Source organism: Solanum stenotomum, chromosome 3 (assembly GCF_019186545.1).
Source record: "Solanum stenotomum isolate F172 chromosome 3, ASM1918654v1, whole genome shotgun sequence".
NCBI classification, from domain to species: domain Eukaryota; kingdom Viridiplantae; phylum Streptophyta; class Magnoliopsida; order Solanales; family Solanaceae; genus Solanum; species Solanum stenotomum.
Window position 1 is genome coordinate 11921041 of NC_064284.1, and position 121413 is coordinate 12042453.

The following is a 121413-nucleotide window of genomic DNA, read 5'->3' on the forward strand; positions in this document are numbered from 1 at the left end:
GTTTTTAAATGGTTTTGCAAAAAATTTTATTGGGTTATTGGTTCGGTTTTATAATTTTTTTTAATGGTTAAACCGATAACCCAATAAGACTATACTAAATTTACTAGTCTTATTGTTAATGGTTAAACGATTGTTACTTTCACACTTTTTGTTAATGGTTAAACGATTATTACTTTCACACTTTTTCCTTTGAATGTGTCTAGTGTCTAAACTTGCAAGAAAAATGATTGTTACTTTTATGATTATTACTTTCATGCCAAATGTTGGAAAAATCATATGGTATTTTCTTATTGGTTAAACCGAAAACCGAACCGTTAAGTACCATAAACCGATTAACCAAAAACCGATAAGAAATATGTTATTGGTTTGGTTATCGGTTTGAAGTATTTACAAACCGAAAACCGATAAACCGAACCAATAACACCTAAAACCGAACCGAACCGACCGATGCGCACCCCTAGAGAAAGGCAAAAGAGAACTGGACATGAGAATATTTGTATTGTATAATTATAAGTGTATAGGACGAAGATATATGTATTTACATGTGTAGATACAATTTTGTCTCACTTTATACAAACAGAAACACACTTTATACATTTATGTTTGTATAAAGGGAGAGAGGCGAGGGAGAGACTGGTGAGCGAGATCTGAGAGAGGGGAGAGGGGAATGAAAATATATGTATATATACAATTTTCTCTCGCTTTATACAAACACAAACATATTTTATACATTTGCGTTTGTATAAAAGCGAGAGAGGCGAGGGAGAGACTGTCGAGAGTGGCGAGCGAGATTCACCAGGGAGAGACGAAATAGCAACAGTTTGCTACGGGGTACAATTAAATCAAACTGTGGTTATGACATTTAATTTAAATTAATAATTTGCTATTATATACAATTTTCCCTTTAAGGTATAGCCAAAATTCATAGATTTTTGTTAAGTTATCAACTTGGACTTGCAAGTATGGAATTTGGGACTACCACGTCAAACTTCAAACTCAAAAACATGTTAAGTAGAGAGTACGTAGTTTAGTTTATATATAAATTATTTAAGAATGGCGGTATCAGCAGGGAAAGGGGAAATTGCAGGGGTTATAATTTACAAAATGAGAATTGAACCCTTATCAATAATGTGAAATTTCACGTAGCAAATCAATTAAGTTATTAAAATTCTTTATTTATATGTATAGTATATAAGTTTTCAACCTTACTAATGTTTTCAAATATAACCGTGATAATTGATTATTAGGCCGTACACAATATTGCGAAGTAATCCTATTATATTAGGGTTATAACTTCATAATATTTGTATTGTTTGTGGTAATTATCATATTGATGCCGCCATAGAGGTCCTATCATCAAACATATGTATGCAATCATGCATTGTCGCTAATCTAAATTATTTTCTATGTCTTAATATCATGTTTGATCTTGATTTTATTATTTAAATATTCTTATATGCAGAATTAAATCAACATCACATTTATAATTGGATGAGAAAAAAATGTTTTATGTTGTGAAAATAGCCAACAGACCATTTTCTTTGAGCCATGACCCCAACTTTCATGTTAAGAATAATGGGTCCATACACTTGAACCAAATTCCCTTAATTTGTCCATTTCATTAATGACACCAAGTATAGTTACGAAATTCCATGAACTTTGTCTTTGGAATATTGCCGAACCTATCTTGTCCAAAGATCTGAACATTACATTATTTTTTTTAATATAAAAATAGTTTTAAGTGTTTCAAATCTATTATTAGATCGAACCTAAATAAATTTTTTGTGTTAAATCATTTCACCGTTTTTAATTAAACTTAAATTATTGATCATGATGTATAACAAGGGATGTCATTATATTCATCCAACAACAATATATCAAGTGTAATCTTATTGGTGACATAATTGAAAGTCATTTAGAAGGCGATCAAGCTTGTGCCAACTAATCAAACCTTGTGCCAACTAATCAAACTATCGAAAAATAATTAACTAGAGCTTGATTGGTTAGTTTGATTTGGTAATTAAGCAAATTACTATAAAAGAACAAATAATGAACAAACAAAAAAAGAAGATTTTAAGATCAATGGAATAGATATAACTCATTGTTTAGTCAATATTAACCCTAAATATTTTTTATAGAAATAACACTCATGGCTCACTTTTCGGTCTTGTCTTTGAAAAGTTGCTATTATATATCATGTAGTTTCAAAATTCATATGTAAGATTCTAGAAGTTTTTTCTTGTGATTTTTGAGTCTCGAACTTTCGAGATAATAACTATTTTTTAATAACAGAAACATCTAAATATGAATATTATAAATTTTACATCAATGTATTCATTTATTGATTCAATCTATTTTAATTTAAAGCACGTAAATTAATTGAAAGCACCCATGTGACATCCCATATGTTAATTGAAGCTAATTCGTCCTCCGTACACTATGTGTTAATAGAATTAAGTCTTTCTCATTGAACCCTATATGGAGATATTTTATCAAAAGACGATACTTTGAATTGTGACTTGATTTTGACAACGCTATACTGTTACAAACGATCACCTCTTGCACACAAGAAACATTAATGGAACGTGAACTATGAAATCTCAGGTTTGATTTTTATGAAGGGGAAAAATATTATTATGTATGTGATTTTTTCTCATTTGTTCAAGTTTGATAGGCAAATTAAAGTTGATCAATATTTATATTGCTCGGAGATAATAAATATCTAATAAAATAATTGAATTATGTGCAAACTGATTACTCACATCCCGTTTATAAATAAATAAAAAGGAAAAAATGTGGATATATATAAGACTTATGAGAGTGACAAAGCATAACAAAACTAGGGGTCAGTTGGAACATGCTCACATGGATTTGCACATGGGATTTCATGATTTCGAACTTCAAGTATTTGTTGACTAAATATAAAAAGGAAAATTATGCACCATAGCAAACATTTAGCCTATATATTTAGGTATTATAATTATAGTTTAAAAAAATTATAATTGTGGTTACAGTTTTTTCAATTTTTGCTATTCGTTTCTTTTGTATAATTCATCTAATTTGTATAAATCTAGAATTTGTATAATTTGATTTCTAATTATACAAATCTAAAATTTTATATATGCTTACCATAGCTATTTGTATACGATTTATGAAAAAAATCATAATAAATTATCTTGTTTGTATATTGGCAAACGAAATATATAAATGGAGTTCTAAAAAATTTTCTAAATGTATAAATACATAATTTGTATATACTTACTCTATCTGTATATTCACAAGCAAAATATAGAAACAAGCAGAAATATACAAACCGCAATCTCCATAGCAAATAGAACTATAGCTATGAAAACAATTATCAAAATTATAACTTTAGAGCCTTATTATGTCTATTATTTTACTATTTCAAAAATGTTCTCCATAATGTATTACTAGTAATCATTTATCTACACTATTTTAGGAATATGATGGTACAAAAACAATGTTTCCCTAGCTACTTATTAATGAATTATCCAACGAATAAGAATATGAAGCTTTGATTATAATTTTGCTAACTAAGATAATTAATTATCAGACAAATACATTATTATGCAGTTGATTCTACCTAACTATATATGATTGAATAGTCATTGAGTATCCAATGCTAAATATGACCAAAATATGCAAGATGAGTTTATTTTAAGTACTTGAACAAAGTAGTGTTTAGTCTTAAATTGTAATTGATTAGGTGAACGGCCATTTAATTATTGCTGCATTATGAGCAACAAGACCATCAGCGCATTGTATTAGGCATGTGCAAAAATAGTTGCCAATTTGTGTGTAGTCTTGGATTTTCAAAAATCACGATGTGGTGTAGTTGATAAGTCTGCTTCTTTTTTTATTAGATCAAGACTCAATTTTAAGTTTTTGATATGAAAAAATTCTTGATAGAGAACGATACCTTTGGATGAGCTTTTCCAACACAAATTCGAATTAATCAAACTCTAATATTAATATCGAACATCGAAACATGAAAAACAAAAAAGAATTTTCAATATGTTATATGTGCACACATGTTTACTCGAAGAAAAGAAACCAATTTCCTCATTATATTAGTGGCTTAAGTAAATCAGCTAATTACTCGACCGAACTTATTAATGTGTCAATGGTCAATAAAGTGATTGAAAATAATGAGGTCTCAGGCTTAAAGTACAGTGAGACAAAGTTACCATCTGTTCTAGTTTTGATGGATAAAGTTATTTAGTTACTATTGTTAGAAGGTGACAGGTATATCCCACATTTTCGTGAAATTAATGCATTAGTTCAGAATCATGAGGTCTCAGATTTAAATTACAGCAAAAACATAGTTTCCCTCGGTTGAGTGCACGAAAGTTAACCCGAAAACCACCGGTCAAAAAAAAAATACCATCCCTTTTAGGACCATTCCTCCCTCCTTGTTAGGTTTGAATTATATGATATACTTGTATATAAAATAAAAGGTAGACAGGTAAAATGATTATTAATGTTGTGACCACATGAATAACCATGCATATAGACAATATATTCACAGACTTTAACCTTTCTCTCAACCATCTTTTTCTACTTTTTTTTGTTTTTTGCAAGGCTGGCTTTGGTGGTGTATAAGGTTTTGAAAATTGTGGGCTCTAAAATAAAGTTTATTATTATCTATACTTTTCCTGTGAAATCTCTGAAAGTTGGATAGAACATAAACATGTAAAACTTTTCCTCCCATCTAGGGTAAAAGACAAGGAAAGGGTAGATGTTACTTCCTCCGATCTGTCTCAATTTATATAACACAATTCAAAATTCAAGGATCGGTTAAACTTTTTTATTCTGACTGTGAATTCAGACAACAATCTTTAAGCATTTTGAAAAGTAATTTACATATTTAAAAATTCATAAAATCAATAATTTAAAGAGCATATGAATATATCGCGACAAAAATTTCATTGTTGGCTAATGTAAAAGCATTAAACAAAAAATTATACCTTAGGCCTAATTTGACTAGTTCTAAGTTCTTTAACAGGTTATAAACTTTCTATTTGAAGCTATATTTATGAGATTAATCAATACTATAAACATATTTTTATGTAATTCTTATTTAAATTATGTCATCGATCTTAAACATAATTATTATTAGTGGATAAAATTTCTTACTTGGAAATAATACTACAACATTTGGCAAGTGACAGACATGTCGGGTAAACTCATCTAACGGAATAAATCATTTTCAAAATTTGAAATTATTGGGACCACTAAAGTACGAATTATTCACATGGGAGTTTGGGAAAGGCCGTAATCTCACTATTTATATGTCTAAGTTATATGTACCCATAACAATTTTTATGTAATTATTTACTAGTATTACAAATCTCATCTATAAATTGATTGAAAAAAATAAGAGAGAATTGTTCAAATGATAATTGATTTTACCTTATGAATATTAGTTCAATGATCACGAGGGAGCAAAAAAAGGGAGCTTTTAAGGAGAGGTTTAAAATAAAGACATGCATGTACCCTTGCAAAAAATTATTTACTATATATTCGACAACTCGTAAGTTATTTATACACCATTTTGCGAAAAATAATAATAATAAATTGACATTAATTGACTGTCACCAAAGTAATAGCCAGTAATTGTATGTTAATGTATAATATACATAAAATATGCCGTGTTGATACAGAATAGTGTATATATATATTTTGTATATTTGACTAATAATAACTATAACATATTGAACAGTCAAATCTACTAAGCAGAGTCTCGAAGGGTAGGGTGTACACATAAAGTTATTTCCTAAAGACTCTCAGCTCAAATGCACCAAACACAAGTAAAATAGAAAGAAAACAACGAATAAAGGATAATAGTAAATAGGAAAATTAAAATAGTGTAACGTCTATAAAAAAAAAGAGCAATACCAACAAATAATGTGATAATATGACGATAAACAAATCTAACTATTTTTGATCAATCAATCAAATATGTAACTTTGGCCTCGCAAGGCAAAAGTCATCTTTACTATTCTATCCACTTCTATTCATGTTACTTTACTTCATAATTAAATAATTCAGCTGAGAGAGTCATGTGTGTGTGGTGGAGGCTATATAAAGAGAGAGTGCATCAACATTTATTCTCATTCACATTATATGTAAGAAGTATTAAAAAATATCTAAGTACTTTTTTTTATTTTTCAAATGGTGTCAAGAGTAGAAGCAACAATGAAGATAAGACAACAAACAGAGGTGAAAAATAGTAGTTATATGATAATGCAATGTAAGAAAGGGAAAACAAACAAGTTCAAGAGGAGTAGTTCAAATGTTGAAGAAGATGGTGCTTCTGCTGCTATTCTCTTACTTGCTTGTATTGCTTGCACTACTACTACTACTACTACCTCTTCTCACCTATGAAATTTGTTACGATCGAAATAGTCAGGTGTTATTGATCATAGTTATAAAATTTTTAGTTTTTTTTCGTATCAATGTCCGTTATATATATTAAGACCTTTATGTCCAGTGTAGCTATTAATTAAGTTTCCATTTGCTATAATAGTATATAGATATAAAAAAGTTTTACATATTTAGAGTATGAAATAGAATTAATCATTAGTCCTTTTAATTTCTGGGTAAGTACTCTCTTGTTAGCTCTTCTACGAGAGAGAAAGATAATAATTTTGGATTAACTTTATTCTATGTTGTTTGATTTGAGGTATTAGCTAATTAATTATGTTATTATTTTATGCCACTTTTGTACTAAAATAGTGGATTACTCATGAAATATCCTTGACCTTGTCTATCCCATTTGGCGAACTAAATGATCATGAGATAAGGATAATAATATCGAAATATTACCCCATGAGATTAGTTTAATTTGCATCTGATGATGGTATTATTTATTCTTAGAAATTATTTAATATAAATAATGAAAAAAACCTATCATATATAGTAAAAGATATATGAAATAAAATAATCTCATAAAATATCGTAATTTAGCTATTTCATCTGACCAACCAAACGAGTCTGAAATGGTTTAATTCAGTATTCCAGCAACTTATCTAACCATCCAATTAAGATTAAAATACTTTACAATTAAAGTTAACTAATATTTGTGAGGCAGGATATTTTTAAAATAACAGTAGTATAATTCGTACAATAAAAAGCAGTGCAATGGGGACAGATTAAAGTGCAAAATTATTAGATGCCCAAATTGTGGGGGATCATGTATTTCAACTTGAGTCCAATTATTAGAAGCTATTTTGAGACCTTATTAATGATCAGTAGATATTGCTATTTCAATTATTAGTACAACGGATTTAGAACTATCTCAATCCGAAATTTCAGAACATTTATTTTGAAATTTGAATGAAGTGTCAAATAAATTGATTGAACTAATAAAAAGAGAAGGCTTGCGTTATTACTTATAAGCATAAAGTTAATTAATTAGCGAAGGAGGGATCGGAGCTGATCAATATTGGACTCCATAAATATATAAGTGAGTTTAAATGGTAAATTTCATTTGACATGTTTTATTCCGTGCAATGAGTATTTTTTGCAATTGTATATTTCTTTCTTTTATTTTAAAAATGACTAGATCTTATTATTTTTGATCAAATTAACGTTTTTTTAGCCAAAATAATATTGTTTGAATTGTGTACTTTTATTTATTTATATTTAAATGCAATGGCTCTTTATTTTAATTAACTTTGTATTTTTTCAAATAAAAATTGTTTAAAATTGCAGAGCTTTATTATTCTTAGCCAAATTTAAAAGTGTTATCCAAAATAGTAGAGTGTCAACTGTATTTTTCATTTTATTTCTTCTTTATATGCCGTGTAATTTATTTCAACTATATATTAATTCATTACTTTTAGTTAGATAAAAAAATTAATTCCCGCCTAGTTTTATGAATTTAGCTAGAAAAAAGTAATTCAAAAAGATCACAGTTTTATTTAAAGATATATAATAGAGCATATTCATGCACAAAAAGTTCCATGTAAAAACACATGTGTCTCATTTCAGCAGAGCGTGATTGCTCAGGGACGTTGAGACTATTCGAATTTCACTCATGCCCATAAGGATAATTAGGACTAAGTAATATCTAGGTGTTCAACGAATAAAAATAACAAAGTCCAAAAGAGTCCCAAAGTATTTTACCTTGTTTTCTCCCCCAAGTTGTACGTCTAATACTTAAAATTTTTTAGATCAAATACAACTATGAAATTAGGAATTGTTATGCTAAATTTCAGATTACAATATTTAAAATTTGTGATTGTCATGTCAAACTTCAAATAAAAATTATTAAAATTTGGGAACACCATGTCAAGTATTACACAGTTGTATGAAGAATTTGCTTGTTAACAAATTATTTGATATTTTTCTTTAACAAGTCTAACTTCAAATCTATATTTTTTTTATATATAAAAATATTCAATCTAATAGGTTTATAAGTTGATTTTAGAGTTGCTAAACTTGCAAAAACTTATAAACAGGCTATACCTTAAATGAGAGTCATAAATCGGCTATTTGTCCACTTCGGCTGTCTAGGCCCAAAATCACATTTTCGTATTCAAATGGGTAGAGGAATTGACACAGATAGACAATTGTTACATACAATTGGCAACATATAACCCACTATTAATTAGCAATTAATAAACAAATAAAAAATTGGCACATATTAGCCTAAAAGTAATATATCAACATTTTTTCAATTTTTTTTAATAATAAAAGATATTTAATATCATCTCTCTTCTAACTTTCAACCATTACTCCTTAAAACTAGCAAAAGATTATTTAGAATGATCTCTTCTTTCAAATTATTACGTGTTTTTTAAAATAATAAAAGAAAATTAATTTCATCTCTCTTCTAACTTCCAACCATCTCTCCATAAAACTAGCAAAAATTATTCAAAACTTTCTCCTTTCAAATTATTTTGTATTTTTAAAAATAATAAAAGAAAATTAATGTCATCTTTGTTCTATCTTCCAACCATTTTCACTTAAAACTAGCAAAATACTGTCTAGAATTATATTTTTTTCTTAAAATTAGCAAATAATATTTTGATTATGATTATTCTTATTTCAAAGGTATTCTTATGAATTCATTACCTACCAATTATTTTGCCTTTGAACTCAATCCATATTCATTTAACAAATTTGTATACATTTGTTTGCATTGGTATTCATTAATTTGTATTCATCTATACATTTGTATTGGATACATTTGTTCGTATTCATAATAAATTGGTATACATTTATATTTATTTGCATTAATATCTTTCAAATTTACATAGGTATACATTTGTATTGGATACATTCGTCCATATTCATTTATAAATTGGTGTACATTTGTTTGCATTAATATCTTTCTAATTTTACATTTGTGTTGGATACATTTTGTTCTTATTCATAATAAATTTGTACACATTTATTTGCATTAATATCTTTCAAATTTACATTGGTATACATTTGTATTGGATACATTCGTTCATATTCATTTATAAATTGGTATACATTTGTTTGCATTAGTATCTTTCTAATTTTACATAGGTATACAATTGTTTGCATTACTATTTTGGAATGCAATCAACGAAATTCATTAACAAATTAGATAATTTTACATTGTTATATGTTCGTTTGTAATCATTAACAAATTTAGATACATTTGTTGAAGACAAAATAAATATTCATTGTCAAATTCAATCAACGAAATTCAATATTTCAAAAAAATGTCATAAATATATTAATTTATTATTTATTAAAAATTGAAAAAACGTCAATTCCAGTAATCACGAAACGTTGCAGTTTTTGGGAGAAAAAAAGTTGTAAAATTATAATACTAATACGGAAATTTGTAAAAAGAAAAAATCTTGCATTCAACTACAAGAAAAGAAATGTAGAAATCTCAACTTTTTTTAAAAAAATAATCCAGACAATCAATATAAAAAAAATTAGTATGATTTGAGTTACTTGTTGTGAAAAGTTACTATTGTGATTGATCTTTAATGAAAATATTTCAAAGAAGAAGATAGAAATTCTAAACTTGAAAGAGGGAGAAAAAAAAAAGGAAAGAAAGAAAGAATTGAAAAACACGTAAAAAAAAATTGTTGACAAATTATAAGGAAAAAGAAAAAAGGAACAAATTATAAGGAGAGAGAAAAATTTCTCTCTCTAACTGCTAGGAAATAGAGAGAAAATCAGAAAAAAAATTATTTTTTTATAAAAAGAATGTGGCTATTTAATGCCAAATAAATATTAAAAAAATCTTTTTTTGCTAAAAAATTTAAAATGGGCTATTTATTGCCAATAAAGTCTATAGGTTGTCATGCTATGCCATTTTTTCAAATGGGTATTAGGGCCTTTATAGGCCCAAATATTTTTAGGAAGGAATTTAAGCCCTTGTCTTTTGTTTCACTTCCCGCTAATTTTACTTCATTTTTTGCCGCCCAGTAGATTTGGGTTCCTTATTTGGGAAATTTCTCAAATCTGTAGAGAGAGAGAGAGGNAAAACTTATAAACAGGCTATACCTTAAATGAGAGTCATAAAATCGGCTATTTGTGCACTTCGGCTGTCTAGGCCCAAAATCACATTTTTCTATTCAAATGGGTATTAGGTCCTTTATTGGCCCAAATATTTTTAGGAAGAAATTTAAGCCCACGTCTTTTTTTTCACTTCCCGCTAATTTTACTTCATTTTGTTTTTGCCGCCCAGTAGATTTGGGTTCCTTATTTGGGAAATTTCTCAAATCTGTAGAGAGAGAGAGAGGGAGAGAGAGAGAGAGAGAGAGAGAGGAGAGATAGAATGCTGGGAAGAGTAAGACGATCGACGATCAGCTCGCTGGAGCAATTGGAGCTGGAGAGGCCATCGTCGAAGATCATCAAAGCTGATTCTCTCTCCATATATGGTACTTTTTTCTTCTTATTGATTCGGCGTTCTTTGCAAATCATTTGGTATATATTCTGTCTTCTGCAATTGTAATTTGTTGATTCTAGGTGGCTAAATAAGGATTGAAGAATAGATTTATTATTATCTGATGTACTGGTGAGCAAGCTGGGCAGCAGCGACTAATGCCTCATCAGTGCAGATGTTTGATCATTATTGGGAATCGTTAAATGAGTTATGGTATTGTTGAGAGAAACACAACATTATGTTGTCAATGAATTGATTTTGTAGAATGAGTAGAAGACGATAGATTCCTTTTCATTTGAATCTCCAAATTCCCTTATTTTTGTAATCAAATACCATAACCTGAGAAAATAACTTCCAATTACTAGAGAATAAAATTCAGGATAAAATTGCTTTGAACGTCAATGACAATGAGTACCTAGGATTCAAGAGATAATTGCTTTTAGTAATTGTCCTTAGTTAGACAACTACCAGTATTAGCTGAATGGTGGCGAGGATCATATAGTTTGAGAGCTGGATTGAATTTTAAAGCGTAGTTATGGCGGAATGGAATGTGCTCATATGAGCTACTCAAGAGTAAGCAGTAATAATCTTAAGATCATCTGCCTTAAAGTGGTGGAGTAAGTATATATTTTAGCAATCACGCTTAAAGTATTAATGAAAGGAGTGGAGCAAAATAGGAACTTTCGGTTAAGGAGAGCTCAACAAGTTCGATACCAAGATGATGGATATTCCAAGGAAGATTGAGAGACTGGTAGAGCCAATTAAAGACACCCAGGATGGGACTAATTTCACCCAGTCAGGCTAATGAATATCTGATTAATTAATGTTTCAACTTTTAACGCTTGTTTATTAAAAGCCATGTTGAAGGAAGGTTTTATGGGTCCTTGTAGTAGAAAGTCAAAGCTTCCTTGCTACACCATTTAAATTTTGTAACTGAGTACACTATCTGTAGATATACTGGTAGAAGTAGATAAATGGAATTAAATCAAACTCCTATGCTCCAATACAATGAATGTGGATGACCCCATAAGACAATTATCATATGGTTGTACATCTCTAGCATGAGGAATGAGAAATCGAGTTCCAGTATTATCTCAGGTTACTGCCTGAACTGCAGTCTGTGTAAAGTGTGAAACAACTGAAGTAGTTATAGTCTTGCCAATAAAATGGTAGATACAGGAAACTCCATTCACTTGTGTTGCCTTGGTATAATTTTGAAGTTTTGCAGGAAAATCTTAATATAGCTTAAATGTTGATATGATTAGACTCACTTTCAAATTTCACTGTGAAGTGTATGTCATGGTTTTGGGACAGACAGATCACATTGTCTATTTCAGTGATAACTGAACTTAAAAAGATGGTTTAGGTTGCTTCTGAGTTTTTCTAGGAGCATCTAAATGGTCTCGATGATCTTTTGGTTTTCAGAACTATGGATTCAATTTACTCCCTTTGGTCTATATATAATGGTTGCGGCTGCAAATAAAAAATCATTCGTTAAAGTGCTGCAAATAAATTAATCAGTCAAGTGTAGCTGCAGATAAATGTCTAAATTTTCCTTCCCTAAGAGTTATAGTGCTTTGGTTTTCCCTTCTCAATGAATCATTCTCTCTTCTATTTTCAGAAAAACCAAATACTAACTAACTTTTGCCACCATATACTCCTTTTGTCAACCTTAAACTATACATCTGACCTCTGATCTTTATCATTATGTTCAACAAATAGGAATTTTAATTTGGGACGGAGGGGCTTTGCATAAAGTTATGAACGATCAGAATGAATAACTTCATTGGAAGAAACTTTTACCCCTGTGCTCTTTGCCTTCTCTGCCAGCTTATTTTATTGTCATATTATTTTCTACTTCAACCTTTTAGTTCTACGATGATCTTTTGTGTTGTTCCATCAAAAGTAGTGCAGCCTGTCAAACTTCATGTTTGATTGATGATGAAATAGCATTCAAGGTAAACATGAAAAAAAAAAATTTCAGTTTTAGCATATGCATATCCTAGGTTTACATATAATCTGCCTATCCTCCAATTTGCTATTTGTATCAGTTGTACAGCACTTCCTCAGATTCAAGAAATCACATTGATAATGGAGTGTGCCATAGATAAAGAGCCGATATACTTCTAAAACTGAATACTTAGTATATTTAGTAGTTGATAAATTTCCCCCCTTCTAATGCAGAGACAACTCTTATGAAGCTACGGGAAGGCTCTCGGCGAGATACAAGCTTTCCTGCAGAGAGTTCAGTAGATGGAAATATATGTTGCATTACTTCAGGAGGTTCACCCAGAGAGGAGGCATCAATAACTGATACTGATTCTTCCAGGGAATATCTTGAAGATACCAGTAGTTGTCAGCCCACAGGCTCCTTGAAAGAAACAAAGAAGAGCAACTTTTCACTTGCTTACATGTTTTCTAGGTATAAAAGTTCTCAGTGTGCTGGAGGCATAAATGAGGAGGATGCAATGGATATAGAAGACAATACTTGTTCTGCAAACTCTTCACTTAGTCCTAACAATTCTCAGTTGATGAGCAGCTCAGTACTGTCCACAATACAGGAACACATTTGTTCCCCTATGATTTGAGTTAAGATTATTGCTCAAGTCTTCTACTTGTTGCATTGCTCTCATTGTGGTCTCTTTGTCATCTTGTATCTTTTATTTATTGATGTGCACGAGTTGTTTATAAATGATGGATGAATGAAGTCAATTCTTCAAATGCTGTAATTTAGTTCTTCATTTCCATCTTAACTGACCAAAAAAGGTGCAATGTTGGTCTAATTTCAATAAGTTTGAGCTTGATAGTTTTGAACCTAATGAAGTATGCAACAAAGTCATCTGAATTTGTCTGCAACAACAATATCATGGCCAATTTAATTATCAATTCTTATAATCTTTTCGTCACAAGCATTGGATTGTTGAAACTCAGTTTGTTGAGTTAACTTGGTTGGTGGCAATACAAAAGTGGAGAATCTCTAAAAACTTTCAATAGTAGCCAGCAAAACCCCAAAAAAATAATACTAATTTGGATTTCATTGGCCTCGTTGAGTTAAGCCAACTCTACTTGATCATATTTTCTACGTTTATTTTTGATAATATTATACTATGGTTTGTTTTGATAAATGAAGAAAGAAGCAAGTACATGTATTAAACTTGAGGGCTTATGTATTCTTTTATGATAACTCGAGGATTTATTGTGACAATTTTAAACAAGCAAAGGGCTTAACAGCGATTAAATTACTTCCATTTTGCGTTATTATCCCATCCGTCCTTTTACTTCCATTGCGCTCTATTTCTCACTCTCCGGCGTATACGAGCCACCGACAACTCCGCCGGGATCATTAGCGGCCACCGTCTTCCTCCTGTTTCGTGATCTTCAACGGTGAGTCCCTCTCTTCCTCCTCAAACCNAGAACTCTATATTTGGAGAGTAAAATAGAGGATTGGGTTGGAGATGCCCTAACAGCCATTAAATTACTTCCATTTTGCGTTATTATCCCATCCGTCCTTTTACTTCCATTGCGCTCTATTTCTCACTCTCCGGCGTATACGAGCCACCGACAACTCCGCCGGGATCATTAGCGGCCACCGTCTTCCTCCTGTTTCGTGATCTTCAACGGTGAGTCCCTCTCTTCCTCCTCAAACCCTAATTTTCGAGCTATACCCAGGCAAAATGCTCTTACACTGTCACGACCTATCGTCAATGCACCGGTCCAAATCCACCGTCATTGGCTTCTTCCACCGTATTTTATATTTCCATATCCATGTTAATCGAGACGCAACCAATTGTGGCTCCAAATCTTATGTACTGTCATTAAAACAATATGTGTGTCACTATTTGTATGGTTGTATTTGTGTTATCTGCTTGCTTGTTTCACTGTTGTCTTCTAAGTATACTACTTTTTTTTGCAGAGTTTTCTTCTAAAGAAACTAGTGGCTTCTAGTGATTTGGGAGGATAATTCTTCTGGTCACCTGTGCTCTGAAGCATTAGGCGGTTGTTGTAAGTTGTGCTACTTCACTGTGATTATTGAGATTGCAACTTGATTTGTTTTCCAGATTCTAATATGTTAAAAGAGAGATTGAGCTAGCTGGAGGATAGTACTTCAATGCAAATCTAGTACAAGTATGTTTGATGCAGTATGTAATGTTGATAGATCTAAAGCAGAACAATAGCAAATGTGGATCCTCTTAATATCCAATTTGTTTAAAATGTTAAGAAAGTCAACTAATCGTGCTGGCAAGATACATTTTCCAATAGCCTTTACGGTAATAAATAGAAGCTTGGCAGAATACTGCTCTTGATTTTATGCTTTGATAAGTGAATATGGGAGGACACCTCTATTGAGTGTACTGGATTTTCTGTCAATGACTAATATTGCCTAGTTAGGTTAGAAATGAAGAGTCGTCCTCACTGAAGTAGCATTGGACTGAGGGCCTGTTTGGATGTGCTTATAAAAAGTAACTTATAAGTCAAAAGTTAAAAAGTCATAAGTAGATGGTATCCTACTTGACTTACTTTTTTAAAAAATTGGCCTAAAAATGGGTGCTTAAAGGCACTTTATAACCTTTCCAAACACCTTCAAAACTGAAAAACTACTTAAAAATCAAAAGCACCTAAAAATAAGTTAATCCAAACGGGCACGGAGTGCAGAAGGTTTAGTTCGTCTGGTTTTGTGCCTGACCAATTTACTTATTTACGCATTAGAGAAACTCATACCTTGAATGTTATCAGGGAGCAAAGTGGAGAGCGCCACTAAGTTGTGACTCTCTTTGTTTTAATTTGTTTGTCTGATTTTGACTTGACACGGAGTTTAAGAAAGTAAAAAAAACTTTTGAATTTTGTGATCTTTAACTATATGTAGAATGTACAAAAATGCCTTTTAATATTGTGGTTTTAAAGATGTTATGTGGAAAGTTAGAATTAAAGAGTTGCCAAAATGGAAAGAGGCATTCTTCTTGAAACGGACTAAAAAGGAAAGTAAGACAAACAAATTGAAACGGAAGGAGTATTATTTTAATAAATTTGATTTTTATGACAATATGATGATTGAAGGTGATATGGAAAGAGGTAGATTTAAAATCATACGGAGAGGAAATTGTCTCAAAAGGCCTACAATTTTTCAGAATCAATACGGAATGTAACTTAGAATAAAACACACCAGAATAAAGGATCTGTATGGATGATACCATCAGTGTCCATGAGGAGCTTCTTTAGTTTGGTTAAGAACTGTATGTCTGTGTAAGGATATGTATGAAATTCAAAGAACCTATAGTTTTATCGAGCTCCTAATTTGCCTTAATGACAAATTATTTAATGTAAAATGAAATGTGCCTAAAGAGAAGAATGGATTAAGAGGAGTCATACAGTTGGTCCAGACCAGTTCAAAATGGTTGATGCACATGACCAAAATGATTGTTGGTGAATGCTCTGGCATATGACTTTTTCTGTATAAAGCAGCAGGCTTAGGTTCTGCAGGCTTGCTTGTAAAAAAGAGAATATACTACTTTTTCAGAAAACGTAAAAGATAATATACTAAGAAAACATGTATTTTTGTTATTTTAGATATAAATGTCAAATGATGTGGAAAATCCTAAAGATGGAGATGCCAGGAAGTCTCTGGATGCTTCTTCACCACCACCCAGTCTACAATCGACTTGGTACGATGGTTTACTTCAGCAAGCATCAGTTTATGGAGTAGCTGCTGGGTACTGTCTATCAGCATCATTACTTTCCATCATTAACAAGTGGGCCGTCATGAAATTTCCTTACCCAGGGGCACTGACTGCGCTGCAGTATTTCACAAGTGCAGCTGGAGTTCTCATGTGCGGGTGGCTCAAGGTCCTAGAACATGATAAGCTTGATCTTAAAACAATGTGGCGGTTTCTGCCAGCTTCAATTATATTTTATCTCTCTCTTTTTACGAACAGTGAGCTTCTCCTCCATGCCAATGTTGACACTTTTATTGTCTTCAGATCAGCTGTCCCCATCTTTGTTGCAATAGGAGAGACCCTCTACTTGCACCAACCATGGCCAGCTATTAAAACATGGGCGTCACTGGGTACAATCTTTGCTGGTAGTATGCTCTATGTCACTACTGATTACCAGTTCACACTTACAGCTTATAGCTGGGCAGTGGCGTACTTAGTGAGCATGTCCATTGATTTTGTTTATATCAAGCATGTAGTAATGACAATTGGCTTAAACACGTGGGGACTTGTGTTATACAACAATCTTGAGGCTTTGATGCTTTTTCCTATTGAGCTGCTTATAATGGGCGAACTGAAGAAAATAAAGCATGAGATTCAGGATGAGTCAGATTGGTACAGTTTTCAAGTGGTGTTACCCGTAGCCCTGTCGTGTTTGTTTGGTTTAGCTATCTCTTTCTTTGGATTTTCTTGCCGTAGAACAATATCTGCGACTGGCTTTACTGTTCTTGGCATAGTGAACAAACTATTGACAGTGGTGATAAATCTAATTATCTGGGATAAGCACTCGACTCTTGTTGGCACAGTGGGACTCTTGATCTGCATGCTTGGTGGTGTTATGTACCAGCAATCCACGAGCAACAAGCCTAAGGCTGTGAACGATGTAAATCCACAAGCAGCTGATGAGGAGCAAGAAAAACTTCTTGAAATGCAAAGTAGCATACAGAGAACTGAGAATGAGAAGCAAGTTACACAATCGGAAGATGAGAAGCAATAACATATTCTTGGGAAGAGTTCCCTTTTCATTGTTGTATGTCAAAGATATTGTTGAAATTCCATTATACACATTGTCAAAAACCCAGTGCTGTCTTAACTGCCAGATTGGGTATGTAGTCAGCTGCTAGTTACTTGGAGCGAATTCCATGAGGAAAAGGAGAGTGGATCGCTACATTTTATTCATGGGTATGAAGTCAGCTACCTTCAACTTTGCAAAAGTACGTGTTAAGTTTATCTTCTGTAGTTTTGATTCATATTCAGCTAACTGATAACAGTAAGGTTTCTCCTCCCAATTCGAACAGCAGGTGATGATGGAGAAATATTTGTTTAATGCATTTGTTCGACATGGTGACAGACTATTCGGACTCATGTACCCAAACCAGTGTCACGCTTCTTCCTAGTCATTTGTGTTACACACTAGATGAATTTATCTTCTTCAAGTATGGTTAGTAAAGTCATGTACATGCTAGAAGTCCTCTTGAATGGGAATTTGCATGTAAATAGTTGTAATGTCGACGACTTTTTATTCATATGTAACTGTAAGGAAGGATATATCCTAATAGTCTGTCACAATGTACAAATGCTTTAAACAATTATTTCGCTATTTTGAATTGTTTTAAAATTGAGTTGACAAGTCCAAAGCGAATCCAATTATCCACTGAAATCAAAAGTTTAGTATACCATTATTCAGAACACGTAATGCGTCCAATTTCATTCAAGAAGGTGTTCAAGCTCTTCTAAGAAACCAGAAAACTCTTCTAATGAGCCCTTTGGAATTACTACAAGCACACTTTTTTTTTTTTTTAAAGAAACGTTAATTGCAATGGCAGAATGATAGTATTACAAAATTGAATTCATCCTTCCCCTGCAGATTAAGGAAACTGAAACCTCCACATCCTAGTGATGAGTCATATCTCCTTGAGACATTATTCTGTCAACCAAGGCTGTTGAGCTGGTGTCCATGAGCTAAGTTCACCTTCTTTGAACCAAAGAGCTGCAGAAAGGAAATGAACAGATATATTACATCAATTCCCTTTCTGTTTTCAATTCAATCAGCACAAAAATCTTAAATTAGAAAGTATAAGAACTACTTAACCATTTCACTTGAAAACATCCTAATTATAGATGGTCTCAGTTTCTTCTCAACATGAATCAACTCCTCAGTCATCTTACTTTAACAACAAACAACAGTCTTGAACAAGATCTCTGACTTCTTCATAGTCATCATAGAGAGCTTGTTTTAGAATTTAACAACTTGAGTAGGTTGGTGGTGGATGAACAAGGCGAGTCAAAAAAGCATCTATATGAGGAATGAACAGGCAAGCTGATAGACTTTACTGCTGAAATAGTAAATAAAGGAACAAATACTGCTGTTTCACACTAGATACACTGATATTACAACAAGAAGTCTGAAAACAAAACAATCACAAGTACACTATTGACATAATAAATCACATCATAAGACAATAATGAACTTTAGTTGTATAATCATAAAGATCACAACCTTTCTAGACATTCGAGAGGATAGAAACCCTCCCAGAATTCCCTTTTCTTTATTTTCTGAATACCCTTTTCCAACTGTCCTGCCCCTATTTCTACAGAAAAAACCACCCAATACAAACTGTCTCATGACAAGTTTCTTAATTGTTTATTTTGGCCTCCTGGAATAAGTTTTTATTACTTGAGGCTCATCACAAGCACATACTGCATATTTTGCAGTCTGTTTAAGCTCTACCGTCTCAAAAGGTGACGTCTCTTTAGGTATCCCATTTTGATTATGTTATAAACAATAAGATAGATAAACTAAAGAAAATGGGGTATTTTCATAAAAAGAGTGATGGTATAGATATCCTCAACATAACTTCATTTCTGGTCTTTCCTCATGATTACCCTATCATTGTTACCATAGGTAAAGTTACAAAGGAAAGTGAAGACAAAGGCACATTATAGCAAAACAGAGATGAGAGAGAGATTTAGGCAGTGAACTGGAGAATCATATCTCAGTAAAACAATGTTCTTTTCCTCCATTTGTTCACACGACAAGTTAAATATGAATGGGGCGACCATTGCAACACTTACTAGAACATTTTTAAAGTACAAAACCAAGAAAAGTATCATTCCTGAATAGAAAAAGCATCTAGGTAAAGCCATCCAATGACAATTTCAACACTGGGGGTGATAACCCCAAGTGAAGGCGGAGTGCAGCATTATCATCTTTTAACATTACTGTGAGCTCGTTTGTAGTCGAATAAATATCCAGGCAAAATTTTACTTATTCTCAAAGACATGGAAATTGAAGTCACTACTTTTAGACATGTAATGACTCTATCAGGCAAACAAACATAGTGCAGAAACCAGATTAAGTGATTCTGATGTTGCTTTAGCAAACATTTTACCTATTTCACGCTTGCCATTTTCAGGGCTATCACTTCCATGTACCACATTTCTGCAAACAGATTGTCATGGAAATCCAGTAAGTGCTTGGCAATATTGAGAAGTTGAAGTACAATGACTGTGTACTTATTGAACAATAAAGAGTAAACAAAACACTAATATCTGTTGTCCCGACCTTCCTGTTTGAACAGCAAGGTCTCCTCTGATTGTCCCTGGCTCAGCATTTAGAGGATTAGTTGCTCCTATTAGCTTGCGAGCAGATGCTACAACACCAATACCCTCCCAGGCCTTGCCAGAGATAGAATACAATCAAAGAAATTAGGAAGATCGGCAGATCGTCAAAGACACAATATAGGGTAAAACTCATTGGACTTTCATATAGCTTGGTTTCAACTGGTGAATGATGGAAATGGGCTAAATGGAAAGAATCCTACCATACAGACAACAGGACCAGAGGTAATGTAATCGATCAGCTTGGGGAAGAATGATTTGGATTGCAGGTCCTTGTAATGTTCCTGTAACAATTAAGAATTTCTGAGCAACTACAACCAAAACTACAAAATTAACAGGAAATAAATACTACAAATAGACTTGAGAAATGATTCATAACACTAACATAGTAATACAATTCTTTTTTCCTGATCGACAAAATAAACATAACAACACAAATCTCTAGTTTTCTGAAAGCAAAAAAAGTAACTAAAAGTAGAAAAATCAATACAATCTTAATAGTACATATGAAATTAATTGTCAAACAATCCATTAGCTACTGCTTAAAAAGGATTCATCTGTATGTGAAGGTCCTACTTCTATTTTGTACAGGATTGCGTTTCTTTACTTCCCATTAGATTCATGCTTCTTTTTATTTCCCATTAGTCCAACCTATATGAAACTGTGACATGAATATTGTTAAAGATTAAACTTCTAATCCAGATGCATCATCAAAATTCATCCTATGGTTCCTACTTCCTACAGTTACACCATTTGAGAAGCGAAATTCTGTGAACATATTGAATACTTTAGAGGAACTCCAAGCCTTAAATGGTAGGGAGGGAGGTAAAAGAGGTTTCGCGAGAACGTGTGTGTTTGTGTTGGGGGTGGGGGTGGATTAGGGCATAAATAGAACTGTAGGAATGCTAAGTAATTGAAATTCATTTTTGTTATTCACATTGAAACTCAGCTCCAGAAAAGACAAACCTCAGCCAGCTCTTTGGGGCATTGAAAAAGCTTCAATCCAGTTAGCTTAAACCCCTTTTTCTCAAATCTTGAAATAATCTCTCCAACCTATCATAATTAAACAAGAACATTAAACAAAAACTTAAACAAAGAGCTAAGAATAATGGGTTTTGCTCTTCATAATTTTTTTTAACAATCCAAAGTCGAAACAAAGAAGAAAAAGCTGAAGAGCATACAAGTCCTCTTTGAACCCCATCAGGCTTAATCATAATATATGTCTCCTCCACTTCCTCCTGAAACAACAAATTGACCCCAAAATACAATTGGGTAAGCAAAAATTCAACTAAAATACACCATTAGAAGAGAGTTTAACATACCATGGAAGCAACCAAATGGGGAAGGAATATACGAGCTGTATGGTTCCTTTTGGAGCCAGGGGGGAGCGATTGGGTACTCGCAAAAAGATGAACTGCTGGTTGAAATGCAGCTAAATTATGGTGTTTCTTGATGGGGTTAAGGATAAGCCTGCAAGAGAGTGCGCAGGATAAGCTACTGGTTTTGGAAGAAAGTGAAGAAGAAGAAACACAAGGATTAGCTCCTACAATGCAAAAACTCTCCATTTTTCTCTCTCACTTTCGCCTCAGGTTCCTCTTTGCCATTAAATTGGTGCCACTCCTAAAAACTGAATTGCCTAAATTACCCTCCTTGCCTATCTTTATTTTTCGGAAAATTTTAGAGATCTCCCCTTAAGGTTTGCTTCGTTTAGTGTTTTGAGTTTAATTTATTTCTATAGTAGTCAGCAATGTATGTTGTGGTATGAATGAAATTCGTTCATCTTAATCAAAGAAATAGTGAAACACTCGAGAGTTTTTTCTTTGATACAATGAGAATCTGGATTAATCAGGTCAGTGAATATTGAATATCAAATGATTATAGTCTCAATTTAGAAACATTCCATAAGTGAAAACATGTACGCTTCAGTCTCGAATTGACTTAGTAATATAAAAAGCTTGGTTAAACACGACTAAGTAACAGAGCTCAACCTGAGTTAATCGAACTTCAAATGTGTATATGCAGTGGAACAAGATAATGTCTTTTCTTTATGTACAATCCCTGTAATTTGTAAATATCAATCCGGGAAAGTACTAATAACATGTACATTTTTGACAGACAACTTGGGATTGTGGGAAGGAAAAATAGGATAAAAAAAATGAAAGAAATGTCGAAGCTATACACCAAAAAACCAAAATAAAAATGTTTGCCTAACTTTATTTCATCACAAACTCCATCTGAAAAATGACACTCAATTTATCAGATGTTCTTATTGTTGAACTCCACATTGAAAATAGGCACACTAAAATGACATTGTTGTAGAAGATGATCATATGATCGATCAGCATTTCCAGCAAGAGGCAGCCACGATAGGCTTCGATTTCCATCCAAGAACCAAGCAACCCTTCTCTTCTGTAATGGTGAATCCTTCATGTCCATTCACTTTAGCAAGCCACTGTTTGGCTTGTGACACCATCTTAATAGGTGCTGCTTGAAAACCTGCTCGGCTCATCCTCCTACGCCATTGGTCCACCCTCTCGTGCCTTTCCACTCTAGCTGGTCCCTCGCAGCTCACAATGTTCTTAATCTCCTCTGCAAAGTAAAATTGCTCTATCTTGGCTCGCCTGGTGTCATACTTAGGCAGCATGACATCAAGGGAGTCGAAGATAGCAGAGTAATAATGCAGTGCTTCCATGAATCTCCCGAGAAAAAAGGGTCCGTTGTGACTCGAGTCTTGCTCCACAAGGACTAGAATCTTTGGAGAAAGTTCATGAACTACCTGCAGAACAGAGTTGAGAGCACCGCGGCTTTCCTTCACCACGCAATGGAGCTGAAGAATGCTGTTAACCACGAGGATCTCACCATCGTATACTTTGATGTCCTTTGGTTTAAGGTTTTCCAAGTTGCTTTCCACAGCTGAAAACTCCAAATTTATACCAAGGCTTCTTGCATAGTCCTCAAGCTCATCTCCAATAATTTGCAATTTCTCGATATTCTGTCCAACAGCAGTGATCCTAAGGCGATGTGGGGGCTGTCCAGGGCGATTAACAAGACTCTGAACAAGACGACGCCATTGGTGACCATGAGGCAAACCAAGGCTCATTCCCAAATCAACCACATGAATGAAACTCTCTCCCTCAAAGGCTTCCAATATCGAGCAATTAGCCACAAAATGACCAAACTGAATATGTGGGCATGTCTCATAAAGCAACCTCAAAGCTTCTTCTTTCTTCTCCAAGGCAATGTCTGTTTTATTCATAGCAGGGGTAGCAACATAACCAACCGTGCCAAGCGGCTGCACCAGAGCCAGCCTATCAGCCAACCCCTGCATGAAACAGGACGCTACGCGCTGGAAAGACGTCCCAAATACTAATGCACTGGCACGTAGCTCCGATAACAACACCGATGCACGGGACTTATCTCTACAAGCCACAGCTTCAGCACAAGTAATTAAAAGCTGGACTAACTTCATACCTTCCCCATTTTCCTCCTCCTGATTAATTATATCAGCTGCTGCCTCTTCAATAGCCTCAGCAGCAAGGTACCTTTGGTTCAATGCCCAAACATGATCGCGAAAATGAAGCCCTGGTTGCAATGACAAGCTATTCACACTATTAGTGCTACCAATTCTTGGTAAACTGCAATTGCTGCTGCTATCAGTACTATAAAAAGTGCTGCTTCCAAAAGACTCACCAAGACTTGGGGTTCTCCTTAGCCTTTTAAAACTCCCACTGTCATTAGATAAGGTTGAAATGATCATGCTATTGGTAGGAGCATTTCTCTTCAAAACAGATGTGTAAGGATTAAGAGAATAAGACAGTTCTTTGTGATGACTAAGATAAAGGCCATTTTCCATAGGATCATAACCAATTTGATCACCATTACAAGGCTCAAGTGATAGAAAAACATTAGCCATATCATGAATCATTCTTATTCTTCTTTTTTTTCTTTTGGTCTCTTTATTAATTCAAGAAACTAAAGCTGGTTAAAAGAAAGACTAAACAGGTGAAGTGGGGTTTCATATATAATAGTTTTCATGGGCGTTGTTTCTTGTGTCAATTGATAATTTCGATATATTTTGTCTTGATGCTATTGGATGTAATGTAATAGTAGTAACTAATTTAACTACTACTTCAAAAAGGACTTGACAGGGAGAGTTTGTCTGTGAAAAGAAATATTAAATTAAACATAGAGCAACCGATTAGCTCCCATGGCCTTGGACTTTAAAATCTGGTTCTTAGCCTGATTTGGTGGCTCTACAGTCTACATTCTAAATTTCATGACGCAAACTAACCTTAACCATCATCTTTTAAAATAACCAGAAATTAGTTCCCTGTGACCCGCCATAAGTTCGGAATCAAGGGAGTACAGGTCCCTCCTCAACCTAGTGGCGGAGTCAGAAATTTTAATAGTAACATGCCCTAAACCCCATAAGTGGGTTTGGGGAGGTTAGTATATTCTCAGATCTAATCCTTACCATGGAAAACAGATAGACTCTCAGCTTAAAAGAAGTGTAATCATAACAAGATAGAAAGAAAGATAACAACAAAATGGCACAATCAAAGTAAAACTACTAAATAAGAAGAAGATGAGAAAAGGAGACTAGCTCCCTCCATCTCCCTTGGAAAAGCACTATAACACCTAGCAATTCTGAGTCATGTCCGCGATAAGCTAGAGATATGTCATGTCATATCGGATCACCGTCTTCTAGTTTTTCTTCGGTCAAACTCTCACACCTCCTTATTGATACCTTCGCTATCTCCTCCTCACATGGTCTTTTCCACCACGGAGCCCACTCCCACAAAAATTTTGCCCTGTTCCGCCACACAATAATCATAGGTAACCACCCAAACGACACTCTTAATAACTCAATTGTTTGGCTACATGAATTTTCACTTTATTGGTGATGGTTCTATTCTCATCTTGTAATCCCATCTCTCATTTCCCCTTCCCTACAATTTAATTATTAGTTTTTTAAAAAAAAAACAGGTGACCATCCAAAAAAAGTTTGATTAATCACAATTTTTTTAAAAATAAAACTTGTTGGTGTAAATGTGTTAACAGTACAATTTTTTTTTTGTGTGTGTGTTTACGATTTAATCCATTTTGTTTAAAAAATCATTTTGCCTATTCTATGATATTTTGTGGTCATGACGTTACTTTAAAATTAACAAAGATACCAAACAAAAACCAGAATTTTGGTAGTCCACTTTAATTCGGCTTTAGAGTATTTTATGAAAGCTATGCTAACTTTTTAATATTTGAAGTTTACCGGCATGAGAAGAAAAGTATTTACTTTTTAAAAATATTTCATTCTGCTAAACTTGCTAAAAACAGGTAAAAAATTGAGATAGAGTCAATCCATAAAACTGTGAAAGAAATTGAGGGACTAAGTCGATTCATTAAACCTATCCACCTTAATTTTGACCCTCGGTTTTTGACCTGTTTTTAGTAGTGGAAAAATTGAAAAGAGAAAAAATAGTAGTAACCTCAAACAACCAAAGCTAGTATAGTGGAGCAATTTTTGGTTTAAACAATGAAGTACTATACAAGCTAAAATATTTCCTTTTGCAAAACCAAATCTTATATGCTCTTTGCTAAAAAAAAAATTCTTAGAGAATTATACACTTTAATTTATTTTATAGGGAAAATTGTATATAATAGCAAACTATTAATTCAAATTAAATGCTATAAATATAGTTTGATTTAATTGCACCTCATAGCAAACTATTGCTATTTCACCTATCTCCTGGTGAATCTCGCTCGCCACTCTCGTTCTCTCCCTCGCCTCTCTCGTTTTTTATACAAACGCAAGTGTATAAAGTACGTTTGTGTTTGTATAAAGCGAGAGAAAATTGTATATATACATATATTTTCGTTCCCCTCTCTCCCCTCTCCCAGATCTCGTTCGCCACTCTCCCAGATCTCACTATCTCACTTTATACAAAAACGCAAATGTATAAAATGCGTGAAAATTGTATATATACATATATTTTCGTTCCCCTCTCCCAGATCTCGCTTGCTAACTCGCCTCTCTCACTCTATACAATTGATCTTTTTGTATATGTATACCAAAACAGATTATACAATTGCTTTCTTTTGTATATGTATAGNCTAGTATAGTGGAGCAATTTTTGGTTTAAACAATGAAGTATACAAGCTAAAATATTTCCTTTTGCAGAAACAAATCTTATATGCTTTTTTTAGAGAATTATACACTTTAATTTATTTTATTATTATATTAGATAAACGGCACAAGATTAATATTGTTGCTCTCATTAGAAGCTTCCAAAGTTGTGAATATTATAGGAAATAGAACAAGGTAAATAGCCAAGAAGTGGAACATGTCAACTCCATTGTTTTACTGTTTTTTAACTATAAATCATCATGATAACTACTCCTATGGTTTCTTTTATTAAAACAAGAAAACAATGTCAAACCTTTTCGTCATTGGTCCAAAACCAATCTCTATTAATTGATGTTTGGTACTTCTTCCGTTCTTAATTACATGTTGTACTTATTAAAAATAAATGTTCTTTAATACTTGTCACTTCACAAAATCAATACTATAACACTATTCTTCCTATTTTATTCTTGAGAGTTATTGGCCTTGAAAGCATGAATTTGATCAATATAGAAAAACTAAATGATTAATTCATGTTTATTGATCGATTTAATTAATCAAAATAAATTAATTTATGTTCACTTCTTGAAAACTTGACTAAGGGTACAATGATAATCTTACTTAATTTCTTAAGTGACGTGAAATCTAAAATGATGACATATAAATAGGAACAGAGGGAATATTATTGAAAAAATGATTTAAGAATTAAGTAAATAATGCTAAGTGACAAGTGCAAATGAAAATTCTATTTTTGGAATAGTGGACAAGTAAAAGTGAACCCATGAAGTACTCCCTCTGTCCAACAATAGTTGTCAATTATTCACTTGACGATAATAGTTGTCCACTATTGACTTGACACACCTCTTAAGAAACAATAAATAATAAGGATAATATTACCATATCATCCTACAGTATTTAATAACAAGCGTAAAATGGACACAAAAAGTTATCTCTTGATTTTCTAAATTGGACAAATATTTTTAGTATAATGAACAACTATTATTGAAAGTGAGGACTTACATTATCAAACCTATTTACGTTTAACGCAATAGGACTTATAGCTTGTTTGGATAAACTTTTAGAAGCGGGAATGTAGTAATTATTCTCAAAATCCACAATTAACGTTGGAGAGTGAATCCCAAATTTAGTGGAACCAGTTGACAATTAATTAGGAATTTAATTTAATTAGGGTTACATCAGCCGGCCAACATAGGAAAAACTAAGTGCGTAATTGATTTGATTAGTAAGAAAAAATAATACATAATATTCTTAATTCTTCCTATGTGAACGTCATAAGAAAAGAAACATCTTAGCAGTTTTATGACTTTTTATGAGTGGATTATTATCAATATCACAATATACATCGGCATAGCATATGCTAATCATGTACTTAAGGTTAACAAGAATACATATTCGCAAATATAAATAAAAATGAAATTCCTTTTTCAACATATTTTTTCAAAATATTCCCTCCGATTAAAAAAAAATGACCTACTTTACTTTTTAGTTTGTTTCAAAAAAAAAAGATTCCTTACCTTTTTGGCAACATTTCCACAAAATTAAAGAATATTTTGATATATTTGACATAACTTTAATTTAAGATCATAAGATTAAATTTCGTGTCAAATCAAAAAATACATTTTTTTTTTTAAAACGGAGGGATTAATAACTAAGGGGGAATAGAAGGTTCCTTCCTTGTACTCACTAAATTAATCAGTACACAACATTGGCCAATCTAGAAATACTTGCACTTTTTGCTGACAAAGTTTGGATTAATTTACTATTAATTGGCACTATCAGTAGCTCATGCAAACTTGAATTAATTAACTATATTATGTTTCCATTTTATGGGAAATTTTTGGTACCAAAGTGACTTATTGATTTTGACTTAATAATTTTTAATTTGAGTTCACGTCAGTCTATACTTACCGTCATGCTTAGAAAGAGGAGAAACCTAACAAGTATCAATTGATGGGAACTAATATGCCTTTTAAATTGCTTAAGTCAATGGTTAGCTTTGTTTGCAACAATTTTGGTTTTAACCAAGAGCGTCTTTCCCTCACCTCGACTAATTCCACGGGATACCAGTTATGGTAAGATTCAATAAGTACACTCTTTTGAGTGTTATTGCGACAGGGTTGAACTGTTCGGTTTTTCAATCTATATCAATGTCTAACCAGAGAAGTTACAAGAAGTTCAAAGGAGCAACTGCTATGTACTCCTATAAAGGAAAGACAACAACATACCCTATGGGCCGTGAAATCCAATAAGGTGGGGTTTGGGGAGGATAGAGTGTACAACACCTTACCCCTTCCTAGACCCTTGTGGAGGTAAGGGTGTTGTTTCAGAAAGACTCTCAACTCGAGTAACGCATATCAAAGAAGATTTAAAAGGAGAAAACAGAAGTCTAAAGGAAAGAAAAACATTAAAAACGAAAAAGAATAAATGCACAACACTAAGCAAACTCTATACTCCATTTCAGAAGCAGTAGAGAAGTCACAAGGAAGAAAATCTCATAACAGTTTATCCCAGTGGATTCGCGCTAATACAAGCAAAATCATTGTTCAAGCCTAAACCTAAGATGCATGAGCAAGAATGCTAGAAAAAGAATTTGGAGAAACACAAAACTCTCCTCCTATTGCTCACCTACTGGCGAAGTTTCTTTCCCCTTCAATCACAGCCCAGTTTGTTGGTCCCAAAAAAAATCAAGACACAACCTAACAACTGCTTGAATAAGACTACTGATGGTAGTCAATGATTTTTTGAGCATAACTAACTGCTTGTAGACTGTAGTCAATGTTACTGACAATACTTTCTTTCTATGCCAATACAACTCGCAAAAGGAAAATTTTTATAATTGAATTATCCATAACAAGGATGGAGCTAAGGGAATCAATTATGATTATGACAAATTACAAAAGTTACCATGTTTTCAGGTAGGCTCATACTGATCATTTCCCTACACCAAACACTTATCTCCAAAATCTTCTTCTAGAAGTTCCACGTCTATGTATTTGCTTCAGATCTTTAGCTGCAAGTAATGAGCAAATCAGAGAAGGACTAATTAGCAACATAAAATCATACCATCAGATTAAAGAAAAATGGTCTACTTGGTAAGGGAAGAAAGTGCAGACATAAATTGCTATATGCAGCAGAGCATCTCGAGCAAGAAACCAAAAAAAAAAAAAAAAAACTAGAAATGTAACATTATTCTGGATCACAAATTAGCAGAGAACTAATTATTCGGGACAGACAGACCAGTTAATGTCCACTTCTTTTCCAGGCCCACCAAGTCTAATGACAAAAACAGGGAAAGCCCTTTGGTATGGATTAGTATGTTTGAAAGAGATATTGCTATAACTGAAGATACCTGCAAGTCTTCCTGCAACATACAGAACTTCTTCAGCAATGGGTCTCCACTGCTCAGCACATGAAAAATTAATTCCCAGACCAACACTAAGTCCTCTCAGGATGTGCACTGTACGGAGAACAGAAAACAGTTCCTCTGGAAAAGCCTATCATCAAAACAAACAATTTTCAGAATTGTTTTACAGTATATGCATATTTAATTCGCCAACTGGTTCAACTGGCAACTGTTATCACCATGTGACTGAAGGAAAACTAATGTTGTTAACTGCCAATATACTATTGTTTCCAAAGGTGGGGACTTATGGTTAAACAATAGGAAATCTACTGAAGTTTACTAGGTGAAAGACATTATCTGTGGTTTTGGAATATCACAAGTAAAATTATGGACTGGGATCTTGACTGCAGCAATTTTAAAATTTATCAAGCAAAGAATAACGTTCTTAAGAGGTTGACGGACGAAATACTGAGCACAGATCAGGGCGGCATCAATATATCTTGAGTTGTGAGATCCAGAAAAGCAAGTGAAATCTATATTCTTTTCAGACCATTGTGAATTCCTGTAACATGAGGAATACATCATTGGTGCTATTCCTTCGCAGTTATAATCCAATTGTATACCACCAAGACATTTATGCTTAAGGGATATCCAGACAACATTACATCATTTAAGGCAATGTAATAAGTAATACGAGAGTATGAGCTATAGGATTCATTCTTCACGCAAGTTTTTCAGGGATTGATAGGAAATGGGAAAGTGAACATAGTTGAAGCCCTATGAAATTTGGCAGAAAATATGTATCAGAAAAGGAATTAACCATTTTATCACTCTCATACTATGTTTCGCGAAATATTAAAAATAAATTGGCCACATGATGAATACATGGCTGATGCACTTATAAAAAGTATTTGATGCTGCACACAAGTATCAACATTCATCTCTAAATTATCTACTTCTAAAGTTCTATTTCCAGGATAGCGCTCAGCACAAGGATCCATCGGTTCATAGAATTGGGATAGGAAAGATATCAAATCCAAGGATTGGATTTGAAGAAGCGCGTATAATTATTCCAAATGAATACTAAGCAAGTTTAGTAAATCATGGGCTTTTGAACCATAAAGTCCTTTTGCTGCACAGACAATCTATGAAACTGTTATATTCTAAATCCTTACATTGGAATCTTGTACCAAAAGCATCCTCTAGATACAACTCCAAATTTCTAAATGCAACAAAATGACTTCCCCACCTTCCCAACCCAAAAGAAACAGAGAAGCAACACAAAAAGAACGGACACAAAACATTATGTACAAATTAGGTATTTAGGTCCTAATAGTAACTTGTGTAATAAGATGCCATCCATTCAATTTGCTCAACTAGTAGACCCAACTCTCAGTGTAGCTATATACTTTTTACCTAAGGAGCTTAAAGACATACCTTAACAGCAATCTTTTTTATTGAAGATTCTTCAGCGAAAGGTTGCAGCATCGTAACTCCAGGCGGTAATTTTGTGTCAAACATTGTTTGCGCCAGCCTAAGCAATTCATTCTGTTCATCCTCGCAATTGCTCAAGGTCTCAATACCAAGATCCCTAGGATATAAAGAGTACATATTACCAAGTACAACAATAAAATTGAAATAGATTGCTGCAAGTCTGCAGTTCTGTCGTTTACGCATTAGATCAGATTGAGCCGAGTCATAAAGAGTGCAGTTTACAAAAAAATCAACCACTAGTTCTAGTTCAATGGTGATGAGCCTATGAAGTATGTCCAGGGATATATATATTTTCAGATGAAGTAAGATGTTTCATAGTGGGATTTCACTGGGTATGTTGTTGTTGAAGTAAGATGTTTCATAGATGGCATCAAGATGTTCCATAGATGCAAAGATACAAAAATAGACAATATAACTATTAGCTCCATTACAAAATGTTCCATTCTAACCAGGGAGCTAATGAAAAGAAGCAAAAATGTGGCCCAAGTTAAGGAAACTAAGAAAGTGAATTGATAAAATCTAGATATGAACCAACATTATGTACAGGGGTTAGGTTGCTCCAACTAACTAGGTACAGTAGAAGGTGTTTCTAATGAGAGATGATTCACAATCATAGTTGCAAAGAGCATGAATACATTTTCTCTTAACAAAAATATGACCAGGTCTGCCATCTTATAGTTAATAATAAGATATGTAGCAGTACTCTGGCAGTCTCTTATCCTAGATTTCTATTACTACTTGTTATTTCCTGTGCTTCAGTTATCCCATTATTTGGTTGTTGTTATTATTCCTTGTTTGCTAAAGGCTATGTAATGATTTCCCTATTATTTGATATGCCCTCTTTACTTCTGTATTTTCCTTTTCAAACTGCTTTGATTTGCATTACTTGAGCCGAGAGTCTTCCGGAAACAGCCTCTCTACCTCCACGAGGTAAGTGGGTAAGGTCTACTTACACTCTCCCCTTCCCTCCCCAGACCCCACCTGTGGATTGCAGTGGGTATGTTTTTACCGCTGCTGTCACTGATGCATAACAACTGTCAAAGAACCATGCTAGAGTAACAGACACCACACAAATTCTCTTTTGCTGTGAAAGCAGAAAGAGGAAATATATATAATTATATATATTTATTTACAAGAAGAGCTTTCAGGGTAAATTACTGCACCTGTAGCTCTCTGATGCCCTTAATGGGTCGTTATCGGCAATTGCAAGAACCAACCTAGCATATCCAAGCCTCAGTTCATCAGGTAGATCCTTCACTTGCCCATAATCAAGCAATGCAACCTAAAAGGAATAATGTAAATAACAATCTCCGTTGTATATTAATTGCGAGAATGATGACTTGTAAATGCTTAGTTTAGGTATTCCAATGTACACTTGCCTCAGAGCCTTTACAGATCAGAATGTTACCCGGATGAGGATCTGCATGGAAGAAACTACTCTTGAGTATCATTTGTCCATAAGCAAGTGACAGATTTTTAAGGATGTTCCTGCATTTTCAGAATATAAAAAAGGGACCTTCACTATAACATTTTCAGAAAAGGGAACATACCAGAGTTCCACATGGATTCAAATATATACAGACATGAAAAATGACCACTTCAAGGGGAACAGAGGCGGAAGACTTTCTATACATCATGGAAAGGATCTATCCATGAAGCAAGAAGGCAAGTTCAGAACAACATGTTTTATGATAATTCAGAGAGTTACATTTTTGCAGCTGCCGCTAACTTGCCATCAGGATGTATGCCTCTCTTTTCCATTTCATCTCCTAGCTTCAAAATGGGTATGCCGTCAATGTATTCCATCACTAGAACCCTCCTAGTAGCAGCATGAAGACAGTGATTGCTCAGGTGGATGAATATAGGGAGAATAGCAACAGAAATACACCAAAATTCATGCAAGCAATAGTTATTCCAATCATTGTAAACCAACCAACTAAAATAAGCCCGAAAAATCAAACAAATGCAGAGAAGATAAATAAATGATACAATAAGTGGAACTTATGGAGCTGCATGGACAAGCATATGGAAATGCTCCTTTGACATCTTTAGAAGTAGATATAAGGGGTAGATGTAGAATTCTTGGACTAAACATACAACACAAAAGGTAACCTTAAGTGGTGAATTACATAACTTTGAGTTTCAAGGTGACTGCTACAGGATCTAATTCTGCAACAGATAGGCCAAGCACAAGCTTTTTTTACTGGTTCTTTCAAAAGTATTTCATGTCGTCACTCCACCTATCCTTTACTATTTGCTAACTATTACCCTTTATATAGAACTAATCTTGTGCAAACACCCTGCATCCACTCCCATATAATCTGATATGTTGAAGACATACTTAAGCAAATAAAGTGTGCTCTCTCTGACAACTTAAGCTTTTAGATGAGAGATCATACACTTCAAACAGAATCTCCATGCTCTTGGCCATGAAAGATTTAATTGACCTTTGTGATAACTATCCTTATATATGAAAGATACTAAAATACATATCCACATTATCCAATCAATACATCAAATATGCTTTCTAAAAGAAAAACATCATACCACTTGTTAGATTCTTCATATTTGGTTAAATTACCCCGAACCAAACTTATCTGAAGAATGTATGACATTAAGAACAATATAGAATGACTGAGGCTAGGGAAAATAGACTTGTTATGCAATCATTCAAATGAACTGATCCCAGTAGAAAAATCTTGCAACAGCGATGTTGAATGAAGCTTACATTCAAGTCCCATTGCATGTGGACTTTAGTAGACTACACAAGTATCACCCGGTGTATGAGGGTTAATTCCATGAATAGGTTTTTTTTTATAAGGTCATGAAGAGGCTGTGAAAAGAATATTCCTTTCAGGAAAAATCAGGATGGTAGAAAATATGATCACAATCCACGACCCATGCAAACAAAGATTTGATGTCTTGCGGAGTAAAATGAAATACATAAACCCAGTATCAGGAAGACTATAAAGCTCATAATAAAGCTTGTATGAAACAAACTGCAAACTACAAAGTGATCCACATGTATCAAAAACTGTGTTACATATAAAAGTGCATCCAGAAAGAACTGAAGAAAAGCCTTATGTAAGGACTTGAAATGTACGTACTATAGAATGAGAATTGCAGTGGAGAAACTAGTTAACTTTTGTTCGACACTTAGTCAAGTCATAACAAAGTTAAACACTTACCAGTTAAAGAAAAAGTCTTAATAAGGCTAAGAACAGTAATAGAAACACAAGGTAATTGAAATCACCAAAATAGGAGCTAAAGCTACTAGTCTCATCTTAGTTCACTATGCAACTCAGACAAAGCAATTTTTCTTCACCTGAGCATACCTGCTGACCATGTCTCGTATCACACAAGGTACCCGAACAGGGGACTTTTTGTTGTTCTGGCAAAGGAAATGCTGAATTCTTGCCATAGCTTCAGCTTCCCTCACAAAGTCGAATTCGTAGCTAATCTTGAATGAACATGTTTAAACCAGATTACTTCAAAGATGCAAAAGTTCAAAAAAATTGATCTACTAGATTCACTCAATCAAGTAATAATATCCAAGTGGGAGGAAGTCAACTAACTGCATGCAAATACCAACAAATTCAATTGGTGATATTTGCTGATCTTGAAATATTTAGAGTCTCACGGACATACAATAGTCCCACATCAAACATCAGAGTCTAGAGAAGTCACGTACCAGTTAGAAAGTAAAACCGAACAAATCAAAGATTGTATACCATCTCCTAAGTAATACTCCTATCATTTTTGCAGAGTAAAACTCAAAAACAGTATTTCATAGGGGGAAGGAAACAACAATGGAAGCCCTACAAGAAATTAGAAACTGCTCCCAAGAGAATTGCAAAATGCGAAGGCGAAGCAAAAAGAAACAAGGAGGCTAAGGAATTCTATCACAGGACAAAAAGGTGGATGGGGGATTGGGAATCACTCAGCATGTACAATTAAGTTCAAGATCCATAATTAATACTAACATTAAAAATATTAGCTAATTCAACTTATGGAAGAAAAACAACTAGTGTTATGTGGTACAACAACTATTCTTTCATCTTTCAACAATGAAAATCTAATGAGCATTGACATAGATTGAATGGGATAATAAATTGATTGCTCTCATAGGCACTTAAGAACTAAAATAGACTGATTTAACGACTGAAAGAAAAATGAGCATGGAAGTGTAAGGTGTACTAGGTCAACAGACAATCAAATTAGAAAACTGGACTTCATAAATATTTTGCTTCAAGCAGTTGAGATATGGCATAACATTCTCTGGAAGAACTTTAATTATAGCATTACAGAGCATCACCCATAACACAATAGACTTGTTAAGTCCAAAGGATCTGACATAATCATTGGAAAGATCAAGAATCATTCCCAGTTTTATTTTCCTTCCCTTTCCTGGAAGCGAAACAATTATAATTAGGCGCTCCACTGGGAGAAGCTCAGCATATAGCAAACATCAAAGCAAGAAAACATCGAAGAGGAATAAGGATATGAAAAAGGAAAGAAAATGAAATGTCTAATAGTACAAGGCATATTGCAAATTCATGAATGTTTTGCACCTGTTTCTCCATTTCCTTGGTAACGGAGAACAGATCAAACTTGACATCTGTCTTTTGAATATATAACGCAAAGGCTTGCAAGTTGCGGATATCAGTCATCATCAATTCCTGAACTCCAGGATGTTGGACCTATAGTTTTACGACAATTAGAACCTCATAATTACACCATTATTGCAAAATGACACTCAAATTATTACCTTGACGACAACATCATTCTTGTCACCTTTGAGTCTTGCTCGATGAACCTGAAAAAGGCATACATAAATATTAAAAAGAACTTAGGCAGCAAGTCTTAAACTAAAGAAATGACAAGGTAATGTTTTAGATTTGAACATGAATTAAATACTATGATTAAATCCATAAATTTCCTTCTTATTAGTTTGAGCTTAAAGAAATGAAGACTACTCAAATGGGACGCTTAACAGGTCACATAACCAGTTTTCCCAATTTTACATTCTACGATTTCCATCTTTTCTTGCCAACAAAATGTGTCTTTGAGCATTCTATAATTTAGCAAGAACAAGAAAGAGAGTAGAAAAGTAGATACCTGAGCAATTGAAGCAGAGCCTAGTGGATCCTTGTCAAAATATTCAAACAATTCATCAATACTTTGACCCAACTCCTTCTCAAGCACTACCCTAATCACATTGTATGGTGTAGCTGGTGCTTGATCACATAGAGTAACAAGCCTTTTGACCCATGGAGCGGGCGCCAAGTCTGGCTTCCCAACTATTTGGGCAACCTAACATTATTAATCATCATCCAAAAAAACTGAATATTTCCTCAGCAATAAATGGTACTATTATGATACAAAAAAAAAATGTAAAAAAATAACTAAATAAAAATTAAAAACAAAGCAGTTTGATAAAACAGTAACTAGCAAGTGATTAAAAACCCAAAGTAATGTGTAACTTCTGAAGCACAAGGGATGACAATCATGTGATTTCCTCAATAGGATCGGAGCGCCCCCTAGATTAGTACTCCATGTCTTTCAATTTGTTTGTCTTACTTTACTTTTTAGTCAGTTTCAAAAAAAATGTTTTTTTTCTCTTTTTGGCAACTCTTTTAACTCTAACTTTCCACCTGGCATGTTTAGACCAGAAGATTAAAATGCATTTTGGTACATTCTACCTATCTTTAATTTAAAACCACAAAATTTAAAAAGGTTTCTTCACTTCCTAAATTACTTGTCAAGTCAAAACCATACAAATAAATTGAAACCTGAGAGTACTTGTTAAACCAAATTTAGATCAAACTATAACAGTTCAAGGTTTAGAAATTTGAAATAAATAACAATGAAACCAAATCCATTATAGACAAACAGAAGTACCTTTAGGAAAAACCCACCAAGCTCAGAACACATGCTATATATCTTGTCAGCAGCAACCTCGTGCTGCTTCTCCCACATCACCTCCTGTTTCTTCACATCCTTCTCCAGACTTGCTCTTACCTGAAATACCTACAAAAGAACCCCAAACATAAATTTAATCGAACTACTCAATAGAGAGTGGATACAGAGTGAAAAGAGGAAAAAGGGGTTACTTTATAACCAGTATAAATATCAGCAGCGCGAACCCAGAACTGAAAAGACCGTTGCCAAGGTCGGAGCTGAGTAGACACCTTTTCTTGAAATTCTTTGAGATCAAAATGGAAAAGCATGGCGATATTACTCAACTTGATACCAAAGACTCAAATTTTTTTTCTGCCAACTGATTAGTTATTGCAAATGGGTGTCTGAAAAGATGAATTTTTGGGCATTTGTATTGCTCAAAAGGTCTCAATTACTTGCATGGCTTGGGTTGAAGCTTAATTTGTATCTCTCTAATGGCTAATTTGGAAAATGGAGTTGGTACACTGATGAGTAATTCTATCTATAGACCGTAGGCAAGAATGCGGAGAAAATGTTCAGAGTTAGCGCCGCAGAATTCGAGAAATGGGGTCTCCGCAGGCGAATGCCACAAATATATTTTTGAAAATGGACATTTAGACCCATTTGGATCCGCTTAAAAAAAACAATTTTTAAGTTAAAAATTAAAAATCAAACTGAGATGACTTTTAAGTAAAAAAATAAATAAAAAATAGGGGAGATTTATTTTTGGTTTTTGACTTATTTTAAGTCATTTTTTTACCTTGCCAAACACTTTTCAACTTATTTTAAGTCATCTTTTACTCTACTTATTTTAAATTATTTTTTATATTTGTCAAAAACTGACTTAAGTCAATCCAAACATCCTCTTAATTTCCTCTAGATTCTTTGACTTTAATGCCACTAAAAAATGATTGTCCAGGTCACTGAGGGATAATTTTTTGTGTCTATTTTACCGCTATTGAATAGAGAGACTACTAGGCAACATTTATAATAATCTACAAGGCTAAGTTTTTTCTTGGATTTAACTCATTTATGTTATATTATATATATAAATAATATGTAATATATTAAATACTTCTCCATTATATTCTTTTTATTTTTAGTGTAATTAAAAAATTATTTTATTTTATTTTTTAATAACTCTTTACTTTCAACTTTCTACGCAATATATTTTAAATCATAAAACTAAAAAAAATTATTTGATAAATTTTACACATCTTTAATTTAAAATTATAAGATAAAAAGTCCTTATTCTTTTAAAACTCTAGTCAAGTTAAAATCAAATAAAAAATTGAAACGAAGGACGTAGCTTTTACAACTTTTAAAAGTATATCCAAACACATGATATTGTTACAATTTGGTGCAAAAACAATTGATTGTGCTTGTCCCTTCATCATCAAAGAGATACTTTGAGTCAGAAGTAAAGGATACCTTCAATTAAAATATGACTTGATTATAGAAAGTACTAATTTATTCTCTATTTTATATTAACTGAGATGAATTTTTGGAGTTTTTTTTATTATTCAACATAATAAAATTGTTCAAATTTCAAGATTGACATTTGAAACTTTTTTCATACTTATGTTTCCTTTAGTGAAGTTTGATATTTTTTAGGAGATAAATAGCACTAGTTATAAGGTTATATTGATGATTTCACAAAGGACAATCGTGGAAAATATAATTTAAATTATGTCCTTAAATATTATTATTAATAAATATGTGTTGCCTCACAAATTCAATTAATATGAAATAGAGAGAGTATAATATAACAAATATTTCTTTCGCTAACGTTATATTCAACACAATTTTTACGTATTTCATGAAATATTTATTATTTTTCACCAACATAAATACCTAAATTAAGCATTTAATTTCATTTTTTTTTCTTTCCAAAGAGAATATTGTTGAGAAATAGGGGTAAAATAGTGACGGAAAACAAAATTAATCATCAATATGCTAAGTAAAGATTCCCTCTCATCCAATAAGAGACTTTTCATTTTAGACAGATTGACCAGAATGCCCTCACACATAATAAAATATATATAAAGAAAGAATAGTAAAGGATCTATCATCTATCTTATAGGATTGGGCATTATGAGGAAAAAATCATACACAATTTGGTAGACCTAAAATTTGTAGACTTAAATGTGTAAGAAATTGGCCCCACTAAATTGTGAGTTAAAAAGAAGTTATATATATTTAACGTCATATGTTTGAGGCATGTAATAACTCTATCACGTTGGATCGATTAATTTTTTTTTTAAAAAAAAATATTTATTCTAATAAAATAAGTCACTTGGTAATGAGTAAAATGACTTTCTTAGTGGGTGAAATTCTATATTGATTGCATCCTTTCACCCTTCAATATTACACATTTCATCTTCACCTCCACCACTGTAGCCCCTAACTCCTATCTCATTTACATATCAAACACAAATAAGTAGCCCCCTAACTCCTACCTCAAGGTTTTACGTATCAAACACAAATAAGTGAATTGTCTAATTACTTTTCTTCTAAAGTTATACATATGTATTTGTCTATTTTAATTTTCCTCTTATTGAAATGATAATAACTTGTGGTAATCAAACATATACAACCAACCTTGTAGTTACTTTCTTGTAGAGAAAATTATTAATTTATATAAGAATAAGAGGTCATTTTCTTGTTTCAGATTTACAGGTTAACTCAATAGGGTGGAAAAGGGGTGAAAGGCCCACATGGATAGACAGTCTCAATCCCAAGATTAGTTGCAGCAACAAATGAGTGGCAGAAATTGAACAACAAATGTTGGGGTTCACCCAATATCCTCTTAGGAACCATCACCACATATTGCAAAATCAGCACCAAAATCTAAAATCAGATGTACAGCAACCTTCCATTGATCTTTAATAAGTATGAACTTGGAGAAACATTAGGGAAACCCTTATGCCAAAACTAGTGTTTTCTACGACAATATACTCGTGTTGACTCACACAAAACATCAAATTGCAGATATAGCCAGGTAAGCAAAATAAGCGAGAATATGCAGCAGCTCGTTGTACTTGAGGAAAAACTGATATATGAAACCTTGTTCTTAGACCATTTGGTTTTCACATGGCTGGTTAAGGTCTTGTATAGGGTGATTCTACGTCGATGAGGTCCCACTTATCTTCATCAGATTTATAACCCTCATCCTTCAAAGTTTCCTGTGTATCCCCTAGTGGAGCTTTTGGCTGAGGCCTTCTGCAGATACAAAGGAAGAGCTTGGTTAGCCATCATTAACAATTGTTAGTCCGGTATCCATGCGATTCATTAAGACCTAACACTTAAAATAAACTATCAAAAATGAAGGCAAAAGTTAGCAAGAACAACCACAATAACTCAAGTGGTCAAGATCTGTCATCTGACTGAAGTAAAATATAGGTTGCTATTCCCAAGAGGTTCATTTAATATAACACTCCTGGCCACCCTCAGATGGGCATACTCTCACACTCCATCTATTACTTCCCAAGATTAATATGACAAAAGGCAACCCATCTTTTGTTGACCGCAAATTCAGCAAAAACATCCATATCACTTTAGGATAGGATAAATAAACCAGTATATTTTGGATAGGAAGGAAGCCAACACAGTCACAAACCTAAACCTACCCAAGAACCAGAAAACCTTGCGATCCAGCAGTTGATAGTAAAGAGGAGGGAAATCAAATAAGACTAGATATAATTATGCACCAAGGTCAATGTGCAACCACAAATGCAAGTTCAGTTATATATATAGCTCAAAATATTAGGTTCCCTTCTTCATCATTCTAATTCCCTCCAATACCCCATTTTTAAAGTTTTGTCCATGCAGTCTGTTTCCAGGTGAAAGGTACCACACTACCACTAGTGTCTGCCTCTGCTACTTTTGCAACAAGAGTTCCAACATCTTCGAATTTATTTCCACTGAATATGACGAAAGAAGTAACTATTGTATATAATAATTTCAACCAACAAAAAGAAAGCTAAATTGGAGGGTAGGAGATGTTTTGCACACCCATAGAGTCCGAGCAACATAGCATGCAGGAATAGAAGTGTTCAAAAATGCTAATCACATTTTCAATATTAACTGAAAAGACCTTCCTTTAGAAGTCTACTCTACATGCTGGCTACATCAATATGTTCCTTTGTTCTTAATGATGAAAAAAATATCATGCTTCTCCCATCCTGCTTTATGAGATATCAATTGATTGGACATGGAGTTCTCTACTGGTACCTATATGAGATAGATCAAGGAAGGGGAAACAACAAAGATTTCACAAATTGATTTTACCAATTTGACATATTTTTGTACTTCTCGTTCAATGAGAAAATTTGTCAATGGTCGAGTTTTACTGGATCAAAGTTGAGGGACTTGAGAAATTCTCACTTTGGCTCAGTCTGGTCTAAATCCATGAATATTAATACATAAAAGACTATTTTCCATGTAAGCACCATCTATTCTCACAAGCTTCATTGATCAAAACTCTTGCAGGATCTCTAGCAAATATACCTGCTATATATTTGGTAAGCAGTCTACAAACAATGGACTTTCTTTTGTTCTACTTAGACTTAGACATACAAAAAAGAAATGACTTATATTAACCAATTCAGGGCCCGTTTGGCCATAGATTTTTTTGTTCTACTTAGACTTACAAAAAAGAAATGACTTATATTAACCAATTCAGGGCCCGTTTGGCCATAGATTTCCCAAGTAAAACTTGGGAAAAAATTTGGCAAATATTGTTTGTCCATACACTTTCTCATTATTTGGCAAATAACCCAAAGCCAAATCTCATTATTTGGAAAGTTTTAAAAATTTAAATTTAACACCAAACTTTTATCTTTTACAAAAACACTCTATTTATTAACACCAACCAACTCAATTAACTCTCCATCTGCCAACTAACTCAATTAATAAATTTTTCTATTATAAAGAGCATATATGTATGAATTTTCTTTAGATTGATCTTGCTTGCTTGAATTGATCTGTATGAATTTGTTCTCTTGTCTAGGTTTTAAGAGTTATGATAAGAATCTTTTCTCCTTGTGTTTTATTTTATCATTCGACTGGTGCAACGTACATCTTTCATTTTTAGTTAAAGATATGCTTTTAGATTCTGTGCACTCCAAAAAAAATTAAGTTATGCATATGATGTGTTGTCATGTTGATGTTGTATTGTAGAAACGCAAAAAAATAAATAAATCACGTGATTTAGCTGCTGATAAATGGACCGATGTAGAAACATCAATCCTTATAAGTGTCCTGCATGATGATGCGAGGAAGTCTGGATTTAAAGGCTATGCCATCAATGGTCCACGATTGATAGAAGTTAGGAATGAGTTTTTTGAGAAAAATTGAAAATCAAGATAAGTTTGATGATGAAAGTTTGAACTCAATGAATTTTTACGTGAACACCAAAACAGTGATGGAATATTCAGTGAATATGAAAGTGATGATATGGTTGTTGATGAAAATGACGAATAATCGGCTCAGGGTAACATCACTTCATCTTCTCGATCATCTAATTTGCAAATGCAAGTTCATCGAGAAGAGATTGTTCATAGAATGTGGGAAGATTCTATTAAAGAATAGTTTGAACTCTTCTGGAAGAAAAGGCAGAGGTGCTTCAGTGATTGCGATATTTATTTCCTTCTGTTTTCTTCTTCTTTTTCAAATTCATATTAGTTATAGTTTCATTATCATGATTTGTACTAGTCTCTTTTAACAATGCGAATATTTACTGTAATGATGCTTGTTGATTTGTTGCGGAAGTCATGAATCTTGCTAGGTGACATTTTTATTTTACTATGTAATACAAATTTATGGTTAGTTTTGATAGTTTTAAAAACTTGTGGGTATAAATCATATTTCTTAAAAAAATGAAATATGTTTCACAAATACTATGGCCAAACACATGGTGAAATTTCACCCAAATAATATTTGCCAAAAATATTTGAAAATCTATGGCCAAACGCTAGCTCAGTTTTTTGTTTTTGCTCTATGACAACCAACAATGGAATTAGTGCCTCTTATGATGATATGATAATGTGAAAGCATAAGATTTGCCACAAAACTTAGTTTAAAAGGGAAAGCCTAATCTAGAGTCTGGACAAATTTTAAGGGGCTCAGCTACACTATCCCATTCTTCTTTATTCTAACCTCGAAATAACTTTTGCACCAATGAAGATGCTTTATAATTTTGATGTTATACATTGAACTCCTCCATGAAGAAATTACATGAATCACGCAACTTCAAACTTTCAAGCAATACACTAATCGGGAATAGAACCATATTAATAACATGGTACTTATGGTGGAATGCGTACATTTTATCTATCTATTCTCCTAACGGCTTCTTTTTCCTTCTCGGTGTAGTTACTTCATGAAATCTTTAACTGGTTGAACTATGTTTCTTTCTGAAACTAAATCAACACTAATAATATACGGCAAAGATAAGTGGAACTGAGTCAGCTCACAAGCTCAGCGCACCCAATAATGTCATTGTTCTTATGCCACAAAAGGCAAAAGCTGTACCAATTTACGTATCATTCTTTCTAAAATGAGCAAAATCGAGGAATACAACGATAAATGAGAAAAAGGAAAAATCGATACAAACCTTTTGCGGTTTCGTCTGGCAGCATCACGAGACTTCCTTTTCTTCTTTTCCTGAGTAGATTCAAAAAATCTTCGGCGTTTACTCTCTTGGATAACTCCAGCTCTGAAAACCTCCCTGCGGAAGCGGCCGATGAGTTTCTCTTCCGGCTCGTGTTCCCCAGCTATAACCTGAACATTATATGCTGATTTAAAGAAGAGAATATTGGAAAATGAAAGTGAAGGAAACAGGTGAGAGTAATCAGAGCTGTATTTGTCGAGTTTCAGAATTGGAGTTACAGGTAACGATGTAGACGAAATAGATGGAACACATAAAGGTACGGCACTAACAGTACTGATTTGTGCAGTTTTTGGACGGGAATTTGCAGTGTTTTGGTTGTTGGTAGAAGAAAGCGGAGGGTTGAAGAAGGATGATGACAGAAAAAGGGCCATTGATGTAGAACCTTCGGGGGTTTAAGAAGAATGAGGTTTGGGGTTTTACATTGCTAGTCCATTTGATTAGGGCAACTAATTAGTTTAGTTTTGAATTTTGATATAACTACTATTGACTAATTGTGACATACAGATATTCTTCGACGACCGTGGTTCAGTGTACTATTTGGCATATTCAATAATATTTGTTTACTTTATTGCATTGATGAACAATTTTATATTTAATTTTTTAATTTATTTTTATCATTAATTATAAGTATTTTATTATTTTATTATATTCATATAATAAAATTAGAGCAAATTTCACATATAGCAAATATAAAAATCATATTTGTATGTTATAACTATAGTTTATATAATTGCGCTCCATAACAAATTTATGTTTGCCATGGAGCTTTTGATTTGTATATTTCGCTACATACATCTAATTTTATACAAATTGTTCAGTTTTGTATAAATTCATTTATATATTGTAATTTGTATAATAAGATCTGTATTTGTATAATTATAAGTATATATAATGAAAATATATTTATTTGTATTTGCATATACACTTTCTCTCTTTTTATACAAACACAAACACATTTTATATCGAAATGTATAAAATAGCTAATTGTATACCAAATCAAATGGCAAAAAAATAAAATATTTGTTGCGAATTACAAATAAAATAAATTATGGTTATAACATTTAATTTGAATTAATAGTTTGTTATTTCATATAATTTTTCCATAAAATTATCATTCTAATTTCTATCTATAATTTTTAAATAAATGTATAAAATCAATAGTGGACAACTATTATTGAACAAGAAAAGAGTATATAACAAAAATCATATGCACCGAAAAGTACGTACGTAGTATAGTTCTTGGTAAACGTGAAAATTAAATTATAAACGGTCTATAAAAATCAATTTCCCTTAAATAAGGGTATACATGAATAATTTAAATGATGAATAGTTTATAAAATCAACTTTCCTAAAATAAGGGTATACATGAATAATTTGATCGAATTTTTATCAAAATCAAATTTAATTAGTTATATTTTTTGGAGTTTCAGAATTAATTTTTGGAGTTTAAATTTATGAAGATTCAAAATTCATAATTTTTTTGTAGAGTTTGAAATAGTATTAGAATTGAAATAGATAAAAATAAATAAAGTTTTAAATATATATTATAAGTGAAATTATGATAAAATATATATGTCATGATTTTATTTCTAATCAAGTCGTGACAGATAATATGTCTGACTTTTATGCAATCTTTTCATTAAATATAATTTTGGATCTAAAATTCAAGTTAAATAAACATTTTTACATTTTATTTTATTTTATCATTATATAATATAATAAAATATGTCATGATTTTATTTCTAATCAAGTCGTGAGAGATAATATGTCTGACTTTTATGCAATCCTTTTATTAAATATAATTTTGGATCTAAAGTTCAAGTTAAATAAACATTTTTGCATTTTTATTTTATTATATCATTATATAATACACGTATAATATCAATACATAACTTAAATTTAATATTATCTATGAAGCTTTTAAACGGTAGATAGTGATTACATAAAAGGAAAAATTGAATAAGAATGTCTAATGTGCATTCCTAAGGAAAGTAAGAAAAACCTATCAAAAGCATAGGGAGTGTGTGATCTCTAGCAATCTCAAGAAGTTTCAACATTCCCGCATTAAAATTAAAACGAGGTTTAAATATATCGTATATAATAACATAAAATTTTAAAAGAAACAATTAAAAAACACTAGCGTATAAATAATATCATATTAACTAAACATCACTAAATATATCTTAGTAAAGTACACTCTTTTCTTCTTTAGCTTTTAGATAGTTTTAAACTTTTTTTTAATTATATTCAATTGTGACAGTTGTAGCCCTCTATAACTATCTTCAGACATTTATGCGACTATAAAATACATTGTGCTTTGTTATGACAATATTAACAATTATTTTGTTTGGTTATTTTATCCCTTTACATAGTTATCATTTATGTTATGTCCAAGTATAACAAATTAGTAATCATTTGCACAATTATTTGTAAATATTTGTACTGTTGCGATATCATTTTATGTTTTTTATAAGCAAAGCTAGTAACCATTCATACACTTACTTGTATGATTACCATTTCATTAAAATTGAATTAAATTTTCAAAATTCAACTTTTATAATAGCTGTGAAACTTAAAGCACATCAAAAATATTCAAAAATAGCTAAAACATTAATAATCTTAAGATCATGGCTAAAAATGGATTAGTGGCCCAAAAAGTGATTATTTGTCAATTTCTCCAAAGTAATAGGTGGTTAGATCAACAAATTACTAAGAAAAAGGATCGGAGTGAATTTTTACAAATTGAAGAGGTGGATATGTAATTCACAAAAAAAGTCAATAGATTGCCGTATTTATACTCAACTTCCCGACGATCGCCGGAACTGAAAAAAAAATCCTCTCTCCGGGAATGGCAGGAATGGCTATGTTTGCATCAAATCTCTCCAGCGAGGTATCCTTTCTCTCATTATCTCCCCAATGTTTACACTGATCTGACAGCGATTTCGTTAACTGACAATCCGGTTTGCCGCCAGTTATGGTCCATGCTTAATTTCATATGTAAATTAGGGTGTTTCTAATTTAACTGAGTTTTTTTGTAGGATCATTAGCAATTAAGGTTTTAGGCTATGTTTTTGTTTCAATTTAGCGGATTATAGAAAGATAATTATCGCCTGTGTTTTCACCCAGTCACGAACAACTCTTTTTTTCTTCTAGTAAGTAAGATGATGATATGTTCATTCCTTTAAGCATCACCTGTTGTATCCTAGAGGGACTAGGAAGCGTACACCAGATTCCAGAAGCAACTAGGCAGTGTAAAATTCAGACGATGTGCACTTTCGACTTCAAACTTATATGTAAGATTCAATAAAAAGACAAAAAACACAACAGAAGAATTTCTTATATTAGAGTATCATTTTTTACCTTTGTTCTTTTTCAGAGGGTCACCACCTTCATTGGACGAAACAGTGAGGGTTTTCCAGATTGGTCTGTCAAAGGTGGGATTAGACTAGATAAAATTATCTCAACAAATTGGTCGTCATGTTAAATGATCCTATATGTGTCAGTACTTTAGTATAAAATAATGAATGAATTGATTAGATTGTTAGAAGCATATATAGAATATCATCATTTTTGTCATGCTGTAGTGTTCTGAGGAAATGTCGAAACAGACAGTGATCTTTTAGATCTTCTTGCCAATTATGGTTACTTGACAAGTTGGAAAAATTTGTAAGTATCATATACTACTTCCCCAGTCTCAGAGTGTTTGAACTGGTCAGTGGTCAACCACTCTTGTTCTGCAACCCTTGAGGTTCATCTTACAATTTTACTTTTCAAGCTTCACTAAAACTTCCCTTCTATTACTGGTCATCCTTATGCTTATAAGTTATAACTTTTATTTATGTCTGCATTTAGAAGGTATAGGTTCTTTCTTCTTTTCTTGTCTCACATCACTTTCTTTTGATGCAGATGGGATTAAAATTGCTTCTTAGCCCGCTTAATACTAATGTTATTGTCCGCACTGCGTGGTGAGCTCTTATTCGAGTCTGGAGATTTTCTTTTTGATGATCCCAGTTGATTTTTGCCGCTGTCACTTTTATATTTAAGAAGGCATCCTACACTGTTTTTTGGGATGAGCTAGATGCAAAAATTTCAGTGCCGTTTCACGAGCCTGAAGAAGTTTTGTTTCTAATGACATTCTGCACTCTACTTATTTAGTCGCTTCTATTATTTGGAAAATTGAAGATTATAATTGAACTTTAAAGGTATTTGCAGCTGTTCTGTAGGGATTGTTTTGCCTGTTTATTCTACCTTTAAAGCAATTGAGACGGGAAATCGAAATGAGCAACATAAATGGCTTCTGTACTGGGCAGGTGATGATGCTTTCCAAAACTTTACAAATTTCTTTTGCTTTGCCAATCTTGTAATTGCATTTTTCTCCACAAGATACTGATTAATGTCCTCACCACAAAATATCTCTGTTAAGTTATATTGCATGTCCTTCTGTTTCCCTAATACCATGTGAAACTATTGCTGGGAAATAATCTAAGAGATCATTTGAAAAGCAAAAGGATGTTGTTGAGTCTACTGAACAAGAAAATACAACAAGAATTTAAGTTAGATCCTCCTTTAAATCATCTCATTTTTTGTAAGAATGACACTGCTATACTTGTAATAACTCAATTACTTGCTACATCTCGGACTCGGGTGTGGTTATCCAATATGGGTGCAGATCTAGAGGTCAGATTCCTCATCACACAAATTTAAGGATTCTGATGTATGGATCCAAGTGTAGATACGACCAATAAATGTATATTTAACATATATAAGAATATATATATATATATATGAAAATATTATTGCATCATATCTATGACTAGTATGCAGATATACTTGTTCCATTTCTGAAATTGCTTTATCCATATGTAATAAAGTTTTTTTATGCTTCCAAGCTTTTTTTCTTATGCAATGCACAGATTTTTGTAAAAAATTCATTTTTATGCTAATAGCATGGATATAAACATTTCTAAATTATTTTTTATGTTGATAGCATGGTTATAAGCATGTTGTATAAACATGAGATCTTCAATTTATATTTTATTCCCTATAGGTACTAAGTATTTCCTTCTATGTTAAAGTATGCATATAACATGATATAGTATGTTTGTAAAATTAATAACATGTAATAAAAAGTTTGTGTGTATACCTTCCTTCTTTTTTGTCGATGAACATTCTTTATCACTACCGCAATAGTTCTCCCTTTAGGCCATGAACAGTGTTTTGCCCTAACAACCTTAGTCTTGGCTACTTCGTTATTGTTCCTCCCTAATGCTGAAGATCGCAACCTTCACTTAAGACTATTAATGGAATTTTAAGAAGAGAAGTATAGAAACCAACTTTTTTATTTCATATTATAATTTTTACAATCACACCATACATACTATACTAATACTCACATATATAGAAAATACTTTTCCCTGGAGGGAGAAGTTACTACTCACTCATACTCATAGAAGTACCTAACATTTTTCTTTCAAGTGTTTTTCTCTCAGAAAATGTAGTCTGCCTCTCAAGTATAAAGTTCATCTCCTTTTATAGATGGAAGGAGGGACTTATTACAAAATATAAGTTTTTAGGGACTTTCCTAAACTTCTACATATTTTCTTTTTGGTCCTTCACTGATTGAAGATTCCTTGTTGATAAGATGAGGACTTGCCCTTCTTCTTTTGTTGTTGGCCGACAAGATGTGACCCTTCTTTTTGACTTTGAGAAAAAGGAAAGATTCCTTTCTTTGTTGCTATCTCCATGACGTAAGTGCTTACGTCTTTATTTTTGTCTTCCTCCATATGCTACATTATGCATGGTCATGATCTAGCATTGTACATGCTAGTTTCCATGTTTTTCTGTTGCTCCCAATCTATAGAGCTATATGTCAAGTATTCTTTCTTTTAGTTCCTTGGACTTGGATTTTCCTTTAGTAATTAAAACTCAATCATGGTCTTGATCTATGATTCTTCAATCTTCATTGTAGAATCGTTTAAGAATAACATATAAGGCTTTTATCCCTAAAGCTCTTCTGGTTTGAATCCACTTTTTGTTAAGATGTGGAAGTTTTTTGTCCACTCCGGTGGCTTTAACATTAAAATCTTTAATTTTTTCAACTGAAATGTAGTTGAGTGTTGAATAATATGCCTGCAAATCTTTGTCTTTCATGGAAATGCTAAAGAACCTGCAATAAACTCCATTGCCTTGAGCATAATTTTTGACTGAGTTGAACAGTTTTGATGGTAGTTGAGATAATTCATTTAGATTAGGTTTTGTATATACTCGATCTAAATATCCGAATTCAAATAATTGAGCAGTAAAGCTCGGTAATTCGTTTGGAAAGATTGATATTCTAGGAAACAGACTTGTTGTTCCTAAAACACCAAATGTTTCTCCACTTTCTTCTGGGAGATTGTAAATGTATCTAGTGAATGTAAGATGCTCTTCTTCCTTAGGATGCTGCTTGACAACCTGAAAAGAAGAAAACACTTTTGTTCCTGATGGAACTGGGTTAGTTCTGCTTTCTGGTTTCCCAGATATCATTCTTTCAGCTTTTGCTGAGGATGAGCTTGTTTCTTCTTTCGAAGTAGAAGCTTCAGTTGTTCGACTTTTTCCTTCATCTTTCGATAAGGGAATAGGCATATCCGTGCTTACCTTTGAGATGTTTTGGGCACTAGGTGCTAGTGGGACATCTCCTGTCACTTTGTTGGGATTAATATTCCCTTTCAGATTTGAATTCTGTTTTGGATATGTATCCAAATGTTCACACAAGAGTAAAAATTCTCTCATGGTGTCAGTTTGTGTAGTACTGAGCTGATTAATTTCAGATTGTAAAATCCGAGCTTGTTCAGACAACTTTGATAGTTCATCTTTGATTTTGAATAGCTTTTGACTTTTGTTGTCTATGGATTCATCAACTATTTTCATTTTTTCATATATCCTATTTACTAGGATTTTCGTCTGATTGTCCATATTGGACGTTTCTGGAGATGAAATCTGCAAGAAAATTGTCACTTCCTTTAATATATTCTATTGAAAATGAATAAAAGGATAATAACACTTGTCATCGATGCAATCTTCTATATTGAGGTTCAGAAGGAAGCTTGTTAAATATTAGTCCTGACACCTGCGTATTATCAGTTCTAATAACAAATTGTTTTGGTAAAAGGAAAGTAGAAAATTTTGTAATTCCTCTAACAATGGCTAATAATTCCTTTTCATTTGTGGAATATCTTGTTTCTGCATCATTAAAAGTATCACTTGTGTACTTGCAAATTTCATTTAAACCGGTTTGCAATAATGCTCCCCAATGATAATCAGATGCATCAGTTTGTAAAACTAGATTATCATCGTCTTCTGGTAGTCTAAGTTTTGGCAACTTACCACATTCTTCTTTTAGACTTTTGATACACTGTGTGTGTTCTTCTGTCCATTCAAGTCTATTGGATTTTCTTATTAATTTTGTAGTATATTCCATTTTTTTGCTAAATTCGGAATAAATTCTCCTGCGTAATTTAAACAACCTAGAAATTTTTGAATTTCTTGTTTTGTTGTTAGTTTATCAGGAAATTCTATAATCTTTTTCGAGATGTGTGATTGGAATTCAATTCCATTTTTTGAAATAATCATTCCTAAGAATTCTATTTTATTTTTATTGATGTCAGCTTTTTTCTAACTCAACACAATTCCATTTTTTTAACAAATTTCTGAAAATTCTTTCAGATGTTTTAAATGTTCTTCATATGTTTTTGAACATATTAGAATGTCATCTATATAGATTATTAAAAATTCTTTTTCTGAAAATATTTTATCCATTTTTCTTTGGAATATTTGTGGTGCATTCTTTAGCCCAAAAGGCATGGCCAACCACTCATAATGTCTGTTAGGAGTGCTAAAAGCAGTTAATTGAATAGATTTTTCAGCTAATTTTATTTGCCAAAATCCACTTTTACAGTCAAATTTTGAGAAATATGTTTTTTCTTTTGCAAGGTTAATTAGATTATTTTTATTTGGGTTAAAATATCTATCAAATAAGCAGTTCTTATTTAGCTCTTTATAGTTTATAACCATGCGAGCTTTTCCTCTTTTTATTTCAGCATGATTTCTTACCATAAATGTTGGGCTACTATGAGGACTTTTACTCATTCTTATTAATTTGAAGTTGAGTAATTCTTTAATTTGAATTTTAAATTCAATTTATCATCTTCGTTGTAGAGCATGGGTCTAACTCTAATAATTATACTAGGGTCAAGCAACATCCTAAGGAAGAAGAGCATCTTACATTCACTAGATACATTTACAATCTCCCAGAAGAAAGTGGAGAAACATTTGGTGTTTTAGGAACAACAAGTCTGTTTCCTAGAATATCAATCTTTCCAAACGGATTACCGAGCTTTATTGTTCAATTATTTGAATTCGGATATTTAGATCGAGTATATACAAAACCTGATCTAAATGAATTATCTCAACTACCATCAAAATTGTTCAACTCGGTCAAAAATTATGCTCAAGGCAATGGGGTTTATTGCAGGTTCTTTAGCATTTCCATGAAAGACAAAGATTTGCAAGCATATTATTCAACACTCAACTACATTTCAGTTGAAAAAATTAAAGATTTTAATGTTAAAGCCACCGGAGTGGACAAAAAACTTCTACATCTTAACAAAAAGTGGATTCAAACCAGAAGAGCTTTAGGGATAAAAGCCTTATATGCTATTCTTAAACGATTCTACAATGAAGATTGCAGAATCATAAATCAAGACCACGTTTGAGTTTTAATTACTAAAGGAAAATCCAAGTTCAAGGAACTAAAAGAAAGAATACTTGACATATAGCTCCATAGATTGGGAGCAACAGAAGAAATATGGAAACTAGCATGTACAATGCTAGATCATGACCATGCATAATGTAGCATATGGAGGAAGACAAAAATAAAGACGTAAGCACTTACGTCATGGAGATAGCAACAAAGAAAGGAATCTTTCCTTTTTCTCAAAGTCAAAAAGAAGGGTCACATCTTGTCGGCCATCAACAAAAGAAGACGGACAAGTCCTCATCTTATCAACAAGGAATCTTCAATCAGTGAAAGACCAAAAAGAAAATATGTAGAAGTTTAGGGAAGTTCCTAAAAACTTATATTTTGTAATAAGTCCCTCCTTCCATCTATAAAAGGAGAGGAACTTTATACTTGAGAGACAAACTACATTGAAAAACACTTGAAAGAAAAATGTTAGGTATTTCTATGAGTAAGTAGTAACTTCTCCCTCTAGGGAAAAGTATTTTCTATATATGTGAGTATTAGTATAGTATGTATGGTGTGATTGTAAAAATTATAATATGAAATAAAAAGTTGGTTTTTATATTTCTCTTCTTAAAATTCCATTAATAGTCTTAAGTGAAGGTTGCGATCTTCAGCATTAGGGAGGAACAGTAACGAAGTAGCCAAGACTGAGGTCGTTAGGGCGAAACACTGTTCATGGCCTAAAGGGAGAACTACTGCGGTAGTGATAAGGACTGTTCATTGACAAAAAAGAAGGAAGGTATACACGCAAACTTTTTATTACATGTTATTAATTTTACAAACATACTATATCATGTTATATGCATACTTTAACATAGAAGGAAATACTTAGTACCTATGGAGAATAAAATATAAATTGAAGATCTCATGTTTATACAACATGCATAAGAAAATAATTTAGAAATGTTATTAGCATAAAAATGAATTTAGAAATGTTTATATTCATGCTATTAGCATAAAAATGAATTTTTTACGAAAATCTGTGCATAGCATAAGAAAAAGAGCTTGGAAGCATAAAAAAGCTTTATTACATATGGATAAAGCAATTTCAGAAATGGAATAAGTATATCTGCATACTAGTCATATCTATGATGCAATAATATTTTCAATACATGAAATGAAAATGTATAGAATATTTTGAATATAAAAATGCTCTATCTATTTTGAAAAACTGTAGAGTGTTTACTGCATAATTATCTGCAACCCTGTTTAAACAAACAACAAGAACAAAATGGTATCGGAGCCAAGTTGCTAATATAAAAATGGAACTAGATCTTAATCTAGTAAAACCTGTATGGTATATAGAAAAAGAGACCTTAGTAGCAATACTACAGGTAATTAAAAAATTAGATGAAGATTTAAAAAGAAAAATAGTGACTATAATCACTCTGAGAAATAAATTTGAAGAAGAAAGATATGAATTACATTATAATTTTGATGAAGAAATTATAGATGATATGAATACTTCTGACTATTACTTTTCAGAATAAATAAAAATGAGCCTAAAAGAAGTGTCAGAATTATTAAAAGACTTAATAGAAAGTCAAAAACAATTAACCTTACGTTTAAGAATGATAGAAATGATTTCTATAAAAGAAAATCTTCCAGAAAGAATTACAAACATAATTGAAAAAACAGAAAAATTTGACAAAAAAGTAAGTCAAAAATACGTAAAGGAATTACTAGCAAAGAAATTTGCAAGTAAAAACACTTATCCAAAGGGAAGTATGGATGGAGTACTAATCCAAAAATTCCTAGAAAAACAAGAAGAAGAAGAAAATCTAGAAATAATAGAAGATAGTTCTGAATCGGAAAAAGAATTGCAAAAAGATGAATGAACTAGATGAACTAGTTTATGCAATGGAAGATCTTAATTTTTCAGAACAAAAACTAAGAGTATTTATGAATAAAGGGGAAACAGGAGGACCCTAAGGAAAATTTGAAAAATTTGAAGAAGGTGATGGATCCAAATCCATTAAAGAAGAATGGCCAGAGCCAGAAAATAATGGAATTTTTTTTGCAAATAAAGCAAAAAAGAATAATGATTTTATAAAACAATATCACAATAGTGACGAATCAAAATTTATGCCAAATAGACTCCCAACATGAGATATTGGAACTCAATTCTTAGATCTCGATTGTAAAAGAGATCCAGAAAATAGTTTAGACTTATGGTCTCAAAATATGCTTCTATACTTCCTGTTAGGAAAAGGAAATTATACAGACGAAGAAAAATATATCATTATGATAAATACTTTTATTGGAAAAGTAAATGATTGGTTTTCTGGATTAACAGATAATGCAGAAAAAATCATTAAAAATGATACCCTAGAAGGATTAAAAAACTCCTTACAAGAAGGGATAAATAATCTAAAACAATACATAGCAAATGAATTCTTTGGTGGACAAGGAAATACAAAGGAAAATAAAGAAATGATAAGAGCAATTGCTAAGGAGCAATTAGAAAAATTACAAATTTGTAAAATGAGTTATATTCAAGAATACACTTGTGAATTCGAAGAATATTACTATAAAATATTTGATAGTGGAAAGGAAATATTACCATATCTTGAAAAATACTATAAAAAATTATCAGGCTTTTGGGCCAAATACTTCAGAGAAGAATATGAAAAAGAAAATAAAAAAGGAGACACTCTTGGTCAAAGAATAAGCTTCTTAAAAAATAGACTTGGTCAATTATGTATGTCACATAATATTCAAAGAAAAGCTAAAAAAATAAATACACAGATATACTGTCTGGATACTAATGCAGCCATCCAATGGGGATGTAATGATAAACCTTATAAAAAAAGAAAACTCAAAAAGAGTTTAATAAAAAGAAAAAACTTTTCTAGACAAAATTATGTACCTAGAAAAAAATATTATAAAAAGAAAAAAGAATTCACAAAATCTAAAGCTACAGAAACATGCAAATGCTATAATTGTGGTGAAGAAGGCCATAAAAGTTACGAATGTAACAAAAGAAGAGTAAAAATCTCAAAAATTGATAGAATAGATATTGATTCTGATCTCGAATCCATAAAATCAATAAATAGTGAAGACTTTTTTGATGAAATCTATGAAGAATACTCAACCAGTTCAGAAGATTCTAACTAAATGAGTAAAGAAATTCAAGAAAAAGAAGATTCGGTTCAAATCTTAGAAACTGAAGAAGATCACAGAGGATACGCTTTAAAAGCCACCTTTGATGGAGAAATATTCAGAAAAATCCAAGGATTAAAACTAAATCTAAAAACAGAAGATAATCTATTAAGTAGAATGCAAAGAATGTTTGCAAGAAATAAAATTTCCTATCATGAATATCAGGAAATAGAAAAGGTAATAGAAATTACCCAAATTACCCAAACAACAGGAAAACATAAATTAAACATGTTAACAAAACCTATGATAGATCAAATTCTTAGGAAAATTCCTGAAAAGAAAAGGAAAAAAATGAATTATGTTCATTTAGGAGGAATCCAAATATTAGTCAAATCGACTTTCAAAGAAGGAATCAATTGTCCAATAGTTATAAACCTATCAAATGAAAGATTTCTTAATGCAAGAGAAGGAAATCTCGGTATAGTAGAGGGAAATCTAGCCTATACAAAACTTATCTTCACATATTATCCAAAATATTGTATTTCACTCAAAGATGCTGACTTCAATGACGCATTGAGTTTACATTTTCAGATTAAAAGAAAAGATCTATTTAAACCAGGTAATCATATAATGAGTATCTATTATCAAGCTTTGTACACAGTTACAAACTTAAACTATGACAAAGTATATAAAAATAAAGAAATGATCGAAATAGATCAAGAATGTGCAGGGATAGCAAGAATTGTTGAAGCAGAAATTCAGCAGGCCCAAATTCCAGATGAATATGAAATTCAGTTTGGAAAAACACAAAAAATAGGAAGTTCTAGTAATAACAGCAACCCTAGACTTTCGATAGAATATGGAAGAAATTCCATTAGAAAAAGTATATCTAATAGATATCCTTTAAAAATCTTAGAGACTTCAAATATCACTAAGATAAAAGGAAGAATCTTTAATGGAATTGAATGGAAATAACAAGAAATCTTGATACAAACTGTAGCAACTGCAAACCATGTAAAAGGTATGCTACTAGATGGAATATCCATATACGAAGGTAAACAATATACTTATAAAACTTTCGAAGGAAATAACTTTAGTTGTAAAAATATGGTAGATTTACCTATACAACTAGATACAATAAGAATAACAGTTCCATGTTATATCACAAATCATGAAAGTGATCAGGATTTAATCCTAGGAAATCTTTTCCTAGATAAATTAGAAGACTATAGTATAGGAAAAAATGGCATAGAAATGCTATACAAAGGTGAAACATGCTTTATACCAAAAATATAAATGCCAAAAGAAACAAGCTTTAAAGTCTCCGTTTTCATAGAATAACCTTCTATGATACAAAAATCACAACCTGTTGTCAAATAGACAATGGATCTGAAGCAAGTTTATCAAAATCTTTTTTAATAAAAGATTGGGACATAAACAAAAATAACATATCAATGATTGGAATCACCGGAGATAAAGAAAAACTTTCAAAGTCCAAAGAAAAAGTAGAAATAATTTTAGGATCAAAGATTGTTTCTATAAATAAATTATTTGCTTATGATAAACTGGAAACAAATTTATTATTGGGAAATGATTTTTTACAACAATTTCAGAATTATCATCAAACATTATACATGATAAGCCTTAAACTCCTTGCGGACATTTTATAAAAGTCCCAAGAAAACAAAATCCATATAGTCTTGAAAGAGATAATGGAAATTTTAAAAGAAAATACTTAGAAAATCTAAGAAAAATTACTTGTAAGTGTCTTAATCTAGAAAAGATTAAAGAAAATTTACAAAAAGTCTTATGGGGAAAATCCATTAGAAAAATGGGAACAAAATCATGAAAGGGCAACTTTGACCTTAAAAGACCCTAGTATAATTATTAGAGTTAGACCCATGCTCTACAACGAAGATGATAAAATTGAATTTAAAATTCAAATTAAAGAATTACTCAACTTAAAATTAATAAGAATGAGTAAAAGTCCTCATAGTAGCCCAGCATTTATGGTAAGAAATCATGCTGAAATAAAAAGAGGAAAAGCTCGCATGGTTATAAACTATACAACAACAACAAACCCAGTGAAATCCCACTAGGTGGGGTCTGGGGAGGATAGAGTGTACGCAGACCTTGCCACTACCTCGTGCGAGGTAGAAAGGCTGTTTCCGAAAGACCCTCAGCTCAAGTACATCAAATCCAAGAACTGCTTATTTGATGGATATTTTATCCCAAATAAAAATAATCTATTAGAAGACTATAGTATAGGAAAAAAGGGCATAGAAATGCTATACCAAGGTGAAACATGCTTTATACCAAAAATATAAATGCCAAAAGAAACAAGCTTTAAAGTCTCAGTTTTCATAGAAATAACCTTCTATGATACAAAAATCACAACCTGTTGTCAAATAGACAATGGATCTGAAGCAAGTTTATTAAAATCTTTTTTAATAAAAGATTGGGACATAAACAAAAATAACATATCAATGATTGGAATCACCGGAGATAAAGAAAAACTTTCAATATATATATATATATTCATATTTTGATTAATTAGTGACATTGAACTAAAACTAGTAAATTTAATTCTTATAACACCTACTCTTTTTTTTTTTTTGATGACAAGGGAAACCCGCAGCCGCTACCCTTTGGGTGCGCACAGGGTAAAACCCCCGCTCCTATGCAATAGCTCGCAAACCACATAGGAGAGGTAACCCGCACTAGGCAAGCCTGGTGCGACGAGCTCAAACACCTACTTTTATTCACAAGATATCTCGTGTAATAGCAAAGTGTTTCATATAATATGAGATACACCCAAAAATCAAACCAAATATCTTCCAATCTATACTTCTTGGTCATAGATGTAGTCAAAGCACCCAAGGTAAGTTGGCCAGATCTAGTGTAGATCCCACACCCAAATTGTGTCGGATCAACACGGGTGCGACAAAGATTTTGAAGGGTCCAAGCAACATACAGTGGCAAATCTAAAATTTTTAGAACATGGGTGCATCACTAAAAAAAGAAAGAAAAAATGTGTGAAGTGGCCAAGTGGGAATTGATCCCTAGTTCAGAAAAAATATATGAAGTGGGAACTGATCCCTAGTTCAGAAAAAATATATGAAGTGAGAATTGATTTCTAGATCTCAAGGTAAATAACTCAACATTCAACCAAGTACACCATTAGTCTTCTTGTTAGCATAGGTGCCACTGCCAGAACATAATATTATACCAATTTTGGAAAATATAATACATTAAATATCTAGGTTTACAGAAAGACCACAGGTCCATGTGCCCCATATTTTTGCCTATAAATTCGCCCTTGGCAACATAGACATCACCTGATTTGATGTATGACCCCAGCAGAAAGTGAGCAATCGGTACAGATTGGTGTTTGTCTTTTTCTCCCCATTCTGGTTATTAATTCTATGATGATACTAACTTCATGTTTTATGATAATTTTTCGAATAGGTGTCACTGTTCCCCCCACCCCACCAAACAAAAAAATAAATAAATAGAAGGAAACTCCCACTCCCCCTGAATACTTTTACTTTCCTGGTGACTTATTCTTAACCTATTCAAGGCCTAATCACGGTGGATTGAATGCGTCACAGTAACTAGTTTTAGATTTGTGTGATTGCAATTATCTTGCCCATATATCTCTTTTAAATGAATCATAAGTTACTCTCTCTCACTCCCTCTCTGCTTGCAGCATATGGATCTTTCAGTATTGTTGAAGCATTCACGGATAAATTTCTCTACTGGTACTGCTTCCTTTTTCGTTTTCTAATTTGCTTATAGCCACTCTGATGTGGTTACATGGGGTTATTAGTTTGGGAATACCAATTTTTACTAGCCTTGCTCTTGTAACGTGGAAGAACTTTGTCTTATTTCATAGGTTCCCACTATACTATCATGTGAAGCTCGCATTTCTTGTCTGGCTTCAACTTCCATCTGCTGAGGTGAGTTCAACGGATATTTTTTTCTTGAACTTTATCTTTCTCTTTCCTTTCCATTTCGCGTATCCTGCTTTTGGGGAGGATTGGTGTAAAACACAATTCACTTTCATGGTTTATGTATCCCGAATATATCCCCTTCCCCATTCCAAAAGATAAGTGCTTGGGAAAAAGCAATACCTTTACCATTCGGAAGACTGTGACTTTATGAAAGCCTTGTTGGTTCTGCTATTGAAGAGAAAACCGAGGAAAGATTGAAGAATAACATGTTTGGGAGGTTAAGATAGATGAAATCATGAAGAGATATAAAGAGATGGAAAGGAGAGAGAGAGAGACAGAAGGTAAGTAGGCGAAGCTCAGGTTTCGAATAAGAGAAAGATAATGTGGAACTTAGCTCAAGCAAGAGACAAGGAAGGTGGGAGTCTTAGAGAGGATGGGTGGGTGAGGGGAAGCTAGTGAATCTGGTAGACAGTGGAAAATAGAGAAAGGTGAGGATAGTAAACTATATTTAATAATTAGGATAATCATCACTGGTCCCTTTGTAACTTTTTTTAATCAATTAAAATTAGCATTAAGATGCCTTAATCTCAACATACTTGCGAGTGTATCCGGCCAAACCTCCTGGAAAGAAAAAAAGATCTAGCTGCTTTTGAGTTGAATTCAGCTGAACTGCTTAATTAGAGTTGAGGATGTAGCTTTAGCTTGAAGTTTTTACTTTAGTTTTTTCACCAAAAATGGATTTTTGGGAAGTCATGCACTTCTATTGGTGTTACACAGGGTGCAAAGCAATTGTACACGAACCATCTGCGCCCTTTCCTCATGAGACATCAAGCAAGACTGGATCATATTTTGGAGTTATTTCATGGAGAATTGGTAAAAGTTATCTGTTCACGTATGTTGTAAATTTGCATATCAAATGTGTAGATGCAACTTGCCATTTAATTGATGAATATGTAAAGTGTCATCTAGTTCACTTTATTAGGATGCATTGTTGTTGCTTGATGTTTAGCCTTCTTCCAAAGATTTTCAGAAATTTCAGTGCAAAGCTGGAAGAAGTCAAGAAACTGCTATCATGCATGTAATCTCATAGGACTGCTTAAGGATTCTTGTTCAATAGTTTGTCTCTAACATGTATATGCGCAGCTTCTTATGGATTTTTGAATCGTTAATCAGATTTCTTATAGAAATAAAATTTGCAGGGTAAATTTATTAGTACTCACCAAGCAGAAATCCAGTTTGCAAAGGTGCTTCTTGGCAAAACTTTACTATCAGGTAATCCTTCTATATAAATGATTTCCATCGTATATATTTTGACAGGAAAAATCTTCCTTCATCTTATGATAGCTTTCACGAGCTATTTCATGGTGAACATCATCAGTATTTATCCATTTATCATTAAAGAAGAAAAGTAGTTTCATATTTTAGTTTGGAATATGTAGCATGTACATCAAAAAGGGTTAGGTTTAACCAATTAAATTTCCTTTTTTATATTTAGTTGGAAATATTCTTCAACAACCTGCGCAAGGACGGGTTGTTGGTACAATTGAAGGGCCAGCAGAGCAAGTAGAGACTTCAGAGTCTGAAGATGAATCGTGATGCCCTCTTCAAAATCAGCTAATAAGTACCGTCTCTCTGTTGTACTTCATATCCACCTAGTTTAGCTTTCGCTCATTTTCTCACTGCGTCTTTGATGCAAAAATAGGTAGGAGTGATCAGTGTATACATAATTTTCTAAGGAGTCAATTTTGTTGTGGTTTGAGAGTTTCCTTCTCCATTTTCCTGTAAATATATCAACAGAAAGTGCTGATTTCCTTCAATGTCGTAGGGCATTATAAGGTTTCACATTGTTTTTAACCATTTTAGCTGACTTTGTGCAGTTATTGCTTTGTATGCATTGTGAAATAGTACTTATTTATTGGGAGTGAAGTTGTTCTGACTATCCTACTTATTCAGACACAATATTTGAAGCATAAACGTGGAATTTGAATTTAATTATTGCAAGTTTTAGTTCATTGGATGGAGAAAATCTTGTTGGGAGTGCTACCTCCAAATGGACCTTGCAGTGCGCAATTCGAATTTAGTCAGATCTCAAATGCGGGCTTCGGACACCGAATGAGAAGTGGTGTTGGAGCTATCTACGTATAATAAAGCATAGCATAGTGGTGTGTGAACTTGACTAATTCTATTATATCTGTACCACCTCCCACCAATCTACATGAGGACTGAGTAACTCTAATAAAAATATCACCTAGTATTGTTTTCATCAAAATATTTACACTTTGAAATCTCATGATTTTCATTGCTCCCCACTAGTCCCATCAAAAGTTTTGTTTATTTGGATCACATCAACAAGATGTCATATTGATTGTTGTAAACACAATTTAAGTATTATATGAATGATATATATAAAATATTACCATGCAATTCTTTTTTCCTTTGAAGATGATTTTACATTGAATTTGCTAATGAGAATTGAGTAAATCCTAATGACTAATGAGTATTTCAACTTTTACGAAACAAGGACTATTTAGAAGTTGGATTGGCAATAATACAATTAATAAGTGGTACAAATTAAAACTCTGTCTTACCTGGGGACTTAATTGTATCTTTTCAATAATTAGACGACCAGTTTGTAAATAATTACATTAAACCCCTCCACTTTTCCCATTGCGGGGTCCATCGGCAAGCAGAAAAATATACTAAAAGCAACCGACTTCGGCGGTTTCAGGTCATTCTTCTCAATCTACTATCACTCATGGCGGCGGCGGTAGCGGTAGCGGAGACCCGAAAGCTCCCGCGGCCGGGAAGGGGCGGAGTTGTGTCCCTCGGCCTGACAGATGAAGAAGCTAGAGTTCGTGCTATAACGGAGATCGTCAACAACATGGTGGAACTCTCACGGAAAGGCAAGGATGTAGACCTAAATGCTCTAAAGTCAGCAGCGTGCCGCAAATACGGGCTCTCTCGGGCTCCTAAGTTGGTAGAGATGATCGCTGCTTTGCCTGACACTGAACGTGAAACACTGCTTCCCAAACTCCGAGCCAAGCCTGTCCGTACAGCCTCAGGAATAGCTGTCGTAGCTGTAATGTCCAAGCCTCATCGTTGTCCTCATATAGCTACCACCGGAAACATTTGTGTCTATTGCCCTGGTGGCCCTGATTCTGATTTTGAGTACAGTACACAGTCATACACTGGATATGAGCCTACTAGTATGCGAGCTATTCGAGCTAGGTGAGCATCACAAACATAGGTGTATTTGCAGTTTGATATTCTCCTTCCGTCAATTTGCAATCGAATGGAAGTAGTTATCCTGAATTATGTCTTAGGATTTCAAAATTTCATCTATACAGTTTACACTTTACTGATAAGTGAGAAGCTCATCTATATGTTCCATTTTTTAAATTGGAGAAGTTTTGCTATTATCACCGGAAAGTATCATACATCTGGAGAAAGATAAGGATTTAATGCTGGTTGATGCGTCTTTGCATCCGAGATTTGTTAAACCTTCCATATACTTTTTTCTTGTTGGAAAAAAATGTGGCATTCCTTATATGTGGCTAATTAAAAAGCTGTTATACTCACTTACTCAAAAAAGTAATCTTTGGAAAGACAAGATCAGGATTTGTACTTATGTGGTTCATTTTTCCAGATACAACCCTTATGTACAAGCTCGAAGCCGGATTGATCAACTTAAGAGATTGGGTCACAGTGTTGACAAGGTTTTTCCCCTTTGGAAGTACTACGTATTCTTTTCTGATTTTGGAAAATTGTTCTGAAATTGGCTGCTTTCCTCACAGTTACGAATGTCTTATTGCAGGTTGAATTTATCTTGATGGGAGGTACATTCATGTCATTGCCTGCTGAATACCGTGATTACTTCACACGGAATCTTCATGATGCTTTATCCGGACATACTTCTGCCAATGTTGAAGAGGCTGTCGCGTACTCCGAACATGGGGCGACAAAGTGCATTGGGATGACAATTGAAACGTGAGTAACTATTGGCTACATGAGAGCGGTTTAAAAATCACAGTGAAAAACACTAACAAGAAAAAAAAATCCACAGGGAAAAGTACCTTGAGAAACCTTTTAGCTTATATTTTGGTCCTCTGTAACTGAGATATCCTCTTTTTATCAATTTTGTTCTCCTCTCTTTTGTCTTGCTTTTTTCATGTGGGAACTGAGTTCAGACTTAGTGTTTAATGCATGATAGTGCATCTCCCAGTAAGGAAGAAAACATATTTTGAGTTCTCGTCTTCCTCATCCTCATGATTATCACTGCCATCTTTGGTTTTTTAGTTATATTATTATTCTGCGACCTTTGATTGTTATTATTGTGATTCTTCTTCTATCATATTCGATTATAAGAATACTAATAACGAGATGGAAAATAATTCAAACTAAAACAAGAAGCAGACAAGGTGCCATACTCAATTTCTTTGGAGGCTAGACATTTGGTTGAGCTACTACCTCTGAATAATTTAAGCATTTTATGTATATCTTTTGTGTGTACTCAAAAGTTTGTATTTTGCCAATAGGAGGCCAGACTACTGCCTTGGACCTCATTTGAGACAAATGCTTTCTTACGGTTGTACGCGGCTAGAAATTGGAGTCCAGAGTACATATGAGGATGTTGCTCGTGACACCAATAGAGGCCACACTGTTGCAGCTGTGGCTGATTGCTTTTGTTTGGCAAAAGATGCTGGCTTCAAGGTGCTTTTCTAATTTCTTTTTGTTGGTGGTTTGGGTTCAATCTCTACTTTTGGTTCCAGGTTACAATACCCTTCTACCTCTAATAGCCTTCACCCTTCCCAAGCGACACGGAAGATGAGCCTTGAAGAAGAAATTAAAATGGAAAATCAAATTTAAATCCTTAGTTGTGATAATAACGTATCTTAGCTCATTTGGAAGGATTTAAAATGAAGCTTTGTCTTGAAGCTGTTGGCGTGATTCTCACATTCTGACATTCAGTTCCCTTCTATTATCTTTTTGGACTTCACAACATACCCAGAGGGGAAAAAAAATACCCAGTGTAGTCCCACTTGTCATTTTGGACTTGAGGAATATAATTTTATCATATGTGTTGTTTCTTTTGCTTCAATTACCGTATCATTTGTTGTTTCTATTGTTCTCTTCTCATTTATTTTTAGTATGGTGCCTTCATTATTATTTTTCTTTTCCATACTTGATTTTGATATGCTTTACTTGAACTGAGGGTCTATCAGAAACAACCTCTCTACCTTCACAAGGTAGATCTTCTCCCTTGTTTCTTCCCTCTTCCTGTGATCATGACCATGACTGCTAAGTAATTTCCGAAAGCTCCCGCTATGATTAAAAAGCTCCCAATAGGCCACAAGAGTAAGGCTGCGTACACCGTTGTACTGGTAAAATTTTCATGCATACCTTTGTTAATTTTTTGTAGGTGGTTGCTCATATGATGCCTGACCTTCCAAACGTTGGCGTTGAAAGAGACTTGGAGAGTTTCAAGGAATTCTTTGAAAGTCCTTCATTTAGGACTGATGGACTTAAAATTTATCCTACACTTGTTATTCGTGGCACGGGGCTTTATGAACTGTGGAAAACTGGAAGGTATAGTCTACTTTGTGGATTTTATTATCACACATGTTGTTTTTCCATCTCTGAAATCATTATTTAATCAGTCAATAAGATTGATTTCATCCAACAACCTAGTTGGCAATAGCAGTACCCATATTGTTGGATGCAAACTTGAAATATTATTTCAATGAGGTCATTAGTCATTACAAGTGTTAACATGTGCAGGTATAGAAATTATCCGCCAGAGCAGCTTGTAGACATTGTAGCAAGGATTCTTTCTATGGTGCCACCTTGGACCCGAGTTTACAGGGTCCAACGTGATATCCCTATGCCTCTAGTGACTTCTGGAGTTGAGAAAGGGAATCTTCGAGAATTGGCTTTAGCTCGAATGGATGATCTTGGCTTGAAATGCCGAGATGTCCGAACGCGCGAAGCTGGGATCCAGGTAATATAATTTTTGTATCTACTTCCTTGCTTCTCTTACAGTGTGGTCACAGAACTCAAACTTTTGATGGAAATAACGTATTAGGACATTCACAACAAGATAAGGCCTGAAGAGGTTGAGCTTGTTCGCCGTGATTATACTGCAAATGAAGGATGGGAGACTTTCCTTTCATACGAAGATACACGCCAGGTATGTCAATTCAGCTGTGTTTCCCTTTGCCGATTTACAACTCCTTCCTTGATCTAGCTCCAAGCTAATAGATTGAACTCATTATATTTTGCTGCCAAAAACGGTAACTGGTTCTAGATTTTTGAACAATAAAAAAAGGTTACTTTGTTCTAGATTTGTTTTACTTCTGCGGTGGGGATCAGCACATAACTTCTACACAGTGATGTAAGCAAGCCTTTTTTTTTCTTTTTCTTATTACATTCTAAGGAAAATTTTTCGGAGTCGTGTCCTGCAATTTAAAAATGAAGAAAATGGTCATTTGATAAGATTGTAGATAGTAAACAAGTCTTCTAGATCTCTTTTTACAAGTGCTGGTAAACTATTGCAAAATATTCTTTACTTTCTCTATGAAGAGTTGATGTAATTGCTGAAAAACTTGTTGTCTCACATCTTTGCCAGTCATTGTATGACTGTTAACATTTTCAATATAAGAAGGGACCTTTCTTTTTGTTATAATGCAGGATATTCTTGTTGGATTGCTACGGCTGCGGAAGTGTGGACGGAATGTGACTTGCCCAGAACTCACAGGAAAGTGTTCAATTGTTCGTGAGCTTCATGTGTATGGGACTGCAGTTCCTGTTCATGGTCGAGACACAGATAAGCTGCAGCACCAGGGTTATGGTACTCTGCTGATGGAGGAGGCTGAGCGGATTGCTCGGAGGGAGCATAGGTCGATCAAAATCGCTGTTATCTCGGGTGTAGGGACCCGACATTACTACAGAAAACTAGGCTATGAGCTTGAAGGTCCTTACATGGTAAAAAGTCTTGTGTAGAACTATGTTGTTATTTTGCTGCAAGATCTTACACCTTGCGACTAATTTTGTATCACGGTAGATTGTATTTTAAATGGTATGCATATTCCGATGCTGGTAAAGACAAGTATCAAAGAGAGAGAGCCCATTTTATTATATGCTTCATTTGGAAATTTATAAGCTCATGGAATTCTATTTTGCTTTCGGTCTTAATAATTTAAACACTTAATGTTGTATTTAAACTTTCATATATGTAAAAACTAAAATAAGAAGTGATTCTAAAAGGAAACAAAATACATTTAAATATTGAATTAGTTCAAATATCCATTAAAGACAAACGAATAAATTGAGTTGAATAATATAATTTAACATATTCTGAAATTAGGAACAATTTATCAAGCCACGTGTCTCACTTCAACTTTAAAAGGGTTAATTATTATCTTTAACTAGTAAAATTGTCCGGGCTTCGCGTGAAAATTTAATATCATGGAATTTATAAAATAATACTTAAAGCATATCGGTCATTAAAACTAAAACATTATATTATCTTACATACAAGATTACCTAATAACAAATATTAATAATGTAAAGGAAAATGAAAATTATTACATCCTATCATTTATCCTTAATAATATAAGCATAAATTAATGACTGTAACAATACATATCAGGATCTGTAACATAAGTAATGATGTCAGTGAGCTACTCAACAAGAGCAAAGTATACAAATATTTAATTGTGAAGAATATGAAGAAGAAGAAGAAGCAGTTTCATTGATTTAAAATTAAAATGAGAGGAAATCTCTCTATTTATAGACAACAAAGAGTACTGTGAACAAATATTTATTGTATCTTATCGAAAATGTTATAACTATTTGGAAAAGTTGCAACCCTTCGGAAAGGTCACAACCTTTCATAAAAGTCACAACTTTTTGTAAAGTCGCAACTATTCATAAAAGTAACAACTTTTCATAAAAGTCGCAACTCTTTATTAAAGTCACAATTTTTCATGAAAATCACAATTTTTCATAAATGTCACGACTTTTCATGAAAGTGGAAGGCAAGTTTTGGAGATAAATAAATTAAAAGATAATTCTGATTTGTGGTGGCGCCACGTAGGCGGGCCTAAAGTTCTCTTATATATATATATATATATATATATATATATATGAAATATATGATATTTTTAAGAAATTTGTAAGTATATTTCTTTTCCTTATTCTCGTTCTTAACTTTAAACTTGATTAAAGAAAGTTAGATAATTCTTTTAATATCTGATGAATAATGTAAATATATAAGGTAAAAGATGAAGTATTCAAAGTAAATATAATATGCATTTTGTGCGTTATCTGATAAATTGTAAGTTACCATCATTAGATTTTGTTGATATGATATCTAAGAATATTTTCGTTACTTTTAACTTAGATTCTTTTGTGGTCCATATATATAATTGACCAAGAATTATATATGCCTTGCAATTACTCTAATCTCATCTAATCTTTTATTGTAAGTAGAATGATAAGTTATATTATTTGACTATATTATTTTCATTTTATGTATTATTTTAAAAGGTATTAAAGTTATCCTCAATTGCCTTTTCTTAGCAAGTATTTATAGTTATATTACACATAATATAAATTTAAAAAATTTAGCCTCTTGAATGACGATATAAAACCTGTTACATTTTTAATGCCGTTAAAAAATAGTTATATGTAATTAATAATTAGGAAAGTAAGAGTAATGACATGTAAAAGCATTAGTTAGACTAATTCAAAATAATTAAAATCTCAATATAAATATCAAATACTAAGAGTAGAAAAATCATATAAAAGCAGTATTTATTAGGATGAATTCGTAAATGCTCAGTGATTAGCAACAAAAGAGAGCGCTATGAATTATGATATTGAGTGACTAAGGCCATTTTTGGAATAGATTTTGGTTTTAAAATTTGAAAATTATTTTTAAAGAACTGTTTGTTTATTGAATTGATACATTATTTTAACTTGAAATTTAAAATATAAAATTTAGAGTTCAAAAAATAATTTTTTGGGATTTAAAACAATTTTAACTTTCAGATATATTTCCATTTTCTAACTTCATTCTTTTTAATCTTCAATCAAACATGTCCCAAATGCGTAATAATTGAAATTTGGGTTCAGATTGTTAATAGATTTTGTCTCAAAATTTAAATAAGTATGTGAATATTATTTTAAAAATGTATTTATTTATTAAAAAATTAACCTATTATTTCAAGTTCTAGCTTAAAATATGAAATTTAAAGTTTGAAATTGTATAGGTTTATGAAGTTTGTTGGTATAGCTCCATCAAACTCTTCAGTCAACGCTACAAAATATCATAATTGCTTAGATTGAATTTAGGTTAATTTAAATATAATTTAAAATAAGCAATGTCTATTTAGGCAAAGAGAATCAGATGTTTTCTTATTTAGTAATGCGAAAATAATCTTCCTTTTCTTCAACTGAAGCAACTTGCAAAGCTACTTACAAGCTGCTTGCAAAGGTACTTGTAAGCTGTTTGTAGAAACATGCGTGCTCACAAAGTTGCTTGTAAGCAGCTTGTAGAAAATTGTTTGCAAAGCTACTTGCTTGACTACACACGCTTCTTCAGAAAGTTGTGTATTGAATGAACATTCACGAAGTCGATTTATAACAAATTTGTATTTGTGTCATTTTAGTAAGAAAGATATTTATATTAAATTAAAAAAATATAGAGTATGAGGGAGTCTTCAAGTTACTAAATGGGGTTGTCTATAGGTGTGCATTCAATTTTTCGGTTTGAATTTTTTGGTTTTGAGTTTTGAAGAAGTATAACCCAACCAAAATAAATTTGGTTCGGCTTAGTTTTTCTCTTTTTGTTTTTTTTTTCTCGATTTGGTTAATCGGTTATGCGATAATTAGAAACATACCCAAAATTATATATGCAATTTGAATATATATATAAAATCTCTTAAATATACCTTCTAATATAAATCACAAGTAAAACATAAAATACAATACTTAAGAATATATTAGATGTTCAAACATAAAATATAAACTAAATCATAATGAAAGACAATAAAACACCCACTCTCTCATTATTTCTATATATAACAACAAAAATATAATTTTTTATTTTTTTTTCGGTTTTTATTTTTTTTAAATCCGAAACCAAACCAAAAAAATAAATAAAGTAAATTATTAATTCAAAATCAAACCAATAATAAAAAATAAAAAAACCAATCTAAATTAAAATTCAATTTGATTTAATTTAATTTTTCAATCTATGGCCAAACGGGTCTTCAATATTCCAGCAACTAACCTAAGGTCAACAGTACAAAAAGATGAAGAACTAGTGCTGGTAAAAGTCGTGATAGATGATTACAAATACAAGAAATTCCATTGTAGATATTTTGGGTGACAAAGGCAAATACTTTCCCTAAGTCAAAAGAAAAGAAAAGAAAAGAAAAGAATATATAGTGTTTATTATTATTTATATAATATAAATATTAAAATGTTTGAATTGAATGCATGCATAATATAATAACAAAATACTATAGCTAGATTTAAGCATTTACTATTAAAGTTATTTTTTAAAAATATATATGTATGTATACATCATCTCTATTTAAATATTTAAAAATAAAAAATAATATAAAGTAATAATATATACGAAATATTAGAGAAAATATTAGCTTATATGATGGTAGAAATTGTTTATTTTGATTAACTAAAATTTAAAAGTTAGTGGCAATTCGTGGATAGCAACTAGGTTGGAGATAGTGGTTGTGCATGCTTGTAGTGATTATACGTTGATTGTCAAAAACGATAAATACAGGATGCTCACGAAGGAAGTGATTAGTTAATGATGATGTTTGATGATAGCGGTACATTGAAGAGTAGTTGATGATGAATCGATCTAACGGTGATAGACAGTGGTAAAAATGATTAATGATAGTAACCATAGTGATTGATCATTAGCTATTGTAATTGTATGATAAACCTATCATGAATATCGAGGAAAAGCTGTAGAAATAATTGTAGCGATGATTATATAGTAACATTTATTGAAAATAATAAAATGTTACATAAAAATATTGAATAACTATTTTAATAATTTAAATATTGCTTGTAGTATTTATATCTTTATACCTATAAAACTAAAATGCAATTTTAAAAAGGAATAAAATACGTTCAATAATTAAATTAGTTCAAAACATCGATTAAAGATAAATAAATAAAGTGTGCTAAGCAATATAATATAACATATTCTAAAAGAAGGAACGTTCTTTTTTTTATTGATACAAGTTTTTTGCTTCAACTTTGTAAGGGTAATAGTTATTTTAAAGTATTTTTTTAGCACACTAATTTTTAAAATTTTGCGAATACATTTTCTTTGTTTTGTTTTCATTCTCAACTTTAGACTTGACTGCAAGATTTGTACGCAAAATTCTTTTTGTAATTGATACGTTCAATTGTTGTTTTAGCAAATTCTTTTAGTATCGGATAAATAACCAAAATGTATAAAATAAAAAAAAAATATTTACAGTAAATATAAACACACATTTTGAGCAACATATGATAAATGGCAAGTTATCATCATTAAATTTTGTCAATATGATATATGATTTTAATTTAGTATTCGAATGTTATTTTTATTTATTTTTAACCACATGGACTTAGATTCTTTTGTGGTCCATGTATATATGCCTTGCAATTCCAATTCGATTGAAGTCTTAATTTAATTATGTTTTTTTTAGTATATGTATCATTTTAAAAGTTACATAAATTATTTTTTACTGTCCTCTTTTAAATCAATATTGATAATTATATTGCACGTATTATATAATTCGACGTGATTACTATTATTTCTAATGTTATTACTAGAATCCAAATGTGAGCGTTATGCTTTTGAGTGGACAAAATCATGTTTGGCATATATTTTTTGAAAATAATATTTTAAAATTATTCTAAAAAAAATCATTATGTTGAATTTATTTCAATATTTTAATGTCGAACTTAAAATATAACATTTAAAGTTTGAGAAACAAATTTGATTAATTCATGTATCACTTAGTACCAAATGCATTTTTTCAATTTATACTTCAACTTTTTAAAAATCTCAATCAAACATGTCCAAGTGTCCAATTATCTACTAATTGAAATTCAGGCTCAAATTATTCAAGATATTGTTTATTTTTTTTAAAAAAAACACATGAATTATTTCAAATTAAGTATTTGTTTATTAAAATTAACTCATATTTCAATTTCAAACTTGAAATATGATTTTTTTTAGATTTACGAATTTGATAAGCAAAAATTCCGAGATATTGTGACTGTTTAGACATGATTTACTTTAGTTTGATTGATATTTAAAAATTAAAACAAATGATGTTTATCATGTTAATTTAGTAGTGCAAAAGTAGTCCTTCTCTATTTTTACTACAATAGTGTATCAAACAAATATAATTCATTGTGATAAATGAAGTGGATCTATTTAGTTTTATTTTATGTTTTATATAAATTAGAAAGTGTAAACGTATTTTTTCCCGACATATCCCTTCATGTAATATCAAGATGAAACATTAGACGATTCTATTGATTTCTTCTTGATGCAAAATAAAGAGCTCTCTTCTCTAGGGCTCTTTTTCGTAAATTAGGCTCAGTCAAATAAACAATCAAATAACTCATTTTTACCGTGAGAGTTGATTCTCATTGTTCAAAATCAATAAAATATTTATGATTCACATAAATAAAAAAGTCTACTTAAATGATCTCTAATTATCTTATTGAGCCAATCTTTTGATATTGGACATTCAACAACGTAACAATTGTTATTCTCTTATTCTCAATTGCTAAATGATAAGTTGGGTAGAAAAATTATCCTCTTAAATAATTACTTATATTTCCCACAAATTAAACATGAAAAATTAATATATTTTTTTAAAAATAAAATTTTAAAAATTTTATATTCAAATGTACTTCAAATTTTAAACATTTTCCTCCCTTTTTTTTTTCCACTTTTATATCAATCAATTTAAATTTAAATTTATGTCCAAAACGCCTGCTGAAAATAAGCTAGAGAAAGTGTGAGAAAAAGTGTGAAGGTGGAATACTCCTCTATCCAAATTAATTTTGGATTCATCCTCTCCGCACCAACCCACGGCTACTCCCATCTCAAAATACAATACATTTATTACTAATATATAATATATTTCACACACCAAAAAAAACAAATAAAGAAACCCAAACAACTCTCTCTCTCTCCTTTTCTCTCTATCTCTCTCCAGAGTGTTTTGGTCTCCGGAGAAATGGTTGCGACGAGACGAAGTGGATCTCTGCCGTCGACTGTTAAACGGTCGGCCTCCTCCTCCGATGATTCTTCCTCTAAGCGACAAAAGGTAATCTTTTTCTTCTTCAGCTCACTCTAATTTATCTGCCGTTCGGTGAATCGATTTTATTCTTTTTATGATTTTAGGTAGTAGATAATAATAATAATAATGCGGAGTCGTCGGAGAAACCCAAGTCTCCTCCACCGACTGAGAATCCTAAGGAGTTGTCTTCTACTGACCCGCCGGAATTCGCCGCCGTTACTGCTCCGGACGGTGAGACCACCGCCGTCCCCCCCGCAAAAGGTGACGATGCGCCTTCCGTATCCGTTGTAGCAGAACCTATCGCTGAAGGTAACTTTTTTTGAACTCGTTTCTTGTGAAAGTTACTGTCTTGACTATTTGATCATGTTTGAAGTAAGTTTTTTTTTCCTCTGGGGGTTTTAGGGGCAACACCTGCTATTGTTGATAAGCCGAGGAGTTCGGTGACTTTGAGGAAGCTGAATCAAGGTTCGGAAACAACATCGCCTTGGTGTAGGCTTATATCAGAGTTTCCACAGGTGAACTTTGTTGGTTCAAGATTTTTTTTTTTTTGTCTTGGTCGGAGTTTATGTTTTGTTATTATAGATTTGTTACTGGTTTCATGTATGTGCTGCAGAATCCAACTATTCATGTTTCGGCTACAAATTTCTTGATTGGTTCTAGCAAAAATGCTCATCTTCCTATCAAGCAACAAACAGTTAGTGCAACCTTATGTTCAATAAGGCTTACACAGGTATTGCTTAAGTTTCTTGTCTTTACCCTGATTGTATTCTCAAATTTTGTTGCCATCTGCCCATGGTTACAAGACTATTCCTTGTGCCAGTGATGGTATTAATAGAATGATTTGGGAAAAAAAAGGAAACAGTTTCTTTTGGCATTTTGGATTTCTTTCTGCCCTTCCTTTGTCAGTTCACACACTGTTTCTTTCCGAGATTGCAATAAGAACAATTCTGTAGCACTATCTAACTTGGCGTGGCCCAGCCATTTTTCATGGATCACTGGTGCTTGACTGGTTGATTAAAGTTCACATTCCTGGTCTGAAATTTTATTGAAAAGTTTCAGACAATTCTTTGCACAGTTTATATGTTGGCTGAAACTGTGCTAATTATTTGGAATAGAAAATCTTTGGGTGAGCTCAGAGGGTTTGCCAATACTTGGCTTTGAACCACTGCATATGAAAATTCACTGCTTGGAACAACTACATCTGTGCTCAATTTGGTTTTTTTTTCTGGAGATGAACTTCGTACTGTGTATATGAAATATGAGTACTCATTGTTTGTGGAAATGATCAGCACGAAGGAAATTGGGTTGCTGTGCTTGAGAGCAGGGGCAAAGGATCTGTGCAAGTTAATGGAAAGACAGTTCGGAGAAGCACTAGTTGCATCCTCAATTCAGGCGATGAGCTTGTTTTTGGTGTTACAGGGAGTCATGCTTATGTATCCTTAAAGTTACTTCTAAATTTCCTACATCTCTTGATTTTTATGTAAAAATCACATTCAAAATAAATTTAAATTCCTACCTCTCTTGTTATTTTTCAGATTTTTTTTTGCGTTTTGTTAAGTTCTGTTTTTCGTTTTCGGCCACATAATTTGTAGGAATATCCTTAACCTTTTCTTGTATAGATATTTGAGCAGCTGCCATATGAGCTTGGGGTTAAGTCACCTCCTTCAGATGTTAGGACCAGTGCAGGAAAATTGCTGCGCGTTGAGAGAAGAGCAGGAGATGCGTCAGCTGTAGCAGGTGCTTCCATTTTGGCATCGCTTTCAAGCCTGCGGCAAGACCCATCGCGTTTGAAACCTACGTCTCAGGTTAGTGGGAATGAGCTGTCTTCATCCCCTGTTATTCATGAAGATGAGCTTGATGGCCTCGAAGTCGATTCAGCTGCTGCTGCTGATGTTACATTGACTAGCAAGATTCCCCCTCTTGATGGAAACCTGAACGCTAGCAGAGAGGCAGGCAACGTAAAGTGTCTGACTGATTTATTTCTTTTTGGTTTTTTATTATGGGTGTGAGCCCGCTGATATGTGAGATGAACTAATTATAATTATATATGAACAGAAGCCGGAGGAAAGAGAGTGGACCAGAGATTCAATGCCGGCTTCCACAGCAGGGGTGTCTCTGAGATGTGCAGTATTTAAAGAAGAGATTCATGCTGCATTAGTTGATGGACAGCAACTAGATGTTTCATTTGATAGCTTCCCATATTACTTGAGGTATTCCCCAAGACCACAACGCATTATCCCATTTACATTGTATACGCACTATACAATTGGTTTATATGCTATATGTTTTGTTTGAGTTGAAAGATATGGTATTTATGAGTGTATTTTGTAGTTTCTTGTTCATGTTTTCACTTGAATGAAGCAGGTTTTGCTTTAAGCCCCAGGGACTTATGTATTCCTGAATGACGTTAATGTGTTACAACTTATGCCAACGTGTTATGAGAGTCATAATCATATCTTATTTGTGAAGTTCCAATAGTGCACCTTAGTCCTTACATACTACCTACACACTCTTTCAAGAAAGCTGTTTTTATTGCCCCTGCTTTGGACAATTGCCATGTCAAAAACTTTGTGCTTTAGCTTATGTGGCAAAAACAGTATTCCTTGAATGTATAATGCTACTGCTAGAAAGGAAAAAAAGGCTTAATTAATCTTTGTTCTGAAATTTAAAATTCAAAATATAATTGTACATGTCCTCAATGCGTTTCTTTCAAAAGTTTATGCTTATTTGGGAGTTAAAAGTTTATCATTAGAAAGAAGTTTGTTGACAGTTAGGAGGTTGAGTTAGGGGATACAGTTATTTAGTAGGTATTGGGACAATATTGAAGTTGAAGTTTGTCCAGCCGTCCAGTGACAAGGCAGATTTGGTCCTAGTTTTTCGACTTATTAAGTATAGCTTCCTCCATGCCTAACTTAGTAAGGAACTTTTGATCAGCTGGGATGTTGGGGGAACAATAAGAAAACCTCTGAGAAGGATATGAAACATAATTCCTGCTCGTCTTGTTGGGTGGTGTGGAAGGAAAGGATTACGAGATGTTTCGAAAGGAAAGTAGATGCTATACCGAAGATCAAATTCAGATATTATGGTTTTTGACTTTTTGGTGCAACCTGCAGGATGTCAAAGATGAAAATAGCATGCTCATTGTTTCTCTACAGGATATCAGGAATAGTACTTTGTTCAGAAGGAATCCATCTTTTTTTTTTTTTTTTGTATTGGAGGATTTTTGTGTTTCTAATGTCCTGGCACGTTCTTAGGGCTAGGCTGTTTATTATTTTCTTATTCAGTAATATTATCAATATCAATATTTACCTGTTAAGAAAGAAGAAGTTGAATTTGAAAAACAAGTCTATTTGTGGTAAGTTGGGAAAAGGTTTGGGAAATTTGTTGAAGGTAAATGGTAATACAACTTCTTTTAACCTACAAGCAATAGTATGCGCTGCAACATGTAGTCCCCTCTTTTTTTTAACCCAGAATTGTGGGGGTGTGGGAGGACAGGTGTATCATCATTTTTCTGTGTGAAATATCATATAATTGTTTTTTTCTCCACTACCAAAATAACCTTGCAAATTTTTAAGCAGCATGAAGCCCTATTCTCCAATAAAGGTTGGGAATTCATCTACTGATTTTTATGTCTGTCTTATATGTGATGAAAGGTCAAACTCCAAAATGTGATTTCTTTCAGGTGGCCTGAATACAGTAAGTGCATCACTAGAGTTATTAACTACGCTTCCCCTTTTTGTTGCTAAAAGAATGTGCTTAATTTCTGGTCCTTACTGTGAGCGAGTGAGCGTTGTAGTGCTAAAAATTCTGTTGGTTATTTACCAGGACTAATTTTGCCTCATTTTTGTTCTTAATTGGTTTAGCAATCCCATAGTTGTTAACATTATTATATAGTCAATATATCCAACAACCATGATTAGTGAAGATTCATTCGATATCTGATCTTACAGTGAGAACACAAAGAATGTGCTGATTGCGGCTTCATATATACACTTAAAGCATAAAGAACAAGTAAAATATACTTCTGAGCTATCCACTATCAACCCAAGAATTCTTCTCTCAGGCCCTGCAGGTAAGTCACTTTCCTTAGTAACTTTTTATGAAAAGCTTCTTATGAATTGTTTGTCTCGTAGAATTTTGGTAGTAAATTTTAATATTTGCGTATTAACCACTTATGCTTTTGTATAGCAGGATCTGAGATTTATCAGGAGATGCTGGCAAAGGCACTTGCTCATTATTATGGAGCTAAATTGCTCATCTTTGATAGCCAATCCTTTTTGGGTGTAAGACAATATTCATGTTATTTTTTTTTTGAGGGTGGATTGCATGATACCTTGTCATGATTTTCTTAGTCGTGTTTGACCTCCCTTGCTTTTGAAATACTATAATTCCGAGATCCTACCTTTTTCACATCAATTTTTTGTATGATTGCTTGCTTTGCCGCTTGTCCTGGACAACATTGTTGGTATTTATGGACCTCTTTCTGGATCTCTACTTATGGAACAGAACCAATATTATCTGTTGGTTTGGTCACTAAAAGGACAGTTAGCCAGGTGGACATATTGGACGATATGCGAGTAACATCAAAATTTGGAGAAATTCTCTTTTCTCCAAGTGTGTTGTGGAGGGGGGGATTTTACACGTCTCCCTAATTTGCAACAGTGGGAATCTGTGCTCTATTTCTTATTTTCTAGTTACTAGAATCATCAAACTAAAATTTTTATGTTTGGTTGTGTCACACTCTTCCCCCTTTACTGCTGTTAAGTTGTTATGTTCTCTCTCAACTTATGGATTGCTATCTTGTCATTCAGGGTCTATCAGCAAAGGAGGCTGAATTACTAAAAGAGGGATGCAGTGCACATAAGATGTCTGCTAACTCCAAGCAGATTCCTGGAGAACCTGACTTGCCTAAAGGCAATGAGTCATCATCTGGTCAAGTAACTAATGCTAGCACACTGACTGATCCTTTGGGTTTGGAAGCACACCCAAAGATGGAGAGTGGCAATGTACCATCTTTAGCTGGGACATCAAAGAATACCTTGTTCAAGATAGGTATTGCCATTGGGTTCTAATATTTTTTAATTGTTACTGCATCTAGGTATTTTTTTTGACTAAATAAGCATTCTACAGTTTCTTTTGCTCTTTTACCTTAGTAACCAATGTTGGTAATATTTAGGTGATAAAGTGAGGTTCATTGGTTCTGCTTCTGGTGGTTTATATTCTAACTCGACCAGGTAAGTTCTAGAGAACACTCTCTCCTTTAGACCTTCTACTATTTACTCTTTCGGGACCCAAAATGAGTTGTATTATCCACATCTGATGTTATGTTATAGTTCTTTTTTGATATTGTATTTGTTCTCTTTTCTGAAATTTTTCTTTATTTTTGAATTTGGATGCATTTGAAAATGATGTACTACTTTTGCTCACAGCAGTAAAACTATTATGATTATCAAGAGATAGATATCAACCACAAATAAATTAAAGGTAGAACAACTTGTTTATGTCTAAGATATTAGGAGTGGAATGGAGGAGAAGAACATATGGTTTTCAATCCTTGTTTTTAGTAGCCCATTTGACTAAGCTTCTAGGAGGCCAAAAAGTACTTCTTCTGGGGATTTGAGGTTGTTTGGCCAAAATAAAAAGTGCCTTTGAGCAGCAATAGAAGCAACTTTTTTGTAGTTGGGGAGAAGATATAGATTTCTGCGCCTTCCAAGACAAGAAGCAGAAATTTAATCCTTTCTAGACAAAAATCCTTACCACACATCTACAATCTTTAAAAAAATTCCTTACCCAAAATTCATATTTACCAAAATCCAAATATCTCTCATTAATTTAACCAATATATTTCTCAAATATAAATACAAACCTCTTTTTTTCTTCCTTTTTTTGCTTGAAAATATTTATATTGATTAAAAGCCTTAAGGTATATAAAGTTACCTTATAAAAAAAAAAATGCCTTAAGGTATATTTTCATTTATGTTTTAAATTTTAACTAAAAAAAAAAAAAACTTAATTAAAGTCTTGCACAAAAAATATTAAAATTGTTTCCCTATTTAGTAATATTAAGTATAAATGAATCTTAATGCTGTTTTTTTGTAATTTAATACTCAGAAGCACTTATTGAAAGATTGGTCAAACACAATCAGTTTACATGAAGTACTTTTCTGTAAGTTATTTTGACTAAAGTGCTTTTCAGAATAAGCTTTGGAAGTTTGACCAAACAAGCTCCAGGTCCATTTGTGGGATGACTCAGGAACTTATGTAGAAAAGTTAAATCTTTTCTTTTTGTCTGGCCACAAGTGACTTTGGGAAAAGAACATAGCTTAGTCAATAATGGCAATGGTGCCCATGGTAATGAGTTTGGAATTTTAAGGAGAGCTCATTTTAAGTCATTCAACTCACATCAGTTCCTCTTTTTCTTTCCTAGGAAACCAAAACACATATGAACATGGTTGCTATCTGTATTTCTTTTTAAGTGGCTTAATTTTTGCTCATTTAATTAGATTCAGACACATTTTGAGTGAAAGTTTAATGTGCTAAAGTTATTTTATTTACTATGAACCCCTGGGAAACAGGTTTTCAGCTTCCACTTTTCTCTATAAATTTCCTCATTGTACCACCATTCTGCCAGAGAAACTAGGAAAGTATTTGAGTTACAGGCACATTAATGAGTCCAATTAAATAATATGAAGGAATTGGAAGTGTAAGAGTTTTGAACTTGCTGTAAGGATGTTCATAATGAATATAAAATAATCCGTAGAGGCGATCAAGTTCAGAAATCCCTTATAACCTATTTGGAGACTCAATTTATTAATAGTGGTGATTTTGTTATTCTCTTTATGAAGCTTGGTCTAGTGGTGCTTGGCCTGTGATAGTCGTGTAAGTTGTAACCAGTGGTGGATGTATCTTAGAGCTATGGTTCAACTGAACCCAATATCTGGGGTATAAATATGTGTGAAAAATAATAAAATTTCAACAAACATTAGATTTTGAACCCATAATCTTGAAGATTGAACACATGAAATTGAAGTCCTAGATCTGCCTCTCGACTCGTAACTGCCATATTTTGTAGATATGATGTATATGGAATAGAGGGGAAATGGTCTTTTCTCCAATTTTCTTTGATCATTATATGCATCTGCAAATGGATTTCTCATCTATTTAGTCTAGATTCTAGAATCATAAAGGAATTCTACTTTTTTTTTTGTTATCAGCAAGCCAGACTAGTGATCATGTTGTAGTACAGTCGTTTGCGTTCTACCAATAAGAATGTGTCAGAAAGATCAGCTCATACTATTTTACAGCTTTATCTGGATCAATTTGGAAGTTTTAATAGTACTTGAAGTGGGAATTTTGTGTGGATACATAATAGTGAGATTGCATGTATTTTCCTGTTAAGGGATAGTTATATGACACAAAAAAGATGGGGAGAAGAAAAGGGGTAGACTAGATTCAGTTTGATTTATTTTCTTAACTGCATGACCCATGGGAGGCTTTTGCAAGAACAGTGATTCAACTAAAAGAATTTCTAAATATAAATGTTAAGATGAAAGTGATAGGTGGCAAGTCCGTTTTATCAATGGGTTACCAGTGAAATTGAAGGCAATTTTGTTCTAGCAATATGTTTGAAGGTAACATTAGGCTTGCAACTTGCATGAATTGATTGAATTCAGTGCCATTCCCAAATGTATTACTGACTTTTATATCTGTTTTTTTCTTCAATTTTTGGAGCTTTCGAATTGGTGCTGTTTGATAGATTTTTGTTCTGGGACTGGCCATGCCCATATATGTGCATGCTTTACTTGCAACTTTGTTTTGTTGCCTTTTGTTGTTGTTAACTTTATGTTTCACTTGAATCTCAATGCTTTCTCGATAATTTGATTTCATATGGACTTCCATTATGGAAGCATATAATCACTTCTTCCTCCTGTTTTAGCTGTGGCAACCTTTTAAAGATAAAAATTTATATAATGCTTCATTTTTTTTCGAGACAAGACAATGCTTCTTTTTTATACTCCTTATTTTAAAGTTGTTTTTGAGATTTTGGATTGTAGTCCTTAACTTTCTTCATATTGTTGATTGTAAACTAGTCATGCCAGTATGTATTTTAATCTGCAACAGTGCCTACGCTTCAGATACAATACAATTTAAAACTGTTTTATTTAACCTTGTCTATCGTGGTCCGAATTACTAGGGGGCCAACTTTTGGGACTCGAGGGAAGATTGTGTTGCCTTTTGAAGATAATGCATTATCAAAAATTGGTGTAAGGTTTGATAAGCCTATACCAGACGGGGTTAACTTTGGGGGTCTTTGTGATGATGGTCATGGATTCTTTTGCAAGGGTATTGCCCACCTGATCTTACTTTCTTTCTCCTTTAATTTGTCAAGTTCAGTAATGCTGAAGTTAGTTTTCTTTGCTATTTGTCATCTCTTTCTCTCTCTCAGCCAGTGAACTACGCTTGGAAGCCACAGGTGCTGATGATCTGGACAAATTACTCATTAGCACATTGTTTGAGGTTTGATCCTTATGATTACTTTGAGAACTAATGCTATTGGACTTGTGTTAATTTTTTCTGGTTATTCTGAGGTCCTAATAATCTCTGTAAATTTCTTTCTGTATGTAAGGTTGTGTTCAGCGAGAGCAGAAACTCTCCCTTCATTTTATTTATGAAAGATGCTGAGAAATCTATGGCAGGGAGTTCAGAATCGTATGCAACTTTTAAAAGTCGGCTTGAAAAGCTTCCTGGTAACATTGTTGTTATTGGATCTCATGCACATACAGATAACCGCAAGGAAAAGGTATTTTTGCTTTCCAGGTTGTCAAATGTAGTGGTATACAATTAATTTTGTTTTGGGTTTGCGCATGCTGTGTGTTAAGAGCCCTCTGGTGTGAATCTCTTCCGGATTAAGTTTATCGATTAAAGAAGTCATATGTGCAAAGGTTCTAGAGGTGAGGGATAAGGAAGCGAGAGATGTATCTTTTGGTTGTGGTCAACTCCTAACTTGTAGTTTGGCTGCTGTTGACCCAGTCATCAGACCACTAATCTGGTTCATGATTAGTCCGAGTTCAAAAACTGTGTCCAAAGAAATGCCAAGGGTGTGATGACCCAAAAGACAAGCAGACAAGTTAGTTGCTTTCATGCTTTTGCGACAAGGGCAGGTTTTCTCGTAAAAGAGAACAGGCAGAGAGGTTTGAGTGACTAAGAAAGTTTTAGCATGATTGCAGAGGTCCAAATGGGATTATAAAAAGAGAGATTATTGAATGCCTAACTTTTGCTTTATCATATGCTTTGTTATTAAACATGCAGATACAACACAATAGTTTTCAAAAGTTCCTTATGATAACATTTTGTAATTTTTAGCTGTCTTATCAGACTTTTTGCTTTCTTGCTCCTTTTCTTCTCCTCTAGAGGAGACATATTATGTGTGGACTTTTAACTTTCTTTTAAACTTGTCAATCTTTGTGTTAGCTATTTATTAGTTGGAATAAGGTCTAATCTTTTCCCGATCTGCCCGCTGTAGTCACATCCTGGGGGATTGCTCTTCACCAAATTTGGCAGCAATCAAACTGCTTTGCTCGATTTGGCTTTCCCGGTATATTCTCTCAGTCTTTTATTCTGTATTTTTTTTTGAGAAAGGTAACATATTTGTATATATAAATTTAGCTACACCAAGAAACTATGCAGTCTCCCATAATTACAAGGTGGGATGCAGAAAGAACACTCCTAATCCTTTGTCATCTCACAAGGATTCTGAAATATCAGAAGTAGATTCATCTTCTAAATACTTTTCTTTTTACACTAAAAATAAAACAACACCAAACCCTTCATTTTTATCTTCTGAATGTTGATAGACTTATCTTCAAAACATATTTGATTTCTCTCTTCCCATATTGTCCACCAAATACAAACAAGTATTATCTTCCAGCTCTCTTTATGATGAACGATCCTGGGTAGAGCATTCCTTAAATTTATCCTTTTCTTTGTGCGTGTATGTTATTCAAGATGATGCCAATTGGAAACCATGGCTTTATTATATCTATTTTTTCTCTTTGTTTCTTTTTCTTCCTCTTGCTTAGGGACCGGGTGGGTGGGTGGGGGATGGGTTGTAGTTTAGGGGAAACAGTAGTACCCATAGTGTTAGTTCACAATACTATGTTATATTTCTTGCATCACACAAGTGATCTTCTGCAGATGGCGTTCAATACAGACTTAATACACATCTTTATTTCCTTTTATGGTCAAGCCTGCCAATTTGTCTTTGATTTGACTTCTTTTCCTTCTTATTTGAGGTGGTTTTTTCTTTTCACCAACTTCGTTAAGTTATTACATCTGAAATCATTGGAATCTGGCAACCCTAAGCCTGGCAGTTCGAGTGGTTTCCTCTTGTCTGGATGTAATCCGTTCCTTGTGCCAATGTCACTCTTACTTGGATTTTTTTTTCCTTGCAACTTAAACTACTGGCTTATAGTACTCGAATTTGTTGACCTCAGGATAGTTTTGGGAAGTTGCATGACAGGGGAAAGGAAGTTACCAAGACAACTAAACTTCTGACAAAGCTTTTCCCCAACAAAGTGACCATTCACATGCCACAGGTCTGTTTTCAATTTTATTTTTTTAAAAATAATTTCTGGTGTTCTTACTGTCTTGCATTAGCTGATGAGTGGATATGGCTATTGCAGGATGAAGTGCTTTTATCTGATTGGAAGCAACAGTTGGATCGAGATGCTGATACCCTCAAAATGAAAGGAAATTTAAATAGCTTGCGAACAGTAAGTGCCTGTAACCTATCTTTCACCTGTTTGTTGATTATATTGTTGCTAATCATCCTTGCTGTAAGTGGAAACATAATATTTTGAACTGTTCAGTAATTAAATCAATTGGCATCTCTGCATTCTTATGAAGCTACAAGCTTCTTTGATGTGGTAGTTATTTTCCTCGACATGAATTTTGCTTTTGGTTATATAAAATAAGTTGAAGAGAAACAACTGTTATGTTAGCATAGATCAAAGTTTGATGAGAATATTGCCGCCTTGTTCGTTTTGATAATTCAGTAGTATTTATCTAGTTGTCCACCAAATAGTTGTTACTAAAATGCACAAACTGACAGAATGGCTGAACTACTGGTCTAGGAATTTTCTCTTTACACTAAAAAGATGGATCAACCTTGTAGATGTTACTCATCCTCAATGTAGTTGCTTTCAAGCCATCCTGGTTTGCGTAGTGGTAGCTCCAACTGCCTTAGCATCACTACTGAGTTCATCTGTCAGTCAAGTGTCTCAATGTCCTGGTTCACCTAGTACAGATGATTCCACCAGAAAAAAAACTAGCTTATATTCCTGTTTTTCCCCTTGCTGCTTGACAAGCTTCTTTTTCGTTTTTTTTTTTTGTGTGTGTGGGGGGGNGGGGGATCCACTGTTGAAGAAAATAAGAAAGATATGAGATCATTACCATTCTTTGGTTCGTTACAACCTTCTTAACGATATGGAAAAACAGTATAGACTATAGAGAAGTAGAAGGAAGAGGGAAAAATTGTTACCCGGGTTAGTGAAATTTCCTGTAAATCACTTTTCATCTGACAAACTCTGTACCCCTTTGGGTTGTTTGAACTTCAGCTTGTGCTCTTTCTAGAATTTTGAGTTGTGATTGGCAACAGAGTATGGTCCACTATTTTAGTTCTATTCTTCCTAAGAAAGTGGGTAACATGTCTCAGCATTCTGAGGCGTTGCAAATTATTAAAGACTATCAGGATCTATTATTATTATTATTATTCTAATTGTGTGAACAAGTGGAATATCTGACATGTGAGGTCAATAGATCAATGAGAAAAAAAAACATGATTCTTTTTACTTATTTGTCTTGTTGGTTGATCCCCCCCCCCTCCTTTTTTTTTGGGTATAGGTTCTTAATCGGAATGGATTAGACTGTGATGGACTTGACACTTTGTGCATCAAAGACCAGACTTTTTCTGTTGAAAGTAAGCAACTTCTTTCTCACATTGTGTTCTGTTCAAGTCAACATGTTTTTCACTAAATGGCTAAATGAAAAAAACTGTTTGTTTTTTTTGCTGCAAAAGGACAAGTTATATAGTTTTTCTTCTCTTTCTTTTGATGCTTTAAAGGTGCAGAGAAGGTGGTTGGATGGGCCTTGAGCCATCATTTGATGCAGAACCCTGCTGCAAATCCTGACGTGAGGCTTGTTTTGTCTCCTCTGAGGTAATAAAAGTAGCAGCAGAAGTTGAGACTATATGCGGCTTGCTGAGCTGTAATATTTGTGGTATTGAAGAGTTGTTTTTTATCTTTTCAATCTAACAGCATTCAATATGGATTGGAAATTCTACAAGCTATGCAAAATGAAAGCAAGAGCTTGAAGAAGTCACTTAAGGTGATACCTTCTTTCTGGTGGTTTGCTTAACTTATATTTTCATGAGATGCTATCCTAACATGACTGTGCGAGTTTTTTGGCATATGAATTTGTGAACAAATCGTTTGTCTGACACAGGATATTGTGACTGAGAATGAATTTGAAAAGAGACTTCTGGCAGATGTTATCCCCCCCAGTGATATTGGAGTAACATTTGATGATATTGGTGCGCTTGAGAATGTCAAGGATACATTAAAAGAGCTGGTCATGCTTCCTTTACAAAGACCTGAACTCTTCTGCAAGGGTCAACTAACCAAGGTTTTCATCTTCAGTTCTTACTTGTTTACATGGTTGTCTATAAGTGAAACCATATTTTTTTGTTTAGTAGTGTTTGACCTTGTGTTCAAATATCTAACAGTTAGCACAAATGGTCTTACTCGTTTCTGTCCACTCTTTTATCGATTTGTTATTGTGCCTGACAAAATGTAAAATGAGAAGAAGATGACTGTTAGTTTAACTTGTAGTGAATTGTTATTTTGAGGTCAGTTATCTGAGTTCTCTAGGCACTATGGTACTAGTTCAGATGAGGTTTTTAAGTTGTGAATTGGAATATTTATCAAGTGTTTAGTGTGGCTGCGTTATTTTGATAGCTACTGTAAAGATAAACATAAAGACAATCTTGTAAGTTTTCTCACTCCTCGTTTTGCTTCTTCAGCTCCTTTGCTTCTTGATTTTGATTATGAAGTTTCTTGTATATCTTGATTGAAAAAGGTTCCCTTTCTATTTATCTGTCACCTTCCTATATCAATACGTTGCATATTCCCAGTTTCTTGATCCTTTGAGATCCTTGATATGGATTATCACATTTATAAAAGTATTATGTGACACTAGAGAAGGTTCGTGTATTTAAATGCTCTCTTTGGTGGGGGCAACAGAAAAGCCTTTTGTTCGTAATGCTATCTTATTTGGCTTCGCTAAGTATTCTTCTTGGTATCAGACATGTATATCTCATATAAGTCTCATTTGTGATTGCCCAAGTTTTCTTACTTAAGAATGTTGTGTTTCAAATGCTTACTTTGCAGCCATGCAAGGGAATACTTCTATTTGGACCCCCTGGAACTGGGAAAACCATGCTTGCGAAAGCAGTTGCCACTGAAGCCGGTGCAAACTTTATCAATATTTCAATGTCAAGTATCACTTCAAAGGTTTGCTTCATTTGGAACTTGTCAGACTGTTCCTATCGTGTATGTGTTCATCTATGCTTCTTGTCATGTATAAATCTTACTGTTGTTTTCCATGCTGCAGTGGTTTGGCGAGGGTGAGAAATATGTGAAAGCTGTCTTCTCCCTGGCTAGTAAAATTGCTCCGAGTGTCGTTTTTGTGGATGAAGTATGCTTCCTAGAACTCTTACTGATGTTTTTATTCTTCTGTTTTATGCTATGCATTTTCTTATTCTCGCTCTCCCTTTCTCTGATGTGATCTACCTAAGGTTGATAGCATGCTGGGACGACGGGAAAATCCCGGAGAACATGAGGCCATGCGTAAAATGAAAAATGAATTCATGGTGAATTGGGATGGATTGCGTACAAAAGATACTGAACGAGTATTGGTACTTGCAGCAACAAACAGACCATTTGATCTTGATGAGGCTGTCATAAGGCGACTGCCGCGTAGGTAAAAGAAGAACCAGTAATTTGCTACCAATGAATTAGGAATATTTCATCAGTTGGTTTCAATGTTCTTGTCATGACATTTTATGAACAGGCTGATGGTCAATTTACCAGATGCTCCAAATAGAGCGAAAATTCTAAAAGTGATACTTTCAAAAGAAGACTTGTCTTCAGATGTTGATCTGGATGCAGTTGCTAGTATGACTGATGGATATTCCGGAAGTGATCTTAAGGTGTCTTTGCTACTTCATTGTTGCGTGACAAATTCCTTTGCTTGTTATGATGTTTGCAGAGGCTGACTTAAGTCCGGTATTTTGCAGAATCTTTGTGTTACAGCAGCATATCAACCCATTAGAGAAATCCTAGAAAAAGAAAAAAAGGTACAGGGTTTGTTATTAGATGTTTGTGTGTGTACTCCTTTATTATTAGAGAACATATGCATTGCTTCTTTAATAGATATTGTGAGTGCTGCGGTTTGGATGTGTCAATTTTACTTTCTTTAATTATTACGTGCTTGAGAGGACTTTGTGAAAGCATCGCAATCATGAGGGAACAGGTTGTAGGTACATCAACATAAATGTAGAGGATCTCAGGATGTGGAATTAGTTCTAGAATTTGGGGAAAACGCTTCTTCTTAGATAGTCATACGACTCATACACTGGCAAATAGTTCAAGATAATGAATAAGCTTCCCTTAGGTAGTTCCAAAAATACTTCACCTAATTTTTAATTGTGTTTGTAAGCACAAGTTAGGAGTCACTTGGGAAGTATTGTTGGAAAACTAAACTAGATCCATCTCAAGTACATAGATTTTCCTAATTCATGTATTAGGATTTAGCGTTTAGGAATGGAGAAGTCTGAAGTTAAATTATGATACCTGGAAATACTTGGGTAATGTAATTATTTTATTCAAGCCAAGCTGGAAGAAGAATACTTTCTTCCACTTGTCCTCAAGAGAATTTGATTGATTGAGAGGGCTCTTCCTTTTTGAATTTTCAACATTTGCTGCCAGAAATACATCTCTGGCGCGTTCTCTTTTGTTTCTCTAACCCACTTCCCTCTCAGAACCCACCATCTTAAAACCATCAATCTGCAACAACCTTCAATACACTTGAAAGTACACATGCAACCCCATATACGGAAATGTGAAGGGTGCTGTCACAGTGGTAGCCTGGTGGCCATCGGCTATGGGGGGAAAGAAGAAATCTTTTGGCATGAATCAACACCATTGAGGGAGGTGGAGAAGTGGTTGGCAATTGATGGTGTTACTTGGAAAATGGGATTGAAGGTGGTTGGAATTTTGTGAAGAATTTAAGTTTATTTCATAGTTTAAGAAGGTTGGAGTTTTGTTCAGAATTTGTGGAGGATGAGTGGAGTTGTGGTTTAGTGGTGGTAGCTGATATGGAGAAAAAAGAACAAAAAATAGTATTAAAAACTAAAATTACGTGGCGAAACATAATTTGTGCATCACATACACTCTACCATCTTTGGGTCACTGTTTAATGTGGTTGTTATTGAAGAATTGGTTTAAATAAGAGTATGTCTAGCGCCTTCTGCTATCTCCCTCAGCAGAAAGCCACTATTCTGGAGGCTCATTTATCGCCTACTTAGGCAACTAAGCTGAACGTTATGGAGACCCATACTAGAAAGAGAATTGAAAGAACAGGGACTTAGGCACCATGCCAATAGATGAACTTGTTGGATCTTGCGAGTCTGAAGAAAACTAAAAAAACAGTTCGTCGAATGTGCTTTTTTAGATAGGAACTAGTCGGCCATCCGTGCTTTGCAAGCATATGATTTCTCAAATGAGAAAATGTAAAAATGTGGCTCTCGTTAAAGAAGCCATGAGATGAGAGGAATAGGAAGATCCAAGAAAGAATTCAAGCTTGAGATTTTGAAGTTAAAAACCAAATTGTGTTGGTTATCTTCACCTTGATTGTAGAAACTTATCTTCCCCAATGTTTCTTGGAGTGAAGACTCTAGTTTTGTTAAGGTAGGGGTGGGTGGGGAGAGGGGTTGTGTGATGGAAATAAACCAGATCCATCTCAAGTACATGATGTCATAAAGGAGTAGCATCGGGATAGGAAAAGAGATTTACATATGGTATTCATTGACTTAGAAAAGACATATGACGAAGTCCATATGGAGTTTTTATGGAGATGCTTGGGGTCTAGAGATGTACCTGTGGCATACATCAGAGAGATTAAAGGTCATGTACGATGGAGCCAAAATTCGAGTGAGAATGGTGTGAGGTGATTCAGAACACTTCCAATCGAGATGGGGCTACACCATAGATTAGGGCTTAGCTTGATTTTATCAGTCTTAGTGCTGCTTGATAAACGAGACATGGGGCAGAGTTAGTGATGGATGGGAGGTTTGGAGATAGACCCAAAAGTCTAAAGGTTTTAGGTTGAGCACGACTAAGACAAAATACATGGAGTGCAAGTTCAGTGATGCACTACACAAGACAACTGTGGAAGTGAAGATTGATGTATGGGCCAGCCCAATTAGATGAAGCTTCAAGTATCTTAGGTCGAAAATTCAAGGAAATAAGGAGATTGATGATGATGTGACATCATATTGGAGCGAGGTGGATGAAATGGATGCTCACATTTGGCGTCCTTTGTGATAAGAATGTTCTATCGAGACTTAAAAGGTAAGTTTTATAGAGTGGTGTTAGACCAGCTATGTTGTATAGGACCAATCAAGAATTCACTCATTTAGAAAATGAATGAAGCAGAGATGAGGATGCTTAGATGGATATGCGGGCACACTTGGAGAGATAAGATTAGAAACAAAGATACGGGACAAGATGTGAGAAGCGAGACTAAGATTGTTTAGACACATAAAAAGGAGGAGCACTGATGCTCGAGTGAGGAGGTGGAGGTTGACAATGATAAGGCTAAGTAGATGTAAAGGTAGACTGAAGAAGAATTTGGGAGAGGTAATTAGACATGACATAACACATTTCTAGTTCATCAAAGACATGACCCTAAATAGGAAAGCATGAAGGTTGAGGATTAGGGTAGATGGTTAGTAGGTAGTCAAACGATTTTCTCTCTTTCTTGAGGGAATATGGTTGGAATTATCAGTATCATTATTATTATCGTTCTATTATTATATCTCTCTTCATTGTATTATTATTTTATCATTGTTGTTTCTTTTACTATTTTTTCCTGTCAGTACTTCCCTTTTTACAAGTATTTAACTTTACCCTTGTATTTGTGAAACCTGTTTTTGAATCACTTTTCTTGAATCGAGGGTCTATTAGAAACAACTTCTCTACCTCTCATGAGGTAGGGGTGGTCTGTGTACACCTCACCCTCCCCAGACCCCACTTGTAGATCACAGTGGGTATGCTGTTGTTGTAGAACTCCTGTGCACTTGATCTGCTATTTATAAAACCTGCCCACTTAATAGACTTGCTACTACTAGAATCTCATGCTTGGAGTTGATTTTAGGAACATGCTGCAGCTTTGGCAGAAGGTAAACCTACGCCAACACCATGCGGCGGTGCAGACATACGGCCTTTGAACATGGATGACTTCAAAAATGCTCATGAGCGGGTGAGTTGACAAAAGTCTTTAAGCTCACTCTTTATTTTTGCTGCATCTGAATGCTGAGAATTCATGTGTTTGGTGTTTATTTTAGGTTTGTGCAAGTGTTTCATCGGAATCCATAAATATGACAGAGCTTCTTCAGTGGAATGAACTGTATGGAGAGGGGGGATCTAGAAGGAAGAAGTCCTTGAGTTATTTCATGTAAAAGTTGTTCATATTGTACATTGATGTCTTAAGGAAGAAGTTCTTGAGTGTGATCTCCTCAGGCCCAGGTCAGTCGCCGCCTTTGTGGTTTGCCATGACACCCTGGAAGTTTGTACAATGAGTATAGGTCTCTTTAGTTATACATGAGTTTTGAGATGTAATGAGGATGGAGTAGTCCTCTAGGAATAGGTAGTATCTCCACCTTCATTTTCTTTACCCTCTTTCTCACAACGAGCAGAAAGATGTCGATGTTCTTATTTTAATGCAGCTGCTACTGTTGCTATTCATTATATGTCAAGTTGGAAGCAAATAATATGCAAGTCTTGTCGTTATAGATACTGACTTGGTTCTTTGGATATCTAGTTGTTGATGAGCTTGTACTTGCCGAGTTCCAGCAAAAATACAATGAAATCCCCCACCCTTCTATTTATTTCATGACACATCTTTAGGCACTTTCTCTTCCATTCGTTTTACTTTAAATGGTATTATTCGTCTTCAGATTGAAATTTTGGTGTTCTCATAGTACCAAGAAGTAATTTTGGTACTACTGCATGAACATTTTGGTGTTTGGTTATTGGAAATATAAGTACACTCCATGTGTCATAATTCTAAAGCCAAACACATTGTTCTATTCATTCACCAAGCATCAATACATATCTATGCCTGAAAGCGGTCTTCGATGTCGTTGAGCAAAGAGGCAAGTTGGCATGAAATCCTGAATTAAGCAATTTATGCGATTTCCGGGTCCAGTAATGGGAAAGAAAGGGACTTCTCACGTAACTTCATAACATATTCAACGAAATCTTTTTTTTCTAATAATAACCTTCACATTCGACGGGGCTTTGTGGATGTTCTATAATTATACTGACTTGTGGTACTTAGTGATTCTCCGTTGTCATCTCAGCTTTGAAGTTATGTTTCTCTAATTATTAGTAATAAAAGTATGTTAAGAATATGAACCTAGGGTGTGTTGGTATATCAAAAAAATATATTTTATTTGCTAGAATCATTTTCTAGTGTTTGGTTGAAATTGTTGACAGCTGGATATACTTAGTTGAACTGGTGTTTGGTACTGTACTCTGTTTAAAATAAATTTGGAGACAACATGCAATGTGAGATGCTTGTTTATATAAAAATAGTAGATACGTTTTTCTTCAATATCACTCATGTTCACCAAACGATGACAAAAACAGTACCTAGAAGGAGCTTTTTTCTTATTATAAAATTGCCCTTCAAATGCGTTGATCTTTATTTTTTGTCCTTAAACAATCGAACTTATGTCTAGTTAGGCACAAGTCTTTAGAAATTGAAGTCATGTGATGGGATATTACAATATGAAAATGTAAATTATATCCGCAAAAAAGTTATTTGTTATGAGGGGTATATATATTAATGACCCCCAACAAATAAATGCAAAAGCAGACGAGATTTGGTGTCCAACTTCTTTAAAAAAAAGAGTACCCATCATTCACAATGATTGATCACACCTACATCACTTATACTTCCTCCGTCCCATTTTATATGTCACCCCTTTCTATTAAATAGTTGGACCACAATACTTGTCATTTTATAAAATTTATGCATAAATTACCATATTTTGCCTATTATACCCTTGATAGAATAGTTAATTAATCTTGTCATTTATTAATAAAGTTGACTTAAGAAAACATTAAATAAAGGTAGAAGGGTAAAGTTACATAATTTCTTAATGCAAGTGCAAAGTAAAAAAGTGACATATAAAATGGGATGGAGGGAGTAACAGTTGCCAAAAAATATTCAATTTAACAAATACTGTTGAAAATTGTGACAACAAAATTTTTAAAAAATAGAAGAAAAAATGCAAATGCTTCAAAGTAAAGGAAAATAACATTCCTTCTTCTTCACTCAAAAAAATTCAGAGAGGAAATTTAACACATGTCACAACAAATTATTATAAGTCTCCCTTTAGGTAGAAATAGTGACATAAAGAAAAGAACACAATGCCCTCTTCTGAAATTGCATTTCCTCTTCTTCTTTTCTCACCAAAAACTCGTCTTAAAAGGACACTTTTACACAAATACTACACAGCTATGAAATTTACAAAAAGAAATATCATTCCACTTCTTGTTTTCATTTTATCATTTGCTTCCATACTCAGACTTGTCAAGATTTCTGTTATTACTTCATATTCCTCTCCGATTTTCTCTGCCTTGTCTCTAGTTGAACACAGCCACAATCTCCTCGCGGAGAAAGAAATCAACTTTCTCTATGATCTTGTATCGCGAAAATCCCCCTGCAATATTCTTGTTTTCGGGCTTGAAACACAATACTCTTCTCAAATTTCAACAATCAATAGGGGTGGATTCACTGTCTTTCTTGAGGACAACCCCGCGAAGATCAAACTTTATAACTCCACAAGTAAAGCTAATAGTACTCGAATTCACAGAGTCGAGTATCAAACAGTTGCTAGAGATGCATACAAGATTTTAAAACATGCTAGACAAAACCAGAAAGACAGCTACATATCAGCTACTGCTAGTAGTTCAAAACATGATCTGTATAGTAATTCATCAAGAAAGTGCAAATTTATGTCACTTGTCCCAAATGTTCCTAAGGAAGTGTATGAAGTGAAGTGGGATTTAGTGATTGTTGATGGACCAGATGGCGATAAACCGGAATCACCAGGAAGAATGGCTGCAATATATATTGCTGGTGTACTAGCAAGAAGAAGCAAGAACAAGAATGGGACTCATGTATTAGTACATGATGTTGATAGAATGATTGAGAAGTGGTTTTCTTGGGAATTCTTATGTGACACTAATTTGGTTTCTTCTAAAGGGAAATTCTGGGATTTTAACATACTAGCAAACCCAAATGCCACTACATTTTGTCCTGCATAATTGAACATATATAGTCTGCTATTGTAGAAGAAATTCTTTTTTTTTGCTATTAGATCTAGGCATACAACTTATGTTATTTCATTATTATGTATCTTCCCTTAATTATCTTGAGAACACATCTTAATTATCTCTTTGTAAATTAGTTCTCTTCTATACATGTTTAACTCAAGGAAGCCTATTCATTAGTCTTTCCATCTTAAGGTTGAATCTCTCCATTTGAATGTTAAATAGTATATGCATTTCCAAAATGGAGAAGATGAAGGATATGCTACAAAAGAAATTAGGGATGTCAAATTGGTGGACTGAATTTATACCAGCAAAATATACAACTACATGCTGATGCAATCTCACAGGGGTTCTGGGGAGAGTAAAATGTACGCAAACCTTATTTCTACCACAACTTTGTGGGATAGAGAAGTTTTCAATAGACCAGACGCTCAAAAAAAGTGCAGTCAAAGAATGATAAAAGGAAAATAACGACAACAAAATAGCAAGATAAAAGATGCAATTGAAGTGACGGGTACTAGTAAAAATGAAGAACAAGATACTATGTGAATACCAAATTAGGAGACTAGCTCGTAAGAGTACTACAACAGACGGGCCTACCTACTATCCTTCTACTCTAATCCTCGACCTCCAAACCTTCCTATCTATGATCATGTCTTGCTTGCACAACTGAGCATTTTCATCTCCGCTACCTTCATGTTCTTAAGGTGTGCGTTCTTGACGGGCAAGGAGACTGCCCTATACATTGGTCTAACCACCGCTTTATAGAACTTACTTTTAACCCTACACATTCTTATCACATAGTTGCCCTAATGCGAGCCTCCATTTCACTCAGCCCACTCTAGTACAATGAGCGGCTGAGTTAACTGAGCTGAGTCATCAATCAGACCAAAGATTACTTGGCTGAACTAAGTTGATAAATGGGTGGATCTCTTGTTGGTTTGGATTATTTTACCTGAAATTCAGCAAGTGTTTCAACTAATCATCACTACCTCAATCTCTATCAGCATTTGGCTATTCTGTACTACTTCATACACTTCTTTCTTCTATCACTTTTAGAGGTAATAACTATTTATTACTTCAATAGAGGTACATGTTCAATCAAATCTATTTGTTATAGTCAAGAAACATTTTTAATCTTAAACCAAACAAGACAATTGATATGTCAAAGGTAAACCTCTTTTTTCTTAGGACAAGTATGACATTAGTGATCACCATAGCACACTTGTTACTTCTTATTTCTATCACTTGCTGTTTACCCTTTTGCACCGAAATCAATCCCCTAATAGAGCAAGGGTCATCTACTGCTTGTTAACAAGAAAAGATCAAATGCCAATATTTTCCCATCGAAAGAGCAAACTTAAATCCACAACAACAATTCAGCATGTATGTGTGTGTCGCATGCACATGCACGAGAGAGAGAATGTCTAAACGAAACACACCTTTTCAAACCTGATAACCAACAAGGTTTAAATACAAGAGTCGAGTTATTTTCCCATAAACACTAAGAGATATCTACAGAAAACAGTGTTAGACACAACCTGATAACTAATAAGGTACAGATACAAGAGATTAGTTTTTTCCCATCACCAACGTGTCAGCATCATCAGTATAATCTCGAAGATGAAACTTAATCAGGAATTAGCAAATCTCAGTGTCAAACTTGAGAGATATGCCCATGCTGAAGAGCTCCTGGCACAACTTTGCACCATATGGCACATTAACTTTCACTATATCTTCGACTGATTCACAGAACCGGCAAAACGGACCCCTAACCTTACCACCTTGCACAGTTCTCTGGATTACATTTGCCATGTTCTTGCACTTACCACATATGTGCATCTGGGAAGAGTCACTGAGTGTGAAAAGGCGTTCATGCAGATTTGCTGCAGCACCATGAGCTATAAGACAGTCGCGCTCCATTTCACCAAACTTAATTCCACCAAAGCGTTTTCTGTCTGCCACAGGTTGGCGAGTAAGGGGATGGACAGGTCCAGTGTTACGGAATTTCACCTTGTCTTCAGCCATATGGATGAGGCGTTGGTAGAATGTTGGGCCCATGAAAATCAGGGAATGAACCATTTCACCCGTCCGACCGTTGTAAACTCTCTCATTTCCCCATCTCGTGAATCCTCGCCTGCAGGTCATATAGCATTTAATAGTCAATGACAAATCACCAGAATTCACAATTGACTACAACAAAACAAACACAGCTTAACTGGTTGGCACAAGGGCGTGGAATTATGAAAAACGATACAGCTTTCAGATATCTTACCCCTGAAGCTGCTCCATTATGGCATCAACTGATAAAGTGGAGAAGGGAGTGGCATATTTTTGACCACCACCTAGGGCAATGCCCTTCCCCAGAGCGGCTTCTAGCAGCTGACCAGGGGTTTGCCTTGAAGGAAATGCATGGGGATTGATTACAATATCTGGAACAATCCCCTGAACGGTAAAAGGGAAGTTTTCCTGAGATTCCAGAAATCCAAGGACACCCTTTTGTCCATGCATGCTGGAGAACTTGTCTCCAAGACATGGAGAACGAACCTGCACACAATGTACAAGATTACTGGAATCATTTAAAAGGAATTAGAATTATCTATACAGTGTCTTCCAGGTACTCTCGAGGAAGGATAGTGGAAGAAACATAAAGATGAATATGAGGTGACCAACTTTTTCACACATGTATATTTGAATCATAACACAGAAACATAATGCTTGCCGCTAACAGCTATCTTTGCTAACATTTTTTTAAAGAAAGTAAAGTAATTTTATACAAAAGAGTAACATTAAGGATGTGCTATAGGAACTGTACTCTTCAAAGCAAAACAGCAAAAGTATTCCCTATCTAGTCCTGTAGGGATTCTGACATCTGTAGCACTGATTCAACCTCATTTACATGTTCCAATTTACACCATAAGTAAAACACAAATATGTGATTAGGCTTTCTTGCTAACATTCTACGATGGCTAGTAGTTTTGAATCCTTAACATAGTCTAGTAGTATGGCTTCTAGTTTTGAAGCTTTTGGATAGTCTAGTAGTGCTACTTTTAGACAAATCAGCTTTTCTTCAGTTCAGTGGCTGGTCTTTCAATGTGTTCATTAATAGGATGGTTTAACCATTCAAGGCACGTGAAGCTATATATGGTCTTTATGTACACAGTACATAGCATCTGTTCTCCTTTTATCATAACGATTGAAATTCAATTTCTTGATCTGTATCTTCAATTTTTCAGAACTTATGAAGTTCTTAAGAATATTGTCTATCAATTCCATAATGAGTACTGTTTTACCCACTCCAGTGCCCCTGAATAGTGCATTTTTTCCTCAAGGGCGGTAAGGGGCTAAAAGATCTACTATAATTCCTATTTCAAAAATAGATAATTTAGCATCCAACTGTATAATGGCGGGCGCAGGTCTATGAATAGGAGACGTTGTATCCCATGAAGTGCAAATACTTTAAGAAGCTTGCCAAATTGCCTGCAAACAGTTCTCCAAAGACTTAATATGGTCTTTTTAATAAAGAAATGTTTCCCATAAACCTGCTTCTTAAAGCACTTTAACTTGTTTGAGAGATGCAACAGCAAAAGTTGCATAGAAATACAGTCATATAAGTAGAAGCATTTCATATATATATATATATACACACATGTATATCTTACTTGTCTGAGAGATACAACAGCAAAATTCTTCCCTTCATCATTAGCAGAGAGCAAAACCTTCTGAACCATGCCCCTTTCCGTATGCTTCAGTTTGACACTGTGATCAGCCCCTGATTCAGCAAATTTCCCAATTATGATATCTCCACTCTGGAGATTTGCCCCAATGAATGGAAAACCATCATCATCTAGGCTGTCCACTCGTCCAATTTTACTCTGGGTTTTCCCAAAGTTGACAGAGTCCTCAATCTTTAGCTTCTTAGACATTGCTTCCTTATTGTCGACCTCAGCCTTATAGCTCCTAACATGCTCAGATCGAAACATTCCGCGCTCCAGTGAAGCACGATTCATGACCAATGAATCTTCTTGGTTATAGCCAAGGTGAACATTTACTGCGACAATTGCACATTGCCCATTGAAGTATTCAGGCCGTGGAAGCATTCCTTTCTGGTACTGAGTACATTTTGGTTTCCCAAGGGAATCTGCCAACATTGTCCGGAAAAGTGGCCTCTGAGGATAATACAATTGATGGGTATTTGTATCAACTCTATTGTTTGGATTCACTGTTGAAAACCCAATTGCCTGCTGAGAGTGCTTCTCAGATTGATAGAGGACCCTCCTAGCATGATCATGGTTTGCAAATGGGATAATACCACAGCTCAAGCCTAGTAGGAATGACATGTCCAACTCACAATGAGTATACTTAGCAGGTGGGTTCTCTTTATCTGCTTTTAAGATGTACTCAACTCCCCATGCAGTTCGACAGTCTTCTTCTTCTTCAGGTCCTATAAACTCAATAATCCCATTGTCCAGAAGAGATTGAAAGCCATAGTCTCCCCCTTTCAAAGCTTTGATTTTCTTTAGATTTGAAACAACAAGAAGAGGACGCAGAATCCTTCCAGGATCAGAAAATATGCGAACTTCACCCTGCAGCTCATCTCTCTTAACTTCAACCTAGAAGAAAAAATTTAAGATTGTTCAGTGTGTGAGTATCAAATTTACAGATCTTATATGGCAATATACAACGTCTTCTATAAAAACAATATACTAGACTGGATTTTAATATCCAGGTAAAAAAGAGAGACTTCCGCAGCACATCCAGTGCTGATGAAAAAGGTACTGGGTCAAATTTCCCTAGTCAAGAAGCTACATCAACTTCCATGAATTTAACTCGCATGGTAACATCAAACCAGTTGCCAAATTTGTGATAAAGGTTATTTAATAGAGAACTTTTGGATTTAATTTTATTGTTCTGCCAAATCTGTGATAAAGGTCATTTCATATAGAACTCTTGGATTTGATTTTATTGTCTGAATCCTTCAAAATTTTAAAATGTTAGTATAATTTTTATTTGGTTAGTCTGAATTTCTGCGCATTGCAAAGACATATTTTCCAAAATGTGATATTCTCCCCCATCTACCTGAGGCTTGGTGGGCAGAGTTAATGGTGTGTGTGCTGGTAGGAGGTAGTAAGTACCCGGTGGATTAGCCGCGGTGCACACAAGCTAGCTCGGACACCAACCATTAAAAAAAATGAAATATTTCCCAAAAAGGAAAAAGAATCCCAGAAGAGTAATGACAGAGTTCAAGGATTCCATTTATTCTGAAACATCAGATATATTTCCATTTAAGCAATATGTCAATGACGAGAGGGTTGCTGTAATGGTAGACCCTCCACTTCAGGACACCATTGGAGGAAAGAGGCACAACCTACTGTTGGCAGCTTCAGGGTTCGGACTTGCCAGCATACAGAAGTTATACTACAGTCGATACATATACCACAAAAATCACATTCATTTCAGGAACAGAGAGAAAAAGATTAGTCCTTCACATTTGGTACATAGTGTTATTTAATGAATGTATTTGCAATATAAGCAGCCTTTACAGTAAGTTTTATGACTTCTGTACATAATTAAATGAACATTATCACTACTTACCTGGTCTGATGATTTATTCCTATCAGTTCTATTCTTTATTTCACATTTTAAGTTACCTGGTGTGAAACTTGAGGAGCAACGAGTATGAGACAAGACATTCAGCTTACAGTTTGATAATTGTCCTTTTGATAAAATTGATAATCATACTTATGATATAAACAAGTATTCTACTTTATCCCCCAAAACGCGTGCGTGCACACACAAAAAAACAAATATTTTAAGTCTTAAACTATGTACATAACTAAATCAAAATGATTACGAGTTAAGCTAATGTGGGACCTTATTCCAGTGGCGCTTACATGATACTGTACATACAATACAGCATAACAAAAGATTTACATCCTACTTGAGAAAAAGAGAAAAACACAAGTTACTATGTTTGGATGACAGTTTTATAACCATCCTTTTGGTGGATCAATGATCACAGGGGCAGATTTAGCAAGGGCTATGGGGTGTCACATGACACTACTTCGTCGGAAAATTTTACGAAATATGTACAGTCTGAGAAGGGAAAAAACAGAGATATAGTTATATATTATAAATGTGACACTCCTTCAATCAAAGTTGTGCATAGCCCAACTGGTTTTTGGCTTGGAGTTCGTAAGTGAGGTCGCGGGTTCAAACCTGTCTGGCCTCATTTTTTATGTTCTTTTCATTTGCCTTCTTTCTCACATGGTATTATTTTGAATACATTTTATTAAAAAAAGGAAATCATCGAAAGTTATTTTATTTTTTTATAAAAAGGTATAGTAATATATATATATATATATATATATATTTAATATGATGTTATATTGTTTATTTATTTTTTCATTTTAAAAGGTAACACTGCTTACGAAAAATCCTGTGTACGCCACTAAATGATCAACGTTGCAATATAAATTAATATTCAACAGCAAGGTTCCATGATTCAACTGTACATAATTAAATGAAAATGATCATGAGCCAACCTGGTGTGGCACTTCATTCCTGCGGCGCTTACGTCTTAGCTTTGAAACGAAGAGTGCAGAATCTTCACATACTCCAACCCACTCCCCATCAAGTAGGACCTTTTGCTTTCCATGGAGTGAGGTGGCACAATCGTCTACTAACTTTTGCATCCCACACCGGAACAATGTCTCAAGAAATGGTTTCAAAATAATTGTGCTGACAAGACCCATACTAGCCAAATTTTTCACCAGGCCACAATTTTCTCCATCTGGGGTAGATAGAAAACATAGTTTTCCCCAGTGTGAAGGATGTCTACATAAGTTAAATACCAGTCATTAAATTATCATACTTAAGTTAAACAAAACAGAAACAAAATACCAAAAACTTACGACAGAATGAGCAACAATCAGGAAGCAAGACAAATGAAGTCACCATTTTTGCTAATGGAAAGCACAAAAACAATGGTCAATATAAATTTATAAACACTTACGGGTATCTAGCATCGCCAACCTTCCCGGTGTATGTAACCTGCTGACGCGATTTCCTCATATCAGCAGTCATTTGCAATGGATTTGTTCGTCTAAGAGTTGCAACTACACCGGAAACCCTCTCCATTCTCTTGTAAGGGTGACACCAATGCCCAGTGGAAAAAGCCCTGGAGAGACCATTGGTAATTATTGATGCATCCAAGTAATGCTCAATTGGCTGCACTTGTCGATCTCCATAAAGATCTCTTTGCATTGCCTTCACCATACGCCTCTCGGCATGTTTAATGTGTGCCCTGAGCTCTCGTTCTAGGAGCTCACCAGCCAGCTCCAATCTCTTGTTTCGAAAATCATCTCTGTTGTCAACCTTTCTGCGACCAATGAAAGAGTGCAAGAGGCATTTTACCATATAGCCAAGGAAGCGAGCCTTCTGCTTGAAACCACTAAGATTAGGGAACAGGTATGCATTTATGCACTCCTCAACAGATTCTTGAGGTGGAAATTTACAATTCTTTATAAGTCTATCAACATAAGCAAGAGCCTTTTTCCCCTTCCTGAAATCCTCACAATTCTTATCAGCCTCATGGATGGAAGCTACTAGTATATTGACGATAGTAGTATCTTCAATATCCACATCAATTAAATTTACTACCTCCCTGTCAGAGGAAACACCTAGAGCAAAAAACAAGACCCAAATTGGCATTTCTGCAAGGATGTAAACACTGAGGGCTTTTTCTCCTCCCTTAATGTGCTCAAGCTTCAAGGTCTCAGTCAATTTAATGTAGACTCTCTTCCTTTTTTCACCTGGGCGATATCCAACCATCCAAGTGGGATTGTTTGACACCCAGAGTCTTTTTAAACAAAGCTGCTCTTGTGCAATGAAGGTCTGAAATGGAAATTGCAAGAGATGTCAATCAATAAAGAAATGCAATAGGAAATATACTTCTAAAAGGCCAAAAGGATTAAACAATATTCTATATCACTATAGTAAAAAGCACAAGTGCAGAATGCATGCAAAAGTTACATACATCCCGAAAAGAATGGTGGATTCGGAGTACAAGAGTCAGACACAAATAATTTTCGAAAAGAAGTAACCATTCTTTTTTCTTTAACTGAACTAATCGCTCCTACATATTAAAAACAAGATAATGTGTACTCAAACCACAATTTTTGTAGTCAAGAAACAACTGTTTGACTCCGCAAAAGTGTACTTTGTCATTCTTTTGAGACAAAGGAGTACTATGTAGTCAGTCAAGGGAAAATATTGCATTACTCAGCTTGAAGCTTGAGAAAGAACTTCTGCATAAAAGAGTAGCTAAGACTCTTCAATGGTAACAATACTACAAAAGAACTTGTGCAACTTGTATTAAACATGCAGCATATTACACGAATTTAACACAATATACAAAATACAGAGTTCTTATATTATTCCAAGACTGCCGTTGACATTTTTACAGAAGAAAAATAACTTAGCATATTTTTGCAACTTGACTTACAAAATAAGAGTTCTTATCTTACTAAAAGTGTGTGATACCCAACTACATCAAATTATGATGGAGGTACATAGTCTTTCCTCCTAAAGGTTCATGCATGCTACAAAACTGTTTCATCAGTCCGAACTCTAAACTGCTGGACATTATGCAACGCAATACATAAACTTCACCTTCATCAGATCAATATTCAACAGTATCATCAATTAAGACAAATAAACCAACTCAAAAAGTAGCTAGCACCTTCAGATCTACCTCACACTATGCATCATTTTAATCAATCGCTATAGTTAAATGTCTAATATGAAGTTAAATTTTCTCCTCTCTTTCATCCTCTTCTGTCACATCTTCCATTATGGACACAACTGACGCAATTATCTGAATTATCAAAGTTAGAATATCTGTCAAAATACACACCTATTCAGGCAACAACAATTACTAGTACAACACTACGAATCAATTTTGGGTTTGACTAAACAAATCATCTATATGCATTCCACCCCATTGGACTCAGTTCATTCCAACACTCAAATATATTGTCTTGTAGGAAGGTGTCACAGTCCAACTACCACAGATATTTTAATTGAAACATAAATTCTAACATTAACAAGTGAAATTCCACCGTTTTGAGTTATGCTAGATTGATGTGTAGTAAAATGGTTTTCTTCTTTTTATGAGTACTAAAATGGCTCTTTAATCTTCCCTCTAGACTCATTAGGGCTTAAATACTATACTAACTAACACCAACTGTCCAGCCTTGTTTTCTACGCCATCTTTAGGTAGAACAAAGGGAGGCGTCGAGAGTGAGGTGCTAGCAGGAAGATCTCACCTTTTCAGCCCCTTTGACAATGAAGTATCCCCCATGATCAAATTCACAGTCAAGCTTGTCAACACCATTCATCCAGCACAATTCTGAGTTAACCATCACAGGGATTCTCCCAATCAAGACATCCCTTTTGTCTTCCACTTCACACTCCTTGTCAACAAACTGGTCTACGCCAGTTTTGAACTTGTCACTTCTAACTAGCTTTTTTGTATACACCTGAAATCATATACAAGGACAGCCAAATATATTAAAAGAATAAGAAACTAAAAAAGGAAAATAAATGACATGTCGGATGTGTTAAAAATGCTAACTGGAAAAGGCTGTCATTGCATGGGTGAGAAGGGATTATATTTCAAATTTCAGTGGCCATATACTTACTTTTCATCGGATGGGCAATGCATTTAACAAAGAACTGTTCAAGAGAGACCAACAAGATTGACAACTTAGTCTACTGAAGAGCAACACAATGTAATCATTTTAGAACATTGCTAATTCAATAATTGATAAAGTAATTCTTATTAATGTTAGGGAGAAGAGTCAGCTGTATACAAGGAGTACACCAAAAAAGGTAGAAATCCTGCGATCTGGCCCATTCAAAATTGAGAATAATAAGAAAAATGAATGAATATAAATAAACAGAAAGAATTTGATACACATAAAACTATAGATTATAGGCAAACATCATATTTATTTTTTGAATATTAGACAAAAAAAAAAAACATTTACTAACCTGAACATGAGTCTCAACCATAATCCTGGCAGAATATGTCATGTTCTGGAGGCGAGCATGCCGTGGCAACAAGTCCAGGTACTCTTTCCCACCGTCTGCAGAAAACTTCTCCCCAGCCCAAAACTTCGGTCGCTCAAGGGTTACTTTCCCAAACTTCACAGAAGCATGCTTCCAATCACCATCACCTCTCTTTGATGGATCATAACCTGGCTCAACATGGATCTCCCCAACCGAGTCAAACACCCTTTGGATTCCATAGTTGATGAAGTCATTATATGAATTTATCTGGTGACTGATTAAACCATACTTCTCAAAAAAACCAGTTGATGCCTTTTTACAGAAGTTCTTCAAGTAAGTTTCACCCAACTCTTTAATTAAAACCATATCATGGCTATCATCCTCATCTTCATCCTCGTCCTCGTCCCAATCATCATCATCTACTTCAAAAAGATCATCAATATCAAAATCCATCCTTGCTGATCCATTAGATATCTTCTCTTTACCACTACTACATCCCACTTCCTCCATGATATCAGAGATTGTCATCTAAATGAAACGCCTGCATCAAACACAAAATCAAAGTGCATCAGTCGATATTTAACTTTATTCCAACGTGTACTGGTATGCACAAACATGATCTCTCAGCTAAAAGTCTTTAAATAGCCAGCTGAAACTGTGAAATATTGTCCTTCCAGGTAGGCCAAATGAGTATTTTCTCTAAAAAGAAAAAAAAGGAGGAAAAGGCTTGATCTTTCATTTCTAACTAGAAATGAGTTTTATTTAGAAAACAACAAAACAAAAGACTAAACAAATGTCAATCAGGTGAAAACTGCAATAGCTTGGTGAATTTGCTCTCGAAAATAAACTGTGTTTTTGAGAACCCACTTCCACTCCATTGAGCTATTTCTAAAGAAGATAAAGCTAAAAAAATAGAGACAAGAAAGGCAGGGACTTATAGTATGTTTTATGTAGCATTCAAATATGTAATGTTAACATTTAAAAGATAACAAATCACTGTCTATTCACACTGAATATTGGATGCACTGATACATTCTTCTTCAGAGTATATGTAACATTAGTCATGTCTTCTAAAGAAACAATAAGAAACTCCAAAATCCCAACGAGTTATTATGAGATCCAAAAGAGATAACAGGAAAACAACATTCACCAGAATTTACTCTTAGCATTTGCTCATCAAGTCATAAAAACTGAAAACCACAAAGACCTAAGACATTCACCATCATTTCAGAAAACAAAAAGTTAAATGAAACGTATAAGCTCCCTTAAAAAATCTCTTTTTTTCAACTCTTGAAAAACCCATAAAATGCCTACAACATCTTGTGAAAAAATATAAGCTGTACCTCAAATAAAAATATTTTCTTATCCTTTTCTTTTGCAATTCAAGAAAACCCATAAATCGATTTCAGCACAGTAATATTCTTATTTCAGTCAAATCACCTCTAAACCCTAAACCCCAAAAAACAAGAAACAGAAACAAAAGAACTCCACATGCAAGAAGTATCAGAGAAGCATTTAACCTTTTCTGTACTTTCTACTACCAAAAATGAGCTAAAATCAGCTTAATCTTTAAAAAAAAACAGTGGTTTTCGGATTTGCCTACTTCTAAATATTAAAACCCAAAAAGAACTCGCCGACCAAACTGCATTACAGCAATATTGTTGAAAATGAAGAAAACCCACAAAAATTACTCAAAAACCAACACAAAACTTGAGCTGAGTGTCAGAAAATTATTGTGAATCCCCATATTTTCTGAACATCTTAACGATTTGGGGGAAATTAAAAGAAGATGAAGAAATGTTTGAAGCAAGAGAAGAGAAAGGCTTACAGAGTAGCGTAGATTCTGCTTTGCTTTGCTCCCTTTTGGGGAAATTTTTTAGAGCTTTTTCGCAGACAAACAGAGAGCACGAGCAGTAAGTATACTGACTAAATGGAAGTGAGGACATGTGTTAATGTAAAAACGCAAAATCTAATTAATCCTAACTACTCTAATTTATCTGAAGTACTTTGATGGAACACTAAATTTTAAAAAATATTATGATTTTACAATGTTTACAAATTATTTTTAAAAAAAGTGGGATTTATATTATCCATAAAATATTAAGAGTTATTAAAAATATTTACATTATTTTTTTAAAATTGACTAAAAATCAAAACGAGTTATATAAAAAAAAGAGTAGTACTATTTTTTTATATCTTAAATTTTTTTTGTGATATTATAAAGAAAAAATGATGTCGTAGGTCATATATATATATAAAAAATAAATAGTTTTATAACTTTTTATGAGATTTGTATTTTTGCAAAATAACTTTCTTTTATACATAACATTTAAAAAATTGTTTTCTTGTATTCATTTAGTAAGTGATCATTATTTTTAATTCCTCTTAATTAAATAACACAAATTCCACTAATTTAGAGCCTAATAACGTGTTTTCGCGTGAATTTTTTAAATTATTATTCGTGTCAAATTTCGATCCTCAAATACATAAATCTGACATGTCCAATTATATGAATCTCAGATATATGAGATCAAAATTAAGTGTAATTTGTTCCAGATACACTATATCTAAGTGAATTCACATGTATTTGCGTCCCAAATACATGCACCAAGTGTGATTCACATTTCTTCTAAAATACACAGACTCTCTCCCTCCTATCTAGTTCGCTTCTCTCTTCTTTTGCTCACCTCTCTCCTTGTTTATATATATTTCATAGTGTATCTGGTAGCAAAATACATCTATATATGTGTATCTAGCTTGAAATTTGATATGACACCACTAATAAATGAGTTAATGTGTAATTATTTTAAACGGTATGAAGAATTTGTAAATATTATAGGAATATTTTTAGGTAATTAAGGTAGTTGTTAGGGGCTTGGCATAGGGCAATAGGACTTTCTCATGGGCCCTCAGTAATAGAAAAAAAGCCCATTTGAATTGCAAGGCCCAGCATAGCCCAAATTCTTTATAGCGGGTTGGGTGAAAATGAAACTCTTTTGTGCCATAGAATTCTTCTCTGGAACCAAATTTGGAACTTTTTGACTGAACAAAAATGGATGCTCTCGACTCTGTTTTCGATCCCCTTAGAGATTTCGCCAAAGACAGCGTTAGGCTTGTAAAGAGGTGCCACAAGCCAGATCGCAAAGGTACTAATTACATTTCTCTTCTGATTTGTGTATTCAATCCATAGATTTGTATATGTTCTTCAATTTAATCGAACGTTTTTCTGCAGAATTCACCAAAGTTGCTACTCGTACTGCAATCGGCTTCGTTGTGATGGGATTTGTAGGATTTTTCGTCAAATTGATCTTCATTCCTATCAACAACATCATCGTTGGTGCTTCTTAATCGGTAATTCCTGCTCTCTTATGTGGATATCGCTAGATCTGGTTGACCAGTTTCAGGTTTTGGTGTTAATGTCATGCCATAGGCTTCTTTGACGGTATTTCGTTTATGCATGTATATGCACAAATCAATTGGTGTCAAATAGTTTTTTTATATTTTGAAACGAAAATGATCAAGTTGCTGATAAGAGCCTAGTTGATCTGTATTATTTATGATTTGGAGTTAGCTTTACAAGTGAATACAGGTGTTTATTCACATAAAAGAAGGATTTTTGTTGGTTGGGAAGAACAAGAGGCAGTTTTCTTTATGCATAATTCCAGTACATATTTTTCTATCGTGGGAATTTCATCATGAATACACAAAATATGTCCAGCTGTCTGTTGGTTTTCAAGGCGTCTGTAAATCTAGTGCTATGTGTAAGTATGTTAAATTTGACCATGTGAAGTGTGGTACATGATGATCATTGTTCCTGTTTAACCAAGTGATGCATTTTTTTGTGTGGATTGTTCCTCGTATTGGCAGCTTAACCTTCATTTCAAATTTTCAATAGTATCATGAGCTCTGTTAGACATTCTCTTTTAACGAAGTGATGCATTTTTTGTGTGGATTGCTCCTCGTATTGGCAGCTTAACCTTCATTTCAATATTATCATGAGCTCTGTTAGACAGTCTCTTAATTATTTAGATGCTACTGGAAATATTGTTTAATTATAATTAGGACAGAAGAGAATGAAGAAACAAAAGACATGATTTTCTGGAAGTGTTAGTAAGTGTTGAGCATAATTTGGTTGAAACTTGCAAAGAAGAGTTTTTGAAGTTGGAAGTTATGTTTGAATATGTATTTCACTTGAAAAAAATTAAGTTTTGTGAGTGGGAAAGAGAAGTTCACGGAAAAACTGGTCCCGAATTTTCAGACTTGAAAAACTTATCATCAAAAACTAACCAAAATATTATTATGGTGTAACAAAGTCGAACAATGTTTCAAAATTATTTTCCAAAAAGTGAGGAATTTTTAAGTTACCAAGTTCAAAAAAAAAAGTAAGGAATTTTTAAATATCCAAACAGCCCCTTAATATGCATTTTAGTTTACTAGTTCCTTTTGTGAAAAGGTCTCATTCTATTACCTAAAATTGATCCCATGCTTTTCTTGGGATTGTAGAAAGTATGATAACCTTCGTTGGTAAACATACTTCATCCTTTTTCTTTATGGATCCCAATTCCATACTGACCTCGGGCCATCAAAAGAATTTCAATGGATAGAGAACTCCTTGTCCTTTTCTCCCTTCCCTACTTTCACAAAAGCCACCAATCTGTATTCATTTATTAAATTGTATGTAGAAAGATGCCATCAGGATGGGAAGATATCCTTAAGTTATGAATCAGTCCATGACATGTAAAAAAAAGTCGTGCACCCGTCCAACCTCTATTAATCATTTGATTGAATTTTCAAAAGTAAAAACTGAATTTTTTCTAGGAGTAATATGAAAGAAACACAATATGCAAATTTTGATGATGGTGTGTCAGGGCCAAGTTGCAGGCACCTTGAATCCAGTCAATCCACCAAGGCTCACATAGGAAGAAATAACATACCGTTATTGTCCGTGCTTGGATTTGAACCTTAGTAACTCATGGTCCATCCTAGCTTTCTGATCGCTATGCCACCCCCAATCCCCATTGTGTGCAACAAACTGAATTGTGCAAGTTTATAGCAGTGTCTTGGCAACATATCATCGAACTTGCTCTCCAAGTATTGTCATGTTTGTCCCAACATGGAAAGAAGTGGCAATAGTCAACTTCGTCTAGGTTTCTTCTTATTTGATACCTATCTTTAGTTTTTTCCTTTCAGCATACCAATCCTGTTGCGGCTTTGGATGTTTTACTCCATGGATTGTTAAATGCCTTTATGACTCCATGGCAGTGAATTATCTGGAGATACTGCTTTAATCCCCGTTCTTCTTCAGAATGTATATTGTGGTGCTTTGCAACAAGACAACTGAAACTCTTTTGTGAAACTGCAGGCCGTGTGAAGGAGAAACTAAATGGAGATATAGAAGGAAGTAATGACGACAGTCCTCACAATTTAGTTTAAATTTGTAACCTCTGGCTGTTGGATATTTCTGACATGTTATTCAGTACCCTCTTATTGGTCTGAGTTAATACTGTAGCATTCAAATTGCCTTTATCACCTCCCTGCACCCTCATAGTGGAATTTTGTACACTTGTTTCCAGATCAAAGTATTTATCTCTTAGTTTTACTTTTCTGGTGCCCTTGATACAGAGGTAAATGTTTCTATGATTATTTTTCTTCATGAAAGATGCTTTATCATGAGCCCCAAGGCCTAGCTCAAGTGGCAAAAGGTGGAGGATTTGTGGCTTAGGTCGCAGGTTCAAGCCCCACACCATGCAAAGCGAAGTCTGGTATTTAAGTGGAGAAGGGTAGAGGGGTGGGCCCATTATCCACCGAGTTTAGAAGGCTGTGATTGGTCCAAAGGGCGGGTCACAGACGGATTTCTCGGTTATCAAAAAAAAAAAAGAAAGAAAGATGCTTTATCATGAAAAGTACAATTAAGAAAGAAGAATGAGAATATTGATTAGGCAGCTAATGTTTATGCGAGGCCTTTGTCATCCTTAGTTTTATTTCAATACATTTGATTTTGAGTCTGATGTGAAGTCTTGCTCCGTTACATCTGATGAATTTGTTTCGTTCGTGATTATGTTTCAACTTGCTCATGCTTCCTTTGTGAGTAAATTCTCTTTCTCCTAACCCCTCTTTTTATTTTGTTCTTCTTCCTTGCTCACCTTGTATGATTTTCTTCCTTCATGAAAGCATAAGGAGAGGTAGAATTCAATTCCATTTTTCTTGAGTATATTTGCATTAGCAAAAATATGTACATCACTTTGGGGCAAATGCGTATAGATGCGGCTAAAAGTCAACCAACCGAAAGGGTTTGAACTCGGTTGTATTTTCTGAGTCTTTGTGAATATTTAGTTTTGTCGAAGAGTTAACAATCCTTCGTCACCATGTTAGTCTTTCAGTAAAGATACTCAATCTTACAAGATACGGGCACTTTTGTCAGAAGTAGTAACAATGGAAGCCAACACTGGGGACTCGAGTCAAGAAATACAAAATATTATCATGTATTCCCCCCTAAACTTATATAGTAAGTCTTGTAGCTAGCAACATTTAAATTAAAACAAAACCTTGCGTTGTGAATCTTGAATACTTAAAGCACTAGAATCTAAATGGAAGCAACAATTATGCAACCATCTCTGTTTTTAATGATACAGAATTAGCTCTTTTAACAACAACAACAAAAAAAAAAAACACTTGCTTATGCTTGACAAGTACATCAAAATACCTTCTCCTTTAGAATGCTTGGTGCCTGAAAAATGTTTTTCTAAGAAGTATTGTCTTGAAAACAAGTGAATTTTTTATTTATTTTTTAGTGTTAGATAAATAAGTAAAAGAACATTGAGCTCATTTGAATTGACTGAATTTAAGAAGTTTGTAAGCTCCAAGTGCTAAAAAGTATTCTTTAAATGCTGGAGTTTAATTTATATTGAATAAAATAATTATTTATGATTAAAAAAAAAATTAACAAATTATCAAACCAAAACAACTGTTGAGCCGAAAACAATGATCAAAAACTTTAAATTTTACCAAACACTCCAACAAGTTCAAAATTAAGCCCATCCAAACAGGCCAACTCTTGAGTGCCCTCTAGACTTTCATCTTCTTATTATCATCCCATAGCCCATCATATTACTATAGCACGGAGCAATAGTCAAAATACTGAAGGGCAGAAAGAGAACTGATTAAAGTAGCATAACACAATTGTTATGCAAGGTCAAGTTTATCATAACACTGAAAACCAGAACTTCATAAGCATTCTGATAAACTACACACAGTTTTTTACTTACAAAACGACTAAAGGATTCAAGTCATTACAGTTAATCCAGTATCCATGGACAATGGTAATAAGGTGCATTCACATTTGAGAGGACCTGTAGCATTGGTAACTAATAGCTTCCGTTCTGCTACTAAGCATCTGGATCAACAACATACATGGATTTTAACTGCAGCATGATCAAATAGAAAAAAATATTAAAAACAATTAATAATTGAACCATATGCATGAGAAAGCAGTGTTTGTATCCTCAAACAGAACCATTTTACGAAACTACATCAAACAAATACTAAAAAGATAAATTAGCTGCTTAGCCTCACAAGTACAACAACATCAACAAACTATAGCCTATAAACAGATAATTTTGGAGTAAGAAAAACAATTTAGAGACTAAATATTTAACATTACCAATCATAGGTCATCGAAGAACAAAGATACCAACATCATACCAAACAAATCAATACATGCCAAAAATGAGTGAAATAACATGAATACACATGGATTGCTGAATACAAATATCTCATTAATTATGAGACCATCTAACCAAAAAAAATAAAATAAAGAAGGATGGAATCAATAGGGCAATGGATAAAGGTGGTAACAATGAGAAGTTCAGCATCAAAGAAAGAAAGCACACAATCCTTTGGCAACATTTCTAAATTCCGTAGCCCATAAATCATGGACTTCTAATGAGAATAAAGCCAGCAGAATTACATCATAAACTGCCTAAGCTGAGTTAGAAAGGAAAAAAAGTAACTAGTGTCAGCTTCTGAATAGTCCAATCCTACATTCCTATCTATCTCTGAAAAGTACCACATCGCAAGCGAGGTAAGTACATCTCTATTGAAGGATAGTTCCTGGTAAACACAACAGAGAGTTCCCACCATAATTCTTTAAGATATTTTTGCACATAACTTTAAATCTGACTTTTTAGTTTCACTTACTGGTAGTTTACCATAAATTCAGTCCCAAACTGTTTGCATCAGGGGGTGTTGTTCTCTTTGAATAACACTTATCAGAAAACCATGTTCTATACACATTCAATAAATACAGTACCACCGCTAGATGATCCGCTAGTTGAACCAATGTGAACTTTCTATTAACATGCAAGGAATTCAAATAGAAGGTAAATCATGTGAGGCATGGAAACAATGAACTGCTATTAATTATTTAATTAAGTGGGAATGGTATACTGCTGTTAGGTCCACACTTCACAGGTTATAGGCAGTTGAAATTCAACTTTGTTTAAACATAGAGCAAATTAAGTCTTTCTTTTTATTTCGATAATATTTCATCCTGTGCTTTGTTCTTCATCCTTTACAACCATGATAAGTACAGGACATTTTCCCTCCTTTTCCAGTTCCTTCTAATTTTTCCCTCCTTCCTCTTCATTCAAATAGATTAACCTATAAAGAGAATAGGGGTCAAAGAGGAAAAAAATAAAGGAGGATTTCAAGAATTTAACCTGCCAAACCATGAGAATTAGACTGACTAATATTTAATTATCTTCCGGAGGACAATGAAGTAACCCTAATTCATTTTCCAAATGAAAACAAGATTAATATAAACTATGATCATCAATTAACCATATATAATTTCAGTCGAGCAAGTGATTGAAGTAACTATTATTAAAGTTTCAATTAAAACAAAAAAAAAAGTTTGGATGTGATGGGTCTACGGAGAGGTAGTGGTAGACCAGGGAAGGGTGGGGAGGTGATAAGACATGACATGACACATCTTCAACTCACCGAGGACATTATCCTTGCTAGGAAAGCATGGTGGCTGAGAATTGGGGTAGAGGATTAGTAGGTAGTCGAACGACTTTTCTCTTTCTTGAGGAAGAGCATGGTTTAGCTTAGAGCACTTGTCTGCTCCCTCTTCTACTTAACGATATCAGTATTATTATTATTTAATTACTATTCTATTCTTCAAATTGAATACTGTTGTTGATTCTTTTACTTGAGTGTTCTTTACTGTTTTCTTGTCAGTACTTTTCTTTTCTCTAGTATTTTAGCCATATCATTTACTTTTACATTTGTCAAACATGTTTTTGGAACCACTTTTCTTGAGCTGAGAGTTTATCGGAAACAACCTCTCTACCTCACACAAGGTAGGGGCAAGGTTTGCGTACATCACTCCCCCCTCCGCCCACCCCCCCCTAAGAACCCACTTGTGGGATCACAATGGGTGTGTTGTCGTTGTGAAAAAATAAGTTTGGAACATTCAACCACACACAGTTCTAATAAAAAAAGTAAGTCCAGTTTTAGATTAGAACTGAAAACATGTTAAGTACAGAAAAAATAAGCTTGGAACATTCAACCACATACTTTTCTTCTTCTACACTTGCTAAGTTTTCTCCAGAAAACAACAGAAACATGCAGTAAAGCTCTCTGTATTTTTTTTGTCTTTTTCTGCTTCACAAAACCCTCTCCTATGAAAGCTTCACACCACCATTTTCAACAAAAAAAAGTTCTCTTTTACAGTTTTAACTGCACTATAATTATTTGATTTCCCCAATTTTTGTTTGTTTCAATCAGAACCTATTGTCACCTCTTTGATGAAAGACCCATTGAAGAAGCCATTATCACAAAGTTCATCAATCCTAGAAATACCGTCATGCTTGAAGAAAAAAATTCTCATTTCAAGATAAAGATTTCTCTTTTGTCCAAGGAATATTAATAGGCCAGTAAGATGATTTGGAGGTCAACAATATACTTCCACTCACCCCCTAAAAATGAATCATACAACAGTGAATGTTTTTTCTACTCTGGCTTCATTGAGAAGCCAAAGTGGGAACCCCTACTGACACAGTTATTGGGAAATGTATAGATGAGCTTCTACCATGAAGAGAAAGTCAATAGCGTGCTAACTGCTCATGCAAAGCGCACCATATCTGTCCTGGTTTCTCTTTTTTTTGGGATTCACGCAAAGGAACAAAAGGAGAAAAGAAATGGTTATAACTAACCATATCAAACTATCTTAGATCTTCAGACTTGCTCTGGATTTTTTTTTGATTAAGTAAAGGATTTCATTAAAGAGCACCAGGGTGATGCTAAATGTAAAAGTATACAAGGAAAGAGAGTTAGTTCCCTTACAGGAGTACAAAGCTAGGTCAAACAGTTAACAAAATCCAAAAAGCTGTCAACACTATTAACAGGAGACAAAAAATTCCAACTAAACAGATTGCTCTGGATTTACTTTCCTATAAGACATATTCTAAGCCAACGGGGTTAGCAACCAATTTAATCCCACTTTACCTACTGGCCACATGTTCAGTATGCATTAGCATAACCAATAATTACTTGGTAAGGAAAAAGCAAGATTGTACCTTGACATGCATGTAAACTACATAAAAGGCTTTGGAAATAGAAAACACTTTCTGTTGGAATGCATCACCGATCAATAAGTCAGATATCAGTAGTTTCTCGGGAAAATAGGAAACGGTTATGGATGGCATATCCCAAGCATGCATATCTAATCATTCAATTGGTAAGAAAATTGAAAGCTTATGCTTTGGCGCCATCTAAGCAGACAGTTACCATTGCAAGAAAATCTCGTACTTTCCGATTAAGAGAATCAATCACAAACTCCTTCCTCGTAGAGAGTGTCAACCAAATGTGTGAAAGCATATCAGCTTGTTGCTCTAAATTAGGCAAAATCCAGATTCCCCAAATCATTTTCTCCAAGGATGCGAAATATGAAGCAAAATTGATTGATGGAAGTCTAGAGTGTAACTTCTATCCCAATGTTGCAACATCAATGGGATTACAGAACAGAATTGTGCTTTACAAAGTAAAGAAAGAATGCACTAAATCATTCAAGTACTTTACTCGAATTTGGTAAAGCTCAACATGCAAGAAGGCAAACATATAAAAACCAAAATGTATGTAGATACTATCTGATATTGCAGCTTTAACAGGAATTACTAACGCCCCAACCTCAAAAATGGAAGAAAGCAATTCCACTTGACAAATTTATTTTTCTAACCCTAGCTTACCCAGATCTGAAGGAAACGGGAAAGTTACCTTTAACCATCAAGGTTACCCTGTCCATTGCTGCCTCCACCAGCATAAGAATTATCCTCAGCAGCCTGCCAAACGGACTGCCACGCCTGCGATGGTGGTGGCGGAGGCTGGACGTACATTGAAGGATCAACCCCAGGCATAGCAGGCCTTCCCATCATCACCCCAGGTGGAGCAGGCTGTCCCATTGGTGGATAATAGTACGGAACACCACTTGCTGTGGAACCCACCATGCCAGGCCCAAGACCAGCACCCTCTTCCTTGATCTCATCCCTCGGAACAATGTCAACAAGGAAATCGAAAATGTCAGTCCGCGTAATCGCCGCAGCGATGTCATTCTTCTGCAGAGTCCGTCGCTTGTTTTCCTCAGCGTGAAGCCAGGAACGAATAGTGAGTTCCAGAATGAAAAGCTCACATGCCTTGGCAAACAAAATGGGTGCTTCAGCGGAGATCATACGGACATCTTCGTCAGCTTTCATGATCTTCTTGATTCGGGCAAGGGGAAGTTGATGGTTCTTAAAATCGTTAACCTGTTCGATTTCCTGGCGTTGGTAGGTCCAAAACATCTGTAACTGCTGCTGCTGTTGCTGAAGGAGATGGTGGTAAGGTGGCTGAGTCGGATACCCAGCGGACTGAGCCGCTGCAGCCGCCGCCGCTGCATTCGCCGCCGATTGCTGAGGGCTGTTTTCCATGGCTTTTATGGACAAGGGGCAATTTTTCCTGTATTAACAGAGACAGAAATGTAAGAAGCTTCTCAATAAAGTAATGTAATTACTCTCTATATATACAGGAAGAAGAAAAAAAACATACATTTTCTAAATACTACTCCTATTTTGTTTTAAAAAGAATGAACTAATTTTTTTATTAATTTAATTTTTTCATTGACGTATCTAAAATCATAAAATTAAATTATATTTTAATATATTTGATATATTTTTAAAATTGTGTGTCGAATCAAATTAAGTCAGTCTTTTTAAAATTAATAAAGTAATCCAAATTTAATCAGAGCTTTAATGTGAACTCCGAACATCGAAAAACCCAAAAAAAAAAAAGTGTTGATGATTGAGGTCAAGTATAATTATGGTAGGCAAATGAGGAACGAGGGTCTATATACTTTATTAATTTAATAAAATGAAAATCTTATAAAGAGTGGAGAATGTTTATGGATAGTAAATAAATATATAATCACTATTTCTATATATTTTGTTTTATTTGTTTATTCTTGGAGAAAGAGGGGGTGGGGTCCACATTAAAAAGCCACTCAAGTCAATTGCCTTATCCATAAGTAACACCATGCCACATGGAGAGATTCATACATGACATGTGGACTCATCTAGCTAAAGTGGGGCCACCCTCATATTATTTATAAAGAAAAAGAGGTAGAGGGAAAAAAAATTAGAGGAGAGAATTAGAATATGGGAGAATTAAATTCTTATTAATAAGATTAAATAAAAGTGTTCCTAAATAAAATTTGTGTAATCAACTAAGTAAGAATTCCCATCATCCTTATTCAAATACCCAAAAAGAAAAACGAGAAAATTTCATCACAAGGTAGATATATTTCTAATAAAGAGTATATGATAAAAAAAATATATCATTACGAGTTGGATTTAAGTTTAATTTTTTTTTTTCATGTGTATTCAAGTGACTAATAGGTAAAGAAAAAGTAACCAATTAAAATATATCTTCTCATTCATTTATATGTATTAGCCACAAAAGAAAGCCGTAAAATCTCAAGTTTGTTTTAATTGAGGGATGATGTGTACAATTAAATATAATGACGTATTTTATATGATTGACTATTAATAGACACTTGTAAACACACAATTTTTTTCCTTTCAAAATTTAAACTAAAAATGCTATAAAACTATTACATCATGTGTTTATAAATTTAAATAAGACATTTACACATTTAGATGCTATTATCATATATTATAAAGAAAATTTGCTTCGAAAAAATATTTATTCAATAACAGATCCTTTAATTTAGACTCAACGTCAACCATGTATACTTTTACCTCAGATCGTTTGTGAGGATGAAGCCCTCGAAAGCTAAGTGAAGTAGGACTTTGAACACTCCTTTTCCTCCTTTAGCTAATTGTTACCTTCTTTCTCCATGTAAATTAGAATAAGCCGGAGTTCGAATATCTAGATTAACTTTTCTAATAAATTTTAAAAGTTACTATATATTAAGTTAATATTTAGCTTACATTGATTAGAAAAAAGAAAATATATTTTCTATATAAATTTTCATGAATGACTAACACTTTTAGCATGTTTAGACTTGCCAGTATGAATAACATGGACGTGTGACAATTGACAAAGAAGATAAAAAATAAAGATATTTGTCTTATTGATCGTGTAAGAATATATTTTTTAAGAAGTTTATAATAATCATTCTTAATTATGTATTGTCATAGTATTAAATCTTTAATACTATTAAATGAGCAACGACTTAATAAAATAATATTAATGGGAAAAGACAGTGTATTTTTTTTACTATATAAGAAGAGTGAATCCTGTCCGTCAACACGTACGTGAAAATACACTGGGTTATTTTTGTCATTTTATGCTTCACCTTACACTTGATCCCTTGTCTTTTTCATTAATCCAAATGCCACCGCTAAAGACATCATCTCCCATTCTCAAATTTGCAGTATGGTGGAGTTTACACCTCCGTTCTATCTCATCAATGTTGGCGTCATTTGCAAATTATGCCGACCGCCAGAAACCTCCATCTCCGACCGTCTGTTCTCCCCTCCTTTCCTCTTGTTCTTAGCTTTCAATTTAGTGATGTTTACGATCTCGGGTGAGCATACTTTTCAGTGGTGCTTTCTAGAAATTTCTCCCCAAAATTTTATTGTGTCTTCTAGCTTCTTTGATTTTGATTCCCTAATACTACTTTGCAATTCCTCTGTGCCTAACACCAAATTTCATATTTCATTATTTTACCTGTTTCTTTATCTTTTTTTTTTTTAATTTCATTTTTCTGTAGTCAAGGGTAGCTCCCTTCTGTGTTTGAGAAGATTTGATGACAAAGTTTGGATTTTTACTGTTGAAAATGAATTTAAAAGTTTCAGGATTATATTTGGGTTTGTAGTTTTCCTTCTTGCTGTTGGGTTAAGTGATGGTATGTACTTAAACAATTCTCCTAGCCTTTTGGGTTGAGTTAGACCAGGTGTATATCTTTTACGGATTTTATGGGATTGATAAATTCTTGAACATATTAATAAAAGTTTTGTAGTTTGGCTATGTAGGATTAATAAACATTCTTATTTCTTATTTTCAACCTGTAAAGGGGTCATATTTTGGATATACTTTACTTTTTTGTCCTAGTTGTAGGGACAAAAGGTTGTTCCTTTTTGGTTTGGCTAGAAATAATTACAAAATTCACCACAATAATATTTCTAATATGATCATGAATGTCTTTCTTCAAACCTTCAGCTTAGAGGTTTCTTGATATTTATAGTTCCCTTGAAAATAATCTAAAATATATATTGCTCGGACTCTTCAAAAAGTGTGTGCGGGCACACCCATCTCATATCCTTAAAATAAGTTACTTTTAGCGAACCCATAGATTCTGTTTTTCCAATCAGCAATCGTTGTTTAACTTGCAAAATCATAGTATTAGCGTCTCTTATACTTTTTGTTAAAATATGGATAGGAGGCAGGGCACTACGTATTGAGATTTTGAAGGAGTGATTGAAGAATCGAATAGACTTTACTATTCAGACTTTTGAACAAGAAACATATATACATACAATCGGTAATAAAAAGCTATTATGAGAGGTGGTTGTTCTAAAAAGTAGGTCGGATTGTTTACAACAACATAGATTTTTAGTTCTTATCGCATACATAGATCAAGATAACCCATACTTTGGGAATCTGTGGACAACAACATAAATATTTTTATGACTCATGTTGTGCTCTTCATAGTAAATGTAGTACTATTACTTTAGCTTTCCAGATTTATTGGTGTACTTTCTTTGATAATAACGACAAGTTCTCCTTTTGCCTCAAATTGATCCCAACTTTTACACTGGTTTGTGCCCAAATATATATATCCCCAACCTTAGCCACCAAAGTTTTATGGTCAAAATTTGACACCCCCACGGTGGCTTCATGAAATAAATACTTATTACTGCCAAGCTAATTTTTGCTTTATATTTTGAGGAAACAGGGGCTGCATACACATTACATTTTTCATTCAGACTCCACTTGTGGGATTATAATGTGCATATTTTGATTGTTTTCTGTATTGAGTTACAAGGTCTATTTTATATTAATTTGGAAAACAAAATGTTGATACTACTAAAGCTATGAACATTGATGATTATGCAGCCGAAAATAGTCCTGTTGGGGTCTCTAATAATGTTGTTCTACAAAGTAATAGGATTTGCAGTGATGTTGGGAGATTAATCAGATGCTTTTCTAATCATATGCTTTTCTTTCACACACACTTGGGACCTTCACTTTGGATTAGTCTTGAAGTAACAGATATGCACCCAACCCCATTTGCAGATCAATCTGCGAATTCAATTGCCTTCATAATTTTACAGCAACTGTATCTTCTTTATGAAACTGACAGTCTTTTCAATAGTAGAAAGCCCATCATATACAGAGACAACTTTCTCTATTTCACTATCAAGCATAAAGTGATGTATCATTTTATAAATTTACAATAATACTTTGTTCATTTTATCATTACTAGTACTTTTTATAAAGGATGGTCAAACATTCGTTTTCTTTCTTTTTTTCAAACTTTATACATCTTATTTATAGTATTTTAATTATTATGCATTAAATTTTTTTTTTAAAGAAAATAAATAAAATTGATTAATATATAAATAATTAAATTTTGCATAACTCTAACGAGTTGGATCTCTTTGCCTCTTAGGGGTCGTTTGGTAGAGTGTATAAGAATAATGCAAAATAGGGTGTATTAGTAATGCTTGCATTAGTAGTGCTTGCATTAGTAATGCTTGCATTAGTTATGTCTGCATTATTTCTTATACACTGTTTGGTTTGATGTATTAGAAATAACAAATCTTGCATAATGTCTATTAAAAAAATGTATGTTTACAAAAATATTCTTCACACTTTCTTTCTTTGTACACTTCCTTTGCAACAAGGTTCTTTGCTAAAACATTATTTACTCCTGTTCGTTTTTTTTTCAAATATAAAATTAAATAGTTGTTACTATAATGAAATAAGATTAAAAAAAAAAAAAAAGAAGATGCTAGCTCCATTATTAGTAGATTTCCAAAATGAATTTCATCAATGAGGTCAATTTTTTTTTTTTGTTAACCAATGTAAAATATTACAATTACCACAAAATACCAATACAAATAAAGAGCACCCATTTCTAATATCAGAAACTAGGCCTCCAACAAACAAGAAAACTAACTACCAAGTAATCGAATAAACTGTTTACATTTTTGTGCTTTCCTTGAACTACAGAAGAACTGTACTCTCTCTATAATCTCTTTTTTTTATCTGAGCTACTGCCTCCTCTGTATGTACATGCTTCCCTTTAAACTTTTTCCAGTTTCTTGCACGCCATGTGTGGTAGAGAATAGCCCCACATATAGCTGCAAATGTCTCTTTCTGAAACTGTTTTCAATGCTTCCTTTTTGTTCTCTCCACATATAGCAAACAATGTTCGATTGAGCAAAAGGAAGAAGAAACCTACTCTTGAATTTTCATTGACAAAGTACAGAGAGATGAAAGGTTTATGAAACAAGTACTATGGAAAATGTTTTTTTAAAAGGCTTTGAGGGTACTTTTGTAATTATATAATATAATGCAAATGTTAAAATGCTATGTATTACTAATACCTAGAATTTCTTGGTATTAGTAATACACAACTTAATACACAATATAGTGTATAACTAATGCTTGCATTAGTTATACATGACATAAAAAAGTGTACCAAACAAGGTATTACTAATACACACACCTAATGCATGCGTTATTTTTCTTAATACACTCTACCAAACGACCCCTTACAGACTAAAGTCACTAGTGGGTTAACACGTAGCTCATCAATTGAATGGACATCACTGAGTAGTTTCTTGAAAAGAAAATTTGATTTTATATTGTAATGACCCGAAAGGTCATTTTGGTAATTTTTTGTGGAAATGACTATTTTGCCCTTTCGGTAGTTGCCCCGAGTCCCATGTTTTGTGGTTGTAAAGTTAGTTTGAGGAAAAGTTGGTAAAAAGTTGAGTTTTTGAGAAGTTGAGTTTTTATGAGTTAAAGTTGGTTAAAAAGTGCTTTTTCGAGTTATTTGGAGTTTCGGGACTTGGATCGAATTTCCGTCGATTCCGGCAATTTTAGAATGTCGAAACGGGTCTGTGTGAAGTTACGGAGTTGAA

The 121413-nt window shown here is 33.6% G+C and overlaps 13 protein-coding genes across 17 annotated transcripts; 7 read left to right on the forward strand and 6 right to left on the reverse strand.

The window, feature by feature from the left end:
* Positions 1 to 10757: 10757 nt before the first annotated feature.
* LOC125857591 (uncharacterized) lies at positions 10758 to 13509 on the forward strand. Its single transcript, XM_049537203.1, has 2 exons — positions 10758 to 10898; positions 13088 to 13509. The coding sequence occupies exons 1-2, from the start codon at positions 10796 to 10798 to the stop codon at positions 13489 to 13491; spliced, it is 507 nt and encodes a 168-aa protein (XP_049393160.1). The 5' UTR covers positions 10758 to 10795; the 3' UTR covers positions 13492 to 13509.
* Positions 13510 to 14129: 620 nt separating this feature from the next.
* Positions 14130 to 17846, forward strand: LOC125857582 (GDP-mannose transporter GONST3-like). 2 transcript variants are annotated; one of them, XM_049537193.1, is made up of 3 exons: positions 14130 to 14287; positions 14817 to 14905; positions 16469 to 17846. In XM_049537193.1, the coding sequence occupies exon 3, from the start codon at positions 16475 to 16477 to the stop codon at positions 17606 to 17608; it is 1134 nt and encodes a 377-aa protein (XP_049393150.1). In that variant the 5' UTR covers positions 14130 to 14287; positions 14817 to 14905; positions 16469 to 16474; the 3' UTR covers positions 17609 to 17846. The 2 variants fall into 2 exon arrangements, with proteins under 2 accessions (XP_049393150.1, XP_049393151.1); XM_049537194.1 differs by lacking the exon at positions 14130 to 14287 and adding an exon at positions 14384 to 14523.
* Positions 17847 to 18354: 508 nt separating this feature from the next.
* Positions 18355 to 21830, reverse strand: LOC125857586 (nucleoside diphosphate kinase 2, chloroplastic). Its single transcript, XM_049537198.1, has 7 exons — positions 21555 to 21830; positions 21414 to 21470; positions 21199 to 21285; positions 20436 to 20516; positions 20177 to 20289; positions 20004 to 20053; positions 18355 to 18601 (listed from the first exon to the last, which is right to left on the reverse strand). Exons 1-7 carry the CDS (start codon positions 21795 to 21797, stop codon positions 18534 to 18536), a joined length of 699 nt encoding a protein of 232 aa, XP_049393155.1. The 5' UTR covers positions 21798 to 21830; the 3' UTR covers positions 18355 to 18533.
* Positions 21831 to 22495: 665 nt separating this feature from the next.
* Positions 22496 to 24085, reverse strand: LOC125857579 (GRAS family protein RAD1-like). The gene has a single exon (XM_049537189.1). The coding sequence runs from the start codon at positions 24083 to 24085 to the stop codon at positions 22571 to 22573; it is 1515 nt and encodes a 504-aa protein (XP_049393146.1). The 3' UTR covers positions 22496 to 22570.
* A 5001-nt stretch (positions 24086 to 29086) lies between these two features.
* Positions 29087 to 37698, reverse strand: LOC125857580 (uncharacterized). 2 transcript variants are annotated; one of them, XM_049537190.1, is made up of 12 exons: positions 37325 to 37692; positions 37113 to 37241; positions 36330 to 36524; positions 35980 to 36027; positions 35783 to 35911; positions 34547 to 34671; positions 32920 to 33030; positions 32591 to 32699; positions 32375 to 32493; positions 31155 to 31308; positions 29724 to 29868; positions 29087 to 29384 (listed from the first exon to the last, which is right to left on the reverse strand). In XM_049537190.1, exons 1-12 carry the CDS (start codon positions 37439 to 37441, stop codon positions 29326 to 29328), a joined length of 1440 nt encoding a protein of 479 aa, XP_049393147.1. In that variant the 5' UTR covers positions 37442 to 37692; the 3' UTR covers positions 29087 to 29325. The 2 variants fall into 2 exon arrangements, with proteins under 2 accessions (XP_049393147.1, XP_049393148.1); XM_049537191.1 differs by lacking the exons at positions 29087 to 29384; positions 29724 to 29868; positions 31155 to 31308 and adding an exon at positions 32104 to 32245 and having other exon boundaries at positions 37325 to 37698.
* A 2173-nt stretch (positions 37699 to 39871) lies between these two features.
* LOC125857590 (30S ribosomal protein S21, chloroplastic-like) lies at positions 39872 to 44236 on the reverse strand. Its single transcript, XM_049537202.1, has 2 exons — positions 43768 to 44236; positions 39872 to 40373 (listed from the first exon to the last, which is right to left on the reverse strand). Exons 1-2 carry the CDS (start codon positions 44193 to 44195, stop codon positions 40253 to 40255), a joined length of 549 nt encoding a protein of 182 aa, XP_049393159.1. The 5' UTR covers positions 44196 to 44236; the 3' UTR covers positions 39872 to 40252.
* A 2325-nt stretch (positions 44237 to 46561) lies between these two features.
* On the forward strand, positions 46562 to 61635 carry LOC125857589 (HVA22-like protein k). Its single transcript, XM_049537201.1, has 8 exons — positions 46562 to 46714; positions 47731 to 47789; positions 48037 to 48134; positions 59418 to 59469; positions 59604 to 59667; positions 60439 to 60534; positions 60861 to 60933; positions 61157 to 61635. Exons 1-8 carry the CDS (start codon positions 46673 to 46675, stop codon positions 61255 to 61257), a joined length of 585 nt encoding a protein of 194 aa, XP_049393158.1. The 5' UTR covers positions 46562 to 46672; the 3' UTR covers positions 61258 to 61635.
* Positions 61636 to 62357: 722 nt separating this feature from the next.
* On the forward strand, positions 62358 to 66804 carry LOC125857575 (elongator complex protein 3). Its single transcript, XM_049537185.1, has 8 exons — positions 62358 to 62889; positions 63308 to 63377; positions 63476 to 63648; positions 64197 to 64371; positions 65081 to 65247; positions 65440 to 65659; positions 65744 to 65848; positions 66349 to 66804. The coding sequence occupies exons 1-8, from the start codon at positions 62417 to 62419 to the stop codon at positions 66658 to 66660; spliced, it is 1695 nt and encodes a 564-aa protein (XP_049393142.1). The 5' UTR covers positions 62358 to 62416; the 3' UTR covers positions 66661 to 66804.
* Positions 66805 to 72855: 6051 nt separating this feature from the next.
* Positions 72856 to 91241, forward strand: LOC125857570 (uncharacterized). The gene is made up of 28 exons (XM_049537180.1): positions 72856 to 73034; positions 73112 to 73316; positions 73410 to 73522; positions 73621 to 73737; positions 74297 to 74440; positions 74627 to 74965; positions 75063 to 75217; positions 76958 to 77079; positions 77199 to 77290; positions 77819 to 78059; positions 78184 to 78241; positions 81202 to 81350; positions 81454 to 81524; positions 81634 to 81807; positions 82531 to 82602; positions 83501 to 83602; positions 83690 to 83779; positions 84909 to 84984; positions 85129 to 85222; positions 85322 to 85391; positions 85509 to 85688; positions 86453 to 86575; positions 86676 to 86759; positions 86860 to 87044; positions 87135 to 87273; positions 87361 to 87420; positions 90501 to 90605; positions 90691 to 91241. Exons 1-28 carry the CDS (start codon positions 72945 to 72947, stop codon positions 90802 to 90804), a joined length of 3564 nt encoding a protein of 1187 aa, XP_049393137.1. The 5' UTR covers positions 72856 to 72944; the 3' UTR covers positions 90805 to 91241.
* A 1527-nt stretch (positions 91242 to 92768) lies between these two features.
* On the forward strand, positions 92769 to 93829 carry LOC125857585 (probable methyltransferase At1g27930). Its single transcript, XM_049537197.1, has one exon. The coding sequence runs from the start codon at positions 92783 to 92785 to the stop codon at positions 93680 to 93682; it is 900 nt and encodes a 299-aa protein (XP_049393154.1). The 5' UTR covers positions 92769 to 92782; the 3' UTR covers positions 93683 to 93829.
* Positions 93830 to 95007: 1178 nt separating this feature from the next.
* On the reverse strand, positions 95008 to 105717 carry LOC125857569 (DNA-directed RNA polymerases IV and V subunit 2-like). Its single transcript, XM_049537179.1, has 8 exons — positions 105591 to 105717; positions 103745 to 104303; positions 103018 to 103230; positions 100704 to 101584; positions 100234 to 100525; positions 97351 to 98301; positions 95964 to 96235; positions 95008 to 95825 (listed from the first exon to the last, which is right to left on the reverse strand). Exons 2-8 carry the CDS (start codon positions 104288 to 104290, stop codon positions 95330 to 95332), a joined length of 3651 nt encoding a protein of 1216 aa, XP_049393136.1. The 5' UTR covers positions 104291 to 104303; positions 105591 to 105717; the 3' UTR covers positions 95008 to 95329.
* A 1033-nt stretch (positions 105718 to 106750) lies between these two features.
* LOC125857592 (protein transport protein Sec61 subunit gamma-1) lies at positions 106751 to 109361 on the forward strand. Of its 3 annotated transcripts, none has more exons than XM_049537206.1 (3): positions 106751 to 106908; positions 106995 to 107113; positions 108953 to 109361. In XM_049537206.1, exons 1-2 carry the CDS (start codon positions 106815 to 106817, stop codon positions 107108 to 107110), a joined length of 210 nt encoding a protein of 69 aa, XP_049393163.1. In that variant the 5' UTR covers positions 106751 to 106814; the 3' UTR covers positions 107111 to 107113; positions 108953 to 109361. The 3 variants fall into 3 exon arrangements, with proteins under 3 accessions (XP_049393163.1, XP_049393162.1, XP_049393161.1); XM_049537205.1 differs by having other exon boundaries at positions 109068 to 109361; XM_049537204.1 differs by having other exon boundaries at positions 109125 to 109361.
* Positions 109362 to 110900: 1539 nt separating this feature from the next.
* Positions 110901 to 115795, reverse strand: LOC125857587 (nuclear transcription factor Y subunit C-1-like). Its single transcript, XM_049537199.1, has 2 exons — positions 115040 to 115795; positions 110901 to 111183 (listed from the first exon to the last, which is right to left on the reverse strand). Exon 1 carries the CDS (start codon positions 115726 to 115728, stop codon positions 115042 to 115044), a length of 687 nt encoding a protein of 228 aa, XP_049393156.1. The 5' UTR covers positions 115729 to 115795; the 3' UTR covers positions 110901 to 111183; positions 115040 to 115041.
* Positions 115796 to 121413: the final 5618 nt, after the last annotated feature.

Bases quoted from the DNA above. Each gene is read 5' to 3' on its own strand.
- LOC125857591 (XM_049537203.1), top strand. From the start codon at position 10,796: ATGCTGGGAAGAGTAAGACGATCGACGATCAGCTCGCTGGAGCAATTG. The intron at 10,899-13,087 runs GTACTTTTTTCT...CTTCTAATGCAG, and splicing joins TGATTCTCTCTCCATATATG to AGACAACTCTTATGAAGCTA.
- LOC125857589 (XM_049537201.1), top strand. From the start codon at position 46,673: ATGGCAGGAATGGCTATGTTTGCATCAAATCTCTCCAGCGAG. The intron at 47,790-48,036 runs GTGAGCTCTTAT...AGGTATTTGCAG, and splicing joins GTTATTGTCCGCACTGCGTG to CTGTTCTGTAGGGATTGTTT. The intron at 60,934-61,156 runs GTAATCCTTCTA...TTTTATATTTAG, and splicing joins TGGCAAAACTTTACTATCAG to TTGGAAATATTCTTCAACAA.
- LOC125857570 (XM_049537180.1), top strand. From the start codon at position 72,945: ATGGTTGCGACGAGACGAAGTGGATCTCTGCCGTCGACTGTTAAACGG. The intron at 81,351-81,453 runs GTATTGCCCACC...TCTCTCTCTCAG, and splicing joins TCATGGATTCTTTTGCAAGG to CCAGTGAACTACGCTTGGAA. The intron at 87,045-87,134 runs GTAAAAGAAGAA...TTTTATGAACAG, and splicing joins ATAAGGCGACTGCCGCGTAG to GCTGATGGTCAATTTACCAG.
- LOC125857590 (XM_049537202.1), bottom strand. From the start codon at position 44,195: ATGGCCCTTTTTCTGTCATCATCCTTCTTCAACCCTCCGCTTTCTTCT. The intron at 40,374-43,767 runs GTTTGTATCGAT...TTGTATCTGCAG, and splicing joins GCCAGACGAAACCGCAAAAG to AAGGCCTCAGCCAAAAGCTC.
- LOC125857587 (XM_049537199.1), bottom strand. From the start codon at position 115,728: ATGGAAAACAGCCCTCAGCAATCGGCGGCGAATGCAGCGGCGGCGGCT.
- LOC125857580 (XM_049537190.1), bottom strand. From the start codon at position 37,441: ATGCTTTTCCATTTTGATCTCAAAGAATTTCAAGAAAAGGTGTCTACT. The intron at 37,242-37,324 runs GTAACCCCTTTT...GTTCTTTTGTAG, and splicing joins ATATTTATACTGGTTATAAA to GTATTTCAGGTAAGAGCAAG. The intron at 33,031-34,546 runs GTATGCTCAGGT...TGCTGCTACTAG, and splicing joins ATACGAGACATGGTCAGCAG to GAGGGTTCTAGTGATGGAAT.
- LOC125857582 (XM_049537193.1), top strand. From the start codon at position 16,475: ATGTCAAATGATGTGGAAAATCCTAAAGATGGAGATGCCAGGAAGTCT.
- LOC125857579 (XM_049537189.1), bottom strand. From the start codon at position 24,085: ATGGAAAATGGCCTTTATCTTAGTCATCACAAAGAACTGTCTTATTCT.
- LOC125857585 (XM_049537197.1), top strand. From the start codon at position 92,783: ATGCCCTCTTCTGAAATTGCATTTCCTCTTCTTCTTTTCTCACCAAAA.
- LOC125857592 (XM_049537206.1), top strand. From the start codon at position 106,815: ATGGATGCTCTCGACTCTGTTTTCGATCCCCTTAGAGATTTCGCCAAA. The intron at 106,909-106,994 runs GTACTAATTACA...GTTTTTCTGCAG, and splicing joins CCACAAGCCAGATCGCAAAG to AATTCACCAAAGTTGCTACT.
- LOC125857575 (XM_049537185.1), top strand. From the start codon at position 62,417: ATGGCGGCGGCGGTAGCGGTAGCGGAGACCCGAAAGCTCCCGCGGCCG. The intron at 62,890-63,307 runs GTGAGCATCACA...TCATTTTTCCAG, and splicing joins ATGCGAGCTATTCGAGCTAG to ATACAACCCTTATGTACAAG. The intron at 65,248-65,439 runs GTATAGTCTACT...TAACATGTGCAG, and splicing joins GAACTGTGGAAAACTGGAAG to GTATAGAAATTATCCGCCAG.
- LOC125857569 (XM_049537179.1), bottom strand. From the start codon at position 104,290: ATGACAATCTCTGATATCATGGAGGAAGTGGGATGTAGTAGTGGTAAA. The intron at 98,302-100,233 runs GTTGGCTCATGA...TTTTTCTTCTAG, and splicing joins GGAATGAAGTGCCACACCAG to GTTGAAGTTAAGAGAGATGA. The intron at 95,826-95,963 runs GTAAGATATCTG...TATGACCTGCAG, and splicing joins ATAATGGAGCAGCTTCAGGG to GCGAGGATTCACGAGATGGG.
- LOC125857586 (XM_049537198.1), bottom strand. From the start codon at position 21,797: ATGGAGAGTTTTTGCATTGTAGGAGCTAATCCTTGTGTTTCTTCTTCT. The intron at 21,471-21,554 runs GTATGTTAAACT...TTGTTGTTTCAG, and splicing joins CCCATTTGGTTGCTTCCATG to GAGGAAGTGGAGGAGACATA. The intron at 21,286-21,413 runs GTATGCTCTTCA...TAATTATGATAG, and splicing joins ATGGGGTTCAAAGAGGACTT to GTTGGAGAGATTATTTCAAG.